Here is a 144179-nt window from a genome sequence, read left to right as displayed (position 1 = left end):
CAGGTACACATTTCTGCGTGGTGCATGTGTGCAGTTTGCTAACCAAGTTTACTAGTGTTACCTAATAACTTAGGACTCCACCCTCTTGTCTAAATAGGTAACTTCTTGCTCACAAAAACCCAACATGGTGGCACCAGAACGCTAATTTTGACACTTTAAATTGCAAAACCAATTGGTCAGTCACAGTGGCCTTTTGGTCCTCCAATGCTGTCGACAGGATCCCATTCTTGTTGTCATCAGGCGACGGAGTCGCTGTTAGCTGTGTGGTGCCGGCTCTCCTGTGTCCATGCCGGGACAAATCCATCCTTCTTCCTCCTCCTCCTGAGAGGTGAACTCAGCAGCCTTCAGCTTTGAGAAGCTGCAGTTTTGACTCTTGGAATTGTTCATGTTCTGCAGCCGCCGTGTACTCCGACCTCTTATGAGGCACCAAATACACAAGCCCCTGCTTTTTTTTTTTAAATGCTTTCTTGTTGACAGACGAGCTCTAAGCCGCCGTGCTGACAAAGACCTCGGCCTGTAGATGCGGATTAGCAGAAGTTAATACTCTGCTCTCGCTGTGTTTTAGCCCCGTGTTCGCTCGTATCTCTGAGCATGACACAGCACTTTAGCTGCACTCATTTCTCACGCCATGGGTGCTCTTTCAGAGCTGTGACCACCTGCGCTGCTGTCCCTGGAGCTAAATGTGCACCTCACCTTCCAGCATCTGCTGTGTTACAAAGAAAATTACCTGACATGGGTAATTTTTGTCAGCCGGGCTAAATAATGAGCCACAGATCTCCACTGAAACGTTTCACCCAACCTATTTCTCGAATCTAACTCTGAGCTTTAAAGGAACTGAAACAAAAGGGCATTTGCGGCTGGTTACTACCAAAAATGATCACAAACGCTTCACATTTAAACTCTCAGCAGGTGTCGTGATGCCAGCGTTTTAATGTGAAAGTGGTGACTGGACGAATCGTTAGGGAGGGATCGTTTCATCCAGCTTGCCTCACGGTTGCAACACACCATCACTGGCCCAAACAGACCAGCAGCTGGCAAATTAACTTGCCTCACATTGCCCATTGGTTATGCCGAAGCCAGCATTTTTGTTTATCAGATGGATAGAAACATCAGTAAAAATGCACAGACTTACAAAACCGACCCATTGCCTTAACTACACGTAAACTAATTGCACTTCTGTTTCTTTGCCCCACAAAGGCTCGTTTTTAACCAGGAAGAACGCGTGGATATCTGGTGTCTGTAGTTTTTTTTTGACCGTGTGGGTGATATCACGGTCTGTGTGTTATGATTTTAACGTTGCATAAGCTCCTTGAGTTTTGTCTTTTCCAAGCTGTGTTAAAGGCTGGATCTCCCACGTGATACTGAACCCTGATCGGTTTTCATATCGTCGGCTGCAGGGCCGGGGAGGGACAGTTTAGCAGCACCCTCTCTCATCCTGTACTTCCTGTATAAATCTCTCTCTTCTGTCTCCAGTCCCCACAGAATATCTCCCTCCTCAGTTCCTGGATGGTTGCAGAAAGTCAGCAGTAGATACACTGCAGTGTGATCTGCGTGTTCAGTCATTTAATACAAAAAGCCATTGTGTTACTGTGCTGTCACGTCTCTCTCCGCCCGGCCCGACGCTCGCCTGCCGGATCAATAAGTAAATGTGGGCACTCAGTGAACTGTGGAACAACTCAGTTAAATGGATATGCTAAAGAGCTCCCCGTGGGCCTGAGCTCTGAGAAATACTTGGTAATAGAATTGGGTCTTCTAATGTTTACACCACAGAATAATGTCACGTGTCCCGTTTGCATCCAGTCCCTCACACAGCGTTCCCATGCTTCGGATGGGTCGCTCTTCCTCATTTGGTCTCTTTTCTTCTTCAGTTATCTCACGGCCAGCTGGCTTCTTCTGGCGCCCGTGGTGCCAGAGGTTCAACCAAAGGCCCCTCGCTGGCGAGGTGCGATGAAGCCGGAGCTTTTTATACAAAGTTGGCCTGTGACACAGAAAGGCAGTGGGGGAGGAGGAGGAGGAAGAGTGGGATTTTAAATGCTGTTTACTGTTATAATTTTCAGTGGAATCAGTTATTATGGCAGCACAGTCTGGACCCTGCAGGGTGCATTATGTGTTTTCTCAGAGATAACAGTGTTGGAAGCTAATTAGATGATTTTGTTGGCATTTTAGGAATTACCAGCACTTTTATTTCTTTATTTTAGCTGAAGGACCTGCAGACATTTGTTTCTGCACTTTTTTTTTTTTTATTGCTGTGATCTCATCTTTCCACATCCAGCTCTGCAAAACCGACATTACCGATTTTTAGAAAGTGCTTATCTACATTCGGGAGGCGGCCGTACACGCTATTGTTTCAGAGATTTTCCTTTTACCGCTTAATGTCGGGCTCGCTGCGGCTCATCTGAAATGTCGCTCTGAGCGGTTTTATACATCTTCACCTCGGGTCCATCGCCATGGTCGGCTGCCTCCTTGATGAGCCCCGACTTAGACAGTGGCTGCTGTAGATTGAAGTCCTCCCTCGCCTCACAGACGTGCAGCACCGGCAGTATCTCTGCATCCTGGCTGGAGCTGCAGTGTTTTCTCAAGCAAGGACTGAAATGTGTACATTAGGGAAATGCATTCTTTCTAAGCAGTAATATGAATTTGCAAGACAAGGACGGCATATCATAAGTTACCTGTCTTCCCCCTCAGGGTCACTTACTGTCAGTGTGTATTTACCAGAGGTGGCAAAAGTACTGACATTCTGTACTTAAGTAGAAGTACAAGTACTTATGTTAAAAAATACTTTAGTAAAAGTCAAAGTACTGGTTCAACTTCTCTACTTAAGTAAAAGTAAAAAAGTACAGGCTCTGAAATGTACTCAAAGTAAGAAAGTAAAAGTAGTTCTTTGGAGGATGTTTCTACCTGCTATTTTTGTGTAAAACAAACCGAACCTCATTATATATATTGTAATAATATAAAATAATATTACATGAGAATACAAACGTTATTCCAATCTAAATTTTAATCCTAATGAATGCACTCAGCTTGAATCTGTTATGTAGGCCACAAACTGTTAAAGGGAATTTAAACACAGCTCTGTTCTCTGTGTCCTCCATAGTAGAGGGTGACTGTGCCTCCACCTAAACACCAACATGAGGATACTCAGGGTTACAGTGGGATTCAGAAGGTGGAGGAACCCTAAGATCAGCTGTAGTGGCTCTGCATGGGGAGAAGAATCACAGCTTTCTATTGTGAGCTGCAGTAAATGATGTTGGTGTGCAGGCTGTGATCAGCTGACCTGCTGCTGCTGCTGCTCTGAGGTTTACTGCTCTGTGTGGATGAACTGAACTCACAAAGATGTAACCCAGTATTTCACAGCTCTCTGAGCTGATCTCCATCCCCTACACTGACAGCATACAGGCTGTAGAAATGTTGGACTCAGTGAATGAATCTCAGCATCAGCAGCTTTGATTCAAACTCATCTCTGCTGCACTGATGTAACCTGTAACTCTGACCATGAACACAAACACTGTGCTCCAGTCCAACACAGAGCTTTACTGTAAATACAGTACAACAAGCTAACCTAAACTGCAGTATTTTCATAGAATCTTTGAATTACACAAAGTCAGTATACTTCAATTTATTTTCCAGTCCTTACCTTTAACTCTAACCTCTCTTCTTCCTCTCCTGTCCTCTTTCTCCATCTCTGAGTGAACTTCTCTCTTTGCTCTCCCTGAAATACAGCAGCTCTTCTTTTAGCTAGCAGACACACTGTGTGACAAACTGCACACACTTTGTGTGTTTGCTTTGTTGAGCATTTACAAACGTTGCATTTACCTGCCACACGTTACTCCCTTCATGCTCGATCCTCTTCAGTAGCGCTAGCTAAGCTGTTTATGTGCCGCAGCGCAACTTACGGACCTCGGTCCGGCCCGATTATAGCGCTATAAATGAGACATTAATTATATGGGGTTTGCGTATTTAATCCCTTTGTACGAGATAAGCCCCGGTGATGGAGGATACGCAGTACGTTTGTCTCTTATATGTTTATATTCCTCCGTTTAGGCTCAGATCGTTTGATGTTTGAGGCGCACTGACCGGAAATGCAAACTTCTCTCTGACGTGTTAAAAAGTAACGAGTCTGTTTGAAAATGTAAGAAGTAGAAAGTACAGATACTTGTGTAAAAATGTAGGGAGTAAAAGTAAAAGTAGTCAGAAAAATAAATACTTAAGTAAGTACAGATACCTGAAAAATCTACTTAAGTAAGTAACGAAGTATTTGTACTTCGTTACTTTCCCACCTCTGGTATTTACATAAAGAGGCAATGCAGTGATTTAGCATTATATCAGAAAATTGGATAACACATGCATAACAGACATTATGCAAACCAAAGCTGACCTTTATATGTAAAATTAGTAGAGGCTCCCCTTAGTGAATATTTAGCACCCTTTTTCTTTTCCCCTTTTGGCTCATGACCCCCGTTTTAAAACATTGCAGCATCTACCTGTCACATGTTGCACACATCAAATCTGTGAAGAGTTACATGAAACCTTGATTTTCCTCTTCTTCAGGGGAAGCCAAACCCTGCAGTTTTACCAGTAAATTCTAAAGTGTTAAATCACTATTTCCTAGTATTATTTTAAATGTCCTGTTTTGTGCAAACCCTAATATATTGCATTTATTGTGATATAAAATCAAAGACTGTACATAAAGGATGGCCATAACCTCCAGGTCGCCACTTTAAAACTTAATCGGATTAAACCAAGCTCTTAATTTATTAAGAAATGCAGCAGATGTCTCTGACTAAAGAGTCAAATATCATTTTGGCCAGCCTTCTATATTACAACACAGGTTTATCCACTGAGGGCAGAATTCACTGACATTTGGTCCTCGTTAGGTGTCGAGGTCATCCATCTGTGTTTGTGCTCCAAAATGGTGGAAGGACTACTCAAATTCTTTAATTAGTGAAAGTACCAATACAACAGTGTTAAAGTGATCCAACACAAGCAAAGGAATTACGATAATAGTTTAAATATCAAACAAAAAGACAAGTGAAGCCAAAGTGAAGTGCCTTTAAAATGCATTTTATTTACTGACCTCCAGGGGGCTACTGTTATCTGTTGTCTGTCTATAAACAGAAAAATGTAAAAAGTTGGAACCAGTCTGTTTTGGGATGTTTTTCTCTGGTAAACAATTCATAATCAATCCTATAACTAAAATCTAAAAACACATCTTATAGGTTAAAGTTCTGTATTGAAAATAGTGCTTATTTTCATTCTGGAACAAAAAGTGCTCTGTTGCAGTCAGTGTTGTAGTGTCATACATTGGAATATGGGATTGTTGTCACGCATTAACATCTAAACAGTATTTTAATGTGCCAGCTGATCGAGGTGGAGATGGTGACATAAACCAAAAAACACAAGTTTGTCATGTTTGCAGTAACGACCAGCTCAGTAATAAATAGGGCTGCAACTGAGATTATCTTCACTGTCCTTTAATCTGTTCTATTAAATTATTATAAATTATATAATTTATTAACAAGAAAATATTAAAAATGTCCATCAGAATATCCTAAAAGTATTTTATAGTGCTAAGACGAGCAGTGATTTCTCTAAATTGTGAATCTGGAAGCAGCATGTGTGTACTCATCTGAATTAACATTTAGGCAACTAATGGATAAAATGAATCACTGCATTTCAGACAGTAAGCACCACTAAGACATATCCAGAACAATTTTGTATTGTGTTGAAGAGATAGTTACTGAAGCTGAACTAAGGCTGGGCTGTACTTTTTATGTAATGCCGCAAGATGATGCAGAGGGCTGGTTGAATGTTTATTTAACCAGGCAAAAGGAAACACCTCTTGAAGAAATTGGGTTAGTTAAAAAGAAATATTAAACCATTTGAAACCATCTCAGCACAGCCACTTGTAAAACACTGCCCCCTGGTGGTAAAGCTTAGTTAAATTCTGCATAGAGAATGTCCAAAAAGCACCTTTAATGTAAGCAGGCCAAACCCATCCCGTGCTCAGCTTCGGGTGTTTGTGTTTTTATGTGTTCTCTGTGCTTCAGGCTGCATTGATCTGAGTTGTTCGGTCTCTTTCCCTGGCAGAACATGTGGTACTGGGTGTTCCTGTGGTGTCTCTTCTCCTCGCTCTTCGTCCATGGGGCGGTGGGGCTGCTCATGTTTGGTCATGCTGCAGCGCCACAAGCGAGGACGCCTCATCACCCTGGTGCTGGTCAGCGTGGGTTTCCTGGCCTCACTCCCCGGAGGTGTCATCACCAGTAAGTCCAGTTACTTCCCCTTTTGTTTTCCGTTTACGGTTTTATTTTTATAGTGACCTCAGACTGCGGCGTTCAACACCCAGAAGAAGACGGGAGGTGACAGGAAGGCAGAGGGAGCGCTGGGTGGAGCGACTGCATGTTAACTCGTGTCAGCCAGAGGAAGACAGGAGCTGACAGAGAGACACAGAGAAGGAAGATTTTTAGACTAATCTGCTTCTGAGTTTTCCTGCCTGTTTTATTTATGTAACAAAGGAAACTTGAGCATTGTCTGCATCCCGAGGCTTAAATCAAGTTAACGGCATTTTTGGTTCCATTTAAATCAAAGTGTAATTCTGACTTGAGAGGTGCTGCTGTGTGGCAGCTGTTACAAACAGTAGGATGGCATTTAAAGGTTAAATTTTGTAAAATTGCTCCTCAAATTTTAAAGAAAAATTTCACTATAAGGTGGCAGAAAGTTATCCACGCCAATTCTTCTGTGTACTCTTGAAATTATATTGTAGTCCTATATTGAAAGATGGCCTTTAATTAATCTGTTTCTGTGGTAGTTGCTGCACCATCATGTGGCTCAAAGTGGTATTACACGTATGTGCCGTTACGTGAGGGTACAGCCCAGCCCCATTTCAACTTTGCTTGAGATCTCTGCGATGCAATATCATTCTGTTAATGGGCTTAGTTATAAAGTGTTTAAACAGTTTATAAATGAGAGTTGTTTTTTTTTCTAACAAAAATTTGTTATAAAGACGCGTTCGGGCTCCTGGGTCGGTGGTTCGCTCTCTGGCTCCTCCAGCCCGCATACTGAGGTGTCCTCGGGTGAAATACTAAACCCAAATTGTATGAGCACGTATGTGGTATGCAAAAGAAATGCTTAAAGGTGTAGCATAAATATAAAAGGCTGTATAATTCTGTGAGAATGGGTGAGTGTGGTTCATAGTCTAAAGTCTGAGCAGAAAAGTGCCCTGAGGAAAACGGTGGTTGGAGAATGCAGCACAACCAAAATTATTGCAGCCGTGCGCAGCGTGCGATCTCATCGCCTTTTAAAATCGTTGCTTCGAAGACGGGGACCAGACCTTCAACCACTCGCAGTCAGTTGCGGTCTTGCGGATACAGTGGCAATAAGATCCGTCTGTTATCAGTCTCTGATTGAATTGGGTCAAGTTGGCAATTACAATGTGATCGGTTTGTGATAAATCATCAAAATCTCAAATCTTTTTTCTACATGCTGAGGTTTTGTCGATGGGCAATGGGGTTGACAACGATGGCCAAAATAAATGGGGATAATTCACTAATGAAGGTGATTTTTTTTCTTTTCATTATTTTCTCATTATTATAACATTTATAATGAACTGAATCTGCCTCACTATAGTTTTCATCTCAAATCGCCACATGTAACTGACACACAGACATGACTGTGAGAGTGCACACACAAGTTCATACCCGGACTTCTGTGCATGTGAGACAGTGACACTGATCCATCATCAAATCAGAAATATTGTGACTGTGCATTTGTAGATACACTCGTTTATCTGGTCTTGTTAACGTGTTTCCCCTCACTGAGCATTTTTCTCAGTGTCGCTGTGCGAGGGGAGGGCCCGATGAAGAGCGCAGGAGAAAAAAAGGCCAAAATATTCCCCTTTGTATGCAAACGTGAACGCAACCAGTTGGCAACCAGAGGAGTCGAGTGCCCGACTGCAAAGAGACGTATTGTAGGCGAGTCGCCCTCATCAACACAGACTCACTCAGATTGCATGCAAAGTGTTGGCAGCATTTCTGTGTTTATAAATTAGACAGCAGTTGGTTGCAAAGATTTGCCGCTCTGGGAGTGATTGCAGTGAATCTGACAGGTCGCCTCCACCAGGTGACCTTGTGACAGGAAATGGTCAAAAGTAAGCTGTCCTGTTTTTTTTTTTTTTTACTCTGTTATGACTGAGCCTTTAGGGTAAGAGGTCCTGGTGCAGCTCTGCAGACTGCATGGGTATCTCATGAAATCTTTCAGACTAATGCAAGTGTGGATTAAAATTGAGGGGCAGCTGATCCTTGAAGACCAAGAGTGATTAGCCTGAGGTCATTTAATTCATCTTTCTTGTTAACACTTAATATAACAAGAGGGCACTGCACCATTATACACATCAAGTTCAGTGGTGTAGATGGATATCTATAGTACTTACTCTAAAAAAGGCAGAAAGCAGGAATTAATTCATTTATTTTCCATTTTCACTAAATCAAAACAGCAAAACTGCTATCTGCATGTTTTAATTAAGTACTTTATATCAATATTTTGGCCTGCCTTAGGTGGAGATGCTCGAGTCAGTTTATAGAAACTGTAGGATACAGAATTATGGGTGAAAACTCAGCGTGTTTTAACTTCTCTAAATGATTTTCAAAGCAGCTCCTGCATAATCCCCCAGTAAATCATACGTTTCTGTGCATATGGAACAGTTTGAAAACACATCAGATCTTAATGGGGAAAAAAGTCATGCTGGATATCTCCACTGAAAATGGACTGGATGATGTGTTAGGAATGAAAGGATGCCACATCATTGGATGAAATGAAAATCACCCTGAAAAAACCCTGAAAATCAAAGTGAATATTTTTTGCTGAAATTTAACTGCAGCAGCTCAAAAATGGTGCTCAGTAGTTTGTATGGTCCCCAAGTGCTTGTATGATAACATCGGGGCTTCCAGTGAGACGATGGATGCTGTCCTGGGGGATCTCCTCCCAAATCTGGACCAGCGCATCCCTGAGCTCCTGGACAGTGTGAGGTGCAACCTGGCAGCATCAAATGGACTGAAACATAATATCCCAGAGGTGTTCTATTAGATTTAGGTCAGGCGAGCGTGGGCACTAGTCAGTGGTATCTGCATACTCTCGCCATGGGCGATTTGGTCCAAGGATTTCATCCCGATACCTAACGGCAGTATTGATGTCGTTGCCTAGCCTGTAGAGGTCTGTGCGTCCCTCCATGGATATGCCTCCTGAGACCATCAGTGACCCACCACCAAACCGGTCATGCTGAACGATGGTACAGGCAGCATAACGTTCTCCACATCTTCTTCAGACCCCTTCACATCTATCACATGTGCTCAGGGTGAACCTGCTCTCATCTGTGGAAAGCACAGGGTGCCAGTTCTGGTATTCTGTAGCAAATGCCAATCAGGCTTCACAGTGCCAGGCACTAAGCACAGGCGTCGGACCCTCAAGCTGCCCTCATGAAGTCTGTTTCTGATTGTTTGGTCAGAGACATTCACACCAGTGTCCTGCTGGAGGTTATTTGTAGCTCTGCAGGGCTCATCCTGTTCCTCCTTGCACAAAGAAGCAGATCCCGGTCCTGCTGATGGGTTAAGGACCTTCTACATCCCTGTCCAGCTCTCCTAGAGTAACTGTCTGTCTCCTGGAATCAACTCCATGCTCTGAGACTGTGCTGGGAGACACAGCAAACCTCCTGCCAATGGCACGTATTGATGTGCCATCCTGGAGGAGTTGGACACCCTGTGCAGCCTCTGTAGGGTCCAGGTATGACCTTATGCTACCAGCAGTGACACTGACCCTAGCCAAATGCAGAACTAGTGACAAACAGTCAGAAAAGTTGAGGAGAGAAAGATGAGTGTCCTCCACCTGTGAAAGCATTCCTGTTTGGGGGGTGTCTCATTGTTGTCCCTCTAGTGCACCTGTTGTGCACCCCCGATACTTAACTGTCTTACGTCTGTGCTCCCAAGTCACAATTTTGTTATTTTGTTTAGTTTTTAACACACTGCAGATGTAGCAGGTCTTATCCGAGCCTTGTTTATTTGTCTTTACCGTCCCCTTGCTGACTCAGTGTGGGCACTGTGTGTGTACACAGACCTGAGTCTGTCGTAGCGTAGGGCTCACTGGATGACTCACTCACCGTCACAGATTTGAGCTGGACCCCCAAAATAGAAAAGACACTTTATTATTAATGTGTAGCAATCAGAGGGAGCTAGACTATTGACTGTGCCACCACCCGTGTGGCTCAAAATCAGAGTGTGTGTGAGGAGACGGCAAAGGCAGCAGTTGCAGCTGAGCAGAAGCAAAAGAAAGGTCATGTAGCATAGAGGAAATGTCAGCCTTTAATAGTTGGTTTAAAGTCCTTTTCTATAGAAATATCCAGGATTCATATTTGAATCATTGAACTCTGGAAATATGAGCAAAGTTTTCAAAGTTAAATCTGAGCAAACCGCAAGACTTCTGGAACGACCAAAGTGGAGATGTTTGGCCATAACACACAGCACATAATATCAGCACAAACAAATTATATCAACTGTCAAGCATGCAGTGAAGGGGTGATAGTTTGGGCTTGTTTTGCAGCCACAGGACCTCAGCTGACCATGAACTCCTCTGTATAGAAAAAAAACATTCTAGATTCAAATGTGAGACCATGTGGTGGCACCTTAAAAGAGCTGTGCTATGCAAACCTCAATGACCTGAAGCAGTGGGCCAAAATTCCTCAACAATGTGAGTAACCGATAAAGTCCAGCACTTGTCTTCGTAGACTCACAAAGATAACACACTGATGTGTTGCTTAATGAACGTTTATTAACAATAGCTGCAGGTAAATTTGCATCTTATTTTCAGAGCATTGTAACACAGACTAGAACAGGGATCCTTAAATCCAGGCCTCGAGGTCCGGTGTCCTGCAGGTTTTAGATGTGTCTCTGCTTCAACACACCTGAGTCAAATATAGAAGTCATTAGCAGGACTCTGGAGAACTTGACTGCATACTGAGGAGGTAATTCAGCCATTTGAATCAGGAGTGTTGGATCGGGGACACATCTAAAACCTGCAGGACACCGGACCTCGAGGTCTGGATTTGAGGATCCCTGGACTAGAGGGATCCACACGCTCTAGCGTCATCAGGTCACATGGTCCAGTCAGATTCAGGTGCCTTCAATGACCCGTAGGACCAATCATTATCAGAGAATATTGCATACATTCATGTTCACCTGAATTAGCAAGCTGGCATAGCGTTTAGCTTTAGCATTAGCAAGCTAATTAGCCTCCACTCCAACACGCACTTGGCAGGCTGAAATCTTTTCTGGCTAAAACCCTGTAAAGTCACAGAAATTAGTTCAACGGTGGTTCTGCAACCTGTTGAAGCATAGTGTGTGCTTAGGATACCAGACTGACTTAAGACCAACACTGCTTCTGTTTTGCTACTCTTAAGATCATTGTGCACGCTACATTTGTATCTAATATTGTCTGTACGCATGCTTCCCCCTCCACCACGAAGCCTCTTGACTTATATGAATAAAGTGCGATGGTTCTTCTTAGCAATTAGAGAGCAGCAGTGCATGATGTTTATTTATTAGGCTGTACCTCAAAAGTTACCCAATTACCTCTGCTCCTTTAATACATTTAAACTCAGTACTTGGGGTGTCCAGTCAGAGGACATTTTAACACTAGCTGCACCTCTGATTCATACTGAATTTGAATGCTTTTAAATACCTTTCATACTCAAAGGTGACATTAATCTGTCAACTTTAACTCTGCACACATGCAGTTTTTACATTTGTGAACATGTGTACTGTGTCTGTCTGTATTGTTGTGTATGAGATCCCGATCTCTGAGGATTGAACAGTGATTTAATTTCAGTGGATTTGGGGGTGCTGCTTCTTTAAAGTGTAACTACGAGCACCATAAACTGCATCCTCCACACTGAATATGGTCACCTCGATGAAGGGAGGATTCACTGATAAACTTTGCTTAGATTTTCATGGCCTTTAAATCCAACCGTACCACTGTTTAAAAATAGCTCACTCACCTTTGGTGCTGGGGTTAGAGGGATCCATAAAAACGTCCTCTGCTGCTGTTTGTCTCCATCATGCATGCATGAACTGTTGCAGGGACGCCTATGTGCTCTTCTATCCTGTAATATTTTTAAGATTCTCCCCCTCTGAGATGCATTTGTCCTCTGATCCCCTGATTGTGGACAGACAGTTGGCTTTAATGGTCACAGACAGCTGTGTCTGTAGCCTTGTATTAACGCTGCCTGTGTGCTTTTTTTCTCCCTCAGGTGCGGCGGTGGCGGGTGTTTACCGTGTGGCGGGGAAAGACATGGCACCGCTGGAGGCGCTGGTGCTCGGCGTGGGCCAGACCGCCCTCTCCATTGTCATATCATTCTCACGGATCCTGGCCACGCTGTGAGGAAAACCCACGACCAGGTGAAAGGCAGAGCGGAGCGAGCACACCGAGCCGGGCAGAGACTTTAAGCCGGCTTTTGTGGAAGGAGACGAGGCAGAAATCCTCTGGACCTTTGGGGCCGGATGGAGGGCAGGGCGCCCCCCAGTGTCTCTGCACTGTGACTGCTACAATCACTCTGCGGCTCAGAGGGAACTCAGTGCAGGAAGGTCATTTCTGTGTCAGAGAGCAGCACCGGGCAGAGGCTCGGCCTCAGCTTCTGGACCTGAAAGCCATGTTTTTGAGTTTCCAGAGTTATACCACTTCTTTGTGCCAAAAGCCTTCTCTGTGAGTCCAGAAGCCTTGGTGGACACTGACCTTTGAAGGCTTTCTGTTGCACTTTTGGAGGAGGAAAAAAAAAGAATCTATTTTTTAAACAGTGACCTGTAATCTTGAGCTGATGATCTCCTTTGGCGATCGGAACAAATGTTTGTCAGCGATGGGGGTGGGTTTGGGGGGGTTTAGGGAGTGACGACCCAGCAGTGTTCATCAGCAGAAAAACACCTTCATCAGTATTAAAACAGCCGCCTCGCCTTTAGGTCTACGCACAGGCTCTCACTCCTTCTCCTGAAATGGCTCCAAAGCTGCAGCGTCCGACTCACGGGCAGGAAAAAGCTCTGAGAGGAAAACTAGCGTATGATCATATATCGATTTAATGTGTGCCAGCATCAACTCTGAGTGGAGTCCAAGGAGCAGTTTAGAAAGTGTGTTTATTGGCTTTCTTCCAGAGATGGAGATGAGATGGTGGCTGTCACTCTGATGTCTTTACTGTAAACAATAAGGTGGAGCCAGGAGGCGGTTATCTACCTGCCACCCAGTTTACCCTGGTACACACTGATCTGTATTTCTGTTAAACATTGTAACAGTTTATTTGGTGAGCTTTAAAGATGCTGGCGGAGGTGCAGGACTACGATATTAGACAAATGAAATGTGCCGGAGAGGCTAAAGTATGTGAACCTGTGCTTTCAGTAAACAGGTTTACCCTCATAAGCAGCAGTCAAAGCAGCTAAATGCTTCTATAACCATCGATCGGTCCTGTGCATCGACTCAGAGGCGTTTCAGCCCATTCCTCGTGCTCATATGGGATCAAAAAATGCCAGATTAAAAATATATATATCTCAGCTGTCTTTGAACCTTGGACCAAAGCACTGACTTGTATGTGGAGCTGCTCGGCACCTGTCTGTTTCTTCGCAGTGTGCTCAGTAATAATATAGGATTATGGCTGCTGCACTCCTCGATCTTGCAGTGACGTCAGTGCAGTCTCCCAATCAGTGCACACAGCGTAGACACGTCTCTGTAAAATGTTTCAGCCTGCAGAGCTTCAGAAACTTATTTTAAAGTCTCACGTGTTCGTGCCCCTCATCTCCAGCTTCGTATTCGCGGTACAGACATCAGAGTGGCGTCCTCTGACTTTTGGCTTGAAGGCAAATAAATGGTTCATTGAACAAAACGAGAGGAAGGCCCGTGTAATGGGGAGTGCTTTAGTTTGGCTCTGTATAGTTCAGGATTCTTCCTTATTTTGGGTAAAAGATGTGAAGGTGCATCAGCATTGGAAAGGTCACTTTGCTGCTTGAGAATCAGCACATTTCCAGAGAAATCGCTCCGTGTGTTTCTGTGACTCCTCCTGCAGCCCGGCTCTCCTCGGCCCGGCGTAGTGTTGCTAACGTCTGCACTGCTGCAGTATGAACTCCCCCGAAGAAGGTCACAGATTCTGCTGCTCTGATACGTTTTTTTTTTTTTTTTTTCCTATGCCTACCTTTTTCTTTTTTAATTTACGAACCCATGCTCCTTAAGTTTAACTTTGCACGTTGCACTGACTTGAATCTGCCTTGCTTTAGATCAGTGTGCATTGATACTGCTCCGGTGTGATACTGCTGTACACACAGACGCTGAAGATGATGTTTTGGGGGAAAAAGGAAACTGAAGATTGTGCTCAAAGTCTGCACAGGCGATACTGAAGCGCAGAAAGTTAAACTTTGGCCAAAACTTCGTCCAGGAGGAGAGTCGTTAGGTTAAAATGCCAAAGTGTCTCTCACGTTCTAGCTTTATTCATCCCATTTTCTTATTTTAATTGACATCAAATTAAAACGTTAGTGGTTTTATTTACTTGTACAAACATTTGCACATTTGAAAAGATGCTTGTACTGTTTGTGTGATTTTTTTCTTTTTTTTTTTTTCTTGAGGTTTTTGTGGCTCTGAAGGTAAACTATGTAATCCACACAGCTCACCTTCACTACCAGCTCAGCACACAGGGGGGCGATATTGCACCGAAGTGAAGTAGCAGCAGGAGTCCGAATGCCTGTGAGATGATTGTGAGGTTTGAGAAATGTTGAACATGTAACAAAAGGAAACACGAGAAGTGGCCCGAAGTCGTTCCGCCGCGTGTTTCCTCTCTGGGCTGCTCTGCATCGCCCGCCTGAATGTGTAAGCTCAGTTTTCAGGGACCAATCGTGACCCGCCTGCTGTCACAGCGATGAAATCTGTGTCTGCAGGGCAGTTTCTGCATGTTTGTGTGCGACTCACAGGAGAGCGTTGAGCGTTGTTGCTGCTGTGTTTGGTGTCGGTCTGTGCGGTCGTGGTTGTGAGTAGAGTAAGAGGATATTCATTTGGGTGGGGGGGTGGGGTGGCTACCTGTAAGTGGCAGCAGTTTCCTGTCTTTACATGATGTGTTGGAAGTGTTTTTATGTGCCCGTAAAACTGCAAGAACTGGACTCGAGCTGTCAGATCTGTACATCCAGAGCTGTACATATAGCCGCAGTGCGCTTCATGAACTAACCAACCACTGGACAGCATTCACACCCCGTGCCATTATCGGTCATGACAGATGTGTGTGTGATTTATTATTTTTTTTTTCCGCTCCAGGTTCTGTGATTCAGCCGTGTGACCGTGAGTGTGCGCTGTAATGTCTAAAGGAGACACCCAGCAACTAATAATCCCTTCTAGTCTCTAGATGCCCAGCTCAATAATCCCGTCTCTTTCATGGGCTTATGAGTGAAGCTGCACCCAAACTTCATATCACCACCACCTCCAACACCCGAAGTCTGCTGTTGTCCAAATACCCCACCCTCGAACCCGGACACATACTGTGTACCCGCTGCTGTGGCTGCCTGTGCAGCACAGCTCGGGTAACTTGTGAATGGACTTACATGGACAATCCGCCCAGAGACAATGTTGTACATAAACCCAAAGTGGCACTTCTTGTGTAGATACTGTACGATATCTTCTTTTTTAATTTTGTACCAGCCAAACCGCTGATATTTATAACTATTGCCTATTTATGTACAAATGTTCTGTACAGACTCAGCAGTCAGTTGAAATAAAAACCTTTTGCAGTATAAAATGCTCAGGAGTGCTGATTTCGCTCTTTAGCAAAACCAGCAGCAGTGGCAGCTCTGTTCTTACTTCCTCAGTCTGTTACAGGAGGGGGGGTAAAGGGACCCCCCCCAAGTGATAACACTTCTTTTTCACATGGTGTACAGTCACTGTTTTTGGCTCTTTCTAATGATGGCTGGGAAACATCCACCTTCTTTGGGTAATCTTACAGTAAACTGCATTCTTTCTAATGGCCAGCAGGGGGTGACTCTGCAGCTCCAGATCATTAGATAAATCTGGAGCTGTTCACACTAACCCTTAAACTGGGAATGAGTGATGTTATTTTTCTGTGTACTTACAGATGTATCACAGATTTACCTTTTAAAGTTGACCTGTTATACTCATTCCCAGCTCCTTATTTTTATTCTTGGGTCCCACTGGAGCGGCATTGACGCCGTTTAAAATAATCTTACTTATCTCAGACTGGGACTTGGTGCAGTCAAGAGTCCAAAACAAACTGTTTTAGCTCCTTTTGAGTAATCCTTGTCCGCTCTCACTGACATCATACAGAGCCACGAGGAGAAAAACTGAAGCCTGAGCTTTTAACATTGAATGCCTGGCTGTGTTTAATATGACAAAAACAAGCCTAAATAGACTTGTAAAGCACTTTTCTAGCTTTGCTGACCATTAAAAGCACTTAGCACACACTTTAATACTGAGCATACTGAACAGTTATCACAGATTCTTACACTGCAGCTTTGAACCTGTATGACATATTTAAACACTTATTATTCTAATAGTGTAGTTTTCTCTTAGTAAACGGTTGTTTCCAGTAGACCTCCCCATGTTTGCTGATTGCTTATATTCTGTGCTTTCTATGTTCTGTATTAACATGCAGATTTAGTAGGCTAATTATGATTGTAGTGTCACCATTAACCAGGTTCTTTGAGGAGTTAAGGATTAAATAGAGGTTTATATTATCAGCTGGAAACGAACGCTGATGCATCTTCTGGCCTGTCGTCTCCACCCGATGCTCGTCTGCCGCCGTTCTCCGGCTCTGCTGTACGTGCCCTCCTGCAGGAACCATTCTTGGAAAAGGTAAAGTCATGTTTTGTCTCCCTGCAGGCTCGAGGAAGTTGGCTGTTTTCATTTGCTGGTATGATACCCAAAAAAAGGCCTCCGGTACGTGATGCCTCCTCATTGTGGCGGCGGGGGCAGCGCCCCCTGAAACATTTTGATTGCGGCTGTGACTCCAACACACAATTGCTCATTCTCATATCTGATGTGACATTTGGTTGCTGTTCCAGCCGTGTGATGTGCTTTCCTCTTTGGCTCGGACAGGGTTGCATGTCCAAACCTCTGCGCACACACGTCGCTGCTGAGTGTGATACATTTTTAATTCTGTGAGGAGGAGGACGAGGGCTATGAATAACTCTGATGGAATTTAGTCAGCATTCTTGTGGGCTCAAAAGGACAAAGGTCACGAGCTGTTATCACCTTGTTTTTTGTTATTTTATTCTTTAATGGCTGAGAACAGAGCCCATGACTGCGGCTTTGGTTTCCACTCATCAGCAGCTATGACCAATCAGAGAGAGAGGCTGAGGCGAGCTGATAAGAAGTCAGCGGCTGCTACGGAGGCAGGAAGTGTTTCATAACGGGCCAGAGAATGTGGCTTTAGTATTTATGAGTGTTTGATGGATGCTTGGTAAACTGTAGAGCAGAAACAATGATGTTTATGCTTTTAACTGACCTTAAATCACACTGAAATTGATGCATCGATGTTTTATTATAGTGTGTCACCCAGCACAGCACATAAATACAAGTTTGATTTTTTTTTTCATGCAGCTCTTTTGATAAATCCTGCAAAAATATGCGGCAGCAAAGATCACCCACCAGCCGTATATTGGCCTTGTGCCATCAAACATGGAGTGCACGGACTTCTGTCCAGGAGCAAGGCATTAGAAGAAGGAAAAAAAAAAAGTCCTGTATGCTGTGAGCCTTGGCCTCCATGATTTGCATTTGTTTTTTGAGCACATCCAACAAAATCTTGATTGAATTTGTAAAACAAGTCAACAGTTTAATTGCAACCTGCAATATTGTTCAGGAGAGTTCGTCATGCTCCTCAAATCACTCCTGAACAAAGGTTGCAGTGTGATGCAGATAACCATGTTTTTAGGTAGGTGATGTGTGTCAAAGGCAGGACTGAGAGTTTCTCATATTTCTAATCTGTGCCTCTTTGACTTACTGTGATCCGGGAATCAATCTCAGTGCACCGCGCTGAAGGATGTCTCAGTTCCTAAAATGCAGAGGGGCAGGGGGAGGCTGCTGGAGGAGGCAGAAACAAGGATGTAATAATTTTGTCATATTGTGCCATGTTGCAGATTTAATTAAATGTAGTCCTAAAGATGAAAAAAAATACAGCTGTATTCTTTTTAGGCTATAATAAAACACTTTATGATGCAGTTGGAAAATGTCATATTTAATTGACATGCCTTTGAAATGTTGTCCCAAAGGACAAATGTGTCATTTTGCTAAATACTTGTTGCCTCTCTCCTTTATTCCTTTCCTCGTCTCCTCTGTCTCATCTGTGGTGGGGTTCTACTCTAGGACAAGAATGAAGAATCTAAGAAAGGGGGGGAGGGGGGGGGGGTTGCCTCCACCTGCTTTCCTTCTTATTATTGTACTTCCTGCTGTTGTGTCATCCCCATGTAAACAACACACACACACACACCTGGCACCACACATGATGCAAAAGAAAATTCATTGGACCAGAAAGCCTTAATCCATCTCTGAGGTCCAGTCAGGACTTTTATTACCACCCATTTTTCCACCTAAACTCATCACTCACCGTCTGATATTTCCAAAACCAGGTGCCACTGTAATGAGGTAATTAATGTTATTCGCTTCACCTGTCTGTAGTTTTATTGGTGGAAATTCTCACAATCAGCTCTTAGATCAGGAGTGTCAAACATGCGGCTTGGGGGTCCAGAACAGGCCTGAGAAGGGTCTAATCAGGGTCAGCGGTTGGCTTTGCAAAGTGAGAAAACTGCAGAGACAGAGGGCTGAATTTTGCCCTAAAGGGTGGATAAAGTAAGTTATTGGCAAGCTATTAATATTCATTTTTTTACTGTTAAGTGGCCTCCAAACAGGAATCAAGTAGACACCACAGAAAGTCGACAGGATTCAGCGACAGCGGGTGAAATTACAGCTGGCTGGAGGTGAGAGACTGAAGCAGCTACCAGTGAGAAAGCACCTCTGAGTGACATGTGACTTGCACACTTTTTAACATCCTTGCACACACTCACATTTTGATGGATGCACTGGGGGCAGTTTGGGGTTCAGCGTCCTGCCCAGCATGCAAATTGGTGGAACCGGGGATTGAGCCACCAACCTTCTGATTTGTAGACGACCTGCTCTTGCTCCTGAGCTACAGCCAATCAGGACAGGGTTCCCTAGATAACCGGAGCATCAGCCGCTAAACGATGCTCGACTGGACCCTGTGTGGATGCCCCTTTAGTGTTCTATTGTTTCTGTTTTTTCATTGACATCTCTGTTCAGTCTGTATTTGTTTTCAGTTTTTTAAACATTAGCTGTGACAGGGCGAGGTGCAGAGGCACAAAGACTGTACGTAAAGATGGCTGCATATTGTTTACACTTTGTCCAAACAAAACTTCTTCGCATCATCAAATTATTCCAAGACCAAGCCGACCGCTGAGAAATGCCCCCTTTGCGCCGACCACCGCGCCACTTGCTGCTATTGTCTTATTGTTTCCTCCACAGGAAATACTCAAGAGTTGAGCGTGAGTGCAGACAAGGGGATTGCATGCTTGCTTTGAAAAAAACACCCTTTCAACAATGGCTGGCAGCGAGCCGAATCTTTTGACCCTGCGGATCACTTCACATTATTGACCTTGCCTTTGTGCTGCCTGACTTGACTCCAGTTGCTCATAATGTACAGTATATAAAGCGCAGACAACAGACAAACAGTCCATGAGGCCAGTCTCCATCGGAGGCCCGGCCCGCTGTCAGAGCAGCGCCGGGCGTCTGGATGAAGCTGTGATCTCTGTCTGGGTTTACTTTAAGATAGATCCTTGTGGACTCTAATATCCTAAACATGGAAGAAATCCTCCAATGCTGTCCGCACAATGAAATCACATTCAGGATGTTTACAATCTAAAGAATGGTAAAAATCTGCGGTATTCCTTTACAGTTTTTCCATATTTAGATTTTGTGCTGTGATTTCAAAGAGGCCATTCATAGTATTTTAGCTTCAAAATGATCCTTTTGATGGATTTATCAAAGCGTTGGCAGCGGGTGATGGAGATAAAGCTCATTTCTAAAGTAAGAACTGGAATATAAAAAGGAACAAATACTGACACAGCTGAGGATCGCTGAAGTGGCAAATGAAATACAGATTATGTAATAGTTTAAATAGCAGTTTAAAGGGAAATAATGCCACTTATGGCGGAAATACGGACTGTAACTGAAAGAAGAGAAGAAGCTCAAAAACTGAACGGAGGTGAGGTGCTAAAAATAAATTAGCGCCAGTTTGTTTATTCACTATATGAATAAAAGTCCTAGGCCACACCCCTTAATCTCTGAATTCAGGTGTTTTCAGTCACATTGCCACAGGTGAATGAAATCAAGCACCTAGCCGTGCAGCCTGCCTTTGCAAACATTTGTGAATGAATGTAAAAGTACAGTCTGTGTAGGTCAGGGACCGTCAACTGGCGGCCCGAGGGCCACATCTGGCTCGCCAGAGCTTTCCATCCGCGCCCCCCACCCATCTGCCACAGGTACTATATGCCAATTAATCATGTCGCGTCATAACCCGTTAAATGGCGTCTCTGTCTAGTATGAATTATTAACAGCCTCCAAACGCGATTTCCCATTGCCCATAAATGCCTCCATGACCCTAGAACCAATCAGAATGCATGATCGGACCATGTGACTTCAAGCATTTTCTGGCTGCATGGAGGAGCGTGCTTTTGTTGGCGGTCATCTGATTGTAAACACAGCCGAAGGTGAGTCTAACCTTGTTTTGTGTCGATGTTCGGCGATCAAACTTGTCTAACTAAAGGAAGTAAAAGTCGTAACGAGATTTCCGTCGGTGGACCTGCGGAAGGATCGTTACCGAGCGAACTCACCGGCCTGCGCTCCTGTGAGGCAGTGTTAATAGTTTTCGTCAACAACCCTTTTTTTTTTCATGACGAAAACGAGACAATAACTAAATAAAAACTACCTAAAAGGATAAAAACGATGGTGAAATTAATTGACACTTTGGTCAACGAATGAAAACGAGACGAAAATGCTTGGCGGGGACGACATCCAATCAGAACTGAGTTAATTTTGTGACGGGGCGGGACAAGTTAGGAAAACATCCAATCAAACGAGCTAAGTTATGTAAACAGTGTCAGCAGGGACAAAGAGAAGAGCCGATGTATGGACACATTTGACCTTTGACGTTGTGACAAACAAAACGATGTGTAAACCATGTGCGGCGACTATCTCGGGTAAAAACACGACAAATCTTAAAGGACATCTGCAAACCATTCACCCAGATCTCCATGCAAAGGTAAGCATTTTAATGTCATGCAGGGTAAAGTGTTTTTCCAAGTTTAGCGTTTGCGTTTAGAGAAAATCTCCACCCCGCGGTGGATTAGCCTTTCCTAATCTTAGTCCTGAACACTGCCCTGTACCTTTCAGAGCGTCCTGCTGTAAAACGCTCCTATTATCTCAGTAAGGTGGTGTTAATGATCAGGTGTGCGGGAAGCAGGTGAAACACTGTTAATATTATTAATAATATTCCAAAACTTTTAATAAATGTTTAATTTTGTGTGTGTATAATGACTAATTCAAGGGAACTGAAGAAAAAGCATTTACATTTTACACCCTTTATATTTTAGTCGACTAAATCGACTGTAGAATTTAGTCGTCTATATTCTTACCATAATTCATCAACTAAAACTGTTCAGCCGACTAAATTATGACTAAAACTAAATTACATTTTTGTCAAAAGACTGCTGTGAGGGGCTCTCGCACGATCTGCTCGCGGGTGGACCGGATTGGTAGGCGGCTCGGCGTGTACCCACATGCGGTCACAGCCCCCGTATATGTCCGTCCCTCCGTTGTCAAGAACCCCGCGGCCTGGTATCTCCTATTCCTTTACTGTTAAAATGTGCTGCCATTTTGTGCCACACGTTGCACTGTGTGTGAGTATGTAGAAATCTTTTTATTATAGTCTGATATTTGCGCCTTCTGCCTTCATTCACACTGGGCAGAGGACGGACTGTAGATTTTACTGGTTTTCCTCAAAACAAAATATTATTTATTAAAAAGTAGGTTAACTACTATATTCACATTTTTGAAAAAAGGCACCTCACCATTGCCTGTGAAATGAAATTACTAAAATTTACCATAAGATCTAGATAAAAAAAAAAAAAAGTGTCCAGGTGGATTTAGAAGCTTTTGCATCTGAACTCTTCAGGTTTGTATATTCATTTAAAAAATCAACAACAAAAACTGCTTCTGAAAAGTAGATTGTGCAGAGATAAACTCGCTGCTCACATGTAACATTTTATTGTTTTATATCTATAATGAGAACAACTGCACAACCGTCAACATAAAGAACATGTGAGTGCGAGACTTGCACATCACATCATTAAAAATAGTATAAGTTCGAAGGGAAATTGATATATCAAATAACATATTACTTACGAGAGCATCGAGAGCATCTTGGACAAATGCAGTTGATGGACCCTGCTCTGCAGGTTCCTGTTGGTGCAGGACAATGCCCGGCCTCCTGTGGTGAGAATATGAAGGCAGTTTCTGGAGGATGAATTTATGCCACTGACTGGCCCCATATGCTCACCTGACCTAGTAAAACGCCTCTGGGGCATTATGTTTGACGTCCCTGAGTTGCACCTCAGAATGTCCAGGAGCTCAGTGATGCGCTGGTCCAGATCTGGGAGGAGATCCTCCAGGACACCATCCAAACTACTGAGTACCATTTTGAGTTGCTGCAATGAGATTTTGGCAAAACTGGACTGTCAGGTTCAGCAATAATCAGGAATGAATGTGGTGGAAATTATGAATTAAAAATGGTTAAAATATGAAAGAAGATTAACTGGAATATAAATGAAAAAAAGAAGAAGCTGAAGTCTCTGGAGCTTGAAAAAGGCGACTGGACTTCTTTTTGTTTCTTGAAGACGTTTCACCTCTCATCCGAAAGGCTTCTTCAGTTCTCAACCAAATGGTGGAGAGACCCAGGTATTTAAACCAAACTTCAAACCAAGTCACACCCTAAGACAAAAACTGGTTCATCCCAAGGAGATACCCGCCAAACACAAGATCAGCGATGTAGTGTATGCTGTTCAGTGCAGTGAAGAGTGCTCGGACCTCTACATTGGTGAAACCAAACAGCCTCTTCACAAACGAATGGCACAACATAGAAGAGCCACTTCGACAGGACAAGATTCAGCAGTACATCTGCATCTGAAGGAAAAAGGGCACTCTTTTGAGGATGCCAATGTCCACATTTTGGACAGGGAAAACAGATGGTTTGAAAGAGGAGTGAAAGAAGCCATCTATGTCCACTGTGAACAACCATCATTGAACAGAGGAGGTGGATTACGTCACCAACTTTCCCCCGCTTACAGTGCTGTCCTGAGCTCCCTTCCCAGACGTCTCAACCCCCATTCACACCTTTGTTCCAGTGACCTCAATAGGCCACAGGAAACAATGGAGCGGAGTCCTAAGTTGGTTTCAACTGAAACCACTGATTAAATATGACCCACGCCCCCTTCACACCTGGGCACATGTGTTCAAGCACATGATCAATAGAGGGTCATAACCACCTCCAGGGGACTACGCCCACAGGGGTTTAAATACCTGGGTCTCTCCACCATTTGGTTGAGAACTGAAGAAGCCTTTCGGATGAGAGGTGAAACGTCTTCAAGAAACAAAAAGAAGTCCAGTCGCCTTTTTCAAGCTCCAGAGACTACTATGACCTGGATAACTGAGAATCTACACAGACAAGAAGCTGAAGTGTTTCTGTAGCAGCAGCAGCCTGTGGGTTTCTGATGATCAGCAACACATTAGTGTTGTTTCTTACAGACAAGTTAACCATGAAAATAATACAGGAACATTTAAAAGAAACCACCTCTTCCCGTCTTTGGGACAGTTTATTTTTTACCCTCTGACTTTATTTAATGTTAAATGATGATGATGATGTGGAAGAAAAGGCCTTTTTCTTCACCTCCATTGTTCCTCGTGTCAGCTCGTCACTCCCCTCCTTTCTCCTTTTTGAACAATGAGCAACAACACCCCCCCCCCACCCCACCCCACCCGCCGGGTTTCTCTTCAGCGATGATTAGTTTCTGATGAGGGACCATTGTCCTGAGCAACAGTGGTCGCGTGCGAGGGACAGTGTGACAAATATGCAGTAACAGCCCTCGTTCTCTGGCTCCAGCAGCAGACAGGAAGGACCGCGAGCTTTCATGACTGACCAGAATCCAGGAAACTCTGAAAATCACAAATATGGGGGGGGGGGGGGGGGGTTGGAGAAATGGGGCAGGAACTTCATGTACCCGAACTCTTCAGTACACCTCTGATCTTTTACAACTAGTATGTTCACATTTTCTGAGAACAGCTCAGTTGCATCATCATTGTGTATTTATCCAAAACCAAACAACTGCTAGCATACATCCTGCCATTCCAAGGGCTGTAATCTGAAAATAAACTGCTCTCATTCTTTATTATTATCTTAAACAAACAGTGTGTTAGATTACCTGCTAATATTTTTTTTGCAGTTATAAGTAGAAATTTGTAAGGATCAAGGGCCAAATCATTGAAACTACAGGTCCTGATTCAAGAAATTAAAGATGCTTTAGTGAAAACACATATGAATAAAAAATACTTAAGAGTCTACATAATGACAGCTTTCTAATTAACTGGAAACTACTCGTTAATTACCACTTAATTAAGCATTAGTTACTCTTTTTGGTGCCCTCAAGTGAAGTGGTTAATCTGCATGAAACAAACAAACCGAGAATTCAGAATTATTATTTTTATTACTATTATTTTGGTAAGTAAAAGTCTTAATGCTTGCAACTCTGCAGCCATCCTGAAATGGCTTTGGGTAGTTATGCAGGCAGTTATTCTGAAGCATTATCTAAATTATCTTTATATTCAGTGGTCTCAGTAACGGGAACCTCAGCAGTGTATCATTCTGATCAGGTGAACTTTGATTTGATCAACCTGTGGGATTTATTAATGATAAATCTAAAATCAATGATGAAATAAAAACTGTCATTCTCCCCAAAATACACAAGAGGGCAGCATAACATGGCTCTCAGAGCTGTGGCCTGCAGTCCAGCTCTGCCTTGTCTCACCCACCGGGACCCTCGCAGTGATTCATCGTCTGTGCCGCTGGGGCTGAACACGGAGTCACAGAGCTCATCACTCATTTAGCCGGTCAATACCCGATCCAGGCGGCGATGATCTCCTGTAAATCGACTCATTATCCTTATATTCACCTGTGGCGCCACCTGCTCCCACCCCCGAGGCTGCACGGAGAGCTAACTGGAGAATAAACAGAGGGGGTGGTCTGCTGCAGTGGCTCACTGGTTTTTATTATTATTGGAACAATTTTTAGCTTTTTTAGCCACAGTTTAATGATTTACATTCTAATGCCCATGTTAAATAGATGCTGTCACCACATAACACAGCTGACTGACTGGGGTGCTTGCATAGCTCAGCGGGTTGAGCAGGTTGAAGTGACCTGGGTTTGAATCCGCCCCAGGCGTGTCCCTGCTCGCTCTCTCTCAGCTTTCCCGTCATAGTAAAGGCTAAAAAAGCCCCCCCAAAAAACCATTTGACTGGCAGGTAATTATCTGTACCCGCTTCTCCTGCGAGGCCTCCTGAGGGGCTGCAGTCTATTCCACCTGACAGGTGAAGTCCCCGTCATCTACCGAACACAGAGAGAGAAAGCTGCTATTGTCTTAGCGTACCTACATTGTCTCAGCATCATGTTTGATGAAATCCACTCAGAGACCAGAGGAAAACATGCACACTCCATAAAGATGCAACAACCTGTATTTAATGTGAATTTGTTAAAGCGTCTCTTAGAGTTAAAGTGATCCTGTGTTGCTTTTCCTGACTTTCTGTTAATACTGTTATTATGGCCGACGCTCAAATTAAACATGGGCGCAGTTTCAATAAAGAGGTCAAAGTAAACGTGAGTGAAACGCTCAGGCTCCCCAAAGCCAGTGAGGTGGTGCAGAGGCAACAATAGGAGGGAAGCAGTTTGGTATCTCCCCTTCTCCATCAGTGGCCGGGCTGTTGAGAGGGTTTCCTCCTCCTGCTCCCAGTCTCATTGTAAGTGAAGCCCATCAGAGGCTCTATTTCCTTTAGCAGCCAAGACACTATGGAGTCAGTCAGGAACGTATCCTGGTTTGTTAAAGTAAGACAACCAACCAGAGCCTCGTTGGTTGCAGTCTACTTTCCGCAGCATCACACTGTGCCACCGAATCTTTCCCTACGTTTCACTCTGTGTGATGTCAATAAGATCCCTGCACGGATATAAAGGTTTGAACCTCTGGGAGTTCTGATGTTCCTCTGTGGGATGCCTGTAGATGGGAGACTGTGGTTGTCTGTGTCTCTAACCTGTGATAAGCTGGCAACCTGACCAAGGTGTGCCCGGCCTCTTGGCCAATGGGAGCTCTGGTTGTAAGCACAGAGGACCCACAGACCTGCTGTTCAGAGGAAGTTAGCTTAAAGAAAGGGCGGCCTCAGATAAAGTGAGGTCGAGCACGAGATAAATAAATCTGAGAATTAAAAACAAATAAAAACAAAGCCGGAAATGAGCACAGCAAACAATATGTTACAAGCATGCAATATGTGCACTTTGGGAATTGAACCAGCCACTCTGGTCTCTGCCTCTCACATCTCTGGAAAAATCTCCCATCTTTTCACCCATTTCTTTCCATCTCTCTTTGCTTTCCAGACAGACAGAAGCGATCTGGTGTTGTGATGAGGATCTCCATCTTTGAAGATGACACGTTTTAAACAGTGTGATGATAAGACGGGGCTCGTCTCACAGCTGATAGCATCACGCCGCTCACTGAGCGAGCGTGTCAGATGCTTCTCACGTTCAGCACCAAAGGATTTCCTCCTTCACCCCCCCCCCGCTGCTCCCTTATGTAATGTGTTCGCATCAGTTGTAAGTGCGGCGTGTCTGCTGCTTCCTTGAGCCAAATGAATTGTGCTCTAAACAAGCCTCATCAATAATGGATTCACACCTTGAAAGCGTTTGTCGTCCCTGCTCTTCAGGACGACTCAGCCTAACACGACGTCCCTCAAGAACAGTTATGTAAGACCAGCAGGAGGTTTAAAAAAAACTTCTGCGAGCTTTAAATGTTGGATATCAGCCTGGAGCTGCCGTACGTGCGTCTGCAGCTGTGGACGCACGGTGAGACCGGAGCCCCGCCTGTCCAACATGACTGTCTGCGGTCGTTTTGCTGTTTGCTGACGGGTGCTTTGTGCATCTAGACGCGGCAGCATGAACGTTTGTGGCTAGGCTGCAGGTCTAAAGCAAAGCGTGATGTAGCTGCGTGCTGCCAGCAGAGGGCAGTGGGGAGTATTCTTAAAATAGACAATGAATTATGAACAGTAACTGTTTATACCTGAGTATCAAATTTCATCACAATAGATGAAAAAAATTAAGTGCGATTTAAATGTTAAAATTTAGCCAGTGATAAGAATTTTTTTTTTTTTGTTGTTTTTTTTTGGGTGACCTTGACCTTTGACCTTGAAAATAAAATCTTAGGTTCTTGGGCCCCTAAAGAATATTTCCACAAAGTTGAATTAGTTTTGGTTCAAAGGTTTTTGATTTATATTGCAAACAGCGAGGCACAAACAAACAAACTGGGGTGAACTTTGTGGTCATTTTGTGTCTCGTTATCTTCATTTTTCATCTTTTTGTGTCATTTTGTGCCTCTTTGTGGTCGTTTTGTGTTTCTTTGTGGTCACTTTTTCATCCTTTTGTTGTAATTTTGTGTGCCCAGGCATGGCTGCCCCTTTCAGCTTCCCCTCTGAGTGGATAAGTCAGTAAAATGGCACAGATGAGTCAGCCTCGTCTTCAGAATGGGTTGCACAATGGTGGACCCCTATCAGGCCGTCTCCAGACCCGCCTACTTGGACCCTCAGTCTTCCTGCCCGGCCCAGGCCCTGACATTTTGATTGAGCACACAAGGTCGGCCGTGGTAACAAGCTGCAGCTGAGATGTCGCCGCTGATTTGGGCTTCGTCTGGCACCCCGTGACTTTCACTTAGCGAGGGGGAGGGACAGGGGCACTTTTATCCCCGTCATTACTCTCAGTCCGCTGGCCGGGACGCTGACCTTTCTGCCAGTGTTGTGTAGGAAGTAAGTGCAGATTAGCACGGCTGTACTGAGCAGGAATGTGACAGCGATGTGCTGGCAGGTGTGAGCTGAGCCTGCAGGTTGCTAAGCACAATGAGAGAGTTTCAGGCAGGTGTAGCATTACGTAATAAAACATAATGCTGGATTCCTGCTGACTGCAGTCTCTTAAAATAGTGACTCTGCACCAAATCTGATCAGTTCTTGTCAGAGACAAAGGGAGGGAACGCAGCGTGCCCTACTGTGTGTTTGAACCACTGTACAATACACAAAGCAGGAGTCTGCAGTCGCCTCCTTTGCAGCCTTTAAGAGCTTTGTAAGTCCATTTTTTACCTCAGTTTGAGCTTGAAAACACATTTTTAAGAGATCCCAACTGGAAGTTGAGACCTGCCACTGCTGTAAAATCTGTATATAAAGCTTTGCAGATATCAAGGGACAAGGAAGCTCTCTGGTTTCCGTTTGTTTCCACTGAACAGTCATGTTTGAGCAGGCTTTGGTTGCATGCAGTTAAATAGTCTGGCGAGCAAAAGAAATGCACTGGACAACCATCTGATAAGAACTCAGGCCATCATCAGTGTGTATAAGATAAGGTGCCTTAAACCAGAAACCCATCATTCATTACCCAGTTATCCTGGCTACGAGGAGCAGGAGGAGGCGCTCCCGTCAGCTAAGAACAGGAAAATGAGGCCACAATTCACACGGGCGCACCAAAATTGGACGACTGGAAAAATGATGCCTGGTCTGGTGAATCTCTGCAACATTCAGATGATGGAGTCAGAATTGGGTGTGTACAACATGAAAGTGTGGATCCGTCATGCCTTGGATCAAAAGTTCAGGCTGCTGCTGCTCAATTTGCAACGCTGTGGGAGAGATTTTCTCTGCACTCTTTGGGCTCATTAGTACCAACTGACTATAGTTTTAAACCCCGCAGCCCACCTGAGTACTGTTGCTGACCATCCATCATCAAATCATCTCAAACTGGCTTCTTGATCAGGAGATTCAGATAATTGATGTGCAGCTGAGAAATCTGCAGCACCTGTGTGGTGCCATCGTGCCAACAGACTAACAAGGTGTACTTAATAAAGTGACCAGTGAGTGTAGTCCTGTCATTTGGATCTCATGTAGACACAGACTGGTAATTTCTGAAGAGAAATAAATATTATCATGCGTCATAATTTACGCTGCAGTGTTGTTGATGTGAGAGGGGGATGGATGCTGATCTGGAAGCGCTCTCACTCAGATGGAGATGCAGTGATATTTTAACATCACTGTACAGTTGGGAAATTCTAAGCTAATACTATTCTTCTTTTCATCTCCTCGTTCTTCTAAGGAATAGGTGGTGGGTGGGTGGGCAGAACGTGGGGTAAAAATAAAGAGCAAAGAGAATGAGTCACCACTCCTTCAATCCCAGGCTGGATATAAATACATCCACACAGACACACGTACGTGCATACGCTTCTCCACGCGCGGCCGGCATTACATAAGCTGCAGCGTGGGAAGTGTGATGCGAGGCATGTATAATTTATCAATGTGGGACTGAACTGGGGGGGGGGGTACACCATAGTGAGCCCCGCGAACCCATCACCACAGTTTTGGGTTGAATTTGATGCTCGTTCCCGCGTGGAGTAACCTGAGCGTTGAATCGGCGAGCGTGAACTGACGGACGACCCCGAGGCTTCACACCGCAGCACGGAGCCATTATCGGACGTGACTCAAAAGTGAGGAGAAGGATCAGACTGTCACAGGAGTGGGAAATGGAGGATGTGCTGAAAAATCCTGGAAAATGAGGACTCTGTGAGGCTCATTCATTGTGATATTCCTGAGTCAGTTCAATTAATATTTATGAACCATATTAGATTTTTTTTAGTTGAAGTCACGCTCGTGTTCAATATTAACTTTATATTAGCTCCGGTTTGGGTCTCCACCAGCTCCTTATCCATTTTCCATACATGATATTCATTCAACTTAGGATCAGCCAGTGTTTTCCACTCGCCATGCTCTTAGGGGTGGCTGTAGCTCAGTAGGTAGAGCAGGTCACCTATTGATCGGAAGGTCAGCGGTTCGATTCCTGGCTACTCCAGGTTACATGCCAATGTATCCTTGGGCAAGATACTTAACCCCAAGTTGCTCTCCGACCGTCCTGTCGGAGTATGAATGTGTGTGAATGTTAGCTAATTAAAAGCACTTAGCTTAGTAAACATGGAAGTGCTTGTATGAATGGGGGTGCATGGGTGAATGTAAAACATGTTGTATAAGCGCTTTGAGTGCTCTGACTGAGTAGAAAAGCGCTATATAAGAGCTAGTCCATTTACCATTTACCATTCCCTCCTGCAGCAGTAAAATCAGAAGGATCAATGATGCCCTGATGGAGACTCAGCTGTGGTCTCAGGGTTGATTCCCATCAGCATCGGCAGGCTTAACCGCTTGAAGTGAAGGCAGCTGGACTTCATTCTGGTTCATTAAGATGTTTCACTTCTCAGAGGCCGAAGAACCCCAGCTGCTTTGGTAGTACTTCACCTCGGAGGCTGTCCTGAGACTAATCATGAGACTCGCGCAATTGGTCCAGCTGACTTCCATGACTTGGACAACTGAGAGCCTGCGCAGACGCACTGCACCGACAGCCTTTGAGGATCGATCCGTTACTTCACAGGAGGAGCAGACTACCTGTGAAAAACACCCCTGCATCTTCACAGCTGTGGGCTCACCATACCACTGAACCTGCTAATTAATTAACTTGTGTCTTTCTGATCTTCTAGTTGGAGCCAAATCAGTCAATCTCCTGTCTAAGGAGTTGCAGGAATGGCTGCAGAAGAAGCCGAGCATAAACTCTGCAGCACCCGAGCACATCATCTACACAGAAACTGTAAGCTAACCCGTCTGGGGTAGCACTTCCTGCCCACTGTCATGAATAATGCTGCGAGCTCTGATTTTGAACCCATCAAAAACAGCATATTTTAATATATTTAGTCTGATTACTTTTACATTAATACACACATTCGCCCACAGCTTCATCTGCTCCGCTGTCCATCAGCACCAGCTGCAGCCACACCACGACTCATGTAAACAACAAAATGTCTCAGAAGGCGTTAAATGATTTAATATGCTGTATATGCTAGCTTTATGTTAGGCCAGCAGGGGAAGTGCTCTCCACCCACCGAGGCAGATGTGGTAGATCGGTTGGAGATGCAGTTTGGTTGGCTGCAGCCCGAGATGGAGAACATTTAGACATCCAAAACAATCCAATCCAACTGTTCACAAAGACTTCTTCAGTTTTTGTTGACCCGGTCGATATTAGATTATATTGAAAGGTGTAATATTTTGGCACATTATATTTGAAACACTTTATAATCTAATACAGCCCAGTGCACCACCATCACCACCACCACCAACTATGACCTCAGTGATAAAGTGGAATAATCAGGTTTCTGTGTGTATAAACATTTGTAAAAGTGGGTTTTTTTGGCAGCGCTGTTGCACATGTTTCTAATAAAGCACTCTGTCAGTGTGTATATGATACTTTCACTCAGAGCGGAAAATAACAGAACATACAGCTCCTTTTATTTATGTAATGTGTATTTTATGGATCACATTGACCCTTTAACACACTGTGATTAAGTTTTCTCCGACCGTTGTCCATCAATCTTCTTAACTGCTCATCCAGGGTCATAGTGTGGCTGGAGCAAGAGGCAAAAACTAAAAATGAATTGTTCATCATGTGGAACTTCACATGAAGCACTTTTGTTCATGTTGCTGAGTCAGGACTGAATCACGTTTATTCCACGTCAGAAGCTGAAGTTCTTGTAAGATATCAGAAACATGCCGCAATACAAAAACAACGGCATCAAATGAAGAGAAAGAGCAGAATAAAAATAATCTGTGGGTTCTTCTTCTCTGGGCGCAGATTCAACAAGGTGCTGGAAACGTTCCTCAGAGATTATGGTCCATATCAACATGATAGCAGCACACAGTTACTGCAGATTTGTCGGCTGCAGTTGGTACTAATAAAACATCCACCCTGCCATTGCAGCAGCCTGAACTGTTGATCCAAGGTGGGATGGGATCCATGTTTTCATGTCGTTCACACCAAATTCCAACCATACCACCCGAATGTAGCAGCAGAAATCGAGATCCCCCAGACCGGGCATTCGTCTTTCTAACCTTTTATTGTCCAATTTTGGTGAGCCCGTGTGCGCACAGAGATGCTTCCTATCTGCTCGAAACAGTCATGCTACTCTCCTCTGACCTCTGGCATCGACAAGGCCTTTTCTCCCAGAGCACCAACAAAGTGACGACTTTCTTCCTCATTCTGATGCTCAGTTTGAACTTCAGCAGCTCATCCTGACCGTGCGCACACACATAAATGCACTGAGTTACTGCTACACGATTACCTGATTAGAGATTTGTGTTAAAGAAGGAAGAACACGTAAATTAATATTAATTCATGCACAGAAAATGAGTGTACCTGTTGTAATCTACAAGTTTCTTAGCATGAATATTCTAAGCATGGAATAAAACCCTGAGTGTGCCACTATCAGCTGTTGGTGACCTTATCTTCTCAGACACGCTGAGACAATGTCCCACATCTTGATGGGCTCCAGTTTTCCAAAGTCAACAATGTAACACGGACACTTTCCTAAACTTTGGCTTTTATTGAACGGCCGTGAAGACATCACGGGCCTCCTGCAGGTTAACGTGTCACGCTCCGAAGTCACATCGGACTGGGATGAAAACAACCACAGATTAAAAAGGAAATGCTACAATAAAAACTGGAAATGCTTTGATAACCGAGTGAAACTGGTGGAAGGTGATTCTCAGAGAAACCTGTGACTCAGGAAAATTAAATGACACCACTCGATGTCATCCCCACTGAAACCCAAATGATTACTCGATGAAAGTGTTACTGAGCTAACAATGAACAGTTTGAAAGGTTAGTGGGTTAAAAATGTCCCACACAAACGTGCTCTTTGTCCCACATCTGGTCACTCCAGCTGTGTGGTTGCTCTTAATTATAATATTGTTACTTCAGTGTTCAAAACAAAATAGTACTATATAAAATATCTTTAATACTTACAGTAGTTAGTTACTCTGTGTGTGTGTGTGTGTGTGTGTGTGTGTGTGTGGGGAGAGCTCAGGTTTAAGTGTGTTTTGTCCACAGGGGGCATGAGAGCGCTTCGAACTCAGTAACCACTGTGTGAGTCTGCACTGCAGTTTATTCCTCAGCAGGAAACCCGCAAAGATCACAAACTGTACAGCTTACACGATCCGTGCCGTCTGCGGCACCGTCCTGAAACTGTTTAATTTTTCAGTAATAAGACCGAAAAACGATATGTCGTTAAAATTTATCTTCCAGGGGGGAAAAAAGAGAAAAAAAACTTAGTTGAAAGGCAGAGCTGCTGCCAGCAGCGGTATCCGGAGAGCAGTAAAGATTGCACTTGGGAAAGCCGGTATTTGATTTTGATTGCAGCTAATATAGTTAAACTGCATAACGTCCCATGTTTCCAATCCCCAGTTCTCAAATTGGAGTGATTTATTACCAGTGAAGAAGAAGTGTCGCTACATTCAGGAGTTACTCAGTGAGGAAAGTCTGCGCGCAGCTTTAAATCAAACATTTACACCCTCCTGTTACACTTTAATGTGAACACAAACATGAATAAAGAATATAATTAGTGGATGTAGCTGGATTAGAGGTTTTTTAAGCCCCCTGTTTGACCCCGACCGTTAGGAATGACCTACATTTAAACATCCTGTTTTTTGTGGTGGGGGGAATACTTCATTTCATGTGTCAGTAACAGTAACCAAGATGGTTTCGTTTCCTCATTAACACGAGATGACAGGGTGATGAAAGGATGGTGCAAGAAACCAAAACAAAGCCAGCCAGTTAATCCAAAACTAAATGATACAAATATGTGAAATATGAAGCTGCAGCCAGTGGCTGTTTGTCTTAGCCCGACATGCAGACAGCTATGGGCGGGCAGCTCGACTAGCCTGAACAAAATCTGCCAACAAGGAGCTCTAAAACAAACACATCTGATTAATCTGTATAAAGAAGCAGTCTGTGCTGCTTTTATTGCAACCTCATACTGACAAGACTGGAAAAAGGGCTCAGATACTGGTTTCTGGTTTTTGGGACTATAGAATGAATGATATAAAGTGTTAATTAGGGTGTTTGATCTTTTTCCAGGATACTGATATATATATATTTTTAACACAAGGTGACCCATAGTACTGATGTCTTGACCAAGGTTGTTATACAGCAGCTAAACTATCAAACAAACCAGAAACAAACAACAAAATTAGGTATTAAAATCCTTTAAATTAACAGAGATAAAAATATAACCCAGTCAGAAAACCAGGAGAATTAAATGAAATGAAATTATATATATATATATATATATATATGAAAAAGTCTTTAGTTTGCATCATTTTCGCTGCTCCTCTTCCGCCATTAGTCAGAATTTAGTGAAACTTGCACACAGTGATCGCCTAATGGGTCTTCATCCCGGTCCGGGTCACCTTCGTCTTTTCAAATGGACTTTAATTCGCAGTTGTGAGATACAGACAACCAGTGACAACAAACCGAGAGCAGCATCTAAAGACCTGCAGGCCTCACTCACCTCAGTTAAGGTCAGAGTTCATGGTTCAACAATAAGAAAGAGACTGGGAGAGTTCCAAGGAGAAAACCACTGCTGTAGTCAAACGTGGTGGTGGTATTGTGATGGTCTGTGGCTGCTTCAGGATCTGGATGACTTATTGTAATTGGTGGAAAAAATGAATTCAGACCATCAGTTTGTGCTCACTTGGGTTACGCAGGAGGGCAGTGACCTGGAGTGGCCTAATCAAGCACATTAAGGCCCCAACACCAAGACAGACCACATATCACTGAGACGCTGACAACTCAGCAGTGATCAGCACCCTGGGAATGAATACTCTGGCTTTAAAAGGTACTGTTGCAGAATTTGTTACCTTAGGAGGTAGCTAGGCTAGCCATTTCCTCCTGTTTACAGTTTTATGCTAAGCAGCTACAGATTGATTGCACATTCAAATACCACTCATGGTTGCAGCTCTCCAGCCTTGTTTGATGAACAGTTTTATTTCACATAAATGAAGTTTATTTTGCACCAGTTTACTGAATTTTAAACACAACAACATTTTTAGAGACACTGGGCACTGACATGTCATAGGCAGATAAATTATAGGACTTTAAAGCCAGATGTGACTGGATGACAGTGGTTGGTGTGACTTTTTTTTCCTTCTTTACTTTGTACTCTGATCCTCGGTAGAAAAGATGGCTCAGCTTCCAAAAACAAGACCCAAGTTGTAATGGGAAGGATTTATCTTTTAACTTGACACATATGTCAGATGTTCAGTGCATCTGTGTGGCTTTGTGGTGAAATGTGAACAGCACAAATTTCTGACCTCATATTCAAGAACAAAAGCTTTTCCCTCCAACTCTCAGAGAACAATTAATGACTCCATAAATTGTGTTGTGGAGGTTTCCCGCTGACCTCAAGGTCTCTCTGCCTCCGGCACTGTGCTGCTTTGATGCTCCCCAGGGCCCACACTCACAGGGACAGTGGAGGGTCATTATAAGCTGTGTGTAACCCATAAATCAGCTGATGGATGAAGTACCAAGGGAGCTGCATCCGGCTCCTCCTCACCACCTCGGCTAATGCACCATTTTCCAAGCAGAACCACTGGGTTTGCTTCCTGCCCTCCTTTTTTTCCAGAGAAGGATCTAAAAGTAGCAACAACGCAGATGACTTGATTTTATGCTTTTTCCGGGAAATGTTTTCCAAGCATTCAGAGTTCACACAAATGGCACTGGCAAGACTTTTAATGAGGTGATGTCACATGAAAAATGGACTTTTAGAAATCAATGCAAACTCCTGACCACTTAAACATACGTTTTTTCCCAGGAACCTCTGAAATAATCTGTGCAATCATCTGAACATGTGCCAGAAGTCCTGATTTTCACTTCAGTATTAATATAAGCAATCTTTTTTTTTTAAAGTAGTCCTGTACTCGCTGTCAGAGGCATGTTTACATCAGCGAAGGTGGATGTGACAGTCAGTGGAGGGTTATTTATAAACTACAGTGACAAGTAAAAGTAAAAAACAGACTAATAAGGTGTTTGTCCACCGTGCGCCACCAGCTTCTGTGAGACGTCGCTGAGGTCACACATGATGTCACGGTGCCTTTAACGGTGTTGCCTAGCAGCAGCAGCAGGGAGAGGGCCCATAAAAACCCATTAAAATGAGACCACCGCTCATCCAGAAGACCTCGAACTCTGAAGCCCAGCGATACACGTGCCAAAGTTTATGAGAAACACAAAGAACAACAGTGACTCACAGCTAGTAATACTCAGGCTGGGCTAAATGCCCCGACAGGGATCAATAACGACGTCCTCATCCAGCGTCTTCTCACTTCCAAAATGTCACATAAGGACAGGCGTCCGTATGTGTTCAGTTTCAGTTCATTCACAGATCAATTAAAATGGTCATTTGTTAAACAGGACTCCCCAAAGGTTTCTAAAAGGCCCAGACATCAAATAACATGCTTAAAATACAAATATAATTTCCACTCTGCGTCTTAATGCTGGCCTAAAATTACTCTAAAGATCCCAAAGTACACTGACACTAGGATTATACATCTAGGCTGGAGCCTCTTTAGCTTTCAGAACTGCTGAAATTCTTCATGGCAAAGATTCAGCAAGGAGCTGGAAACACCTCAGAAAATGCCCATCATATTAACATGATATAATATTAATATAGTATTGGCATTAGAATGATGAATAAGGGGCCCACAGTGTGTCCAGGAAATATCCCTCACATCGTTTTACCACCACCTGCAGTCTGAACTGTGGTTTGATGCGTTGTGCATTCAGAGATGCTCTTCTCCATGTCCTGATGCTCGGTTTGAACTTCAGCACCTAAATGCACGTGACTAGTTGATTAGATGGTTGTGTTAATGAGATGTTGAACAGATGTACCTAATTAAGCAGCTGTTGTCTTATTGACATTTTTGCAGTCCTGTGGACCTCTGCAGGTCACACTGAAGTTTGCATCTGTTTCCCCCATGACATGTATATGAGAGGGTCTGTAAATGAGTATAAATCAGGGGTCTCAAAATCGCGGCTCGCGGGCCGCATCTGGCCCCGTCCCCTACTTCCGGTCTGCAATTTGATGTCAAAAATATAAGGCAATTTGGCCCTTTAAGTTACTTTTTTGACATTTTGCTAACTCCTCTTAATTGGAGGGGAAAGCGAAATGTAAAAAAAGTAACGAGCTGCGAGTTTGAGACCCCTAGTATGAATACACTGGATACCACTTTAGTAGGCATCCTATAGATTTCAACAGGAGTCCTTCAAAATCCGAAACAGACCTGATGGGAGCGGGGGAGCAGAACTCTTCTGGAGGGTGTATTTTAAGCTATACCATGATTTTCTTTTCCTGCCCAAACACCCAACCACATAATTTAATGCCTGAACCTAAAAGAAAACAAAACAGCAGCAGAAATGGTAGAATCAACAATGAAAATGAAGTTTTTGAAAGTAAAATGAGGTGCAAGAAGAAAAGTGGTCCACGATAGGAAACTCTGTGGGACACAGTACTCATGCTGAGAAACATTAAGCATGTGAAGGACAGGCTGGGCCTTTCTTTAGAACGCCACATTTTACATTGGAGTTTGCATGTTCTCCCCATTGTTCTCGCTGGATACTCCGACTTCCTCTTGCAGTGCAAATATATGCTTATTAAGTTCATTGGTGATTCTGAACTGACCCTAGGTGTGAGTGTGAAATGACTGCAGCTTGGTCAGGGTGTTTGTCGTAGAAAGACATTTATTAAATGTACTCATTAAATTGTAAATAGAAGAAGCATAAAAAGAAGCTACAATTTTGTCTAATTTGAAGTCGTACTCGCCTGCTGTCATTTCAGTCGCATTATTGTCTGGTAATCATTTGTGTTCCCATGGGGATGCAAACCTCAGGTCTTTGAGCCACAGAGGCTTTCACATAGCTGAGAAAAACAGGAAGAACGTCCACCAGTTTCGCTCAGGTATTAGAAATTTCCCACTCTTTATTAAAGCTGCATTTCCTTTTATTTGCGGTTGTTTCCAATATAGTCAAAACAACCTGTGCATCTTGTGACTTTGTGGTTACTTGGAAATTTCCATGTTGGAGCTTCAAAAGAAGCTGACACGTTAACCTGCAGGAGACCCGTGATGCATGCCTTTCTTCACAGACATTCACTTTAGAAAAGTGTCCGTTCATAAGCCCATCATAATGTGGGACATTGTGTCAGTGTGTGTGGACAGGATTGCTGATCCACTGGTCGCTGTAGCTGCAGTCAGGTCTCCTCCTGTAATGGGCTTCATCCAGATGCGACCGTCTTTGGGGTGTTTATCAGCTGGTTTGGACTTTTGTATCTGCTTTTTGTTCTCCCTCATTGTGGAAATCCGTGCTACGAATCATCCGGTGAGTCAAAAAGTGAAACTAAGGGGGGGGTACCCCATGCACTAAACATAAACAAGAAGGGAACTGTGTTGGCTTTAGCCTTACAGTGAGATCATGATTCAGAGGAAAACAGCCTCATCTTTCATGATTATCAGCAAAGAAACTTTTTTCCCATCGTTTGAAGTTGTTTCACAGACTTGATGCTGTGTTTAGTTTTGAATGTGTTTTGGTTTGGTCATTGGAAACAGTAACTGAGCCAAAAAAAAACCTACCAGAACCATCCAAATCCTCCTGAGGAGCCACGTGTAACCAGCTGCTCTTTTTTCAAATTCTTATGTAAATGATACAATGTTACAAATCAACTGAGCTGCACCAAAAAAATAAATAAATAAATGAATGAATGAATAAATAAAAGTATACATCTTTAGCTTGCTAATATCACCCTTTTGAAATGGGAGCTGAATATTAGACACATTTACAGTATATTTTAACAATTATATTTCTAATTAGATTAAAGAAAATTAGATATTGGATGATAAGCTGCTTAGAGTAGCATTATTATAATTAACTGCCAGGTGTAACCATTTCAGCTGGGAATCTTCAAATGTTGTTCTTAGAGAGACGCTCGGTGGGATTAATGGATTAGATGGAAATAAACGACCTGGAGAGATAAAAGGATGATAACCATTAAAAAGCCTGATTGGCCATGCTATATGCTAACATGCTATAAACAGCTAATGGGCTTAGTTTGATTTGCCCCTAAACAGCCTGTCTCTATAATGCGATACTGCTGCAGCATCTGTAAAACAATCCAATCATGAATCATGGAATATGCTGTAAAGTATTTTTTATAGTATATTTTATGTTGCAAAACTACCTTCCACTGTCCATGATCGAACCATCAACCACCCCGCGCATGTCTGAAATGACTTATAGCACAAGTTAAGGCCTGTGGTACCTCTTATCCAAGAGGTTTCCTTAGTTCTAAAACCAAAAGATGGAGAGTCCCTGGTATTTATACCCTTGTGGGGGTTGTCCCCTTGGAGGTGGTTGTTAAGCCGCTATCCAATTAGGCTAAACCTTGTTATTGGTTTGAATTCAGGTTTTAAATTTCTCTCTGATTAACACTGCTGGTGCTGCAGCTGAAAGAATAAAGTCAGATCCTCGTGCATCTGTACTGATGTGGTTGTTAACAACACAACACAGCTAAATGTTGTTAATATAGTACCGGTAGGTCTAATGCTGGCCTAAACACCTGAGGCACACACACATGTTCATACAGCACATTTAAACCTTTTCCTTCCTCACATTCAGTTCTGATTTGTCTTTCAGCCTGTACTGTGTGTACCCTCTTCATATTTTCCTAATATAATAGTTTCATCAGCCATCCATTTTCTTCTCCTTATCCAATTCAGGGTTGTGGGGGCGGTGGAGCATGAGGTGGGGTACACCCTGGATGGGTTGCCAATCTGTCCCAGGATACATACAGAGGCAAATAACCATTCACACTCACGGTCAGTTTGGAATCAGCAGTGAACCTAACCCCACGCATGTCTTTGGACTGTGGGAGGAAGCCGGAGTACCCACTGAGAACCTGCAAACTCCTGGGTTTGAGTCCTATCTATAGATTCAAACCCAGGACCTCGTTGCTGTGAGGCAACAGTACAAACCGCTGTACCACCGTGCTGCCCTAATAGTTTTATCTTCCTTGTAAAATCAGCTGCTCTGCCATCGATAGGCCCGTCCATGTTTCTGATTGGTTAGACACTAAATGGTAAATGGACTGGTTTCTAGCACTTAAAGCGCTTCACACAGCATGTGCTCTCTATCTAACATTCACACACACACAATCACACTCCGATGAACACATTGGGAGCAACTTGGGATCCAGTATCTTGCCCGAGGATACTTTGGCACGCGGACTGGAGCAGCCAGGGATCGAACCACTTGCCTCACAGTCCAGGCCCCACTCTTGAGATTAGTGGTAGCTATGGCTCTGTTTACAAACACTGCTGTCAGAACATATATTTATTTTCTGGCTTCAGCCGTCTAATGAAGTGCAGCCCTCTCTTTTAATATTTCTTTTCTACTTTGTTTGGATGGAACGGCTGATCATCTTCTCCCACTTTCCTCTCAAAATACTTCATATGTGCTGTCATGTGACACTCAAAGCATTTTCCCTCATTAGTACAGCCTGGCCTCCCTGGCTGCTGAGATTTTTCCCTCTGCGGTAACGTCACTGGAAATGTTGACACAACACAAGGCTTCTCCGCAAAACACTCTCCTACTTGAGGATCCAGGATTCCGGTCTGGCCTCTCTCACCCCACATCCTACTCGGCAGTGCTGCCGAGATGTCGTCACAGCCTCGACTCGGTGTCGCGCGCCCGTTCGCAGGTTTGTTTCTGCAGCTGAATGGAAACTCTGCCAGTGATTTACTGGCAGTGACTCAATGGAGGGCAACAAAATCCGAGAGAAGAAGAAGAAGGATGTTGGCCATGCTTTAAAGACTGGCTTAAAAAACATTTGATTTTTTTTTTTTTTTTCCTCTGGACTGTATGTGGGTCACAAGGGAACAGTGAAAAAGGAGAATTTATTTTTCTTAAAGGCTTTTTTTGCCTTTCTGTGGAGCCTGAAAAAGCTTACATCAGCTATATATTTTCCAAGGACGGCTGTGTTTAAATCTGGCTAAAGGGATTTCTTTCTCACTGTGGATTAGTGCAGAGTGCACAATCACTGTGACATCTTCCCAACATCAGCTCCACATACTATACAATGTTTAAAGTCAGCCTTAAAGGTGGCTTTAACTTGACTGAATCCCAGCTTTAACGGAGACAGTTTGCACAAACATTCAAAAAGGCAGAGACATCAGTTTTTGGACACACTGCACACTCGCTCTGAGCTGCATCTATCCAAAGGTGAAACAACGACTGGCTTGCAATCATATAATCACCGCACAGCTCAGCACATCCATGATGGATGACATGTGGATACTGAGAAATGATCTCTAAGGCCCAAACAACAATCAAACTCTTTTGGGAGAATTGAATTATGCTCTCCACCTGCCAGGAGATGTTCACAAAACCTCAAGAATCCCAGGTTTGATTTCTGTTTTTGTATCTAAAGATGGTCCTACAACAACAACATTATACTTACATTATACTTGGATAAATTACACACAGGACCATTGAGAATATTGGCCATGAGAACGGAGAACAATGAGCGCAGCCACCATGGCGTCACCCACTGGTTTGTAAAGTCCTGTTACGAAGCCTTGAGCTGAACAGCTTTGCCATTTTGGTGTTTTGAAATGAACGAGGGGTGGATATTCATTGGCCATGTTCATCTTTTATACACTATTGTCAAAAGTATTCACTCACCCATCCAAATCATTCAATTCAGGTGTTCCAATCACTTCCATGGCCACAGGTGTATCAACCAAGCACCTAGACATGCAGACTGCTCCTACAAACATTAGTGAAAGAATGGGTCGCACTCAGGAGCTCAGTGAATTCCAGTCTATGAGCTTTAAGATTGTAATGTTAGCCTTTGCAAGCAGCCGGAAGTAGCTCGGTAATGCTTCATGAAACACTCTGTGACTTATTGTGTAACTTCCCAATATTTGTGACTCTTCTGAATTTATGATGCCATTTTCAGTACCCTAATTTGCGTAATGGTTACTCATGATACTTAAAATATAGGTGAGTGAGTGGAAAATAGGAATAACAACTGGTGGTTTTAAAGGAAAGCAGAAACAAATTATGCTTCAGGTATCTGTTTGAGTAATGAATACTTTTAGGGTATTTGTTTTTTTTGTTTTTTTTTAGTGGGCACGCTAATTATATCGTAATAAAGTAATTTTGGAACATTTTAAAAGGAAGTACACATGCTGCCAGTATTTTTTGAAGTAAAAAGTAATTTTTGGCATATGTTGGGATTCCAATAAAAGAGACAACTTACCTTGTTTTTATGATGTGTTCTCCAGCTGTGCACCATAGCCTATGATTCAGCAGATGTAAAAGCCATATACTATTGTGAATAACTGGAAGGAATACAAATCAATGTAATAACAGATAAAAGTTCAGTTTATTAAAAACACTGTGTCACGTTTGTTAATTTTCGTAACCTTACATTTAAAATTTTTATTTTTCATTAGTTTTATAATTAGCTCTTTACATTACATTACATTTATTATTGTTTCTAGTTTTACTTTTATGATATTTTAATTAGATTTTTAGTTACTGAGCTTTGTCTGTATAGTTGGCAATAAGTCGAACTCGTTTCCTGTGGGTGTTGGACTTCATCAGGGCTGCCCTTTGTCACCGATTCTGTTCATAATTTTTATGGACAGAATTTCTAGGCGTAGCCAAGTGGCAGAAGGCTTCTTCCTTGGTGGCCTCAGAGTCTCATCTCTGCTCTTTGCAAATGATGCTGTCCTGTTGGCTTCATCAGGTGGTGGCCTCCAGCTCGCAGTGGATTGGTTCGCAGCCGAGTGTGAAGCGGCTGGCATGAGAATCAGCACCTCTAAGTTGAGGCCATGGTCCTCAGCTGGAAAAAAGGTGGAGTGCCCTCTCCAGCACAAGGAGTTCCTGCCCCAGGTGGAGGAGTTTAAGTAGCTCAGGTTCTTGTTCACGAGTGACGTGAACAAGAACCTTCACATTGAGAAGAGCCAGTTGAGGTGGCTCGGGCATCTGACTAGGATGCCTCTTGGGTGAGGTGTTCCGGGCATGTCCTACTGGGAGGAGGCCCCGGAGTAGACCCAGGATACGCTGGAGAGATTATATCTCTCGGCTGGCCTGGTAACGCCTCGGGGTCCCTCTGGATGAGCTGGGGAGAGGAAGGTCTGGGCTTCTCTGCTTAGGCTGCCCCCCCCCCCCCGGAAGAAAATGGATGGATGGAGTTACTGATCACCTTTCTTTTGTATAATTTTTTACTTTATTGAAATTAGTAGTATATCATATTTCATTAAGCTATTCTAGTAATTTATTTAAACTATTTTGTTATAAGTTGTGTTTAATGTTTTTGGCTCCTGTGTGACTGGAATTTCCCAACTTTTCAGATTAAGTGTATCTTATCTTTGCTGTGGCAGGGGACATCCTGGACATGTCATTTGTTTATCACACAGCTAAAACAGGGACACAGACAACCAGTCATGCTCACATCCACACTTGTGGCCAATAAACCTAACAGAAAGGCCCCAGCTGCACTGGAGGTTCAAATGGACCTGCTTCCTGCAAAGTGACAGTCCAGCACTGGGCTGACACAGCAGTGGGAAAACCTGGAGCCTCTTTTTCCAGAGTTCTCAAAGTATGGCTCCTCAGGCCAGTGGTGGCCCTTTAGTAGCATTTTGTTCATCCATTTCATTCATCCACAGTTCACAATCACAGTATGCTAAGATTTTTGTTGGGGATGAGGAAGACCACAGAAAACATTCAGGGATGTATTACAGGAGGACGTGCAGAGGATTTTTCTGACAGAGGAGGATGTTAGGGATGGGGTGAGATGGAGGAGAGATGATCTGCTGTGGCAACCCCTAAAGGAAGCAGCCAAAAGAAGAAGTCATCTATAGCAGTGATTCTCAAACTGTGAGGTCAGCCCCACTGTTGAGGCACAGACAAGGAGCAACCTCCAAATATTAAAAATGACGCCAATATAGAAGTGGCCAAAACTGCAGTTCCTCTACTGACCACTTGAGGCTAGCTGCTATGGGAAGTAAATTCCCATAGACTCTCATGTTATAATATCCAACTTTATATTAAAAAGCATGTTTGCAGCCTAGTAAAATCAGTTTACATCCCCCTTCATAACAACTCAGTTGTTAATAGAGTTGGAGGGCGTGGCCTCCCTGGTTGCCAGGTGTCCTGACACGTTTGCAGCTGGAGCCAATCGGCCTCATTCACTGAGTCATTAACCTGGACCTCTTCACTGTATGTGTGCTGGTGGAGATTTTTGGAGCATTTTAATGGAATATCTTGCCGCAGGGAACAGACCATCCCAGGAGATGCAACTTTAGTTTTGTGAGTACAATTCTGGTATTTTATTAGTCTGATATAAAAAGTAACATGGCAGCGGCCAAAGCTTCAAAATGCAGAGTTCAAAACCAGTGGGTAACATCACGGTGGCTACATCTTTTATACTATGAAGGTTTTCATCACGTAATCCCGTAACCTGTAACCATAGGACGTTAGCTTGTTCACCATTTTGGACAAGTGAACAAGTCACACAGGTCCTGGAGACTGGTCAGTGACTCCTTTTGCCTTCAAAGTAAAAGTTGCAGCTTTTGAAGAACGTTGGCTACAACGCTGAGACACAGCTTTTACTTTGGAGGCAAACCCTCATTGTTTACAGTTTGTGTCACACTTTTTCAAGTTTTACTACCATTTGGCTCGTAGTTGATGAGTGTTTGCAGACAAGCCATCCATGCAAACTACAGGCAAACATGGCAATCTGCAAACGACCAAAGCAATCACAAGGATGTTATTGGTGCAACTGGCAGCAACCTGCAGCCACAATTTCCCAACCACTTGGGAACTGCACACTTTTCCCAAGTGACCGGTGATGGCCAGATAGTCGCCAAATGGTTAATTACAATAATTAACCATGTTCACAATCTTTGAATGAGTTAACATTCTACAAGATGCTTACCTCCAATAAAATGCTCACTGCAAAATCTGCTGTAAACTTTAGGCTCCCACTGTTTACATTTCACTGCTGCAATCCAACGTCTTCTTCCATTCAAATCAACAGGAAGGTGATGAAATTACCAAGCCAAATCTCTCTGGACGGATAAGTCACAAAAACAATTTTTAAATATGTCAGATGTGATCAAAACATTGAGAACCCCTGCTCTGCTGGGACCAGGACCACTGTAACCTGGAACAGAAGCCGGTTTGCTGAACTGTCAGATGTGAATGGAGCTTTGAGACGGTGCAGAGAGCTGAGAGAGTCCTCAGCGCTGCACCTTTCAACACAAAGAGACAGCTCTTATGTGGGGAAGTCTGTTATTGTATGGCTCAGGAAGGCAGGAGTGCCTCCCTGACCTTGAATTCATCTGGTTGAGCTGATTGCTCACACAAAGTAATGAAAACTGACACACAGTAGCCATTCACCCACTGACAGCATGCACATTGTACTGAGCGAGAGCTTACATCACTTTTTTTTTTTTTCCTCACTGTGCTCTGGTGAAAAGCCATAAATAACAGGACTGTTTCTATGCAGGTAGTAAAATGTGGTGAATGTTTAATTTGTTTATCAAACAACACCGCGGTGAGCCATCATAGCGGAAAGACATTGCTCCCCCTGTGACTGTTAAATATCCCTTAGGAACAACATTTCTGGCCACCAGAGAGAGGTCATCTCGTTAATAGCGTGGAATATCGTTGAGCGTTAAATCATGCGGCCAGAGAATGTCCTGTTGCTCGAGCAGGAAGAGTGTGTGTGTGTGTGTGTGTCTGTCTAAAGTCTGGTTGGGTAGGGAAGGGGTGGAGTCCTGGTGTTGCCGTAGCAACAGCCTCAGTTATGTAACATCATATGGTGTGGTGTAAACAAAGTGTCCAGAAATGTGTACACCCCACCTTTTTATCAGTACTGTGGAGGATACATGGAAATAGACGTGCTGCTCAAACCAGTGTGCGGCAGTTAGATTTAAAACCGCTTTAATGTCTCTGCACCCTGATGGTTAAACATCCTGCATGGATACAAATTAACCTGAGAACAGGTGACATTACAGCCTCATAATTTACCCTTTACAACCATGCACGGCATCTCTAATTGGAAAATCCTGAAATATAGACGGTAATGTTTGCACTCTGCTTCTGGATTCTGTAATGGTGTTTAAATGGAAAACCGTCCGGGGTGATATGTGTGCAACGCAGAGCTTATCTCCACAGGACAGCCTGTGTGCCAAAGCCATTGCACTGTACATACTGTATATAGGGTGTTTATGGCTCGTTTGTTGCATCTCCGCAGAAATGGGAAGTGTACTGAGAAAACGAGGGGGGGGAATGAAAGGACAGCACCCTATAAATACTTCAGCAACATCAATCTTTATCCAAATGCCTCGCTGCGTGCCAAGAGAAATGGGACACTCAGGCATTCCCTCGTGAATTCTCTCCTTTGCTTTCAGTAAATATCCGTTTTTGATATGAAGAAAAACAAAGAAAAATAGCTTGAGAAACCCCATGAACATGGGTTACAGAAGGACACACACGGCAGTGCCTTCCCTTTACATAAGAGACTATTGTTCAGGAGGACAGTTTCGGGCAGCTGTGCTTTTTTTTTCCCAGCCACTCCAGGATATTAATAGCCCTCACTAACGCTGAGGCAACTAAGGCAGTTCAAGAAGTCTCATTCTTTTAATACGAAGTGTGATCATACTGCTGCCCTGTCAATGGTTGAACTCGTCTGGCAGAGTTTGGGAACATCAGCGAACTGAAGCTACTTTTGGCTGCTCCCTTATTTGCAGGGGGTCACCACAGCGGGTAGCTCAGCATGTTTGATTTGGCAGATTATTATTATGCCAGATGCCCTCCCTAATGTAACCCCAAAGGGAATACTGGCAGAAATAAATAAATAAAAATTGCATTCAATAAACACATTCGAGGAGGTGGAAATCAGACAGATAGGAGCCTGTTTGACCCTTAGACCCTTCCTGAGTCGATGTACACTATCTGTGAGGCATGCAGGGTCAAGTTTTCTCACTCTGTATCCTTCAGACCCTCAGTTTGGATAAGGAATGACCATCTACCCGGTGGTACTGAAGGCCGAGGTATTGACGTTCAGAGTTACACAATGTTTCAGAGATTTTTTTTGAGCCAAATAGAGTTGTCAAAAAAAATCGATACCCAGACACTAATCAATATTAAAAGTTACTATCAGCTTAGATACTCATTTTCAGCAGTATTGATGCCAACAGTGGCGTCTTTGCCTCTTCCAGCTGACACACAACTTTACGCAGCCCCTCCACTCACTAGCAGCAGAAGCTAACATTCGCAACACTAAGTAACACCTCATGACGATTTTCGAGAGGTCAGTAAAGCTCCTAACAGCACTTAAGTATTCAACAGCTATCATAAGGTTAGCCTGGTTGGCACACGTTACTGTTAGCGTTTAACTGTTAGCAATTTTCCAGTAGCCACTTTAACCGCCTGTTGAGTTGTCAGTAATGTAACGGATAGTGGCTATAGCTAAAAACAATGTTGATATGGGAGCTAGGCAGGAAACAGTCCTGCCATCTGTAACGTTGATGGAAAACCTTTGTCATTCATGTTATTTGTTGTATTCCACTTTATTCATATATATTTTTTGTTATTCTTGGTATTATTCTAGTCTTTATGGAAAACTAGAACAATACCAACAATTTGTGGTTTTTAAAATAGTATTTGAGAATTTTTTCTGGGCAGTGGTAGAACGGACGTGAAGTCAAAACGAAGGTCAAGTAAAATTTGGCATTTTGACACACTAGAGGAAGTACAGCATCCATTGCAGAGCCACAGATTTAATGGCTCCACCACTGAGAGATCTGCAAAAACCAAAAACAATCAAAACTGTCCAGAGGTGCACCAGAAGATAACCTTTATCATGAGTTTGGTCAAATTCCAATCAGGCAGAGCTTTTGATTTTTATAGACCCATTCTCAGAACTTGTTGACTTCAGCTTGTATCTACAGTCATGTGGAAAAGAAAGTTTTCACAGGACTCTGTGTAGTCCTGCACAGCATCCTGTCCTGTGAGGAAAAAGTGAAATACACCTTTACTGCCTCTATAGGAATTCAGAGGGTAAGAAGCAGCCAGGTGCTGCTAATCAAATGCAGCTGATTAACTGATCATCAGCAAGTGTGAGCACCTCTATAAACCAGACGTTTGGGAAGTTTGCTGGTCTGCAGCATTCAGGAGTTTTTAACACAGTTACCCTGAGGTCAGATTGTGCAGTGCTCAGAGAAAGACAATATCTCAGGCCTCCGTTAGCATGATAAATGCTAAAGTTTATGACAGACTGAGCAAGTATGGCTTGTTTGGAAGGGCTGCCTGGAGAAAGCCTCTTCTCTCTCTAAAAAAAAAAAAAAAAAAAAAACACATGGCAGCACAGCTTAAGTTTGCAAAACTGCATCTGAACAAACCACAAGACTTCTGGAACAATGTGCTTTGGCCAGATGAGACCAACAATGCACAGCACAGCATTTGGTGAAAACTAAACACAACATTTCAGCACAAACATGTCATACCAAGTGTCAGGCACGGTGGTGGAGGGGTGATGATTTAGCTTATTTTGCAGCCACAGGACCTGGGCAGTTGAGTTGACCGAGAACTCCTCTGCATACCAAAGTATTCTAAAGTTAAATGTGAGGCTTTCTGTCCGGCAGCTAAAGCTTGGCTGAAATTAGGTCGTTCAACAGGACAATGATCTCAAGCACAGCAGCAAATCTATAATGGAATGACTGGAAAAGAAAAGAATCAAGGTGGTGCAATGACCCAGTTAAAATCCAGACCTCAAGCTGATTGAAATGATATAGAACTGTAAGAGAGCTGTGCATAAATAAGTGCCTGCAAACCTCAATGAATTGAAGCAACAATGTAAAAGAGAATCCATGACGATGTGAATGAACCAACCAAGTGAGTTCACCCCTAATCAGATCTAATCTATGCTACAAGTAGATTTGCATGATGAATTTTACATTTTTGTGACTGTGCCCTGTAATTGTGAAACTGCCCCCTCAGAAAAACTGACTACACAGTTACTAAAGGGGGGGTGTCGGACCAAGAGGCAGTTTTTCACTGCCACCAGCGCAAACCTCTAATGGTGTGATCACCTGTCTTTACAAGTCAGAATTAATTCAGTATGTTTTATTTAAGAGGTTTGCATCACCAGTTCCTGTCCTCACTGGTTGCAGTATTAATCTACACACCATTCCAGGGTAATAACACATTTCTGCAGATCCCTAAAGACACAGATCCAACCACAAAAGTTTTTTGATTTGATCTCGTCTTGCACTGACTTTGGCTGACACAGAGGCAGCTGAGGGCTCAGTTAATAAACAATTGTTCTACTCTTGGCATCGCATTAGCTCAAAGCAAACAAGCTATCGTCTCAGGAAAAATGTGGTTATGTAAACACATGCACTGTGCCCTCCTTGCTTTATTCATCTTGTGCTGAAAAACCCCAAAACATTTCAGTTTCAGTGTGGGTGTACAGACAGTATCCTCACGGAGCAGAATGAGAAGCAGCTGCCATTTTAGCCGATGTTAATTGACAAACAGCCTCGTTGTATTTGAGAGCGAGGAACTGAATCACCTTTGTGACAGCCCTCATTCATTCACAGAAAAAATTAATCGCACAGAATCGCTGCGGCAATTTTCACATCTTACTGTGAAAAGACAACAAATTGTTCCTGTTCTTGCAGGAAAAAGTTCCACTATTCAAATGTGCCATTTTAAGTTGTTACAGTTGAAACAGGTGAGTCATAAAGCTGAAGTGAGCCAGGAGTCCTACTCTGCAGACTGCAGGAAGCCTGTGATATGGTGGTGGGCGGCTGTCACAAAATAACTTATTAATGGGTAGATTTGCCTCACTGCAGCAAAGTTTCTTTGGGTGTTTCTCAGAGATCTTTTTGCAGCATTTGCAGCTACTGACATGATGAACAATGAGTTCAAGGCGCACTTTCTCTCATGTTCTTCCTTTCTTTATTTATGCATTTATCTGAGAGCTATTTTGGTGCAGGGGGCTAAAAAAAAAAAAAAAAATAGCGTGACCTTTTGCATTCAGTGATGTGTCATAGCTAGACTGGACCAACTCACACTCACTGTGACCGTGGAGCCGGGAACGTAGACACGGGATAAAAATAACAACACCGGCGCACCCAGGCAACTGCTGCAGAGCGTTATGCTGTGGATCACATTAAAACACCCACAGCTTAAATAAATAATAATAATCTATATCATTATAGTTGACGTTTTAACAGTTCGTGTTGTTCCACAGACCTCTCCGTGTGCCCGAGTGGGCTGTGAGAACATGCAGCATTATTGTTTCATGGTGTTGTCTCGTGCTTTTTAAAGGAAACTGAGCAAGAAATAAAATTTCCCTCCTTGCTTGCAGGTTTCTTTGTCACCTAAACGGTGCACTGAGATGAAGCTGCAGTGGAAAATGTGAGTTCAAGCTGGGGAAACACGAGCGTAAAAGTGAGTGTGGATTAACAAAGGTCACATCAAACATAACACGTTTCACACTGTAGCGAGAGGCCTGCAGATGTGCACCTTTTGTGCAGAAGAAAGTAAACAAAGTAGACGGTTTCACATGTATTTCCAGTCAGGTTTAGTTTCATTAGGTCACATTATTGTTACAATTCGTTAAATGCATTTATTGAGGAAGCTGTGGTTTTAAAATTTGAGTTAAAAGTCAACACAAGATTCTTTAGAGGACATCTGGCAGCAGAGGCTCGGAAAAACAATTTTTTTTTTTTTTTTTAACTTTTTTAATGTATTAAATGCTTTTTATTGCCAAATGCCTGAAATGCCCGTACATGAACTAATCTTTCCCCAATTTTCTGCAAAGGATGTGCCACCTATGCTCGCTCCATAGTGCCAACATGAAGCAACGGTAGTTAACGGTAAGTGAGGTCCAATGAGCTCATCTTGAGGAAAAACAAAAATGAAAAAAAAACTATATGCCTTTCCTATGTTCCTTTCTAGTGACAAATTTAGTAAGTTGATGTTAAGCAAAGGTTCAACTCCGGAAGGAAGAGGACGGCTATAAGATCCGTGTCCATCCTGGGCGTCCAGATCGACAACAGGCTGGAAGAACTGGAAGACCAACACGAGTCTTTATACAAGAAAGAGGTGAGCAGACTGACTCTCCTGAAGAAGCTGAGAGCCTTAAACGTGTGCAGCAAAATGTTGGAGAGTTTCTGTCAGTCATTTGTAGCAAAGTTGCTTTGATTTTGAACGATTTTACTTTATATCAACAGTACTGTGCAAAAGTCTTATTTCTTTATATTATATTATATTGATTGTCCTTCAAGAGGCCTGGAGAACTATCACTGAAGACTGTTTGAAGAAATTACAAAGAAGCTGCCTGAGATAGTTCAGGTTAGGTAGAAGAATAAAGGTAGTCATCCTAAATACTGACTTTCAAGCTCATTAGGACTGTACCAACTCAGTTTTTTTTTCCCTTATATACTGTATTTCCATGTGTGTTTGCACATGTACCAATAAATAGCTGGTTTTAATAAACACCCATGTCTTAGTTTTGCTCTATGATGTAATGGTTGGCTGACTTACCGATCTACGTCCCTGCCCTCACCTGTGATCACGAGCTTTGGGTAGTCACCAAAAGAACGAGATCACAGATACAAGTGGCGGAAATGAGCTTCCTCTGAAGGGTGGCTGGCCCCCTCCCTTAGAGATAGTGTGAGGGGTGCAGTTATTCGAGAGGGACTCAGAGTACAGCCGCTGCTCCTCCACATCAAAAGGAGGCAGTTCAGGCATCTGACTAGGATGCCTCCTAGGCGCCTCCTGGGTGAGGTGTTCTGGGAATGTCCTACCAGGGGAGGCAGACCCAGGACATGCTGGAGATATTATATCTCTCAGCTGACCTGGTGTTTCCCCGGAAAAGCTGGTGGAGGTGGCTGGGGAGAGGGAGGTTAAGGGTTTCTCTACTTAGGCTACTACCCCCGCAACCAGGCCCAAGATAAGTGCAAGAAAATTACTTTATCAGCTAACTTTATGGACTACTCTGCTTCACGCATGCAGGACAATATCTGGAGCGACACGTATCAAACAGGCATACGAACAGTAACTGAAGGAAGGACACACCTGCAACCACTGATAAAAATCACATTTATCATTTTACTCACTCAAGTGCAGCGGCAGCAGCACGTTTCCTGTTTTTACAGTGTTGTCTGTTTTAATTTTGTACAGAAAAGTCATTATTTTTGTGCTGCAGAACAGCTTGCAGAAGGGGAAGCATTATATATTTTAATCACAGCATGTTTCTTTTTGGTGCTGGGGGAAATAATATTTCAATCTATTAAGTTTTATCTTTTAATCTACATAATAGGCTCAAACCTGATCTCCCACAGTTTTAATTCTACTTTGGGTTCGCGATGGAGACTCCCCCCTCCTGGGAATTAAACCCATATGATATAATAAAAGCACTTGGTTTGTACCTGGGAAACCCAAAGCCACCTGAATATGCACACCTTCACTTCTTTTTGTGACTGTATATGTTAGAGGAGGTTATTTGGGATGAGAAATTCCATAAAATAGGCCTTCTCTGTGAGCCATTTTGAACTGTGTGGTATTTCAGAGGCTGCTTGGCACCAGTGCAGACCGCGGTTTATCGCTCTCCTTTGTTTACCGCCACGGGAAGCGGTCCTGGTGCACGAAGTCCCTCTGCTCAAGTACATGCAGCTGGATTTGTGCATGGGGAAGCCCGGTCGGTAGTGGCGGAGGGGCACAACGTGACCTGACAACAAGGAACCTCCGGGAAAACCGTCAGTCCTGAGCTATGTGCAGAGGAGAGGCTGAGTGGGGATCCGGCAGGGGGGCTCACTACAAGCGACAAGAAATGCGGCGCCTCACCTGCCGACAACGAGCGAGCGTTACCGCACGAGGAGGAGGAGGTGCAGCTCAGCGAATGGGCATCGACGCAGGGGTGAGACGCGGGGACGAGGAGGCGTCGGGCATGCTGTGGTGGCGCGTCCGTCGGGAGCCCCCCGCTGGCCGGGGAGGACACCCCGTGGCTGGGAGGCGGAGACGGGACCCCCGCTGACGTCAGTAGGCCTGTCTGTTTCCTGCAATAGAAAGTGAGAGAGAAGGTGAAGGGAGAAAACACAGCGGAGCCCCTTCTTACTCTAAAAGGTGTGTTACAACCCTGACACTAGCCAAACCCGCACCTGTGAGTATGAACGCATCCCGTGCGCTTGCTTTGTTTTCCTGCGTGTGTTTGCGGCTGGTAAAGGTCGAGCTCGGCTGCTGCAGCCGGAGAGAGTCGGACATGCTTTTACAGCCGTGTGAGTCTAGCCCGGTTTTAGCCCGTCGCGAACTTTGAGGGGAGGGGGAGGGGGGGTCTCTTGCTGAGGGGAGAGGTGGGCGTTTGTTTGTGTATTTTTTGCGCATTGTTGTTTTTGGACCCCCTGCAGCCAAAAAAAAAAAAAAAAAACAGGAGCTCATAACTTGCGCTCTGGGTCGCCTCTTTCTCTGCGCAGCGCCCGTTGTTGCTGCTCTTTTGCACTTGGAGGTAAGCCGAGCAGCTACACCTGCCGCCCCTGAGTGTGTTTGTGTGTCCGGTGTTGCTGTGATAAATGCGTGTGTGAAAGGCTGAACTGGATTCTGGCTGCGTTTTGTTGGATAAGGGGAAGTGTCCCATTCGAGCGCTGGTGCGGCGACAGCGAGGGGTTTTCCCTGGCTCCTCCCTCACTTACAGGGCGTTCACGTGTTGCAACAGGCACAAAATACGCTATTCCCACGCATTGTTTTTGCTGACTTCATTGCATGCAGTTAAATGCCAATAATGTCTCTTTATTTCGCTCTGCTTGTGCTTCTCATGACTGCACCACATGAACCCGGCGCACACCTCCTCTGCAGCCCGCTCTGCATCTGAATCTTGTGTTTATCAGTCTTGTGATTAACACACTGAGAGCCACTCAGGGCTGCTTTTACATAATGCCCGTGCTCGCGTCTCAGGTGTGAAATCGTCACTCTTTAGTCACCTGCTCAGGACGCAGCGTTGTTTGTTGCACCTATATGTTTTTACCTCTCTCCCGTGTCAGTATCAGGGTGTTTCCTCGCATATCTGTGCGCGCACAAACACAGACTAGCAGTCAGGCTGGCTGGCAGACGGACTGTCAGACAGAAGAAACGTCTCTCTCCTCCTCTTCCTCCTCCTCCACCAGCTCGTCCGCGCCTTCGACCCCTGTGCTCAAACACCACCCGGCGAGAAGCCCCTTCATGCGTCTGTCGTGCGACTTGAAGCCGGGCTTGCATATGTTTTTGTGCAACCTGCTGCAGCGAGTGTGAGTACCGTGAGATGATGTCATTGCTCTAGCGCCACATGTACCAACTGTATGGAGACAAATCATCATCATCATCATCCAGTTGTAGTAAGTGTTATGTAATATTGGTGAGGAAGGGGGGAACAAAAGGCTTGATTCCTGAAGCACTGCTGCTCACTGCAACGTGCACGTCTCCTGCAGGGGTAGGGGGGTGTTTTGGGGACATGGTGGTGGAGATGATGCAAGGGCAAAAGAAAGCTAAAACAGTGTCATTAAATGAGAGGTTTTATTCATGATTTAGTGATTTCCTGTCGGTGCAGAGGGGAGCTTTTGCTCTGCGGTTGTTTGTGCTTATCAGGTAGCTCTGTGGGTTCGACATCTGTGTAACATTTAACTTGAATGCCCACCTTTTTTGTCTCAGCTGAAATTTTGCATGACAGCTTTAATAAGCTTCGTATCTTTAATTTAGTGAAAGGTCATCGATGGATATCAGCGTGGAAACAATTGAAGGGGGGTGCCCACCTGATTGAACATCAACAGGAAGATTTCTGACACTTTGTCACACGCACAGAGGGGGGGCTTACGGTTTGCATCATTTGGCACCCGCGCTGACATTTGTCAGAGTGATGAGCAATAACTCTGTATCATTTCTGTATCAGCTTTGAGATCAGAGCTGCTCTGAGATAGCAGCAGCTGCAGAGGTTCTATTGATATGGAGAGAACATCTTCACGCCTCCTCCCTCTGACAGCAGACGGCGGGCCGAGCTGCGCCGCACAGCGCTGCACGTCGTTTCGCAGCAGCGCAGAGAGGAGGTGGCCTGAAATGAAAAGTCCGACCCGGGCACCTGTTTGAGGAGCACGCTCAATCAGCCGCTCTGTCCCGGACTCCCAGACAGCTGCCAAGTGGGAGCAGGAGAGGCTGCACAGTGCCTCATTGATCTGTGGAGCTCATGTTTAGCCTCTGCAGACTTGACATATTCACAGTATATGAACATGTTTGTTTTTTTTTCTTCCCCCCCCCCCGTAGATGTACCAAGACTGCGGCTCAGGAGTCATCTCACCTCAAGGTTAACAGCCACTTTCCCCCAAAATGCACCTGTGAACTGAGGCGGAAAGATGCCGCGCACCAAGCAGAACAACCCCAAGAATTTAAAAGGTGAGTTGGCGCCTGTCCTGCTGTGAAGTTTCCTGAAATATTTTCTGGAAACTTCTCCTCCGATCAGCTGGTGGACGTGTTGGTTTGGAGGGAAATTTAAAGAGGAAGAACTCTGAGTCTCTGCGTAGTCATATTTCTTTCTTTAAGATGTGTGACAGTTGAAAATAGCATCTTTATTTCCTGGATAGGAGGAAATGCAGCTTAGCTGGTTGTGACTGTAATAACATTATTTATGGTTATTGGAAAAAAATGAAAAATCCTGAGTGTAGTGTTGGAATAGCTCTCCAGTGTTTGGGTTCAGTTGTGCTGTTTCTCCCTGCGCTCATCCAGGAGTGTCGGCTGTTTTCATTAGATGGGTTTTGTGTCCTGTATTTTGCGGCTGTTGTCGTCATCCTGGACACAAACATCACTGTGCTTTGTTGCTAGTTTCCAGGCTAATGCAGCCGCCATGTGGGAGTTTAATTTATCTAAAATTTGAGATCTTCTGCAAAGTAAATGTGCTGACAGCTCATGTGGTTTTGTGCTGGTTTTGTGGATATTAAACCGTTTAAGTCGAGGTTGTGGTGGATAAAGCAGGATGTTTCCCCACGAAACTGTGCTTGGTAAAGCGAATATTAAAATGAGTATTTTCAGACGCACAACAAAAATGTTTTGAGTTTTTTGTCACGTTTTGGTTTCGTTCAGGCCACAAAACTGCTTGATTCAGGAAATCTGAGGTACACAGGAAACCGCTGTCGTAGGGTCGGCCTGTGTGCTGGTGAGAGATGTCGCAGTGTAAATTAATTATTCATTTAAAAATATTAAACATATCAACTGTCATTGTCAGTGTGTGTGTGTGTGTGTGTGTGTGTGTGTGGTACTGCTTGGTTGTTTATGATTGGCTATGATCATCTGAGAAGAAATAATTAAATTTGGGAAAAATTTGGGACTTCCCAACAAGTCTGTCTGAGTACCGAGTTTTCAGTGTGTGTTGTGGTTGTGGGTACACCAGCAAAAACTCACTGTACGCAAGGCTGGACACACAAAACGTTTAAAAAGAGGCTGATGTGCAAAGTTAGTTCGGCCTCTTAAATGATTTTTATGTTCCAGTTTGATGGATGAAAAACAAACTACACGCACAGATTCAGTGAAATTAAACATAAGCCATAACGATGCGATTAGGCCGTGTGTGTGTGTGTGTGTGTGTGTGTGTGTGTGTGTGTGTGTGTGTGTCTGCTCTGGTCCTTGATTGGGCTGTTTTCTTCTGAGCCGCCTCCTCTCTCCTCGACCCGTGGGCAGAGGTCCTGCTTATTTCATCTCTGGTTGAGTTGGTTGCTCACCTGAGGTGTCCCGGCGCTCCCGACATGCATCCTGTCACAAAACGCTCCACAATGTTAAACTTGTGTCCCCATTTATTATTGTTTTGTTTTTTTTAATTATGATGTGACACAGTTCTGCTTTCACATCTTTGTGTTGTGTGTTCATTAATGTAAACAGAGAATTGTGGCTTTTGTTTGTCTCTCTGAATGCGGTATTAACACAGAGCGAGCCAGTGTTTGCTTTTGATCTCCCTCAGTGGCTCTCATGTGGTCCTCCAGCAGCTGTCGCCTCTTACACAGCGGTGTTACACAACGGTGTGCGTTACGAATGCTATCTGGTGCTTGTGAATGCGCAGATATTCACCGAGTGCATGAATATAACAAAGATGAAGATTAAAGGCCCGACAGAGACACGCTGAAGTCAAAGCGTCCTCCCGCAGAGCACCAATTGGCTCGAAGGATTTCTTGTTATGTTGAGAATTGACAGAATCGCGTGTCAACAGACGTTTGCAGTTCACAGATCGACAAATGTGCAGCGTTACATGCTGGGTGTGAAACTGTGCATCACTGCCATTCCCCAGCAGTCAGTCCTCAGCAGATTTGTCCACGAGCAGCCAGCCAGAGTCCCTCTGTTTAGCATATAAACACTTCCTTTGTGCATTTTTTTTTTCTTCCAACTGAGCTTATTTCAGTTGTTGGAGCTGATAATTAGTTGCAGCTGGAAAAACTGAAATTCCCCTCTGGGATCAATGAAGTATTTCTGATTCTGAATTTGGACAAACAGCACAAATAATCGAGCTTTACAGCAGTTCATTACTTTGCCCGACAGGGGACGATAAAAATGGCGTCCAAATGATGTTGGAGTCTGTTTAAATGTTGTTGGTGCTGCAGCTGCAGAGTTTCAGAGGATGATTAGCAGAAATTTGATTGGCACAGTTGATCTTGATTTCAGGGGAGCGTTTAGAAGCTTTTGAATGGAAGCCAGAATTTTATTTTATTTATTTTTTAAAGGAGGAAAAATGTTTGAAGGGTGTGTGTGTGTGTGTGTGTGTGTGTGTGTGTGTGTCTGCAGTTATTTTTTGTCTGCTTGAAGTTGTACGTTCACACTTCAGGCAAAAATCCGCCTGAATCTGATGATTTTGCACACATAAACTTGACAGGAAAGGAGAAGTCTGAAGAAACAAAACGTATCGGCAATTTAACAATTGATCCATGTAACAAACAGGGGCCTCAGCAGCATGTGGAAGAACCATTCACAGCCACAACAGCCCAGCACCTCCTCCTCATGCTGGTCACCAGCTTGGTCACTCACTGCTGCAGGATGGCATCTCATTCTTCAACCAGTAATCATCCAGACCAATAAATGACACCACGCAGCAGTCAATAAGCTGTTTGGCATTGGCAGAGAAGATTTGGCAAGTTTTTCATGGGCACAACCCACATACTCAACTCTGCTGCTCAACCCATCAATGCATTTTCCTGCAAATGTGGCTCCATTTAAGGGGAAATAAACAGGACTTCTAACAGTATAAGATTATTGCCAAGAAGCATTGATACAGCAAAGAAATAATCAACCAAACACAAATTTCTTACTTTTTATGACTCAGATCTGTTTATTTCATGAGAATGTGAAGCCCACAAACCCCACAGAAGCTGTGACCTTTCCCTCACTCACCTGAGCTGAGTGTTTTGCCATGAGTCTTGTGGGGAGATGCTGACATATATAGGTGAAAGTGATGTTTGACTTAATTAAATTTCAATTTCAGTAAAGCCATTCGTGTCACAGTGAAACCACTCCCGGGTCCAGCTCCTCATCCACACGTACCGCTATATGGTACCTGTTCCTGTTCCAGGAAGCAGGTTCAGCTAAAAACTCTGAGTTTGTTAAGCCTGAAATGAAGGAAACTCGAGTTTTTAGTTCCAGGAAGAGTGCTAACTTTATCTAGAAAACTCTGAGTGTCTCTCTGACTCCTCCCCTCCTGCTGCACCTGAACCACCTGACACTCCGATTCATTTCCTCCTTCATAAAGTCGCTGTTAGAGCGTCAGAGGAGCTAAATCCAGAGTGTGAATCTTAACATATCTTCTGCTGATAATTGCCTAAATCGGTGATTTTGGTGCTTCGCCGGATCTGCCTGACGGGATCGTCAGCTCCACAACGGCTCAGCAAACTGTATCCGAGTCCACCTGCACAGCAGGAGGATCCAAACGGATCAGGATCACGGATTCAGGCCGGATATGGCCCAGATCCACTTCAGGCTCCAGTCATTTCCCAGCTCATCCCGTCCAGATCCGTTCTTGGAAAGCTGCCCTGCATGTTTTCAGTTTAATGTGAAACTATGGCTGACCTCTGACCTTTATCGGTAACTCAGTGAAACACTCTGCTGTGGTTGTCAGAGAGCCGTCATCTGTCAGTGAAGCTGATCTCAGATCAGATTAGAAACGATTAAACTGGGAATCTTCTATTTGTGCGGGGGCATGTGATGTTTCCCTGAAGACATTTTGTGTGTCTGAACTTGATTTTTGTGTCTTTGTATTGTTTGTTAAAAGTTGGTTTGTGGTTCTTTGTGTGAAAGATGCACCGATTGTAGAAATCTGGGTCGATGCAGGTGTTTAAAATAATAATTCACCTGATGGCTGATATTGATTTTGTTTGTTGTATCTTTGTAGCTTTTGTACTCGTGCTGCAAACATTTAAGTTTTTTTTTTCTCAGCAGATATTTCAGCCTGAATCCCGACTCCATCATCTTGGACTGCAGCTGGTGACAGGAGTCCCCGCTCTGCTCTGTGGCTTTGGTTAGCTCAGCCTAGCGTAGCGTGAACCTTCTCTCCACCTGCTGCAGGTTGTGGGACGAGCTGCCCTCGAGCTAACGGCCACCAGCTGCAGTCCAAGATGGTGATTGTGGAGTACATCTGTCCATGAGACAAGACCTTTTTTTGACAAAGAAACTCACATAGAGGAGCAGCATAGTAGCAACCTAACCAACGCGTTAGGTGGTAGGAACCATGATCCTGTAAAAAAAACCTCCTAAAATGACCCCACTTTAGTGAAGCCTGTGAGATTTCTGGATGTTCTGTAATGAGACCATAACCTGAGATAGTGTCTTATTGCAGTCTGCTGTAATAAACGGCGCATTAGAAAAGGCCAAAGGTCACTACTTAAATGGAAATGGTGAACTGTTGGTAGTTCAGGGGTTTTCTGTGGCTGCTTTGCTCATTTTTGTGCAGTAGGAGGTGAATTATTTTGATATTTTGATGTGAAAAGAAGTATAGAAACAACTGCACAGTGGGAGGAAAAAATCTGGCCCTATTTTTGTTCTCTTGTGTTAAAATCAAACCTTAAACTGAGCGAAGAGTCGAATTTCTCTCCTTTTAATACAGCGCAGCATCAGTGAAGTGTTGACTTATTTCCTGATGGCATCTCTGAACATGTTGTGGGGAGTACTCAGATCACTTCCTCATCGCTCGATGACTTGTTGAGACAGTGCATCATCTCTCAGGGCTCTCTCTCTCTCTCTCTCTCTCTCTCTCCAGGCGTTTTCTTTATCAGACAGGAAGTGCTAATTGCGTGGCGTGCAGTCACATGCTCGAACTCTGCTGTGGAGAATTAATTTTTCTGGAAACTCAAAGAAGTCTCTTTAGGACTGCCCTGAAGCTGTCACATGATGACGCTCGGCGCCCAAGACGAGCTTTAAAAACTCGCCGCTAGAAGCTGGAAGAGTCTTTAACACAGAGTTTCCTTTGCACGTTAACACTGCAGTAATTCATCAAGCAAAGAGGTGGAATCTAATTATTTTTGCAGGTCCTCTCTGCCTTTGAGGCTTCCCTCCAGCCACCTGAAATCTGACTTGACACACATTATACTTTTAGGAAATGAAGAAGAAATGATTTCAGTGACTATTTTACATTATTTCTGTTTTCTTAAGTCAGTTTTTATTGTTTTAAAGTTTACAGAAATGTGAGCCCCACGGCAAAGCTTTTAGTGGAAAGAGAAAAGCAAATATGGGTTTTAAGCTTCATTAATTAACATAGTAAATATGTATATTTTTTCCTTATCTCATGTGAGAGCAGGTGCATTGAGCGCCTGTTTGTTGTCCACTAATCTGAGTTTAATCGTGGTTTGATCCCCGGCTCCTCCGCATGTCCTTGTGCAAGAACCCAAACTGCCAGGTTGCTTTCATAGCAGATTTCCTGCCAAATGTGGGTGTCAGCGTGTTTGTGTGTGTGTGTGTGAGTCAATGAATAACTGAGAAATGTAAACTACTTTAAGTGCTGCTGAGGCAGAAGTGTTCTAAAAGTGGAGCCCATTCATCATATCTGTTGCATAAGTGCATGTTTTCCTTTTAGTCCTGTCTGTTATCTTGAGGTTAAAAACTAAAAAGATTAAACTTGAGGATTTATTTGAAAAGGAAACAAGAGCGGCCCGAGACTACAAACATCCACCGAGGCTGAAAACTCTGCACGAGTCCCTTCGTCCAGATGAGTTTGTGCCAGTTTTCGTTTTAAGAGCATCAGAACTCGATGTCCTTTCTTAAAATTTCGATTTGTCTTCGCGAAGCTGTGATGGAAAATTTCCAACGCAGCCTTTTTTCTCACAGGGGAGAAGGATCCACATTGAGATCCAGGTAGACTGAAGTTAATCGCTCTCATGTTGGGCCAATCTCTGTTTAAATCCCTCCATAACTTTTTGAGTAACTCAGCCACAACACACACACACTCACACACACTCCTTGGCAGAGGTAATTACATCCATGCGTGTTTTTCTATTAATCTCACAAAATAAATACAAATACTGGTTAGAATTTATTCATGTTTGAATAGTCCCAAAACCAAATAAATTCATTTCACAGAAGCAACTCTGCACATTTAAAAAGCTCATTACTGTGTAAAAAGTTTAATAAATCAGAGTTTGGTCAACTAATTAGTCTGCTAATCTGCTCAGCCCCCAAATCTCGAACGGTGTCAATCAGCAACGTCCAAATAAATGATGTGTGAAAAGCTGCAGTTCCTTTAGTGGCCACTGGGCAATCAACACTGACTCCCAGGTTAAATTGTCCAACTCTATAGCAGAAATAACCATTTTTACAGCATAGTACAAAAATCAACCTGTTTTCAACATATAATTTCCCCCTTTGTAACATCTATAATAACAGGTTATTAATAATTCACCTGTTGGGGCCACTTTGAGTGCAGTCAGCCGCTTTCTTCCAGGCCTCATTTCTGCTAATTGCTGAACTGGAGCTCTTGAGCATGTTTGGTGCCTTCTGTGGAGTTTCCTGTGAAATTATCTGGCTGATAATACGTCTCGCTGTGTGATACATTCGTCCATGAAGTTTGTGCTTTTGGTGGGTGACCGTTTTGTTAACTGATCTTTTGCTTGGCACCGATGAGCAGGTATCTGTGTCTGCGCCGTGCCACCGTAAAGCTTAAAGATGAACCTCAGAATTAGTCGATAACTTGGAGACAGCGTGGGTGTAACGTGACATCACCTGTTGGTTTCTCCTGTTATGAAACCTCGAGATGAACGTTTCTGCCGTCGCCATCTTGATTGCAGGAAACAGGATGTGACTAGATGAGGCGGCTCTGAGCGTGAAACCGTGGAAAATACCACGGCTAATCCTCCATTTTGAAACACGATATGACCCAAAATTTACAAAATAGGTTTCAGTTTTTTTTCCCAGTATGACCCAAAATGAGTGACAGTCCATAAATTCAGCAGCTTTGTGTTCACAGAGGTCAAGAAAGAAAGCCTTTCCCATTGGCTTCTACGGGACCGCAAGTCTTTTTGGAGCCACAGCTATCGCCATCTGGTGGCCTTCAGATGGAATGCACATTTAAGCCTCTTCTGCACGGGCTTAATTTTGCTGACCAGGAAACTACATCCATCTTTATTTTAACTATGTGATAACTTAGCAGTCCAAAAAGCCCCTAACGTGCTAACTTTCAGGCATCAGAATGAGTCCAGAAACAAATGAGTGACGGCACAGTGGCTACATCCTTCTTTTATATAAAATCTGTGGCATATTTTAAACTTTAAATGACAAAAAAAAAAAAAAAATGACACTTTTTCATGATTCCTATGCACTTATTGTTACCAGTGTTTGTTGTTGCTGTTGCTAAGAGTTCAGCTCACGCGTCAGACCGGCCTTTCAGGATTAAGGATTGTCAGGAAGTTAAAGTGCATAAAAATAACAAACAAACTGATGTTAATGAGGCCGCTGAAGCTTCATTTCTATAAAATAAAAACACATTTTAAGTCCAGAAGTTTGCAGAAAGATAAAAATCTTAACAGCAGGGCGTACAGTTTATTATTAAGAAATACTTGGAAGAACAGGAGCGACGGATAAACCGGCCGCTCGGTGTTTAACTGCAGGACTGAACAGATCCAAACAAACGGTTGGAAGGAAGGAACCGGGAGTTTGTTTTGTTTCTGATGAATCTTTGGACCGCTCCGGGAGAGCGCTCGCTGACTGTATTTTTATCTCAGCCATAACAAACCGTCGCACACAGAGTAGCAGGAGTCTGTTTCAGGCTGCATTTTTCTCCTGTGAGACATAAAGGAGGAAAACCCTGGTCCCTGGTGATTAGTGAATCATTTACCCTCGTGGGAAGGCTGGAAGATTGATTAAAGAAGCTTAACTTCCAAACCAAATATTAACATTTTAATAATTTTTACAGTCAGGGTTGCATCAGACTTTGTTCAGTCTATGGATCATGTGTTTGTGTGCACAGGAATGATCTTGTGACGCAGGTTGCGGGTAACATTGCAGGAAGTTAGGAACTCCTATCCTCCTCCTCCTCCTCAGCCTTTGTTTACTTTTGTCAAACAGCTGCTCTCACAGCAGCTCTGCTGTAGCGGTTTCCTCTTCTGAGGAGCACACACACACACACACACACACACACACACACGCACACATGTATGCGCACCAGTAGAAATACAAATAACAGTTGGTGTACTTAGGTTTGTTTAAAGTAAAGTAAGCATGTGCTTCAACATTAATTCATCCGCTGTGAGTTTATCCTCAGTGATTAAAAGTGAGTTTAAATGTGCTGGATTCACGTCCACGAGCTAACATCAACCTGCACTAACTGGTCTGCCAGAGCTGAATAGGGGTGCAGTGAACTGTAGGAGGATACAGATGCCTGAGAGAGGTTTCTGATGCTTCAGGTTAAAAAAAAAACCAACAAAAAAATATAGCTGGTATCCTGCTACGTGGCCCCGCCTCAGTGTGGATGCTGGCGTCGGCCGCTTCATCCTCGGTGGTCTGTTTTTCCAGACCTGGTAAAGAAGAGCAGCCGCAAATGTCCTTTTGATCCCGTGCAATGACATCAACACGGAGGGAGGTCGAGGACCGCAACAGCATCACAGCGACGAGGAAAATCTTCCTGATATTTTTGTCCTCGCGTAAACAGACGGAGGCAGCGAGAAATCAGCGTGGCCTTAAAAGCAGACTTATGGCTCCAACCTTTAGTTACATTTTAGTTACATTTGGTTACATTAGTTTAATTACACACTGATAAGCAGGTTGTCCTCACTTTAGTAATCCTCAGATTTAGATACACATATAAAGTTATTGCATAGACACTGCGTGGTGTGCTTCAAAACAATTAACTTTTATTTTGCATTTCTTAATAAATTTGTTGCTTTTTTTTTTTTTTTTTTAAACCACCAGAAACAACTTTTTAATATAAAGTCTCAAAATGATCAATAACATATAAATTACTAATACCTTGTGAATTTGAATGTGAATTTTTCTGAGGCTTTGTAATCATATCTAGTAAGTAATAAATATCTACTATATGAAAGTAGCACAAAAAAGTGGGAAACTCTGCATGTAACAACACAGAGAATAGATATAAAATGTACAAGTTGAGATATGACAATAAAAATGTGCCTTTACAGTTATTTTAGCTTTTTGCTTTACCACGACATGCTCAAGCGTATTTCAGTAAATATGTCAGTGCAGTTTACTTAACTTTAAATATAAAGTAGGTGTGTCTCCTGTGCTGCACGTGAAAGTATTGTGTTTTTAAATGTGATAAAGCAAACAGCTCCACCTGAGCGTCAGCTGTGCTGTGCAGCTAAAATAGGATGTTTGGACAAAGTTTGGCCTTGTGTTAAACCCACTGACTGAGAAATGTTTTTTTTTTTTTAATCTTTCTGCCAGTGTTCAGTGTGTCTTTATGTTTATGGGTCCTCAAAAAGCCTTAAAATGTCTGCAACTCACAGTTACCACCAAAAACACTGCTTTCTTTAACTAAATTAGGATTTGTTGATATAAATATTTTTAGCTGTAGATGTGAATGTGAGTGGTTTTCTGTCTCTGTGTTAGCCCTGCGACAGGATGGAAACCTGTACAGGTGTACCCTGCCTTTCGCCCTGCGGCAGCTGTGATAGGCTCCCTGATGCTTTGGCTCCACAGGGTCAGTTTAGGCCTGAAGATGATTCATGAAAAAAGGCCTTGCTGTCCAGGCTGCTCGTTAGTCTACATAAGCAGGTTCAGTGACACGCACCTCAATAAAAATAATACTCAGAGTATTTAAATTGCACCGTATGTGGATGATGTTCTTAAACTCAACAAAATACTTGAACAAGAAGCGCTCTGCTCACTCTCTGAGCGGCATTCACTTTAAAGGGAATAGTATTATATTTTGTATATATTAATTTAGTTTTCTTTGTTCATTTTAAATTAAAATCTCCAAGAAGTTTGTAAAAAAACACAAAAAAAACAAACAAACAAAACATATTTGACATAAATTTGAGTGTAATTTTGATTTTAATTATTTTTTTATTTATATGGATTTAGTACGTGTAGCATTCATTTCATTGTTTCGTAAACTTTGTTTAAATGTTCAGTTAGCTTGTAAATAACTGGGCATGAATAACATGAGCTCGTTATATATTTCTACCTGCAGCTCGTTCTCTTTTTCTTCATTAAGACTTTCCTTAAACATAAAATGTATTTTAGGGTCAGCTTGAAAGACAGGCAGGTATGAAATGTAAAGGTGAGGTCAAAGGTCAAATATGACATATTTGGATTTATGTTGTTGTCAGTACTTAGCAATGGGAGTAAGAAACATAGTTTTAAATATCTCTAAGCAGCATGATTATCACGTTGACCTTCAGGTTATTCTGTTGACCTTGAAGGAGAGGTCAGAGGTCAAAGCCTTTATGCAGTTATGTTGACAACACACCACACGTGTAAGAATCACAGTTTCTAATTTAAAACGCTTTTTTTTTTTTTTGTATTTCACTGCAAGTTTCAAACATGTTTAAACCTGTAAAAATGGCGACCAGATCCCAACAAACCAAACATGTTAATGTTGAGATAAATGCTGTTTACCCAGCCCCCCCACTGAGCAAATACAGTGACCATAACTAAGGTGGGTTTCATTCTGCAATAGTTTTCTTACTTTGGTGCATTCTTCTCTTAAATCCCACTGACCTTAAAATAACTGTTTAACTGTTCTTTTAGCCACTGTTTTGCCTGAGTTCATAAACGCGTCTTCCTGGGTCGCAGGTTTCTTGTAAGACTCACGAATAAGTGACCAAAACAGGAAAAAACCTTCTGCATTTCAGCCAGTCAACAGAAGTTTCCCGGTCCTAAATGTAGCTGCATATTCTTTTATTTGTGGTAGTTTGCACCACAAAAATGTGCGTAGTGATTTGTGGTGTCTTCTAATTTCCCCTAACATGTTGACCTGCAGGAGACCCTTTCTTTACCGCCATTCAATAAAAGCCAGACTTTAGAGGTGTGTTCATATAAAGGTGTCGGCCTTTGACGACTAGAGCCAATCAAAATTGGTCTCAATATGAGGTAAAAATGGCGTGCAGCCCCAGATAAAGAGGTTCACCTGGTTACCTGTTACCTGTGCTGTTTATCATCTGTCTGTGTGGTTTCTTGGGTTTTCGCTCCCATTTCTGAGAACGCCCCTGAAAATGCCCGGACTTGTTAGCAGCTCGAGTATTTATTGAACTGACTCTGCATTCCTCTCGTCTTATTATATAACAAAAAAAAACAAAAAACAAAAAAAGCTCCTCGCACCGAAGCCCAACAGGTCTGGTTTTAGCTTTAGCGGGCATCACGCTGTGTGATTAATGGCGAACAACCGCAGTGAAAGGGGGGCACATTTAACAAGGTGGAAAATGTTTACCCTGTAAAGCTGATGCAGGGAGACAGAGTTTCCCATCCCTCAGTGCGCTGACACAGATATAAATAAAGCTTCTGTATCTTATTACTTTAACCCGTTGGCTGATTAATGTGTAATTTGTGAGGATGGGGGGGGATTTTATTACGCTTTAAGCAGGTGCAAAATTATCTTTACAAGCCAAATTCTGGGTTTGATTTGTCTTTAAGCTCGTGGTGGTTTTCACTGCTGCAGTAATTTGCAAGAAACTGACATCAGTTTCCTGTTAATGATCAACCGCTTCTCTGACCTCAGCCCCGACTGTGGTTAAACATCCACGTCCAGGATCAGCCACAGCAGCTACCCCTCTGAATCTAAGTTGCACGCTAATCTACGCGAGGCCGACGCTGAGCACGGGAACGGAGTTGTTTGTTGCTTGAGAGCTGCAGCAGAAGTCGAGCTTCTCTGGCTGCCTTTTGTTTTTATCGGGACTGACCTTCTGCTAAAGTGTTTTGCGACGCCTCTTTGTCAGCTCTCTGCTCTGGCCTTGGGCTTTGGCTTTGACCTGCTTCCTTCCCAATCTCTCAATCACAGAGTCAGACCAAGGTCAGGGTCTCCTGCAGATACACAACTGAATGTAAATTATCAAGCCTGCATAACTGCTTTTTTTGGGGCTGAATTTAAAAATAATTCTGGCATGAAATTATGGTAAAGAGAGGCACTTATCAGCTACATCTGCAGCTCTGGTCATTACAGCAACTTTTCTCTCACACCTTCAAAGGTTTGCTTAATTTTTGGCTGCTTAAGCTTCTAAAAAACACTGCACACAATCCGCTCAGCGCCTCACGGCATTAAAACACACTTAGCTGGGGGGGGAACACAGTCACTGAGTCAGCAGAGCATCGGTGACTCTTACACACCATGAACCATCAGCAGACCCGCTCTGTAACTTGCTGCTCTGGCTGAGTTGCTGTAATTCCTAATAATTCAATAATACGGTGGGATATCTGGGAGGGAAGAAACTTCACAGACTGACTTGTTTGTAATGGTGGCATCCTGAAATTCTCCCCTGCTGCTCGCTTCCTTCCTCAAATCAAAAAAAGTAGTTTGTGATGCTGTGACGTCCCTCACGCTCAAAGAAAGGAGTGAAAATTTGCTCGGGCTTTGAATCCTGGGCTCTGACGGTCACTTCAGCAGGTTGAATCGAGTGCATGTTAAATGTGAGGTACGTGGAGTTTCCTGGACACACTGTAGGTTTGTGAGTGCACACTTAGGTGCTTAAGACCACAGGAGAGGACACTGGGACAGATCAGCAAATACAGCAATGTGTGCGCAGGTGACTCAGCACGAACACAAAGTGACGGGGGGGGGGTGTTAAAGTTGGCGAGCTGGCCCGACTGGCTTTTGTTTTCTTTGTGTTAAAGAGCTTCTACTCTGACGCCGTCTTTGCAGTTACTGAGAAGAGTCTGGGGGCTCTTTTCTCCATATTTCCCCATAGGACCAGAAGTGTTTATGCCCCCCCATCACCACCCCCCCTGATCACCATTAAGAGAAGGCAGGTTTTAAGCACTTGTGCATTGGCTTCACTTCTTCAGATCTGGAGGCCTCACGTCTCTCTGGCCTGTCTTTAGATGGCCTGTCTCACAGGGGCCTCTTCCAGCCGTGTCACACCTTCAGTTTCAGAGTGTTTGTAATCAGTAGTTTCACAATAGGGGAAAAAAAAAAAAAAAGCACATTTTGGGGAAATACCAGAGATGTCACAGCTTTTAAGTTTCCATTAGTTTTCTTTCTTATTTCATTTTGAGGTTTTATTTTCACTCCGGTTTGGTTTCGGTTCATTCACAAAGCGGTTTTGCTCTTTTCAGTTTGGGTTTTATTAGTTTCAGGGTGACAGTATTTTTATTTATTTTTTGTAAAAATATAATCTGTGTGGGGAGAAGTTCAAACGAGGCCTTCCAATATAATCATCACCTCGCGACGAAGAGCACGACCTCCTGTAAGGTTTGTTTGTAACCGCTGAGCGGTGCTGAGGGAAGGGTTAACGTCCTGGCCTGAGAAAATGGATTTTTACGTGTTGTGTCATGCTTAGGCAGCCAAACCAGTGTTTCCGTACAGTCCCTTCAAATTACAGTGTGCGACTCACACAAAGGGAACTTCTCTCCCAGAGGCAGGAATAAACCGGGTTTTAGCAACAGTAACTACAACAGACAGGCCGCGACTAGTTCAGGGATGCCTGTTTAACTCGGTGGTAACCTCAGAGAAGCTTTCGCTTTAGCGGAGCCGGGGCAGGGAGGGACCCGTCGGGGAGGAATTTTTATGGCTGTATATTGTGTGAATGAAACTGAATATGGTGAGAAGAGGAAGGCAGCTGCTCCCTTTGCCATCCTGAAATGTGGGTTAATGTCTATTCCGTGTTTTAAATGAAGGAATAAAAGCTGATATTTTAGTCTCTTTTCTCAGCGCGCGGGCTTTAATGACAGGCAGGCTCAGAGTTCAGATGCTGTGCAAAATGAATTTTTGATGATGGAAAATGATGGCTATTGGAGACCAGAGACTTTTGCCCTTTTCTTCATTTTCTATGAAGCCTAATGTGAGATGGATCCCACAGATGGCACGGTGGTTTTAATCACCAGGGGCTAAGTGGAGGGCGGTTCCCCCCCTCGGGGTAATTACGCTTGTGGCAAACCTCCTCAACACCTGGTAACATCTGTTTTTGAGGAAACCAATTTGTCAGTTAAGTTGTTACGACTTGTTTATGTAATTTGTTGATTTTATAATTATTTTGACATGTTTTTCAGGGATTCGTGTCGACACAAACTGCCCGTTAACACAAAAGAAAAACAAATTTACAGATTAATTACTAAATGAAGATGTCTTTTTAATGTCTGTGTAATTATTTAAGCAGATTCAAACTGGATCGGATTAATCTGAGGTTCATTTTGAACGGGACACATAACAGAGAGACTCTTTTCATCTTGTTATGCTTTTGTTCTCCTGGCATTATGATGTTTAACTCAAACTCAAAAACCTATTATGGTTTCTCTTATTTTCTGCCATATATACTGTTGCAGTGGTGTAAGCTTATATTAAACATGGCCAGAGTTTCAGATGAGGTCAGCAAAGGGGCAAATAATGAGGCTAAAGCTCTGGTTTCAGACCGCTCAGCTTTAAGAACGGCTGTTTCTACCCTTGGCTCTGTTTGATTTCAGGGGGGATATGATTTAATAGGGTCATCACAGGCACAGAAGCCCCGCCCACTTTAAACCTGCTTGAGAAGGGCAACCAATGAGAAGAAAGTTGGCTTAAAGGGGAGGAGCTTAAACAAAGAGACTGCACTAGGTCGAGTTGTTATTGTTTTTTTCTTTTGTTGTTTTAGTTTTTCCCCACAATTTCATCTTTTATTGACGAATGATTAGACATCAGTTATTTGAGAAAACAATAATTACCAGATAAATTTTTATTGATATGTCACAGTGCTCAAAGATTTTACCTTCTCTGAATCTTTTGTTAACAGCTGATATTTTCCTCCTTGTTAGACCAGCGGGCCTAATGTTGAATCTTGATAAATCTCTTTAATTATTAAACTTCAGAGGTCGCCTAGTTTGGCCTATTTTCGTTATTGATTTGTCTCCAGATTATTTTCTGGCTTCTATAAAAAGAGCATAAAATGCAGCAGGTGATTAAAACTCAGATGTTCGGCTTACAGTCACATGACATTAAAAAGTGTGACTTTAATAAGAAAAGCTAGCTGGCGGTGTAACTCGTTATAAGCTGTAACTTGCAGGCCTGTTTCTGAAGGGTGCTGTTACAGTTTCGTGGTTGTGCCTCGGTATGCTGATTTTTACTTCTCAGTCCCACTTCAGCCTTTCTTCCTCCCACCTCAGCTAAACCCATTTGCTGTCTGCACACTCTCAGTTTGAATGTCTGTCAAACTCCTGCCTGTTTACCAAACCTTGGTGACTAATACTGTAGCTAACGCCACCCCCCTCCCTGTGCAGAGAAGGCCTTGCATGTGTGTTTCTTCATTTGTTAAGTCGTGCACCTTCTCATCTGAGCTGCGAGTGTTACTCTGCAGAGGCACACATGTGTTCTCCTGTGAGACAAAATGATCAAAGCATCACTTATTATCTGTCTGCCAAAGTCTTTTCTTTTCCTCGTCACAGCTAAGACGTCATCAGATCTGCCACCGCCTGCTCTGCTGTTTACGCAGGGACCCCCTGAGGGCAGGTGACCCGAGTGTTTGCAGCCTTGCGCGTGCACGCGTACCGGTCTTCATCTTGGGTCTGTATCAGGAACTTCTGTCCAATCAGTCAAATTATTTTGCTTAAACTTTTCAAAGTGAAGCATTAGTGAAGGGCTCAGGCAAGCCAAGTTAAATTGGAGCTAACGAACGCTGACCTTCTCAGACTCGCTTGGTGCGAGAGTGCGCACACACGCACTCTTTCCCCTCCGCAGGTGAGCTCTCGCGGCCTGCCGAGCCACTTCCTGGAAACTTGGTTGAGCAGCATTGATGTTGGCAACCCAGAAAGGTGAGCGTTGGCGTCGGAGCGGGAATGATGAGGGGAAAAAAAACAGGGTGGGGGCCGGGAGGATTTGCCTCTGCTCGCGTCAGCACAGGGGCCCAGAATAGTGGAAGAAACTGGTGCCGGGGCTGCGTGTCACATTATTTGGAGATGTGCTCATGACACAGAGAGGAGGCGGAGAGCTCCTATAGACTCTGAGGATGTATGTCATCTGCAGAGAAATGCCCCAACAAAACCTGCCTCTGTTAGACGGGGGCTGCTGCCTCCCAGGGGGTCCGTTTTTATGATTGTGGGGAAAATGTGACGCGAGTCAGGCTGCTGGATTTAAAGTAAAAAGGAAAAAAAAAAATAAAAGCTTTGGGAAAACTGCTCAAATTAAAAAAAGAAGTCTGCCATCCGGAAACCCTTAAAAGGGTGGCTGTGTGGGGGCGCTCTTCTGTGTGTGTGTGTGTGTGTGTGTGTGTGTGTGTGTGTGTGTGTGTGTGTGTGTGTGTGTGTGCAGCTGTGTGTGTGTGTGTGTGTGTGTGTGTGTGTGTGTATGCAGAGCTGGCATTGCTTAATGGTTTGCACAAGCAAAGCCCAATGTAGGGGTTGCCAGGGAAACAGAGCAGCATGAGTCTCGCTCTGCAGGTGCTGTTCTTGTGTCCGACTGCTGGAACCTCCTACGGACGAGGAGGGAGGGAAGGGGGTCAGGAAAACTGCTAAAAAACCCATCAAATAGTAAAAAAACAGGGTAAGTTAACAATATCAGGTCTGCAAAGCGTGACGAGAGCAGGATAACAGGAGAGTCGGGAGTGAAAATAACACCTCCTTAGAGCTGTTTTCACACGTGAACTTCAGATATTTCTGGGAGAAATATTTTCCAGAGTTGTCCGTATCCACATTTAGCTCAGCAGGAAATAGGCATTTTGTGACATGTTTGCACCGGGGTGCAGCATTTATGTTTGATTAAATGGTACATGGAGGGGGAAAAAAAATCTAAATGTAAGAAAATGGTCAGGACTAAAAAAAAAAAAGTAAAAATGCAACATAATATCATGTTTGTTTAAGAGCCATTTGAGAGCTTTTCATAATCACAGTTGGTTTTAATGTGGCGCTTTGCAGCACCACACACACACACACACACACACACACACACACAATGGCCGACTGGCTTACATTAGGAGTTGAGGGCACTGTCGGCGAGCCCGTGCCATAGATACAGATTTATGAAGTCTTGTTATGAAGGTTTGAACTGAGGATTTTCAGCATTGTTGTTAGCCAGTGATTATGCCCTGACTCTAATATAGACCATACTTTACATACTTCACTCATAAATAATATCACTGAAAAATAAAAAAACAGCGGCTGAGCCTATAAAGTGATCAGGAAAGTGTTTGCTGGGGTCACAGATTAGGCGAGCTGGGGGACATTTTCCATTCTTGCTATGCAGCCAGATGACGAGAGGTGTTCACCCCCTTACTGGCCATTAAAAAGGTTGCAGGTTTAAGTCTCTTTGGTGTAGTAGTTATATAGCACATAAACCTTCATCTGCTAGATGGAAATCCTGCAGAATTGCGTGGGTTCACGGCAGCATTACTCGCCTCACTTTCGAGCTTGCTGGTTTTACAGAGAGGCGTGCTGCCGTCTGCTGAAGCTGCAGCCCTGGCTACTGGCGAGCGGCTCCATAACATCTTGGAAAATATAAATAATGAGTTCAACAGACTAGTATTTCTGGCTCTAGCTAGCATTTAAGTGTTTTATTTGGTTATTCCCGCACATCCCTAACTAACAAAATAAAATAAAATGGCTAGCTTATCTTCAGCTGGCTCCAGGATCACTTGGTAGCTCAAAAATTTGGGCATTTTAAATAGAAACTATTTAAAATCCATGGCACCATATTCGCTAGTCAAACACAATAAGGATCAATGTCTCAATGTTAGGGCAGCTCAGCAGAAACGGAGGTGGAGGAAGGCTCCACCAGGAAGGAGGTATCTTTAGCAAGTTAGTGTGTCCTCACACCTCGGTGTTTGAAACTTAAAGGGCGTTGTGTCGAGGATTGTGGCCATGTTGCAGAAACCACAGCCCCCCCTCCCCCATGCTGTCAGGGGAGGTTGTAGGGGAAAAGAAGAGACGGCTCCAACGTCCCTGTAGACTCAACCCTGAGCTTCCTGCCTGAGAGTGAAGCAGTGAGGTTGTGCAGAGAAACAGGTGGACTTGGATGCACAATAATGGCTGAAGGTGTGGGGAGAGATGCTGTTTCCCCTCCTGCCCTGAGAGTGACGGGCACGCAGGTCTGTTCAGGCACACGGCTGGCTTCAAAACAAGCTCCTCACCTTGTCATCATTCTTCCAGTCAGGCTGCACTCAGATCATGCATTGATTCATGAGGCTGCTTGGAGAGCTGCTGCGTCTCATTTGCCTTTTATATGTTTATGAACACTGCTACTCTGCCATTAGTATTAATGGAAGCAGTTTGCTGCAGCACTATAATACCTCACTACATAAGTAATTCAATTCCAGCATCTTTACGTACAGCTCAGACATTCATTTTCTTCAACGATTACACACATGCTGAATTTAAGATCATCGTCGGTACAGTTAAGTTTCCGCACAGCATTCGTTAGACTTTGTCCTTGACTGGAAATGACAGGCCCTGTGCTGCTGTGCAAACCAGATGTTGTGGTGGAGGAGGCGACAGGTGGGCAGATGGGTGAGAAGGCAGAGGTTGAGTGTGCGGTTTCCTTAAGGTCAGGCCGTGGGCTGTATTTATCAACACTGACACTTGCTGTTTCTCTGCTGCGTGGGTCGTCTGCCATCATAATCGCTGCAGCACATCAGCCAATCGGAGCGCAGCTGTGGGCTTCTGCTTCTCAGGAGTCACATGCATCAGGCAGGGGAATGACTAACAGACGGGCCTCGTGGGAGCAGAAGCTGTTGCTTTGCTTACAGGCGACAAACTCCGAAGTGACCCCCTTACACAGCACATTAAACCCTGTCAGCTGACAGGTCCGCTCGCTTTCTGAAAAACCTCCAGTAGAGATTATCCACCCCCTCGCCTCTCTGGGCCTCCTTTCTGTCATCCCACCCCTAACATTTTTTTTTGTTCTGTGGAGAGCGAAGACGCTCATAAGAAGGCAAGAAGGCTGTGCATTTAGCATCACAACAAGCAATTTGAAATGATTAGAGAAAATTGCAACGAGCTTTTTGTGGCGTGCATCGAAGGATTTTCTGCTGTTTGTTTGTTGATACAGCACTGCGGACACGATGGGACTGAAACTGTGTCTGCTTTTACTTAAGACCGATCGAGTAAATTGTTACAAAATAAAGGAAAACAAATTGTCCAAAACTCCAAACATAATCATTTTACAAAGTTACAAACCTTAAAATGGGAAAATCATCATATTTGGGAAGCACTTTGTTTTGTATGACTTTCTGAATAATTTAACCAGTAACATAATTACCAAAATAGATTATGACTCATTTCCTGTTGGTTAACTGATTATCTGTTTGAGAAATTCCCCAATAATGTGAGAAATCTCAAATATCGCATTTGTATTTAAGAGCCGTTTAACATCTGTTCATCATAATTTTTGATCAGTAAATCTTTAAAGTCGCTGAAATGTTTGGCTTTTTGCCCCCGATTTTAAAGTAGTTTGCTGCACGTGGCTAAAGTTACCAGTGCTAGCAGCCAGCTTTCCTCACAGGTTAACATCCAGCTGTGCGGGCCCAGAGGGAGTGTGGGGAAAAACTGACAAATGAAATCACTCTAAAGGGCCCATTATACCGGCCGCTGTTGTCCCTTGTGGACAGCGGCACCTGCCAAAAGTGACGTCACACGCGCGCACTGCGCTTTGGTGTCTTTTTGGTAGTGGTGGGCGGATCGATCCTAATATCGATACCAGTGTTGGTATTTATATTGATCAATACCAGTGTAATGAGATAGGTACTTTAGCTTCAGTTTCTCTCCTGTATGCAGTGCTGCAGTTTCATCAAAGTTGCGAGCTGACTGTTTAAGTGCCGCTCCTGTCACAGCACAGAGCAGAAAAAAAAGGAATTTGCTTTAAATATCTTAAAATGTTGTGGAGGGATAATTTTGTACATCTTGTTTAAGAAAAAAAATCCAGAAAATTAATGAATGAATGGATATTCTTTATTACACTTTTGTATTATACTTTCTGAACACTACCTGGAAAAAGTTTTAGTTTGTTGAGTCATCATTTTGTACACTTGCACTCATTTAAGAAAAAAAAAATCCAGACATCACAATGTATGGGGAAAATTGTTTTGTTACTGTTCTAATGTTTCAGAACAAAAACTTTTATTTTGATAAACTTTTTTCTATTTATCTATAAACTTTGCCCAATTCTATCCTGGGTTTTAACTAATTAATGATCTAAAGGGGAAAAAAAAATCACAAAACACATAAACTTCATGAAAATTCTTCATAATTATTAAAAAATATTGGTATTGGTATCAGTAATCTGGCGATACTGGCCCTGTAATTATTTGGTATCGGATCGATAACAAATGTTGCAGTATGGCACACCACTCCTTTTTGGCTGCTCATACACCTGAATTTTTGTAACCTCGCCCGCATGTTACTGCCTGCTTCTATATTGGTGCCAATCTGTAGTTTTTTTTTATTTGAGTGGCGACACCTATTGTTCAGGAGAATACTGCAGTGAGCACCCATGACCTCAGCGCTAGCATAAATGGTGACATCACTGTTTGCCCACGCCATGACCCATGAGGCAACTTTAATGGGCCCTTTCACACAGGTTGTGATAGGCCCTCAGCACTGTTCAGGGTAGCTGTAGAGGACAACAGAATAGGCAGAGGCTTCAACACTTCCAGCTGGATGTCTGTGTCGTCTGTACCTTTTTTTTTTTTTTTTTTTTTTTTTTACTTGCACATCAAGCGCATTAATAGATCTGTAGAGCTATGAGGAGGAACACATACCAGATTAGCTACCTACAAGTTTAAGCAACTGCTTGAACACACACTGGATGTGTTTGCTCGGATGGTTTCCAAGAAAGGATTTTCCTCCTGTGGTGCTAATAGAAAATTAAACAGTTGTTATAAAATTGCGACATCCTTTCATGCCTGCTGCTGGCTGGAAATCATGCCGGCAGTCGATGTCGGACATGATTTCATATCATTGAGTGTTGTCTTTGGTTTCCTGTGACAAACAACTTCAGTCACTCACGTTGTTTCGAGTAATTCTCAGAAAAGCTGCACTCCACAATCTGCCCGCTCTGCATGTTTTCAACACACACACACACACACACCCCTAGTGAGCGTGACCCTGTAGCTTTCAAAAACAATGACTTAATGATTGCCTGACTTTGACGTGCTTACCTGCATTATGCTCTCCCAGAACAACCTCTGCACTGGTCTATCAACACAGCCAACGTTGCTCAACACGAACGGTCGTACAAAAACTCTGAATGAAAATAATGAAACAAAAATGGCAAAATGTTGAATTTAATCAAAAGCCGTGCAGTCAAAGAAACGTATAGATTTCACAACGTTTTCAGCTTCTTGGCAGCTTTGAATGCTTTCTATTAATGATCCCTGACCCTCGTCCGGTTTATCACGTAGCCACACAACACTGCAGGTCTAAAAGTTACTCATGAATCCTTGTGACTGTTTGCTCTTAGTTTACAGGCCTCACCGGTCAGTCAGCAGGATGCTGAATAATGGAGCTGAGAGCTGGATAACTCCCGACTATGGGTGTTTTATAGGAATCGGTGGACCCTTCTCATGTCAGCAAACAAGTTTCCCCTGTAGGGCCTCTTAAAAAAACACAGGAGCCCTGCCTCACGGAGCGCTGCTTGTTCATTCATAAACTCTGCTCTTTGTTTTGATCGTTTCCGCACTGCTTGTGTAGGCCACTTGCCATCAGCAGGAAATATGTTGTTTCATCTGTGCGGTTTGTGTTTGTTCGGCATCGATGGAGCCAGGAGGCGGAGGAGGCGTGGGAGGAAGTGAGTGTTGTGTGACCTGAAGGGTCTGTCAGTATCAGGGGCGCTGAATAAGCGAGGGAGGAGGTTTGTCCTCAGTGGGACCTCAGTGGGTCGATGGTGAGAGATTGAAACCCTCCAAACGGGCACGGGAGGTCAGCAAGGTCAGGCCAGTATTTTTAAAGACGTATGTGCAGATGTATGGCCAGTACCGTGTACGCATGCATGCTTTCGAAGAGGGGGCGGAGCTTAACGTGTAGGATCGGTGCAGGAGACGTGACGACAAATCAGGCGTGAGAACTTACCTGCAGGTATTGAAGAGTTTTGAAAAGCACCAACTTAGAATTAGTTATAAATCTGTGTTTTGCTTTGTTTTTCAGCCATTTTTGTTTATTGTTCTTTTTGTTAGATTCATTAAAACAGTTGACTTTGAAGAACTTCTAGTAAACAGCGGTTTATTTACACATGCAGCAGTTACAGAGCAGCTCTAAAATATATTTGGAGTCTGTATTTCACAACCTTTTTTCTCTGTTTTTAGTCTCTGCCGACTCCTCGGGTTTATGTTGTTTTTATTATTATTTTTTTTTATATTTGGCTCAATAGTCAATGTTTTAGTTGTTTAATGCTCGATTATGGTCACTACACAGATGCTATCACTTTGTCTTGGTTACTACTTTTAAACTCTGCACACTACTGTATATACTTACTCGTGTAATGCATGAATTTCAACAGGCTAATGTCTCAAATCGAAAATGGCAAGTCAGGAAATTACAGGAAATCACAGTATCAGTGTTTGACTATGACTGTCACGCTAGAAGTGACGATAGCAGTTAACCAACAGACGTTCGATCCTGTTTCAGCAACCAGGGATCAGCCCACCGAGGCCTCCGCCTGTGACTGATCCACACGGTCCAGGACCCCTGAGGCCCCTCCAGCCTGTTATAGCAAACAAAAACTACACTAAAAACTAAAACTAGATGTTCACAGAAATAAAAATAACAATTAGACTTCTGAAAAACATTCAAACTAACTGAAATGTTTTTGTGAACTTTGGATGACTGAGAGTCTGCTTTTTTTAAAAAGTTCTGTGGTTATTATTGTAACACCTGATTTTTTTCTAAATATGGTATATGCCCCTCATACAATCATAATCAAAAACATTAAGACTAACACTGAAACTAATAAAAACTAAACATTTTCAGGCAAACTCACTCAGGAAACTTAACTGAACTTAACAAAACTATAATAACTCTGGGTGGGTGGTGGGTCCACCTGAGGGCTGTGCCCGGTCGGGCCCTCTGAGCCAAAGCCTGGACCTCCTGATGAACCCCTCCCCTGGGCCTGGCTCCTTTTTATCTGTTACCGGCGAGAAAACAGTTATAAAGTATATTTGCTGCCATCAGCTGGCGTCAGCATCACCATCGGTGGTTTGATACACAACATACAACATGTCTTGCTGCTGTTTGGTGGAGTTTCACATCAATTTAGAGCCAAATGTCGACTCCGTGAGAGCCGTACAGTGAACTACGAGGGTAACGTCATTTGCACTGAGCTGTGTGCTATGAAGCTGTGAGCATGTTCTCTTATTTCACTAAGGACCACTTCCTCAATTTCATTTCTTGAAGGAGAAGATGGTAAAAGCATAGATCTAGGCCTCAGACTGAGGATTGGTGGCAGATTGATGACTGAGCGCAATCTTGAAGATTGCTGTGGATATATATCAGGTAGTTTTGTGATGACAGCGGCCCACAACCTTAACTGGGTTGTCAGGGATCCCTTTGCGTGAAGTGGATGTAGCCGCTCTCATATTGGAAGAAATGGCCGGAGAAGAGATGAGGTGAAATTCGGGGCAATGAGAACTCTTGGTGAAAGTGTGGCAGGACTCGGTGATGAACTGGGGGTCTGAAGGGGGAACATGGTGGGATTTTCAAAGCTAATGGGCTGACGACTTGTTAGGGCTTAGGCGTGAGTATATCTTAATACAGAAAATGGACGTGGGGGGGGGCAGTGAGTGAGAACAAACAGCCTGTATATAGTCAGAACTGGAAGGGGAGTGTGTGATGTATGACCTATCACCTAAGACAAATGATCTCCAATTAATGTGTTAATCTAAAAGTGTCAGAGTTTTAAATTGATTGCTGCTTTATACATTCTCGTATTTTCTGCCTCTCGTGTGTCTTTCATTTGGTTTCAGGGATTATTGGTGCACACAGTGAGGAACTGAAAAAAATGTGATGCAATAACAGATCAGTCTTGTCTCTGCTTGTTTTCCATGCCATTGTTATATATCAGTCAGTATGACACTGGAACAGGTATTGAACTGAGGTGTGTGTGAGTTTGAAGAAGGTCTTTATTGTAGTGAACCCCACAGAAACCTGGGTCAAGCTGTCGAGCCAGCTATCAGGGTCAGTTGACCGTAGCACTAACTTTTTTTTAAAAATTGAAAACCGCTCAGCCGTGGAGCACCAGCGGTGGTGTTTCTGCAGCCTTGGACAAAGATAAATGCCACCCACAAGGGACTAAGGGGGGGGGGGGGTGAAAAGGGGGCAAAGCAGTGGCTGAGAATGGGAAAAGGAACGACGTGGATGGCAGCGTGCCAGAGTTCAGCGTGTGAAAGTGTGAGGAAGAAAGACGTCTGGTGAGGAGAGCAATTGGGACAAATGTAAGGAGGGTTAATGAGGCTGTGAAAATATGTGTAGGAGGAGGAAGAGGAGGAGGAGGAAGGGGTTCTGCCTGCTGGCAAAGCTTCTTCCTCTTGCGTAACTCGGGCCGTCTCTTCCTTTAGCTGCTGTTGCCATGGGGAGAGATGCTGGCGGCGGAGGGGAGGTTTCTTGAGCTCCTGATGCCTCTCAGGTTCGAGAGTCTCCGGGGAATTCTAAACCGCAATGATCTCCGACTTCCCTCCTCGTCGTTATGGCACTCGCTCAGGAAAAGCTGGAGGAAAAGCCTGATTGGTCATATTTTTAGAGCTTGCTTTCTGCATGATTTAAGCAAATCTGCATCCAGCCCCCCCCCCCCCCAACCCTTTTTAAATAAGAGAAAATTAAAAGGAAGCTTCTGCCATGTGAAACTCTTTGAGAGGGAGCGAGAAGCTGTGTGTGGTGCTGGAGGGCATCAATGTGTGACTCAGGCTTTAGTGCAGGTGTGCCTCATGAAATAAAATCCAGGTATTGTTTATTACTGTACCGAGACTTTATTTTCCATGTGCACCGCATGACTAACTGTGAGTCTCAGGCAGCGCGTACAGGTGTTCAGAGGAGAGAAGCGTCTTCTCGGAGGTGAGTAATGACAGATTTGGCGTTGCTGAAATGATTAGTTGAAAAATATGAACCCTCAGGTTTATAGCTGCCTGTAATAATCTGCCCAGCGTGTCCTGTGTCCGCCCCTGGGTCTCCTTTTGGTTGGACATACCCAAAACATCCAGGAGGCATCTTAGCGAGATACCCAAACCATCTCAACGGACTCCTTTCAATGTGGAGGAGCAGCGGTCCTGCTGTTAGCTGCCACAGGTGGTTTGGGGGAACCGTGACCTCTGCCACACGATCCACAAGCACCAGATGCTAATCTAATCTCATCTAATGGGAGAAGATTGAAATGTAGAGACGTGACAAATGGGGCTAGCATCTAGCTAGTCTCAGTTAAAGCAAAACAAAAAAAGAAAATACATACAAGCACTTATAAAAATGACTAATCGCCACATTATATCTTGACTTCTGTGCCTGTGTGGGGCATCTCCGGGTACTCTGGCAGTCCAAAGATGTGCGTGTTAGGTTAACCGGTGGGTCTAAACTGGCTGCAGAATCCCACAGAGAGTTCTCCTCGAGCCTTTTCTGAGCAGTTTGTGCATTTATCTGCTTCTGGGGACCGTTGCTGTGTCCACAGAAGGTGTGCTTGATCTGAAACAATGTTTAGGTGGGTTGCATGTGTCAAAGTAACACCCACAAAAATACCAGGACCCAAGATTTGCTAGCAGAGGACTGCATTGCAATGAGAAGATTGATGTTATTCACACGTCTGCAATTCTAATGAAAATTTGATCCTGATTTGTCGCTCCTAAAAAAGACATCCCTGTGTGTTTTCGTGGTGGCAGAGCTGTGTTAGGTTCATGCTGACCCTGTCCATCACACATCCTGCAGATCATCTGTGTTTCAGTGGCTTCTCTCATTAGCGTCTTCATTAGTCCCCACAGTCGCCTACACGGATCGGATCAATCCACAGAACAGAGAGATGGCATTTATAGGCTCTCCGGGGGCGTGGGAGGTTGAACGCCACACGTAGGTTAGCGGATAATCTGATGTTGACTGTGTGTGTATATGAGTGTTACGAGGGAATTAGGGACCTGTGCTGAGTGCAGAGCGCCCATCCTGCTATTTTTTTTGTTTTGTTTTTTGTTTGTTTTTCTTTTTTTTTTACAGGAAGAGAGCGCTCTGGTACACAGCTCAGGGAAGTCAGTGCTCAGGCAGTGAGGGCTTTCCCTGATTTAGAGTAGGGATTAGGAGAAAAAGAAAAAAAGAAAGGAAGGAGCACGAAGAGGGAGGAGAGGAGAGGAGGGGGGGAGAAGGAACACGAAGCCAGGCAGGGAGGAGAAAGAAGTGTGGTTGCTACACTGAGAGTGCAGAAACCAGGCAGAAGTGAAAGCGCAGAGACACAGCTGTGTGTTGGTGTGTGAGGACAGACGGCAGCCAGACGCTCGGCTTTCCGCTCTGCAGTGCCGATTCAGCCTTCTCCTTTTCTTTTCTCTCCTTCTCTCCGGGAGACAGAGAGAGCCACAGAGGAATGTCAGCAGTTATCGGTTGGGAAAGTGTCTGCCGTCTGGGTCGGAAATGTCAGGTGTTTCCCCGTAAGCGTGTCTGACTCCGGGAGGGAAAACCAACTGGGGGCAGCCAGCTGCTCTCTGAGAAAGTCTCGACTTTCTTTGGTACTCTTCTCCCCTCCTATCAGGTATTGTGCAGCCGCTGCGAGCTCTCGTCTTTGTGCGGATCAGTTTGTGTTTTATTCCTCGCTGCAGGCTTTTGTTTCAGTGTGGGCTGCTTCATTGTCTGCTTGTTTCTGTCTGCGTCTTCCTCCTCATTTTCTCATCTCACCGCAGGTTGTTGTTGATGTTTGTAATTATTCCTCCATCTCTCTGACTGTTTTTGAGCATTGTTTCGTGGGTGTTTGGGTCCTGCTGTGTTGGGAAAATTAATTTAACATTTATTAGGATGTTTGCAAAAATGCTGCCACTAGCTTACAATCTGCTTGTTATTTTCTTGACGTGATGCCAGAAAATAGCAGAATATGCTCAGCATAACCCCCAGAGCTCAAGATTAGGTGCTGCCTCCAACAGTTCAGAGATTCAACAAGTGCTGCGTGTAAATGAGACATAAAAAGTTCAAACCTTCAACTGCTCAAAAGTATAAATGCAGCAAATCATTTCAGCTCAATTTTTTGGAAAAGAGTTTCAAAACTTTATCAGTTTTCCATCACTGAGTAACAACAATGTCAGTCACGGGGTTAACGGCAAAAATCCCCACAAGCAACCCAGCTCAGTCACCCCGGCGCTCATCTGGGGCGCAGCGAGTTCGGCCTCGGCGGCCGGACAGCAGCAGCTGACGCACTACATGAGCTGCAGGATGCCGTAAGCTCTTGAGCTGCAGTCGGGGATGATCTGGAGGCGTTACGCAACAGCTCGTCCAGAGATAGAGCGAAGCTGAACTGAGACTTCTTCTTCCACACAGTATGAGATCATCACTGATCTCCTCTCCCTCCCCTGCTGAGCAGCTTCATGTAAGAATAGAAATATCTGTTGCCAGAGCGTTTATGAGCGCTGGTACCTGCAGATCTGTTTCTTTCTTCTTTTTTTGCAGTAATTTTATTACATGCATCATCTCGTTAGCTCCCCTTGAAGCGCACGACTTGGCATGGGTCGCGGTTAATCCTCCGGTGTCAGAGGGTTTCCTGTTTACTGCACTCACCCAGTCACTCACTATATTTGTCTGCCTCTCTTTATGCTCTTGGCAGAGTTGCAAAATTGTAAATTATCTAAATAACTGATGATTTGCATGAAGCTGTGACTTAAAGGGCCACTGAGAAATAACAGGTGACAACATCAGCTCCACATGGATGTAAAATAACCGTAAATCATCTCTGATAGCAGCCTGTAAAATCAAGTTTTCAGGTCGATTTGGTTTTCAGTGGGCATGTCACCTTTCCTCACATGCACATTTTTCAGAATGACAAATGTCAAATAGCAGTCAAATAACCGGCCATTTATTTACAAAGTGACAACCCAAAAAATACAGATAAAGAAATGAAAAATGAACAAACAGGAAGTGGATACACTTTCAGGGACTCCAAGCCCAGAACAAAAAACCAAACCACTACTCTTTCTAGGAAAAAAAACCCTCACAGTACAGGAGCTACAGGATCAAACATAAACCACAAAACCTGTGCTCCCCGACTTATGGCCGAGAACCCCTGCTGAGCTTCCCCTGCCTCAAGGGCAGATTTAAGCATTTAGACATTTGCCACAAGTTAGATTCAAGAACACGCAGTCTGAGTTTAGCCACATGAGCCTAAACCTAATCACCACCAAGGAGGAGGACTTGTGTGCAGCTTTTCCAGTGGGCCGATGCTGTACAGCTGTAGCATCTGGGCAGATGTGGAGCACAGAGAGGGAGGCAGTTCTCTTTAAGCAAGAGGCCAAAAGGTCAGCGGGTGAAGTCTGCTGGGTAAAATTCACCGGATTTAGGCTACTAGCTGGCGGAGACAACTTACTGGAAATCTCTGTGGATGTATGTGAATGATCACTATTGATGACAGACATTTAATAGGCTTTTTGGAAATAGGTGGTTGACACAAAACCAAATCTGCCACCGCAAGGACAGTAATGATTGTTCCACCTTCTCAAACCTAATAACCACTGAGGAGGATCAAACCGGGCAGCTTGCTGCTTTATTTATTTTTCTCATACAGTCCTGAACTTTTCTAGACGTTAGCTGAAGAAGGTGTGTGTGGGTGTGTGTGGCCTGCCAGCTCCCTAATACAAAGCCAGTGTGATTCTCAGTCATGTGAGAGTAGCACAGCTAACGGGCCTTCTGCAAACTCCAATCAAGCAGCACCGTCGGCTAAACTAAACCGAGCTGGTTAAAGCAGCGAGGACTCATCTGAATCAAACTTTGTCCCGACATCATTCTGCTGACACTTTAATTCTGAAAACGGCTTTAGAGAGAAACCTGCTGGCTGCCATTGAATTTTATGACTCAATCTCAATAAAGACACTTTTTGGAAGCTTCTTTATGAATTAAGCATCTTTTGTGTTGAACTCAAATGTAGGTGAGGCTGGCATGATCAGATGATTAATCAATTAGATGATGAGGAAAGTGGATATCTGGGATTGGTGGTTTTTGTCAGTTTGGTCTCCGATGCTGGTCGCCACGTTCCTGCTTTGTTTTGAAACTGATGGCAAGAAACGGTAGGGGAGGGGGGCAAGAAGCAGAGAGTAAAAGAAGAAGATGATGGCAGTGAGCAGGGGGAAAAAAAAACAGGAAGGAGGATGGGAGGACAAGGTGGGAACATTGAGGACTGAGAATGAGACGAGGAGGAGGAGGAAGATAAAATAAAAACAGCAAGGGAACGCCATGTCTCTCGCACTCGGATTATGTAACATTACCTCCTGCCTACTGCTGATGGCAGAGGAAACGCTCAGAAAGCAGTGAATGGGGCGGAGGTGGAGGTGGGCAGCAATATCAACATCAGAGAGGAAGAAGCGGCAGTCGTGTCCATCGGATCCACACAGTCACAACATGACGGTTCACCTAAAATAATGTTGGAGATTATTCAGTCAGCTGATCAGCAGACATGAATGTGATGGTTTCCTTTTTTGTCAAATGGATGTTCAGCCATTGAGGACCTGCTGTTTTTCTTTGTCTGCGTGAAGCTGTAATTTTGGAGGTTGCTGGACAAAATTAACTTGCATTCTTCCCACTTTTCTAGTATGTTTTTTTTTTTTTTAATTATTTCAAGCTGCTCACAGTTTGTGACAAAACTGTTACCAATTAGTCAATCTGCTTTTATTTTTCAAGGAAAAGACGCTGCTCTTTGGTTTGTTTTGAGCCCCTGGCGTGCAGACATGGTCAAGATGAACTGCTGAAGTTCAAACTGAGCATGAGGATGCAGAAGAGCATGGAGCCCTGAAGCAGATGGGCTACAGCAGCTGCTCAGTCTCCAGATAAGAACAGGAAATTGAGGCCACAGTTCACACTGGCTCACCAAAATTGGACAATAGGAGATTGGAAAACTGTTGCCTGGTCTCATGAGTCTCGATTTCTGCTGCAACATTCAGATGGTAGGGTCTGAATTTGGTGTAAACATGAAGGCATGGATCCTACCTGGGTATTGTTGCTGACCATGTCCATCCCTTTATGACCACAGTGTCTGATGGCTGCTTCCAGCAGAACTCCAATCATCTCAAACATGTCAATGAGTTCACTGCACTCAAATGGCCTCCACAGTCAATAGATCTCAATCCAGCAGAGCACCTTTGAGACGTGGTGGAATGGGAGATCCTCATCATGTGTGATGCTATCACGTCAACATGGCCTAAAATCTCTGAGCGGTGTTTCCATCACCTTAGTGAATCAGTGCCATGAAGGATTAAGGCAGTGCGTCCTGGTACTGGCAAAGAGAACCCGATAAAGTGTCTGCTGAGTGTTTGTCAGTTTGTCCTTTTAGATTTTAAAAGGAAAGCTTGATTTGTGACGCTTCACTGGTAACACACACAGGGCTGTTTGTTGTGGCCTCTGTTGAGACGTGTCCCACTGTGTTTACATTCAGCACCAATCCCGTATATGCAAGAGCGTGTATGTGCTAAATGAGCTATAAAAGCAGATGGTTGTCTGGCGGCATCTGCAGACAGAGAAACCAGCGAGAGTCTCAGAGCAGCTGCAGGAAAGCCCTGTGGGATCCGCAGAGCCGGCCGCCAGTCTCTCCGGGCGAGCCGAAAGGCGCAAACACGCTTCGCGCTACGTGAAAAGACCGCAGCTGTGTTGGGTTTGATCACCGAATGTCTCTTTAAAAAGATTTGGCACGTGAAGGCTTCATTGTCTTATCTGGTGACTTCTCATTTAATAGTTTTGCGCTGCTTTCCCCAGAAGCCTGCAGTCAGTGAAAGATCACAGAAAAACGTGCTGCGACATGTCGGTTTCTTGTGTGTTCATCAGTGGCTTTAAATCAAACGGCTCACTTCCTGTACAGTAGAACATTTCTGATGTTTAAAGCAGCAGTTTTACCTTTAAGAACTATTTTCTAATGTCTTCTGCGGCTCTGGTGGTAACCCTGATGATGCCGTATCTCGGCTTGAGATCTGAGATTTTTTTCATATGAAATTGCACCATAAACTGAGGATGCACGTTACAGGAAATGCAGGCTCCAGTGTTTTAGGGGCTCATCCCCCCTCAGCCTCTTCAAGGTCCTTAACTGTTTCATTAAACATGTCAGATTCTGCCTACTAAACCTCCACCAGCCGTCTGGATAAAGCACATTTATATCTGTGTACTCCACAGGGCATTTCTGCTCTTCTTTAAAAACATAGACTGTTAGCAGATTAGAAAAAGGTCCTAAAAGAATGGATTTATGGTAAACAAGCAGATCATTATATAAAGCAACAACAACAACAGAATCCACCAAATGTTTTCTGTGCACAGGAGCAAATATTAAATATTATTTGGGCTACATCTAATATTTAACCTGACAGTTGTTACCAGTTTATAAAATGTCATTTAAAAAAAAAAAAAAAAATCTCCCCACTGAAAGTTCCCACAGCCCAACATGATGTCTTTAAATATCCAAAACACTGTAAATGTCTGGCATTTCCACTCAGCCTAAACAATCGCAGATCGACAAATTGATTAAAGCTTTCAGCCACGCACTGGGTTCAGACTGCAACAACAGCGGCCTTCATCCTACAGTCAAGAGGAGATTTGTTTAAATTAAATCATAATGGATTTTCATGCCATTAACATGCCCCATGTTTCCACATCACAACAGCTCTCATTAACATCTCAGCTCCTCCCCTGAGGTCAGCGGTGGGAGGCAGCGGGTGGAGGAGGGTGTGATGGTTGTGAGACGGGGCTTGTTTTTCATTGGGGGGGGTGAGCCTGAGCAGGTTCTCGCTGCCGTTCTGTAACATGATCAATGACCTTGCATATTTCCAGATCCCGGTTTCCTGCACACACTCCCTGGCTTTTGTTGCTCTCTCTGCCTCTCACTGTCCTCAGCCTCATAAGCTCCTGATCTAATTAAGACTTGTCTCTTTTCCTAGAAGGCTTGGCGGCTGTAATAGTCTCTCCTCCTGCAGCGAGGATGGCACTGTGATTAGATTCAGAGATATGAGAACAACAGCTGCCAGCTGGAGGAAACTTATTGGCCCGAATCGCGTTCGATTCCTCTGATTGGGAACGCGATTGCGTCAAAGCCTTTGAGATATAAATGCGTCTCTGATGGTGAGCTTTTTCCTAAATTTCCTCAAAGATCACCCTCACTGCAGGCGCGTAAGATGTTCTCACCCAAGTGAGAGTTTCAATCAGTCAAATCCTGTTTTAAGTGTTCTGAACAAATGTATGCAAAGTTTCAAAATAGTCAAAGTCCTCTTGAAGTAGAAGTTTGGCTGTGGCTGTCTATCAACATATGAGCCAAGAGGATCTTTTTTGTGCATTTCCACCCCCATGTTGTTACCCCCATGTTGAGCTCTGCTAGAGCAGCTTTGCATGATTTACAGTTTAAAATAATCCTTGTTTATCTTGGTACAGCCTACCTAAAACAGAAGCTTTAAACAGAAGGTGAGCAGCATTTCTGTGCTTTAGGTATACCCACCTTCTTGGACAAAGAACCAAGAGTTTTTAAAAAAATCTGAGGGTTTAGAGCTGACCTCATTATTTGATATTCATATAACTCTGGTTATATGATGTGTGTGTGTGTGTGTGTGTGTGTGTGTGTGTGTGTGTGTGTGTGTGTGTGTGTGTGTGTGTGTGTGTGGTCTGCGAGCCACTAGTAGTTTATTTTTAAGCTTGACATGTTTTCCTTGAGAGTAAAATACATTATTTTCCTCCATAATGTGGTGAAACAGAAACAGATTTTGACTCTTTGGAATAAAGTTGACGCCCTTTTTGCCAGAAATCCACTCGTTTCCGGAGAGAATGTGTGAATGTGGTTTTTGTACTCTGCTGACTGGATTCCCGGTCGCGACTGTACACGCTTAAAATCCCGAGCCAAGAGAAGAGTTTCGATGTGAACTCCCTGAACGGAGGAAAAGCCAGAGAGAGAAGAAAAGCCTCCGATTGCCCTCCTCACGCGGTTTTGGATTGGTTTCACTTTGGTATTCGGAGTATGAAGGGGTCAGCGTGGGCGACTGCTTGTATGCAGCGAGGATAGGAAACTTCTTGGCAATTGAACTCGTGACTGTGTGGCGCTGAACGACTGCGGTAACCCTGATTGTGTGAATGTTTGTAGACATCTTAAACCTAATGGACACCCAGCACACACCGGGGGGGGGGGGGGGGGGGGGTTACTAGCTGGATTACTTCATTCAGGCTGGACTGCATTATCACCAGCTCAGCTGTCATTAACTCAGATGTTCCCACAGAGATGAGGCGCAGTGTCCTCCACCGCTCCCCACACACGCACACACACACACACACGCACACACACACACAGGCAGAGTGATCCCCGTTTAGGTCACTTTTAAGGTCAGGGGAGATTGTGCGCTAAGCTGTCAAAAGTGAGTCACTGCTTATTTTTGCTTTTAACATGCCAACACCAACTTCATGCTGCAGCTTTGGCTGGCCTAATTACAGTGCTGATGTTGATCCTGGACGTTTTGCTTGTGAAGTATTTATCTTCTTTGCCCCGGCAATGACACTGCAGAAAGTGCTTGGTCATGCTGTGTATTGTCTCTGGCCTGGGTAAATATTTATCTGATTTTCTGAACCTCTTTTGCAGCCACACTGTAAAACCCTGAGAATTCCCCATGATGACTAATCCAAAAATAAAGCAGAGGGAGCTTCCTCTTCCCCCCCCAACCAGCCTGCAGTACAGTGCAGGCTGGTGTCACTTTGGGAGATGCTTTTGTCATTTAACAGCCCCACTCGTCCTGGGGGGGGGGGGCGCTTGTTGCTCTGAGCGGGGGTGAACCCCCTCCTTTAAACATCAACCCTGGTCACTTTAAAAGCCCTCTCACAGCGACCTGCAGGTTGTTTCTCTCTGAGACCTTGCAGCTTTATCTCAGTCAGCACTGCGCCTCCTTTAGGGAGCTTCAACTGAGCGGCACAATTTGTTGTTGACTTTAAAACATCCTCACAAGATCCTGCAGTTTTCACGGCCACTTCCAGACTCTTGGTTTTCTTTTTCGCCCACACGCAGCCTTGAATGTCTCTTTTTTTTATTTTGGAGTTAAAAAGAAAAACAGAATTGCTGCTGGGTGTCTCTATTTTCCATTTAGAGAGCAGCAGTGGTTTGCTGTTTTTTAAGGCAAAGCACAGGAGGCTATATTTATGGACGGGCCACTTCAGACAAATGAAAGCAAATCACATTTAACTTTGTTATCCGAGGAAGCAAACTGACCATCAATCACTTTAAAATGACACTGGAATAAAAAAGTCAGAACCCATTACTTAACTTCAGTAATGCTCGATGTGCTCAGACGTGAACATTAATTTTAGAGGCCAATTGATTTTCTTCATCTCTAGATTAATTAAGATGCGTTTTCATATAAATAAAACTGCTCTATTTGTCACCACATCTGAGAAGCTGAAACCAGAAGCCGCTGATGTTGATTCATTTCCTTTTTAATTCACGTGTTTGGCTCATCCTGGAAACTTCTAGCAACATAATGTATCCAAAACAAACAACATACTGGTGGATATTAGAACTTTTTTTTTTTTTTTTTTTTTTGGCAGCTGAACTTTTTTAATGTCAGAAACCCACACTAATATATGCATCTTTCTTTTTATGTCTGAAGAGGATCTTTTATTAGGATCTGTGTTAAATGTCATCATATGCATACACACTAAACTCTTCCTGAACAAAACGTGCATAAAAGCTGAAGCAGTCTCTGCACAGAATAATTAAAAACAAAGATACAAAGAGGCTCAGTTTAAGACTTTTTAGAGAGTCTTGTAATACCACTTTAACTCAAACACATCCTCAGCATACTGATATCAATGAGCAGCAAAGTTAAATTACAGTATTTGGGAGAGTTTATGAATGATGTGCTTTAACATAGTATCCAGCTGCTAAGATGCAACCTCATCATCAAAGAGGAACTGAAAACGAAGGTTTAAGATCAGACGTGAGGATTGAAGTAAAAGAAAAAAAAAAGGAAAAAGTCCTCCGGTAAACACCTCGGAGTCTTCCTCAGCCGGTGAGTGAGCTGTTAGGCAACCAGCAGTTGGCAGGACGCTTTAAATTCCTCCGACACAAACAGAGGGAGGGAGGGAGGGAGGCCGAGAGAAGAAGGATCCCCTGGAGGGTGCCAAAGCCGGTTTTAGTGACGTCACCGGGCCTGCTCTGTTTGGCCGGGCCCTCCCTTCCTCCTCCCCCCTCCTCCCCTACCCGGGCCTTACAGGAATTCCCCTCCTCGTCACATTATTCTGAGGAAACCGCAGGCAACGCCCCGCGCTGCTGCTCAGCCACAGCTGATAGGGCGGAAGCGCAGACTTGTGACTGGTTGTGTTGACACAGAGTAAGTATGCACTTGTTGTGCTCCGCAGTGCCTCCTTTTGTTTCCCCGAACACAAGGACACTCACATCAGCAGCGTCCGGCTAAGAAGTGAGCATTTTCCCCCGTGGAGCGGCGTGAAAAAAACCCCACCGTCACGTTCACAGGGATTCTCTGCAGCGTTTCCCGTTTGCCCCCCCCTGAGGTCGCAGATGTGAAGTGTTTCCATTTGAGGGCTTTGAGCGACACCTTTCCTCAGGTCTCTGACCGGCGTAGACAGGAAGCAGCCAGTGAGCTGTCACTCAGTGACCAACAGGTGGGCACCGGGACGGTCGAGCCGGAGGATCCGGAGCGTTGATTTTATCTTTCGGATGTTGCCGAGCACAACCGAAAGCTGCGCTGCCGTCGCTTTTGATTTGACAAACTGCAGGACTCCAGGCTGCTGCACAGCAGCACGCTGATGTGTAAGTCTGTGATGAAGTTACTGAAAAACTTAATGTCATTTCTAATCTGGGCTTAACTTTTTTTTTTTTTTTTTTTGCATTTAAGCAGAATGAAACCAAGTATTCAGGACAGCAATGATTATTATTTATTTATTTATTTTTGCCCATCATTGTTTGCCCCACTGTAAGAAAATAGTAAAAACTGCCTCCTCAGAACTGGAGAGAACCTCTATAAAGTGGTCAAATAAATGTATTTTTAGATTCTTATCATCATGAAGTAAGTGTTGACTGCACGCTGTGATTGCTGTAAAATGCTTGCACCGTTGTGACTTATAAACCTCACACAAACACAAAGCTTCCTGTTGCCACTTGGAGGAATAGTTGGTGAATATGCTTATTCACCTTGTTTTTGACAGGTGTGCGTGTGCAGTGAGCATATACCTCAAACCAGCAGGCACTCAGCTTAGCATAAAGAGTGAAAACAGAAGGAAACTGGAAGTGAATCCATCTACAAGCATCCCTGAAGCTCTTTAGGAACACGTTTGACACGTTATCCACCGTGAAAACACGCCATTATTTCCACACTTTGGTTCTTTGTAGAAATTGAACAAAAAAAGGAAAAGAATAAACTGCTGGTTCTTCTGCAGCACCAGCAACTTCCAGGAGTCTCTGCTGGCTGCAAATAAAATATAACTTCAGCTGGGAATAGAGTAGGTTTCCAGGCCCGGTGGTTCGATCCTGGTGTACTGAACCCAAGTTTTCCCCAATGCATTCAGCAGTGTGTGTGTGTGTGTGTGTGAGAGAGAGAGAGAGAGAGAGAGAGAGAGAGAGGTTGTAGTAAAAAGTGCTTTCAGTGCTCAATTAAAGTTGAAATGCGCTATACAAGTACCAGCATTATTACCTCTGTGTGTACCAGCATGATTATGAGAGGCCGATCCCGGTCCAGTTTGCAACTGGCTAACAGGAAAACACTGGTGTGGATGTGTCGTTATTAATAACTATAATTAGGATTAGCCCGAGGCTGTCTCCAGTCCTCATACTGAGCTGAGATAATTACCTGCTCACTTCAGCTCAAGATTTACTGTCCAGATGTGAGAGAGGTATTCATTTTCCTCGTCTCACTGTCACAACAGTGTCAGACTATTCTGTCATTTTTGCTGCTGTTGATGAAATGCTCTCCTGTTCTGAACATTTAAATAAACATATAATGCTAAAAAAAAAAAAAAAGCTTCAGTTATACTAAGAAAAGATGAAAATGGAGGAAAATTTGCAGCATTGATGACAAAATAGCTGAGAAACAGCTGCTAAACTAAGATTCAACTTGAATTCATTGTAATACAGAATTCAGGGAGGATCATATTTGAGAAGCTTAAATTTGAGGTAGTTCAGTCTGACCTAAGCATGAACTAAGAATTAAGTGTTTTGAATTGCATTAATCTGAATATTAATTACCTTAAAGGTCTTTCTAAAATTTCCTATATGGCTTCCACCTCCGCTCCTCCTCCTCCTCCTCGTTGCCTGTGTGATGCACAGAGCTCACCGTACGCGTGCAAAATTTCTTTTCACACAGAAGTGACTGAAATGTGCTTCCTGTCCCACGCGGCCCATCGAGGTGTCTCTTGACGCCACATCGGCCATCAGTCGCCAAGCTCAGTAAAGCGGAACCGCCGCAGCGCCGTTTCTTCTGTGTCACAGCCACTCGAGACACTGACTGGATGCAGTTTGACATGCAGCTTGTTTTTACTTCCAGTTTTTTTTTTTCTTCTTCTTTTTTTAGCCTCCTCAAATAAAGAAGTGGGTGTTTGTGTACAGTTGAGAGCTCACTGCTGAATTTCAGCGACTTTCAGGGCTTATCTGAAACCGCTGGGCTCAAAATGCGACATCAAATCTAAACTGAAAAGTTGCTCAGTTCTTTTTTATTTTTAGTTTTTTAAACAGAACAGGACGAATGTCACTCTGAGCAGATCAAGTAACACTTAAGCTTCGAGTATTTCAATGTTCTCCTGTGTTTTATTTCTATATTTAAGAGGAACATCTTGTACTATCACATTTTTGGGCTTTGCCCACAAAATTAAAAAAAACAAAAAAAAACATGCAAAATACAGACTTTAAAAAAACATGATGCGCTGCACAAAATTAAAATGTTGCAGTTCATAAAATTAGAACATAAGTCAGCTTATTTATGCAGCACTTGTTGATTCAGTCATTTAAACTGTTTTAATAAAAAAAATAATAAAAGGAGTTAAAATTTTGAAAAAACAAAGAATTTAAAAAAAAGGATAAAACAATTAGGGGAAAAAAGGCAATTAAAACATTTTTTTTAGTGATTATACTGGAGTGCACAAAGGATATAAGTGAGAAGAGGTTTGTTTTTAGTTGGGTGTTAAATGCTCTTATTGTGGTAGATCGCCGTAGCTGCAGGGGGAAGCTGTTCCACCGTTTCGGAGCTGCAGCTGCGAGAACTCGGCTGGCTGTGAGAGCCAGTCGGGAACTGGGAATACTAAAAACTGCTGGTCGATGGACGGATGGATAAATAACCTGGGGTGAGACCATATGTGCATTTATGTGTGAGGAACAATATTTCAGCACTAAACCTAACAGTGATTCAGTGATCCACACTTTCAGCTTCTCAAATGTTACAATTTCCCTCTGTGTATTAAAATCACTGAAAATTGTTACATTTGTTGCACTAATGGAGATTCTCACTAGTTTCTGATGAATTAAATGACTGATTAAAAATAAAAACAACTTGAGATGATCATTGCAATCTCATGTAAAATAGTTGCTTCATTGAGAAACAAAGTGTGGGTACACAGAGTATGTTGAGTACATTTTGTTGTAGTTCTTATATGATTTTACAGACTCAGCGTTTGAATAATAAAGTGGAGTTTGACGGCGTAAGACTCAAGTTTTGGTACCGGAAGATCTCTGGCTTCCATGTTTGAGTCAGCTTTGGCTGCATGCAGGTGAACAGTTTGGCTTAAATAACAGCTTCAAACTGTGTTGAATTATCCTTTTTAATTTGATCTGGATCCACGGTCGGACCGTAAACGATGACAGGAAGTCTGGGCCTGTGTGTCAGGGATCCATTATCACATATCTGCTGGCTTCAGCCTCAAAACGTTAGCCAAAGACCACTTTAGTGGTTGGTTTTAGTTTTAAATCTCTGTAAATGAATTATGGGCTTGAGGGAAATTTGACTTGATTTAGTTCTGACGCTTTTATGGGTTAAATCAGTGTTTTGAGGCATTTTTGACTTCCCAGTTAAGCTCAGGAATTCTGGGATGGCTTTTCCAGTTTTGACCAATAGGGAGACAAATCTGCAGAGATGAGGGGAGAACACAAGCCTGGATGTCTCAGTTTTCTTTCTGTTCTCTTCACTGTTTTTAAGGACAGCATATATGGTGTAACTGTATGTGGTGTTTGACAGCAAATGCTGATTTGTGTTCTCCAAATTTTAGCAGGCAGAAAATGTTTGTAGACATGAACTTACATCCTGTGCTGCACAATAAGTCTTCAGATTTAATCAATGAAATTAAACACACACAATCAGTATATTAATGACTAGATTTAGATTGTATTATATAAGAGAGCATGTGAGTGTTTTAATGTAGACAGCTGGAAATAAATCAGTTTTTATTTTGTCCAACATGTTTCGTTGGAAGGCTGGATTGAACCCACAGGCTTCTCTGCTTAGGCTGCTGCCCCCGCGATCCGGCCCCGGATAAGTGGAAGAAAATTGATGGATTTCTTGTCCATTGCAAAGCAGTGGAAATTTGTCTTAAAAGTGGGTCTTAATAGTGTACCGCTCTGTACTTTTAACCCTTTATAATTACCCCAAATTCTTTTAAAAGTGAAGCTTTAGAGGAAATGAATCCTGATAAATAAAAATATTTTTCTCTCAAAAATCTCAAGAAGGTTGGAAAAAAATAATCGTGACAGTTTCTCAGTTTTCACAGGCAGCTTGTAAATGATTTTACTAAATTACAACAGAGGCTTCAAACCTTCTGGGATTTGCGTCGTGAGGGAAGAAACGTCTCCGCTCCGCGTTCGGAAGTCTGGCCCTCTCTCTCTCGTCTATTTCGGTGCCGGCAGATTTTTGGGGGAAGGTTAAATGTGTGCGTGGTCTGAAAAAAGATAGAAGAGGTAATATTCACGTTCATCTCCGCCCGCACCATTAAAACCCCTACACATGAACACAAACACACACACTCTTCTACCCACCCGGTAGATTTCTCGTTATATCAATTTTCACAAGGGTGCCCACGCGGTCCCAATAATCAGTGGCCTCCAGTCTGCTGCTTCTTCCACCTACAGTTTCCTGCGGGGGCAGCAGTACTGTACAGATACCGCACCAAACCTCTGTCTTTGTCTGAGGGTGGTATCTATTTTTCATTTGTTGACTGGGTGTTTGCAGCGTCGTCATAGATCACTGGGAGGATGGAGCAATAGCTTTAGCTCCTATTATTATTATTATTATTATTATTATTATTGGAGGTAACTCGGACAAGTGCACCTCCATCACTGCATTGTTCAGCGTGTGTGTGCCCTGTATATAAGATCCTCTGCATGGTGATATATTATGAAAAGCTGCCCGCCTGCAGCTTTGTTTGTTTTTGTTTTGTTTTTTAACCCTTTACCTACCCCGGTGCTGTCACTTCCATTCAACATGCTGCTCACGCTGCACATAAGCAACACAGTAAACAGCTCGACTCCTGCCTCCCTTCATCCACATCCTTTCCACCTTGTCGCCCCCGCTCCGTGGGATGTTTAGCAGACAGCAGCTGATCGCCAGGCTAGAGGGAGGGAGGGAGAGGGCAGGATGAGGTTCGGTGCTTTGTTTTATGCCGAGTGTTTCAGCAACCCCAAAAGCCACGTTTCCCAAAAACAGTCGGCGTGCTGCGGAAAATGTCAACTCAAGCAGAAAAGCGTGATTTTAAACATTATATTTGATTTTAAAATGGCACAAAGACAAAATATCAACTGATGAAAGTGAGGAATTCAGTTGTTGTTGGAAAAGCATTTATTAATTTTGAATGTTTATGCCTGACCTGCAGGCCTCTGCGTTACTAACCTGATTCTCCAGTTTGTCGCTGCATCCACACGTGCAAATTAAAAGTTTACCACAGAAAGAAAAAAAAAAAAGAATAACAAGGAAAAAAATATCAGAAACATTGTTGCCCTCCCTGGACTCAGGCTCACTTGCACATCTGTGAAGGCACCATTAATGCTGAAGGACCTGGAGCAGCACGTGCTGCCATTCAGATCAGGTCGTCACCTAGAAAAGGCGGTGACATTTTACATGTATCACAGCATCCAGTAGTAAATAGTAAAAGTCTGTGTCCTTTAACTGTCCAGTAGATCGTTTTTAAATATATATATATATATTCTCATGCATTCTCGTGAGTTTCAGCACATTCATCAAAATGAGACTGAAACGTATTTTCTCAGCATCTCCTCGGCCTTCTTTTGCAAAGAAATCAGAAAGAAATGATAAATGCTTAAATACAGGCAGACAAACTGAGCACTGATTAAAACTATCACTGGATTTTTTTTTTTTTAATCACCAACTTAAAAACCAATTAATTTAACAATAATAATAATTATAAAGGAAATATTTCAGGACCTCTTGACCTACATGAAGGACTGCAAACTCTGAATCTGAACAGAAATTAGATTTCAGAAATCAACCTGAAAAACACTTTAAAGAAACTTTATCCTGCATTAGTGTCTGCATCCTCTCCGTCTTCATCGGCGTTTCGCTTTCCCGTCATCCTCTCTGTCTCTGCGTTGTTGTGATGATTAGATTTGATAAAGTGAGAGCGAGCTAATGCGAGGAAGGAGTGGCAGTCTCTTCGCTCTGAGCCGACTGATGATGATGATTGACTGCAGGGTAATGGGACACCGTGCGGCGGGGATTCCTCTGCTCTTACTCATCGTCTGTTCGGCCACTCAGGGAGCACACCCTGCACTTCCTCTGAGTCTCTCAGTCTCAGTTCCGCTTTCAGATTGGTTCACCTCGCTCGAGGCCGCCGGCAGCCTCTTTGCACGGGCGTGTCATGAAGATAAACGATGTGTCACACGCTGACAGCACCCCTTATGGTCACTTATTGCATCGGTCAGCTGCTGAGGACAGCAAAATCTCTGTGTCACCTCCACAGGCCACAGGAAGCTGGGATAAGATCCACACATTTCCTTTTAAAAGCTGGCGGCGATTTCTGCACGGCTCATGCATCTGCCAGCTGTTATGAGTATTACACAAGGGGATGTCCATGTTTAATAATAGTGCGATTGTCAAATGAAGCCGATCTGGATTCTGTAGAAGAGAAAATGTTGCTTCTGCATCTGTCACATAAAACTATAATTACATGAAAGAAGAAACTGGGTGTTTATCAGAGTTAAAACGGCTCTGTGTTTGGATACAGTTGGCTTTATTTCCTACAGCTGGTGCAACTGGCAAGATGTCAGCCTTTCAGTCTATTAATCCTCCTCTAATCAGAGGGAGCAAAATTAAAAGACTGTAAGGAGAAGCTATTTACAGCAGGGCTGCAACTAGAGGCTAAGTTCACGAATGCTTTCTAATAATTAATATATTTTTATTCTTAAAATGCAAATAAAAGAATAGAAAAAGTATTTATGTTGCCAGTTTCCCTGTAAAACAGTTCAAAACCCCCAAACTGTTGGAACGTTTCAGACTTTGTCGTGGAAATAACTAGACTGAATTATATAATCAATTAAAGGATGGCGTGGCTTTGATTTCTACCATATGTGCCTGTTTAGTCCCAACAATTCTTTTTGTAAATATTTTCTGCCAATATTGGCAATTTATTTGGTTACTTGGCCCCGAAGCACCATATGTGAGCCATATGTGAGGCTGTCAGAGTTCCTCCTTTGTCCAGCAAACAAACTGGTACCGTTACATAAGACAAACGAACGCAGGAACGGTATCTGAACAGCAAACAGTTACCCGGACAGGTGCTTCAGTGCTGTTTTCAAGCAGGATTGCAATAAATGATGAATTAATTCACCTCTTTTGATTATTTAGTTCATGTTTTCTGACTGTAAAATTTAAGAAAGCGAGCTGGCTTCCTCAAATTGCTCTTCAAACGAAGAAAACCAACCCAGCTGGAACCATGTAGTATGGCATGGACCTTAAAAATTTATTTAATTATGAATAAATGATCAGTTACTTGCTAATTAGCATTCTGACGATCAACCAGTTATCACCGTCTATTGCCCATTTTTGTAGAGCTGGAAAATGTCCTTGTCAGTGAGTGTATGCATCAGCCAGTGTGAGGGTGTCTTTGATGTGTGTGTGTATGTGTGTTTGCACAGAGCCGGGTGGGTACAGCAGGCTGGTGGAGGTGCTCGAGTTACATAATCTCAAACTCCCTCCCGCACAGGGACAGCGAGGGGGGGGGGCAGCTGCTGAATCCCATCATGTCATCTCCTCTCTCCTTCTCCTCGCCTCCTCTCCTCTCCGGTTTAATCCGGCAATCAGCGCCCGCCCTCCTCCTGCTTCCTGCTATCATCCACACATCACCTTCAGGCGCTTCAGTCCGCCTGTCTGGACCGAACTATCGTGGACACGATGCCGACCTTTCCCCACAATCTGATCACATGAAATGCGATCACATAAAAACAACTCAAACTGTGGTCCAGTAACATTTTTCAGGCTTCCTGCTGGTCTGCTGGTGTAGTGTCGTGCATACTGATGACACCTCAGACCCTCCCAGATGCTGTTTTTGTGAACAACAGTTATTCCCCCCTCCTCCCGTACACATATCTTTGATGCTAACAGGGGAAGCTGAAGCCAAACTGTTCGGGCCATCTGAAACGCTGAATTCTGTGCATATGGCTGCCACGAAATGCTGCCACTGTGCTGCTGACGGCCGCCATTTGGCTCAGCGAGGGCCAACAGGGAAGGCTGTTGAGTAAAATATGACTGTTTTACAAGCTGGCAGTGATGGGAGGAGGGTGTAGGAGCCTGGTGGTTATTTGTTGGCCAACAGGCAGAGGGACTCTCAGCAGGAATCCGGTGCCAGGGAGATGCAGTTGTGATGCTGCTCATTGCTGGTTGATGTAGGCTGAAATGTAATATTAATATTCATTAGGAGGGCAGGGGTCATTTTTTTTTCTTTTTTTGGATCATTAGCATGTTTAAATCTGCAGCTCTGTGTCTTAATGGTGTTTGGATAATGTTGTCGTCCCCCCACCCCCCCGACCACATCAGGTGGGCGCTGGGATCGAAAAGTGTGCACGTTTCCTTTGCAGTTACGTCATCTCTGCCCTCGGGGCAAAGGTAATCACATTTCCCACTCATCGTAGACAGCACGGAGAGGAGTGGGCTGGAAGATGCCGAGCGGGGGGGGGGATTAAAGATTCGTGGTTGTCATGACAGCAGAGGAGACTGACTCCCTCGCCCACAAACCCCAGCCTAATTGACATGCACCCGCCCACTCAGGCCGCTCCCAGCCCGATCATATCCTGAGATATCACGCCGTGCAGATCAAAGATCATCGGTCGGCACCCTCGAGACCGCGGGCGAACCTCGAGCTGCATTTCGCTGCTGTCCCGTTGTTTTATTTCTCTGCTCGAGAACCCACGTCTGAGGGAGGAGAACAGCACAACCTCGATTTAAAATCATGAGGTGCAGATCTCGTTTGTGATTTCTGAGTAAGGTGAAATATCACAACCACATGTTTTAAGTTCCATATCGATCCACGGTCCACTAAATTATTAAAGCCTCTTGCTTACAGTACAGCCTACTTAAGCTCTCCAGACTCCCAGGGCAGGCAGCTCAAAGTGCTCTGCAAGGCGATGATCATTTTTCCTTTTGTGTTGTTTAATGGTCGGAAGGAGCCAAAAGAATTCCAGTATGTACAGCAGCGTGTTTTTAAGGAGTTTTAAGCAGTTTTTTTTTTTTTTTTTGGTCTATGCTTTGTTTAAAACCACACTTGTAAGCAGTTGAGCTATAAGTGGCTCTGTCTGACTTTAGTGTCCTCAAACTGTTTTCTTGCGGTCATGTTCCATAATGCAATGCTCTGCTTTTCATCACCAGTGTGGATTCCTTCATGTTGTTTTCCTGCGGTTACGGAACGATTACTCTGATTTTAGAGCGTCCCGAAGCTCCGCGGTGAAATATGCAGACGTCACCCACGCACCACCTCAGCGACCCCAGCAGCCATAATGAGCGAAAGACGAACAATGCCATAGTCATTCCCTGCTGGCTTAATAATTCGGGCACTCTGGGCTGGAATATTTTTCTTGTCCTTATTAAGGGTAATGCTACCCCGCCCTTTTCCACTCACCCGGGCTGGAGTTTCCTGATCTTTTCCACGCTCCAGAGCTCGACCTCATGGGTGTCATTCAGCACCAGGGCTCTTGTTTGCGGCCTGTTATGTAAGAAGAAGAATCTGATCTGTAATAGTTTACGCTCCGCTCTCCTAACATACACAACCGCTAATAAGATTTTTGGTGGGCAGTAATCACTCACGCCCTGGTTTGCCAGCGCGCTCTTATACAAGACATATGTATGTCACGCTGTGAGAGCTATGAAGCATCTGCTCTCAGAAGTCTACCTCTGACTCTCCTGACCACTAAAATAAGCGTTTATGAACTCCAGTTGGTTTGCAGCAGCGCAGCTGTTTACTCGAGGAAGCTGTGAGGTTGAGCCGCGGTAGCCGCGACCCTGAAGCTTCGGGATCCTCTCTGTTTTTGGAGGAATACCGCGCCGCCTTCGTTGCCAGGAAAACACGGCGATTCCTTTGCTTTTGGATGCCAGGGGCGTTCACGTGGTCATTTATTTGTAAACAAGCGAGACGCACGAACACGCACCTCTCTTTGCTCTCTACCTTTTTGTCAAAGACATGCGCATAAACAAATACTCAACCCTCTCCTCATGTGCCTCCGTTGCTGTGTTTCTGCTGGCAGGGTGCCTTTGTTTTGCTCTACAGCAGCGCAGGGGTGGGGACGCATTATGTAATTCGCGGCATGTGCCTGGGATATAGAGAGAAATGGAGAGAGAGGGGAGAGGGATGGAGAAGGGTGTGACTATAGTAACACAAACACACAGAGATGATGACATAATTCCTGACCTCCTCTGTGGCCCGCTTGTGTCCTCCCCTCCTCAGAGTATTCCCGGCACTGCACTGTAAATTTGGGAACCGCAGAGGAACATCCTCCCTCACCCTCCATTAACATTTGTGCAAAATTGCTCCAACTGGTCCTCAAGGACTCAGCTTGCACTCTAATGTCAGAATCAGGGCACCGAAGCCTCTGTGGGTTTGTTTTTCCATCCAGTTTCCGTGGATGGTCTGGATGGAAGACAGGAACATGCTACAGCAGTGCCAGGCTTATCTGGCACGGTGTGTCGCATGCATTACCTTCACGTGTAGAAGGCTGTGAAAAATAAATAAATAAATAAAAATTACTGCAGTACCCAGTAAACAAAGCTGTCAAAACATCTCAGAATATATTTTGCATAATAGAAAACGAGGAGAAAATTTCAGAAGGGAAAAAAAAAGAGCTGCTAATGGCCTATCAGATTTCCTGAAAGTAACGAGTTTGCACTTTCATTTTTCACACATACTTTTTTCTTATTGTTGGTTTTAATGAATAAAACATTTCTGGCTTAAACGACGAGGGAAAAAAAGTCACACTTTTGAACATAAATTAAAAATAACGAGTGCTGGACGCGGACTTTCACATTCTGTACGCTTCCTCCCTCCCTCCCACAGCCGGCGGCGGCGACCCAGCAGGAGCAGGAAACCAGAGGATTTAACTCATCTCTTTGCTTCTATTCCACCGAGTGTGTTACCCACTCACACCACAACGAGCCAGTCTATATAATTAATATTGATTACGCTACTGCGTCACCTCCCACACATCCTTACGGGTCATACAAAAACAGATTCTTGACCTGCTGGACGTGGGTGATCTGCTGTGACATATAGAAGACCTGAGTGGACTAATTGCCCCCCCCCCCCCCCCCCCCCCCAGGAGGGGCATAAACTGCAGTTGAATATGCAAACTGATCTGTGGGTCAGAGCTCACACTGTGATAATCACATAGACTTGTTTGCAAACTTGCCCTGTGTATCGTACACCCTCGTGCTGCTCTTTCCTTTTTTTCTAGAAGTGGGTGTGCCTGCATGATTGTGTTTTTGTGTGCGCCCCCCCCTTCATATGATTACAGTAGTTTCCATAATGGAATAGTGCACTCTCTCTGCTATGGAAGAATGTCTGTTTTTCATTTGAAAGACCTTCATCCTGCTGCAGCCGTGTGGGAAGCATCCCCAGAATCATTAGTTCACTCTGCACTGCCTTCACCGTGGAGCGCGCTGCTCTGTGCTGAAAATGGTTTCTGCTCTTGTGTTGCAGATAAAATCGAGGAGGCACAGAAAGAGCTTAAAGACCCCAAAGGCTCACAAAAAGGTAAGAGATCTTTTATCAAAACCTTGCAATTTCCAGAGAAGTGTGAGGAGGGGGGGCTTTCTCTTTCATTTTTAATGTAGAATATCTTCTCTTTCACCACCTCGGGGTTTAACGGGAATTAAATAAGTAATTTAACCTAAAATAAAGCTCAAGCAAAAAAAGCACAAAATAAATGCAAATTGCTGATATGGAAAGGAAAGATTATACGGTCACTGCAGCGAGGCACGGCGAGCATATTTCAACCAGAGGAAACCCAAAGTGCTGCAGGGTGCACGGGCGAAAGCACAGAATGAGAAAATAATAAAAGCACGCAGAGTAAAAACAACAGTGGTTTACTGTTATTAATATTATTAAATCCTATATTTATACAGACAGCCTTTTCCCACGAGAAACCCGTGGAGGAGAAAAAAGTTCAAATTTAGAGCTAAAACAGGGAAAAGGATGACTTCAGATTATGAAGAGAGATTTTTGTGGTAACAAATTTTTGAACCCAGTTTTTGTTCCAAGTTTTAGTGGAAGAGGAGCAGCTGATGTTAGGAAGTCCTGCAGACTGACAGTAGGTGCAGCCTTAAAAACGTCTCACACAGTGCTGCTCCCGTTAATGAGGACCCTCCCACATTTTTATTGGACGTACAGTCTGAGAAATGTGCAATGATGTCACGACAAGTAGATTTCTTTGTATGCAACATTTTTAATTATACTTCAGTTTTGAGATGTTCCACACGGGTCTTAAAAAATGCAAATCAAAAGAATTTTGCAACAATCTAACTTTGTTTACTTGTTACTTTTTTTTTTAACTGAACATTGTTGATGTCCTTAAAGCATGCTGGCAGATATGGGTGGCAGTTGCCTGTTTATGTTTAGTGCTTGTACTTCCTTTAGCTTCTGTGAAACTACCTGTGATATAAAAGTTTTGTTTGGCTGCTTAAATATAATTTTATATAGGTGGTTACACTGTAATAATCTTAACCTCTGCTTCACTAAAATTTTAAGTCTCAATTTATTAGCAGTTAGATATTTACTACAGGTGTAACAACCTGAAACAAGACAGCAAACACTGATACAAATATCATAATAATATCTACAGTACTGTCCCATCTTTCCCTGATACCCCTGCAGAGCTGTTGCACATGTGGATGACGCTGACGCCAGCATTTATATCTGCGTGTGTGTGTGTGCGTGTGCGTGTGTGTGTGTGTGTGCATGCGTGTGTGTGTGCGGTGTGCCTGCATTGCTCTGTAATTTTACCACCAAAACATTAGTTGGCGATGGAGTTAATCTGTTCTCTTCCAGTCAATCCGAAAAATGGCAGCTGCAGATGTGACGTGTAGTTACATTTCTAACGATGCTGCAGATCAGGTTAAGGCATAAGTTATGGTGTGGGGTTTCAGAAGAGTTTGCAGTTATGACATACCAATAGTGCAGATTTACTGCATAATAAGCTTGGGGTTGGGTTTTGTTTTAGCCACATGCTAAATATGTTGGGTTTTATTGTTTGTTTTTTTTTAGCCAGAAGATGTTACATTTCTAATGAAGTCTTAAATATTTTAGCATTACAGTTTTTGTGTTAAAGGTTTTCCGTTCAGGTGTTTCAAATAGGTAAAAATTCTATAAAAAGCAGTGGACATTAACCAAACCCCTAACCCGTGATGGGCTGCCAGTCATTTGGTGGATATTATCAATATAACAGTTGATTTTTTTTTTTTTGTTATTGCTGTTATTCATTCCCTGTAAAGACAAAACGAGGTATGAACCCAGCAGCGTGTTTGGAAAATTGTTACACAAGGAGCGGAAGCGTGAGAACGAGCAGGTCATCTACTAATCAGAAGGTCAGGGTTCGATCCTCAGCTCCTCTAGTCCAAAGAAGAGACGACGCAGCGTGTTGCTGTGTGAAGGGCTGAAAATGGCACCTAAAAGCACTTTGACTGCTCAGTAAATGTAGAAAAGCACCATATAAGGACCAGTCCTTTAACATTTAAAGTTCCCTTTGTTTTGAGGTGTGCGCATAAACCCTTAGTAATCTATATCCTGACTGAACACATAAAGAACAGTTTCTTTGTTGAGTGCACTGTTGTGTAACTACATTCAAATAGAAAAGCCAGAGAATTAGCCTGCTGTGCATTGTCCTTTTAATGACACTCTGCTATCATGGAACCTTTGATTGAATCATCCACTGCAAATGGGATCGGGTGGTGATTCTAAACAGAGTATAAATATCTCAGTCCTCCTCTTAAAGTACAGCAGGTAGTTATATCACTGCCAGCAAGTCAAAGGGTAATCCCTTTGGCAACCATCCTTGTAAAGAAGTATGTCAGTTGCACTCAATTTAGATAAATAAAGCACTGCCTTTATTTTATATTAAATATGTTAATGCAGTTATGGGAAATTAATTGTTTAGAGATGAGGAAAAGGTGCTTTTGCCTCGATCCGTTTACGATGGAAAGCTCGTGATGAAGTCGTGTCCCTTTCTGCGCTGGTTTGAGTGGTTTGTGTTTCAGCAGCGGTTCACACAAACGTTCTTTATAATCAGAAAAGTTTATTTTAAAAATCGTCGGTTCGTTTGGAGACCTTTTGTTACATTAATTGCCAGCAGTTTTAATGCATGTTTGTGTGGAGAATGTATTAACTTATGTAAAGACGAGGCACTCCTCAATCTAATTATGCCAGAGGCCCTGAAGGAACCCTGAAGTCTTATTGGGAAATACCTACAGAGGCCAGGAAACTGTGACAGGCTGTGACACTGCTACTCTTACACAACATGCCCATGTCATTATTACAGGACACTGCGGCGGCATGGGTGCGGCCTCTCAAAAACAGTCCTGCTGTTATGAGAATGCAAATCTGTAGGCATGCAGATGCAGTTTGCTAGTTATTTGTTCCATTTTCTGATCAGCCGAGCCCTCATAGGTCAACGTTTCTTATCTACCAGGGCAAGAAATGATTGTTTAGTACTATTGAGGCCCACGCTTCATTATGTAAGCAGTCACACAGCTAACAAGCGAAAGGGTGACGAATCAACACTGTAATGCAATTGTCTTGCTATGTAACAACGTGGTATGAACAAGAAACCCACAAACCTTTGTGATTCAGTTAAAAGGCTTTGGAGAATAGTGTAAACATAAATTAGTCATTGAAGTTAACGCAGCACAGAATTAACAGTAAATGTAGTCAAAGTTGTTTAAAATAATGGGAAATAAAATGTTTGCAATTTATTTTTCTTCTTTGGCCACCAGGGCGGCGCAGTACCCTTGTTTTCTGTGATTGCATTAAAAAAAAGGCCTTAAAGCAAATGTGGCTTCTAAATTCTAAGAATTGTGATTAGAGTTGATTGTTGATTAGTTGAAACTGTATATAAAACACAATCAAGAGCTGTTAGTTCAGAAAACTGCACTTTTTTTTTCCTGTGGTTTTCTTATTTTGTTGATTTATTAATGCACATGTACATGAAATTCCAATTAACTGTTTAAATGTAAAAATAAAAGACCCGCGGCTCACGTGCTGCTGGGATCGAAGTGTGTTTCCAACATCACATTCTTCACGGTACAGTAAGTATGTGAGCTGCTGATCTTTTTCTTTTGTTGTCTGCGTGTACTTTTCTAGTTAAATCTAACAACAAGATCTATTTATTATTAAAAAGACATGACCTCCAAATGAAATATAAATGCTGCATGTCTAAAAGAGCTTAAATTTAAACTCATTTTATAAGCTGTCAGCAGTGTAAGCTGATTTTTTTTTTTTTTTTTACAGGGGGGGGGGTCTTCTTGTGCTCACTCCTTATGGTGGCATTGGGAGAGAAGATGAGGAAGATGGTGTTACTGTACCACGTTAATTATTGCCGTCTCTGTCTCCACAGGGCTCTCTGACAGCAGTCGAAGAAATACGGACAACATAAAAGGCCTTAAGAGGAAGAAGGTTGTTGCGGAGAATCAGCTGAAGAAAATTCCAAAATCTCCGGTGAAGAAACCCCTGCAGTCGAAAACACCTGAAGCTGCTCTCCACGGATTATCGTCCAAGGAAACTACGCCTTCTTGCTCCTCCTCCTCCAACAGTCCTTCCCACAATCTTTCAACATCACCCAGTGGAAAAAGTGACCAACGATATGCTCAACCAGTTGCAGCATCCCCTGACAAGGGGCCATTTTCTGCTGAGGCTGAAAGGCTGAAGCAGGAAACGTTATCCTCTAGGCCTCCATCACTTGAGCCCACAGTTGGTGAGGAGGACACTCTGATTACTGCTAAAGGGACTCTAAAGCCTAAAGAAAGCAAAAGCCAAGACTGCAACTTTGAGGGAGATCCTTACACCAACAGTGCTCCACTTGATGTCCTACTTAAGGCCATGGAGCCTGACTTCAGTACACTGGCTGAGAGGAAGCTCTCCATGCAGGTCGCAGCCATTGGTAAACATGTTGCCAACCTTCCTGCTCAACCCAGTGGTGAAGTCACAGCAATGCCCGCTGTCAATGTGGGTCTCCAGACCCAGCCTTCCCATATGCAGACCTATTACATTGACAAACAGGGCAACGTCATTGGCATTGCAGCACCACTACAGGGAAATGTGCATACAGCCCCACAGGTTACCTCCCCGCTTGCTACACCGCATTTTATGCCTGTTCCTTCCAATCCAGAAAAGCCTAGCTTGCACATAAACTTTAATGCAGGACCATCTACTATAACTCATGCACCTGTTCCCTCTGGCTCCAGTGCTTTGCCACAAAGCCAACCACCAGTTGTGCACACATGCCAGTCGCTTTCAGCCAGTGTTCCCAGCACCATTCAGGTCCCAGTTACACCAGGCAGCAACCAAGTTCAGATGACCACTGTAATGACTTTTGGTGCTGAACAGGTTTCCAAGGACCAAAAGCCTAAAAAACCAGGAAAGTACGTTTGTGAGTACTGCAACCGGGCATGTGCTAAACCGAGTGTGCTGCTCAAACACATCAGGTCTCACACAGGAGAAAGGCCATATCCCTGTGTTACTTGTGGCTTCTCATTCAAAACCAAGAGCAACTTGTACAAGCACAAGAAATCACACGCTCATGCCATAAAACTGGGTCTCATCGCACGCTCTGAATCTGGAGGCGGCTCGCTATCGCAAGAATCTGACAAAGCCACTGGAACGCATTCAGAGGCGGAGGAGAGCGGAGACAGTGACGAGGAAGGTAGCACTGCCGACTTAGACCCCGACTCGTCGCAAAGCAGCGCGGCAGCTTTGTCTGAAAACAGTTCACAGAGTGCAGGTGCGACACAAGCAAACCATGGGGAAGTAGACTCGTCAGGTGTTTCTGACTCAGTCAAATCATCCCCAGCACAGAGAGCTCATGAGCCTAAAGTGACAGCTGCACTTCCAAAGGTTGTCGTGTACCCAGTTAACGTCTCCCCTCTGAGGGCGGATAGTCCGAGAGTTGCAGGTGCAGCACCTGAGCAAGCGGCTGCGCAACGGCAACGGGACTTCCAGACTGCCAGTCTGAGATCGAACGTCACAGTCCTGTCATCTCTGAAAGAGGTGGATGGTGTAAATCCCTTACTAGACACTGTCAGTGAAGATGAGGACCAGCGCTGCAAGTCTCCACTGTTCGGCGGACATGCTCAGCTTCAGCGGCAACAAGCAACAGACTTTTCTCAGCAGCAGCAGCCCAAGTGTCTACTTAGTCCCCGTAGTTTGGGAAGCACTGATTCAGGTTACTTCTCACGTTCAGAAAGTGCTGATCAGGCCATGAGTCCACCCAGTCCTTTTGTAAAGGTAACTCCACCAGTAGATGTTGACATTGCCAAGAACACTCTTCCTAATGTCCCTCCTGTGGTCGCCACAGTCATGCATGTAGCACCTGAGCAGAGGCCGAGGGTCGCAGATGGGCAGATGCGTCCACGATTAGAAGCCAGTGCACGCTCTTTAGAAGAACGAATTACAAAGCTGATATCTGATAACGAGCTAGTAGTTGACAACAAGCAGCTGGACAGCGTAAAGCCAAGGAGGACCTCTCTCTCAAGGAGAGGTAGCATAGACTCCCCTAAGTCATACATATTTAAAGACTCTTTTCAGTTTGATCTTAAACCAATGGGAAGAAGGTCAAGTTCCAGCTCAGACATCCCCAAGTCCCCATTCACTCCCACAGATAAATCAAAGCCAGTATTTCTTCTCTCCGTACCCTCTCAATACCCACCGATGGATTGTTTGCCAATAACAAGGAGCAACTCTATGCCTACTACACCAGGACACTCTGCTCTTCCCCTTAATGTTGCTCCTGTCCCTCATCCTTTGAGAAGTAGTCAGTCGTGTGATGACAAAATTAGTACGCTGAATGATGATGTGTTTTCTTCAGCTCCGTCAACCCCTAATCCTGCAATGCATTCTCGCACCTTAGTCAGACAAATAGCAGTAGAGGACTTTTCCCACAGTGAGGGACATGGCCTCCCCTCTGTTCGCTCCATGGATGAGGGCTACCATGGACAAAGCAATTCTGCAGAGCACATGCAAAGAAGCAGATCTTTTGAACACAGTCAGGAGAGAAACAGAAAGCCTCAGCAGACTAAAGGCACGATGTACGAGTGTGAAACGTGTCGTAACCGGTACAGAAAGTTGGAGAACTTTGAAACTCACAAGAAATTCTATTGCTCTGAACTTCATGGCCCAAAAAACAAACCAATGGCTGCCAAAGAAAGTGACCAAGATGTTTTTCATGTAAACATACAGCAGCCCATAGCAGCAGCAACTACAAGTGGACCAGGAGTACTTGAACAACAGACATCATTTAGGAAGAGGAGGAAAATGAAGAGTGTTGGTGATGAGGATGATCAGTCCCCAACTGATACTATTCCACCTTGCTCGGTTAGTTTTGAGATGCCAGCAGTTCTAGCAAACAGGACTTTTCATCAGCATGCTCTAATAGTGGATATACAACCCAAAAACAACCAGCCAAAGCTACCTCAGATACAGCTTGTAGCAAGAGGCATTAATTCTTCAGATTCCAGACTGTCTCCAATACGAGAGACCCAGGTCAGCACCCCTACTAAAGGAAACATGCAAAGGCAAGGCAGCGGTACTTCAGTCATCAGACACACCAACTCTCTCAGCAGACCCAATTCCTTTGAGACCGAGTCTATTGACAGGATCTCTCCTGTTGACAGCATGGAGAAGGATCCCCTGAACAAACCCAAATCAGATGTAACATCTGGCGTCTCAACTGACAGTTACCACGAAGCACTATCAAAACCTAAGAGCATGGACTATGGAAAACAACGGAAAGAGCAGTGCACCGATGGGACAGCGGCACCACTCGGTGAACACTCCACTCCTGTCCATCAGTCTCGCCTTGTTCGTCAAAATAACATTCAGGTTCCTGAGATTCTGGTCACGGTGGAACCAGACAGAGAACATGAAACACAGACTGCTGAGCCAGCAGATAAACCTGCCGATCAGTTTAGCTGGCCTCAGAGAAGTGAGAGTTTGTCAAAGCTACCAGCAGAGAAACTTCCTCCTAAGAAGAAAAGAATTCGTCTGGCTCAAATGGATCATTCATCGGGTGAATCCAGTTTTGAGTCCAGCCTCTCACGAAGCCTCAGCAGGGACAGCAGTCTCTCTCGTGGCTCCAGCATCTCAGCCTCTTTTGACAGGGATGAGCCATCTAGATCAGAGAGTCCTTCTCGAGGAGACTGTGTTGGTAAAGTTCCAGAGACTCAGTGTTTGCCAACAGCCTTCAACACCCTTGGTGTTCCTGGAATGATGAGGCGCGCCGCATCCGAACAGATCACTTGTACTCAACCCTCTGTGGAGATTTCATGTGACTACCGCAGCAAGTCCTTTGACTGTGGAAATGTATCTCCAAGTAGATCTCTGTCACCTGCTGCACAGCCAAAAAGTGGACAACTCTCCCAAGTTGCCCAGGTGCCACTTATTGAAAGGAGACGGGGGCCACTGGTTCGGCAGATGTCTTTAAAGATCGGCCCTGAAAGTCAGCAGCCTGTTCGTAAAGCTGTCACACCTTTAGATAAACCTCTGATTGGAAATGTTAGCTCTTTTACTCAGAGCAGATCCCAGCAGATTCACATTACTAGTAGGCGTACTGTGCCTCAGCCCTTTGTCCTGCACACAGAAGAACCACCACTGCAAAAGAATGAGCAAATGGTGCAGAGCATTAATTTGGGTAGCCCAACTCAGCAGCCTCAAGTCCACGGCCTTCCACACCCTTGGCACCAAACATCAAGAGTTCAAATTTGCCAAAAGATACAGCAGCCACTTAACCAGATCTCAGTTTGTCGAGAGAACATCCAAAACAAACGAGCTGACTCCGAAGAAAAGAAATGTTTTGTGCCCAAATACCAACTACAGTGTCCTGCTCAGAGAACAGGCCAAACATTTTCATTTTCTAGTACACAGGGAACGCCGATAGCCTTGCCAGTTTTAACAATACCTATTGCCAATCCGATTTTGAGCATTTCAAAATCATCTGATGTAATCCAAAATGTGTATGTGGCTCAACCCAGTCAACAGGCTGCAGACATTAAAACACAGACCATTGTTTTGACGGGTGAACAGCAAAGGGAGTCGTTTGATCAAACCCAAGGAAGTTCTATACCGCTGCCACAGATCCTGATCACTCACGAGCAGATGCACCCTGCTCCCTCTGTGCACAATAAAAATAGCCTGTCGTCCACTCCCAGTGTAGAAAGTGATGCTCGTGCTGCAACAACTGCAAAGAAGGACAGGAGTCAAGCTCAGACTGGAGGGCCTCATAACCATACTGTAGAACAAACTCCTCCTCTTGGGTCTTTACATTGCACGCCGAAACTGGCATCGGTAACACTATGCCCGCAGCAGGAACCCACTGCATCAAGCAAACGAATGTTGTCACCTGCCAACAGCTTGGACATCTACATGGAAAAACACCAAAAACGGGCTAAGGATGAGCATGGTGTGGCCTGCCTAACTGATGGCCGATCGGTCAATTATCTCAATTCCAAGATGTCAGAGGTGACCCGACAACGGAAGCTGATGCTTGTCAGGCAGGTGTGCACAACCGAACCGGTGGACAGTCCCATTGAGACTGAGGCCCCACCTCTGCCCCAGGTTAAATCATGTGGGGAGAAGGACTTGGAGGCTACTGATGACGTTAAACCTATGTCACCTGATGGTGCCGGGATGGAAAAAGACACAATAACTGTAATTCATGAAGAGGCAAGCTCTGTCCTGAATATGTCACCTGGTAGCCAGAGCACCTCCGTACCTGCCAACAACAATCTGAAGCCTCAAGAAAAAGCTGAGGAACAGAGGTGGACTCCTGCCAAATCTCCAATTAGGCCCTCCAGCTTCCATGGTGGTCAGGTGAAACTGACCACATCTGTGTCTGTGGTTAACACAAAAGACAGCCACCGCCTCTCTTTCCCTAGCCTGAAGACCACCACTACTTTCACATGGTGTTTCTTGATGAAGAGGAAACCCCTACATGTTCAACAGACTGACCTGAAGACTTCAGCATACGCTACCTGGACAGTCAATCCCAACAACCCTAACCCACTGGGGTTGCCCACCAAGGTGGTCATGTCTTTGTTTGACTCCAAGCAAAGCTCCAAGAAAATACACTACACATCAGCCATAAAAACGAGTGGGAAATCAGACATCTTGTCTTATTCAGGCAAGCTGAAGGATGTCATGCCCAGGGTAAGACCTAACTTTCTGCAAAGTCTGAAACATCCTAATGTTTTGTTGGAGACCTGTTTTCTTGAAACTCATCCAAAAATATATTCTTTTTCCTGCAGATGCCAGTAACCCAAAAGTCTGCATCAGTCGAAACCAAGAGTAAAGTGCAACCAGAGACTCAGGCCAGCAACGACTCAGACAAGGAGTTGGCCACTTCGACGGAACCGAGACGAATCAAAATATTTGATGGCGGGTACGAAACGGAACGATTTGCTTATATTACAAATACTAGAACCATTATTTGGATGGTTTTATATGTTTGCTTTCTGTTACATTCGTGCCTCACGATTACATTTCAAACCCACAGATACAAATCTAATGAGGAGTATGTTTATGTGCGCGGCCGCGGACGAGGCAAATACATCTGTGAGGAATGTGGAATTCGCTGCAAGAAACCGAGCATGCTGCGCAAACACATCCGCACTCACTCTGATGTTCGGCCGTACCACTGTGTCCACTGCAACTTCTCCTTTAAGACGAAAGGTCAGTGTCAAAAGCCATGCCCTCATGAATCCTACCGCACAATTCGTGAAGTCCTTTTCTCACTTTGAATGCAGTACATCGAATAAGCAGATGAATTTATGGTTTTTCTGTTGCTGTTTACCTCACATAAACAACAATGAATATACTTCTATGAATTTTTATAAAATTTTGATACCTGATCGTGGAATTTAGTACTCTCTATCTGCAGCATATCTGAACTGGAAGAGTCCACCTCTTCCTTTTACAAGCTGTGAAATTAAAAATGTTCCACCATCTCTTAAACCAAGACAGTATGATTCATCATTCTTTATCGAACTTGCCTACCCACGCGACACTGCAGAACAGTACTTGGTGTCAGCAACCCACGTTCATTTAAAAATGTCTTTATCAGTTACTCACCCTTTACGTAGTGCTTTCCCAAAGACCGCATACTCTTACATAAACTCCTTCTGTGCTATTGTTCAAGCTCTACCCACCCGTAAGACCTCATTGCCTCTTTTTTTTCTTTTGTCGTTGTCATCGTTGCAGGCAATCTGACCAAGCACATGAAATCCAAGGCCCACAGTAAGAAGTGCATGGAGATGGGGGTGCCTGAGGGTCTAATTGATGATCAGGATGCCGAGGACTCTGGTACGGTGCTTCACTGCTCGGGCTTTGCCCTGAGGGAAATAAAGAAGGATCATTATTTGCACAAAAGCCGTAACTTAAATGAGATGAACAGTTTGTCTGCAAAATATGAGTTTTGTGTTACAGTATATCGTTACATATATAATAGTGACTTAATTCAGATTTATTTATGCAGTCAGCTTTGGTTTCAAACAACAGGGTTGCCATTCTTTTAATAGTTTAATGAGATGAAATATAAAACACGGAGTGTCCCTGCTTTTGCTCTGTTGCTATGTCGATCAATGGCTTTGCCACAGTCTAATTAGAAATTCTAAATGCAGCTTCTTCCTCTTAACTCAAAGCGCATGTGGGCGACATGCACAGCGTTTAGAAAGAGGAAATTGCTGCATCTACTTTTAGAAAAAAAAAAGGAGAGAGAGGGAGAGAGAAGCTGCCTGAAAACATTCTGTAGTCCAAGTCTCTAACAGCTTATTTGTTTTTCCTCCTCTGCCTGTGATGGAGCTCAGGGGCGTATGGTGGTGTAGGGTGTGAAACACTGCAGCTGCAGCAGCACAAAATATATCCCTGAATAGCATGCCTAGTGTTGGATTTTCTCACTTTAAGAAATACGTGTAGATGATAATGGAAGATATTTAATGAATGAGAGAGCCTTTTTTCCACAGCTGTGATTTGCTGCAGAATTCAGACTAAATTTTCTTCCAATGTATTTTCTCTGCAGGAGATCGCAGTCAGGTGAGCAGTGCTGACCGTCAAGATTCAGATGGAGATGACTCAGATGGCCCCGATGATGAGGAGAATGATGACAATGAGGAGGAAGAGGAAGACAGCCAGGCAGAGTCGGGACTCTCTACCAACCCTTCTGTGTCTGCCAGTCCACAGCATATCTCTTCTAAAGAGGCCGACATCCCTCCTAGCGCACTCCTAGCCCAGATGTCGATCAGCTCTATCTCTCTCCCTCTGTCCCAGCCTACAGCTCCCGAATCCCACGCAAAATACTCCGAATCCATCCCCATGATGAGCCCCTTGTCCCTGAGCACGCACTCAGGCTCCTGCTGCAGTCCAATGCCTTTCCCTAACTCGCCTCCACCTGTTGCCACCACATCAGAGTCGTACACCTCAGACACGGAGTCGGTGCACATGATGAGCCCGGTGTCACCATGCAGGCAGATGTCCATCGACTACCCTGACTTTGATGTGCCCCCTAGTCCCCCAGTGCAAGGCAAGGGCTCCAAGCTAGGCCAGGTGAGACCCACCTTTTCTCATTGTGTCCCCCTGCACCCCCTCCCTGTCTGCTTACTGTCTTTCATTTCCATACCAAACCAAAGGTGAATCCTATAGGACTGATCCAAATATATTGTGTAGGATTTTGCAACATTAAGAAGTAAGATTATTTCTTTCCTTTCACAGGACACCTCTACATCTCCTGCTGCGACAGCCAGTGAATCGAGTATACCAGTGGACCGGGGCACACAGACTTCCTCCTTTGTGTCTCAGGTTCCTTCACACTTCCCCCCACAGGGTGTATCTCAAACACCAGGAGCAGAGACCCAGACCCACCTATTCAGTCACCTGCCCCTGCACTCCCAGCAGCCGTCTCGCTCCTCTTACAGTATGGTCCCAGTTGGGGGGATCCAGCTGGTTCCTGCTGGCCTGGCAGCTTATTCTACCTTTGTACCAATCCAGGCTGGCCCCGTCCAGCTCACTATCCCAGCTTTGAGCGTCATTCACCGAAACACGAGCCCCTTGGCAGCTCCCAACACTCCACCCCAGCCGGAGAGCTTGCCAACTCAGCCACTTGTGGTCCAGGAACCAATCAGCAGTGTTGTTCCCTGCTTCCCTCTAGGGCAGGTTGCTGGCTTGCAGGCTCAGACAATCCAGCCAGTGGGTCTGGAAACGCTTAACCTCATGGGCCTGACCAACGCAGGCCTGGCGTCCACACAGCTGCTGCCCCAGCAAGGCCTCACCCTCAATGCTGCCCTCGGAGTGCAAGTTTTAGCCGCCAACCCAACGTCCCAAAGCAGCACTGGCCCGCAGACACACGTCCCAGGCCTGCAAATAGTAAATATCGCTCTGCCTGCCATCATTCCTTCGCTCAGCCCTCTGTCCACCCTCAGTCCCCTCCCTGGATCTTCTGAGAGGCAGGGAAGCCCCGACGCTCCGGGAACACAGCCATCTCAAAATGAACACAGGCTCGGTTCACCCACGGCGCCTTTGACGGTCAGCAGCTCTCCAGAACTGACCTCAGGCTGCAGGCCTAGCCCCAGAGGTAACAGTGGAGCAGAGCTCGCACAGACTGCGGCAAGGGAAGAACGAGAAAAATCTCCACAGCAGAATCCGTCACCAGCTCCCGACAGTCGAGCGAACAGTCCCAAAGAGCCTACAGTCGACAGAGCCGGTAATCCCGCACCTCTACGACCACCGCCAGCGACCAGCTCGCAGAAAGTGATTGATGACTATAACGAGGCCTCCAGTGACGATGAAGACCGACTGGTTATTGCCACCTGAAACTCTTGTCACTTTCTAATACTGAAAACACTTTTCAGGGGTTTGTTTCTCAGCAAATCACCTTTCAAAGCACAGATGCTGACATTCATATTGTACGTGCAATCATATGATGACGATGATGATGACCAATCATGTTATTTTTACTTTTATTGTCAGCTCCAGACAGTTTCTTTTTTGTACATGTTGTATAGACAATTGTGCCTTTATGGAGTTTCTTGTTTAGGAATCTGTACATAATTCCTTAAGAATTCAGTCGTTGCTCGTGTTTATTTCAAAAAATAAATAAAATAAAAAGAACCATAACGATGGGTTATAACGATTTTATTTTGGAGGATTCTTCATTCGTAAATTTATGGAAATATAAATGTTGTACTTGTATATGTACATTTCTATGGATTATCGGGCAATGTTTCTGTGTACAGATGTTGTGTTCAACTATTTATTATAATCCATCAGTCCATAGGTATGTGCATTATGGTAGCTCTACATTGCTGTATCAATATTCTTAACTGTATCAGTAAAAAAAAAAAAATTGTTTATAAACCTTTAAACTGTCTTGTACTTTCCTGATTAAACAAAGAGGGAGGAGTTTCTGCCCTCTGAACACCTGCAAACCTCACTGACTTCCAACATCGGTTTACAGGCTGTGACTCCTGTCATCAAACACAGACTTCGGTTTGCTCCTCCCCCTAATAATATGAGCTACTTTTAGCTCCGCCCTTAATCACGAGGGGTCGACAGGGCAGGAAGCGCCGCATGTTTGTCATCTTATGGGTTAACGTGTGATCACTAACATGAAACATTGGTCACAACCAGAGCAAGATTGTCAGTAGACATTTTTATGGTAGGCTTGTGAGCGGATTACAGGTGACAGGCGCTCGTTACTAATCGCAGTATTTCATTCTAACACTACACAAATCGACTGCATTTACTGTAACTGCAGTGCTGAACTGACACACTGGACTTCAGAAATTAATCAAGCATAACATTCAATCATTAAAACAATCTTTTCTGTTCAGGAAAGTAAATAACTGTAATTTTACTGATGGACTGACCATTACAGAAACATAAAAAATGATTCTGGTAATTACCAATGCTGTTAATGTAAGCTTTATGCCACAGCTGCCATAAATTAGGTGGTGGTCTAATAAATTTGTGAAGCCCTGCAGGTTTAAGGCTCACATTTTAAAACCTGCAACGATCAGCCAACATGGTTTTAACTTTTCAAATATTTTATGTTACTTTATGTTAAAACTCAGAAATCTTTACAGGCCAAACAGAAAAGGAAAAGATTTGAAGAATTAATTGATGAGCAAATAATTTGTTACAGCTGTTACAAAAAAGTTACCAAAATGAACACATTTAATATGCATATTATGAGGAATTGCATCAAGCTGCCATGTAATGATTAACTCTGACTTTAGTATGCACTCTTCCTATATTAATAGTTTGAGCCAAAAATATTGCTGATTATGTTTGTTCTCAGTGTTTGGACTTTAGTGCCTCTCTCAAAGATTATGTTGCACGGGTTTGCTTCAGCACTCATGCTCTGATTCTAACCTTTTTGTGGACCTGAGGAGAATGAGAAACAGCTCACTGCTCTGTGCAAAATGATGAAAAAATACTGCAACACTCTCCAACTGTAGTTCAGTCCTTGTTTTTAAATGTGCTGCTTTGTAGAACCGGTGATGTTCGACACTTTAATGATAAACAGATCAATGAGCGACATTCAATTTAAAGATGAAACTACACTTATTTTACACGTACAAGAAAGTGAAGGTGAGAAGAGCTCTCAGAAGGCCAAACGTAGCAATCTGGCCTGAATGAGGGAAATTTCCCTCTCATCTTAAGAGGCTTTCAGCGATAACCTCCTTGTTCTGCCCCATTCAGAGAGGTGACTCATCCATCTACAGTAAAGACCTACAGTAAATCTTACTACCCCCTCCTCCCTCAGGACTGGCTGAAACCTGTGGATGAAGCTATAGCAAAGCAAACAGAGACCCCTAGAGGTCAAGATGTGCTAAGCTGATGAAGTGAAGAGCCCAAACAGAGAACAGTCAGAACCAAACAGGCCAGTTTCTAAAGGCTTACACAGCATTTCAGCACATCATGCATGATTTAAACATGAGCACCAAATTTTTAACCCAAACCTTACAAATCTGCTTCTGATGCAGCTCTTCTGCTTTGTTTCTTTTCCCAGGCAGTGGAAACTCTCAATGCCAGCTCCTGATTAGGAGCCTCAGAGCCCGATACTTTACCTAAGACTTTTCCACTTTGAGTGTGCGCGCGCGCGCACACACACACACACACACACACACACACACACACACACACACACACACACACACACACACACACACACGACCAATTTTCCACTGCTGCCTACAGCAGTGTCTGAAAGGGAAGTACCCCTTGGTTTCCACAGTTTATTACAGCTGCTGGTGTTGGAGGGAAACCATTAAATTAAGGAGCCTGCTCTTACTTTCAGTAATCATTATCACTCCATTCATCCAGCAGGAGCTTATAGTCATTGCAAGGGAATAATGTAGTACAACATACAATCACAAAGTACCTCACATGCTGCAAATATTAATTTCATATATGGAATTCAACCAGAATCCCTCTCCATGGCCCCCCTCTTATCAGCTGATATGTTTAATCTACAGCAAAAGTCTTAATCAAAGGGACATCAGATAAAGATGTTTGCATTGGTTATGTAATGTTAGATGTATTGTTTGTACTGTATTAGGAACATAAAAGTACTTGCATTAAAATAATTTCTTCTTCCAACTCATGAACAGAACAAAATCCTCTCCAAACAGGCAGTGAGGCAGCGTCTTTGTCTGCAGCTACACAAATCACAAGCTGCAATTTGAGCGCGAGCTCGCCGCTCTAGACGAGGCCTGAGTGTCTCATTGGAAGCTGTGGTTAAGTGGATTCACAGCGGACAATACTTTGCACCGTTTCATAGACTCAGATATCGACGTGTGTATTGAAGTAAGAAATGAAAAGCAAATTGCATCGTGCTGCTGAGGTCTAATCGGGCGCACACTCCATTTATACTTGCACTGGGTTCATTTTCTCCTCATGAAACAATATGTGAGAAAGTTTTTCCACTAGCAAGCCTCATACTCACAAGATCAGTCTCATGTTTAAAGCGTGCCACAGTGGGTAAGATAATAAAACCATTTTTAATAGGTATATTTACTTTGTTTTTAACACCATTAAAAATAAAGTATAATTTATTGGTGCATTGATTTGAGGTTTCAGTCCAGTGTGTAGATTATAATTTAATGATTTATTTGGCATTTCTACATTTATTAGGTGGGTATACCAAGGCAGGAATAGTGCAGTATAGTATAATAAGAGACAGGAAGGGTATGAGATGCAGTGCGGGTTGGTCAGCTGGGAATTGAAACAGCAATCCCTGCTTGAAGGCATCTGCGCCCACACGGGACGCACCGCTAGCTGCTCTCTGATGCTTTTGTGTGTCTGTATCATTTTATGCTGCTGACTTGGCCAGATCTTCATTGCAATCTTGCCTAAATAAAATTTAATTTTTTTTTTTTTTTTGAAGGCATAATTGGGCTCAACTGTGGTCACGCTGCAGTCTGTCATTAGGATTTAACATTATACTTGTTCATCTACAGGTCTAATTTTTACTGGATAGCATTTTTTGCCAGCTGTTTTGCATAAAGCTACCATATAGCTTCCCTTCATCACCTTAATTAGGGACGAACCTCTTTAGCAGGGTTGAAGTCATTTACAGGTAGCTTTCATCATAGTTTCTGATCACTTTTCATTTTCCTGGCTGATCTGCACTGGACTGCACTAGATGTCTGCTTCACACAAGAAAATCAATCAACCTCTTCCCCTCACAAATGTTGTTCTTTTCCTTCTTGCCATCAATTAGCTGATACCTACAAATAAGATAAGGATTAAACAATCTTAAATTATACCCTCATTGAATTCAGGGAATAAGGCAAATTTTAATTTCATTCATCACTTTTTGTGCAGATGGAATAGTATTGTATTCCAAGGCACAGCATTTGAGAACCACTGCCCTGTGTAATGGAACTTTGTGCTTTTCTTTTTCTTTTCTGGTATTTTGATAAACAAAAATATGTTTTATTATTGAGTAAATTAAACCTCTGTTGATATGTTTTTATTACAATCCTCAGGAAAGAGTAAAACATCTTTGTGGGGGTGTCAAAATATTTTTGTATGCAGGAAAAAGTAGTTTTCAGAAAGCGCGCACACACACACACACACACACAGAAGTTAAATAGTCTTCATTCCCCTGTAGCAGTGCTATAATGAACAGTGGCGAAAGAGAACTGCTGTCACTAGACTGCCACCTGCTGTCTAATCAGTGCACTGAATGAATAAGGCGCAGGTCCCATTTAATCGCTCGGTGTCTCCCCCATCCCCTAACTCGGAGCCAAGGCATCTCATACTCCTCAACTTGGTCTGCGCGGCCCCTCATCAGGGTCCAGCAGCTAATAAACATCATTGTCTGGGTACGAGCCAAAGGACAGAACTGCACGGCGCTGCAGGGGGAGGAGGGGAGGTGGGAAGCTCTTGTATAAAGTCAAAGGGTTGCACATGTGGGGCCACACTGACAACAGACTGCAGACTGCGCTCCTGCGTCAATCTCTGAGGACGCTCGCTCAGACGCTCTGAGGGATACGCGCTTGTTTTCTAATCTCTGAGGGATTATTAATTTTCTTGAGCACTATTTTGTTTTAGAAGAGCCCGCAGACTATGGATATTTACCTTTGGATTTCCCTGTTTTCGGTGACATGTTCCTGGATTTCCTGCACAGGTAACTTTTGCGAGATTTTTCCAACCGCTTCTAAACTAATTTTAGCGCAAACAATAAATTACATAAATACTGAGTGAACTACTTACTGTGATGAGGGGGAAAAAAACTAATCCTCTGCCTGCAATTATGCAGATTAGCTTTGACTTCTCTTTAGTTTAATAGCTTGTAGATTGTGTTTTGATAAAGACGCTTTAATTACAGTCCTATCGGCCCCAGCTGGAGACGTATCCACTGCCTCCACCGTCACCCAGGGGCGCCATGTGCGGACCAAACGCTGCTCCTGCGCGACGTTCCTGGACAAGGAGTGCGTCTATTTCTGCCACCTGGACATCATATGGGTCAACACACCTGAGTAAGTATCTCCAGATGTTATTAGTATTCTCCAGCAGCCAGTGTAAAGATATTAAAACAGATAAAACAGCCCACATTACTTATTGACGAACTTTTGGAGGTGTTTAGGTGTAAATTACGCATTTTTACCTTCATTATCAGTCTCCGGTTAATATTACTTTTGCACGTGAGAGCGAAACAAAGGAATGTAAACGCATTTAAGAGCCTACTGGGTGTATTAAAGCATAACATTTAAGATTTTGATCCATTATTCCAACTTTATGATTAAAACTGTGTCTCTGCTGCATCCAGGCGCGTGGTCTCCTACGGACTGGGCGACGCTCCCAGGACGCGGCGCGCACTCACGGACTCCACGGCACCCACGAGCGGACCTCGCTGCCAGTGCGTCCGGGAAAACGACAAATCCTGCCTGAACTTCTGCCGGCCAGAAAACCGCCCCAGGTGTGCTTCACACAGCCAAATCCTATTTACTGACAGTGACACCGAAAGACGCTCCCAGTTTGTCATTATGCATTCTCTCCATCACGTGTGGCGACAGGTTTTGTGTAGAATATACATAACTGAAACGTGATCCTGCGCTCATCTCTCGTTTCTGTTCCCGCTCTCAGGTATGAGACACCGGCCGATACGGTGATCCGCTCCCCCGGGGGCGGCGCGGAGGTGCAGCGCAAACAGAAGCTGGCAGCAGATGGAGGCAAGATTAAGAGGTAAACCAACACGCTCTTACTAAAGAACGATAAACACCTCACTATTTGCAAAATAAAGTGGCAATTATCACCAGGGGCGTTAATAGGATAATAAAACAAACAAACAAACAAACAAACAAAAAAAAAAAAATAGGGTGGGACAGGAAGGGTATGAAAAATAAAGTGTGCATACCTGTGTGGCCCTGTGCCCTAATACAGGTGGCACAGTGAAACAGGTATTTGGGCTCTTTCCTTAAGAAGTCACAATTCTGCTTAATATTATAAAAGTTTTTGAATCAAAATGTAGCCAAAGTACAGAATCATATACATACATGATATTGCTGGATAATGAATATTGATCCCTTAATGTGAATATCACTTTAATGTTGCAGCTGGAGAGGATTTATTTTCTTTAAATGCTGCCGGGTAGTTTAATCTGTAATAGCAACATAGCTTATTAGTAGTTTAGCATTTGAAGACCAGCAAAAGTAATTAAAGCTGTAAAATAAATTGCAATGTAAATGTATTTAGTTACATTTCCCCTCTGGTCCTGTTCATGCTCTCATCTAATGATGTTGAGCTCTATAAAATTATTCTAGTCCACTATCAGTGGTGATGGTGGTGGGACACCTGAGGGGGGGCGGGGGGCCGCTGCACCACCCCGTGCCCACCCTCTGCACTCGCCCCTGTTTACAACCTCCCAGGAACACCGAGCTCCTTTGTAGGCTGAAATATTTCGTACGTGCATGAAACCCCGTGAGCCTGCGGGACAAAAACAGCCAGCACGTGTTTGAGAGGCAGAAATTTTGAGATTAACCCTCAAGCGAGGAATTCCTTGTAAATTATGATGCGTTATGAATTCCGTAAAACTTCTAAGATCGTGTGGAATTCACCTTAAGTGAGCTCCGCCACTTTCCCTCGCTTAACTGTGGGAGCTGTGTGGGTAATGGAGCCGCGTTCATGTACTGTCATGTTTCAACGATTGCGGCGCCACATGTCTGCACTTTCTCACTTATTAATAACTGGGAACATAAACCTCCAAACATGCATCTGCTAAAAACCACTGAGAAGGAAGCAGGTTGTTTTGAATGTGTGTGTGTGTGTGTGTGTGACTGCTCTGATCTACACATCCACCTTTTGCATAATCTGTGAGGTCGCCGGTTCGCGTGTCTAATGGCTTTATGTCTTTATCTACAGGGTGAAGCACAGCAGCGATAAACAGGTGCCGCCTCCAGTGCTCAGGGCTGCGCTGAAAACCAGCCTGCTTCTGGAGAAGTGGAGGGTGAGGCAGCACCACAGGGCGAGAGCTTGGGAGGGCGAGAGCGCGGCCTCCTAAAGAAGGCCGCTTTCCTCCGCACTCTCTCACACAGAGGGAGGAAGGGGCTTTAAACCTTCACCAAAGCCAGCGGGGACTTCTGTGCAGCAGCACCCCTCAGGAAGGAAGTGGGGAGCCCGCATAAGGCCGGCTAACCGACTCCACGCCGGTTTCGTGGCTGCAGCAGAGCAGAGAGTGCTGACAGCTCAGCTGGGCTGCACTTCTTCAGACAGACGAACGAGGTTTGGGACATTAACAGGAGATCAGGTGAACGGAGATAAGCTGAGAAGAGAACCTGGCCCCAATCTGCAAAAATCAAGGACGCTCATTGATCCTTTCAGATGCCATGGTCAGAGTTGTGCCTTTGGACTTAACACACACACACACGCACGCACACACACACACACACACACACACACACACACACACACACACACACACACACACACACACACACACACACACACACACACACACACAAGCCAAATAACATTTCATAAACGTGACATTACAGGGAGGCATTTACTCAAACCCTTCTGACAGGCTTTAAAATCACTGCTGTATATGGAAGAGGCCGTTCTACTGCTCATATTCTGAAAATGCCATCATTTTTTTTTTCCAGCACACCACTGCGAAAACAGATCATCTGTCAGTAAAGGGGATTATGTGCCTTGTATCATGGCTTTACTCGAGACGTGTTTTCACTGACTGAAACTGTATTTACATAACAGGGTGTCTCCTGTGTGTCAGCTGCTGGGAGCTTTTTTTGTATTCCAGATGTTTTCACAGATTTCTTAACATTCACTCATCATAATTTATGTTTTCAGTAATTTTGTTGCTTACATGTGCTGCTCTTTATTTATTTATCATTTTTATACATTGTAATATGAGGGCCATATTGGTCTATCCTGTATTTTTTTTTTTTCGGTTTGTCATTTCTGTGAAATGATTTGTTACTAAGGTGCCGAATTCTGGCCAAGCTTTAATAAATTTTCTACATTTATTTAAAGGCAGTGGATCAGCTCCTTCGTTCTTTATGTCACATCAAAGGTTCGACTTCAGCCGAGGAAAGAATGAAATCTGAGGTGAAGCAAAAGCCGTCTGCATTCAGGGCTTGAAATTGGTGAATAAAAAAGGGAAAGCAAAGCAAAGTGTGAGAAATAAGAGATGGAGACAAGTGCTGATGTGGAATCCAACAAGGCAACGAGCAATCAAAGCCAGCTAAACGTGTCCTTTCATCTCGGTGACAAACCCGCGTACACACTGCAATTTCCAAATCAGCCGAAAGTTGACGTCGGGTTTCTTCCAGCAGCTCCGATTTCAAAGACGCGTCCAACACGCTGTTTATGTTCAACCCTGTAATGATCCCTCTCTGTTTTTTAAAAAGCACTTTCAGGCATCCACCTGATCTTTTCCAAGTTTTACTGACAAGTGACTCAGCAAAGTTCAGTGTGAGTCACTCTGTAACAACCTGCCACGGCCTCCCCGCTCACCTTTAATGATCGTTACATGTACAGGTCATTATGTGCACGCGCCGTCCCCTCATCGACCTTTACCACTCCTCCTCCTCCTCCTCCTCCGGGGGTATCTGTTCTTCTCCTCACAGGAGCTTCCGTGCATATCTTTAATTTAATCTTGGCTCATGAGTCAACTTCATTTTATTTCAGTAAATCACTCATCCAGCTATTATCACCGCTGCAAAAAGAAAACCCCAGAGCCACGGAAATGCTAACTTTGAAGAAACTAGTGTGTGAAATTCTGATGCTTTAGTGTCAGGGAAACAAATGCAGAGCAGTTTTAAAGTTTTTCAGCTCTTCGTCACAGTATTTTTAAACATTTGGCCTCAGCATAACTGATAACGATCTGCCACTGACATCAGGAAATATTGGCTGTATCTGCTGATACGGCTATCCAGCAACATATTGGTGCATCAAATCAATCCAGTCTAAAATGATTAGAAGCCAAATGTGGAGATTTTTCTTAACCTATAAGATTGGAATAAAATGATCATTGGAACCACACTTTTTTCTCCTTTTAAGCTCTTCTTGATATGGTTATTATAGTTCCTGCATCCATAAGTCTCCTGGGCTCTGCTTGGGTCATAGTCACATAAATCTTGCCTTCAGAAGGCTCCATGTGAACGTCCATGCGCCTAAAGAAGCTCCGGCAACATGTGCTGTGTGAAGGACAACTTTATTGCTTGACCAACACGTTTCGGCCTTCATCAGCTGGGATTCTCCCACAGACTGGTGGGTTGGAGGACAAGCCTGCTGTTACTGATTGAGCATGGCTCAACTTTGCATTTCAATTAAGGTCTTACAGAAAGCTGAGTGAAATTGTATGATTTCTTGGCAAGTGTTGAAAGTATTTTAGTGTAGGATCCATCCATCCATCCTAACTGCTTATCCAATTTAGTATTGCAGGGATGCTGGAGCCTCTCCCATCTGTCATAGGGTGAAAGGCCGGGTTCACCCTGGACAGGTCTCCAGTCTATTGCAGAGTTAACACAGTAATTATCCAAACGTGCATGTCTTTGGACGGTGGCAGGAAGCCGGAGAACTCAGAAAGAACCCACTCAAGCATGGGGAGAAAATGCAGACTTCACACTGAAAGGCCCCAGCCAGCCAGTGGATTCAAACCCAGGGCCTTCCTGCTGTGAGGGGACAGTGCTAACCACTGCACCACTGTGCCACCCTAACATTGGGTCATTCATTAAAAAAAATAAACACAAATGTATCAATGCCTCCCACATTACCCCCTCAGAATAGTTGATTTTCCAGGCACAATAACTTTAGCATATTTAATAAAGCTATGCAAAATTTTACCTTCATGCCATGAACAGTTTCTGGGTTACAGGCCCTTGGAGTACACTGAGGTGGGTCGTATATTGTTTCCAGTATTTTTGAGCCTTTGTAACCTCAAAAGTGCACAAGACCTCCACAGGATGTTTTCAAAATTTCAAATTTGCATTCATCACCCCATCAGACCCGCTGCCACTGATTTCCAGTCCAGTTCTTTTATAATTTGGCGGCCGTCAGCCTTTTCTCCCTGTTTCCTTAAGAATGGCTTCCTTTCAGCCGCCCTTCCACTGAGACCATTTCAGTGAACAGTATAAGGATCAGCTGAAGAGCCAAATACATCTCTCAGGTCCCGTGTCAGCTCTTTGCTGGATGACCTTCTGATACTGTTCATCTGTCACAGATAGTTTTTAGACATTTCTTCTTTTGTACTCTACTCGTCCAGGTTCCTCAGTTTTTTTAAGGACACACTGCGCACCATGCCAAAATATGCCATATTTTTGGCTCATGACTCTTTGGGAATCCCACTGTGTTAGCTTTTGTATTTTCTGTAGCTTAAACTAAATAAATGGTAACAAATGATGTGTTTTTGTTTCAGGCTTTTAGTAACAAAGTTACAAAGATACAATTTAAAAAGGGTTCTTTGCTAAGTTGTCTGTTATGTGTAGACACAACACTGGTTCATCCCTTGAGTTAGGTGTGTTTCTAATGCTTGAATGATAAGTGGTTTAATTTAAAAAATAAATAAATAAATCCTCTGAAAATGACTGAAAGACCTTCAAAAAGCCTGGAGAACTGTTGCTCAAGAGCACTTTAAAATTACACAAAGTCTGGCTCCTTCGAAGCAAAGTATAAGGGAATGAGGGGTGGCTCATGAACTATATAAAGTTATTAAGGCACTTTAAGGGCATGTAACTCAGAAAATATTCACAGCATGAAGGAAAAATCTAGCTTGGTTAAATATCCTAAGGTTATGGCACAAAAACCCCTCCCTGATTCTGAGGGGGGTCAGGTGGGAATTTTCTTCATATTTTTTGATTACATCTGGATTGACCCTGTAACTTCATATCAGCTGCACTCCTCCTCCTCCCATTATGAGCAAACAGTTTCCAAAAACAGTAACAAGCTGATACTTTGCTTCATGTCTGGTGTGAACACAGCATAAGATTCACAGAGTCAGACTGGACGTAGCTCAAAAACAGGTAAAAGCTACAATTACATCCAGCACTAGTGATCTCCGAGCACTTCTTCTTGCAAAGCAGAGATTAAAACAGCGTGAATCTGCTGGATTAATCTGTCAGACATGTCCCTCCGCTTTAATGAATGTGATACAAGTTGTTCTCGGTTCGGTTCAAACGCCGGCATGCCCAAATTGTTCCGCCATCACTCATCAGAGAGCTGCTTGAACTGGCAGCAAAAAAAAAACAAAAAAACAATCCAATGCAAATTGGGTGAAAAGTCTTATCTATTCAGCCCATTTAGCAAACAAATCCGCAGCGGTTTCTGTGCCTCGGGCGTGCAATAAGAAGCACTGCTGTGTCCTCCCTCGCTCAGAGTCCAATCATAACAACACTGAAGCCACATTTTCCACACAGACCTACTGTTTGTTTGCAAAACAATCTGGGGGCACGTCTGCTGCAGGAGACAGTCAGGACCGAAAATTCAGACAATAATGAGAAAGTTTAGATGGCACGGAAAAAAAGCTGGATTTAATCCCAGGTGCAGCGGTCAGCGCAGCCAAACAGAGATCCTGTTAATGGAAGCTGAACTTTAGATATCTTAAAGTACTACTGCGTTTCTTTGGAGCAGTATTATTTGAATTATCAGGATTTTAATATTCTATCAGGATACAGAGGAGCTCATTTTACTTTCATACCATCATGTGGCTTAATTAATATGCTTGTAACTTTACCAGCTCATTACAGGTTTTTAACCTTCATCTGAAATGTAACTTATGTTATCCTGCCCCAAAAAAACAAAAGACACTGATACACCCTCACTCATTCCAGAGGAATTAAGAAGCAGTCAGGTGGTGTTAATCAAATGCACTTGATTAATTGGTCAAATGTGAGCACCTCTATAAATAAAGGAGGTTTGGCAGTTTGATGGTCTGGAGCATTCAGTGTGTGTGTTCACGCAATGCCAAAGAGGGACGACATCAACAATGATCCTGGAGAAGCAACGGTCACTGCCTGCCTGTCTGGGAAGGGTCATAAATCCAGTTTAGATCCCATCATTCTAGAAAGATTATTCACACATGGAAAACATTCGAGACAGCTGTCAAGTGGACGTCCCAGCAAATTCACCCCAAGGTCAGACTGTGCAAACTGCAAAAACCCAAAAGGGCTACAGGCCTCAGTTAGCATGTTACATGAAAGAATATATAAAACAAAAAAATATAAATAAATAAATGAACATGGCAGCAATTCAATTCAATTTTATTTATATAGCGCCAAATCACAACAAACAGTCGCCTCAAGGTGCTCTATGTTGTAAGGTAAAGACTCTACAATAATTACAGAGAAAACCCAACAGTCACAACACTCAGTGGAGGAACCCCCCAGCAGCCTTGGCCTATAGCAGCATAACTGAGGGAGGGTTCAGGGTCCCCTGATCCAGCCCTAACTATAAGCTTGATCATAAAGGAAAGTTTTAAGCCTAATCTTAAAAATAGAGAGGGTGTCTGTGTCCTGAATCCAAGCTGGGAGCTGGTTCCATAGAAGAGGGGCCTGAAAGCTGAAGGCTCTGCCTCCCATTCTGCTTTTAAATATCCAGTTTAGGTTTGGCCAAGGTAGCAAAACAAACTCCCAACATATTAAAAAAAAAGCAACAAACAATAAAACTCAGCATATAAAGCACGATTTCCAATATACTCTGAAGAAAAAGCAACCACACGCCTCTTTTACCACAGTCTTTAAATTCAACAATAAGTGTGTTTAAGCTCAGATTAAGCTAAGATCTTATGCGGTGAGGTGAGCAATATCTGAAAACTTCTTCCACAGGTGAAGATGAACAATAAGAGCAATCCATTAAGGCATTCTTCAACATGCTCGGTCAGGTTAATGAATGTAATCCATGACATAAAGGTGAAGCACAACATCAGGATTGGGTGGTGGTGGAAAGATTTGGATTCTGTAGTTGCATAAAAGTGGCAACATCATAGTGCAGAAGTACTAAGGAAAATAACTGCATTTAAAATGGATTTAAGTGTTTAAATGTTACCACAGCAGTCATTATGTGTTCATCATTAAAATATGATGTCTAATAGTCATGTTAATGTTGGGGCAAACGTAAATGGAGTAAAGCAGGTGAATTAAATGCACATTTTATAAGCTCTCCGTGAGTTGATGGTAAAATGTTGAATCTATGAAGCTAGAGCGGAATAAAAGTAGATGGAAAATCAAGTGCTAAAGTACAAGTAACTTACTTAAGCTCTTACTTAAGCTCTTGAGCAAGTGTGCTTTATTTCACACCACTGGCAACATTAATATTACAAGACTCCTGCTGAAACAGTTATATCACTTTGGCCCGTTTTGCAACAGTGACTTTACAGTTTGTTGTCAGATTACTTTTATCAACACGATTGTTGCTTGTTTACTTTTATGACTCCGTTCTTATCTCCTCAGCCTTTAAATGCCCTCGATTTTACATCATGACTCAGCTGTGGCTTCGTTGAGCTTTCAGGCCTGCAGGACGGTTGCTAAAAGGAGATGCCTCACTACCTGCACACTGAAGAGGTTAACAGCATGCCAGCAGGCCCGGGTCCCAACACAATGGCACTCACTCTCTGCTATGCAGCTCTGTGCAGAGAGCTCCCCTGAGACATTAGCTTTTGGCATAACTCATTAGTCTATTGAATAGAGCGAGCGCTCACATAATAGCCCATTACACATGAAGGAATCTCCTCGACTCAACAGGAATTCTCTAGCGCGGGAGCCAAACAATAGGAGCCTGTTCGAGGAACGTCTGGGCAGGGCAAGGTGGCCTCTAATTCTGACGTCTGACCAACGCCTGGCTCTCCTTCCACACACCCTGTTTTTCCAACCAGCACTCCCAGGTGTGCCAAAGCACCTCACGAAACTCAGCTGCAGCCCCACCAGAGGGGATTAATTACCCTGGCTGCCTGAGTCAAACGGTCATCAGGAGTGGGCTGCTGGATGATGGAGCACATGAAACCAGTGTAGGAGGTGGAGGGTTTGGGGTTGGGCTGGCAGTGGAAGATATTGCGCCTGTGAGAGGCAGACTGGAAACTGGCACGCTCGAGTGAGTCTTGATTTGTCATCGCTTTTTGGCAAGGAAGGCTGAGACACTTGGGCTGATTATTGGTATCTATCTCTCAGCACTCCTGTAATCCTGCTCTCAGTCCTACCTGACCCTCCCTCCCTCCCTGCCTGCCAGGCAGGAGCACGACAAACACAGAGGAGCATTAGCGGAATATCCCTGAGATGCTTCCCTGCTGACAGACATGTTTGTGGGGATGAGTTGAGTCTGCAGTTATGCCTCTGCTCTTCCGTGGCTTTATTTAACTTTGCTGCATCTGTCTCACATTGTTACATATACACATTTGAAGAGGAATGCTCAGAACGCAAAGAATTATACACAAACTTTCAGACACCAGCTGCGGTTTGAACTCCGGTGCATAAAATTAAATCAATCAAAGTCGGACGGTGATGAAAAACACATTCTCCATCAGAGTCTAAACATATACAGATGACATAACACACGTACACTGATCAGCCACAACATCGAAACCAGTCACAGGTGCTGGGTTAAAGCAGGAGGGGCGGGGCGTGGATGAGGAGCGCACCAAACAGGTGATTATTTTTGTCAACAAAACGATGAAACAAACCAAAATCACTGCAGATCACAGGTAACCCTTTACAGTCTGTGTGAGGTAGCCTCATCAAATATATTACAGTTTAGAAATCAGTAACTTTCACTGTATGCTAAAAGATGCACTAGTTTTCCAAAATAATTCACTCATTCATTCTCCGTATGTAGAGAGCTGATGTTTAGCCACTGAGCTAAACATGTTTGCATGTTTAGCTCAGTGGCTAAATAATAAAAAAAATAAACTTTTGGAGATTACCCAGCTGATTTTTCCAGTGCTGTTTCTTACAGTAAGTCACACAGTTACAATGTAGCAGATCAGTGTTGGCTGGATAAATAAATACAGATGTGTGTTTCTGTCAGGCAGCACGGTGCACTCACAGTTAGAACAACATCTGGAAGGCCTGGGTTCGATTCCACCTTGGCCCAGGCCTCTCCCTCTCTCTGTGTGGAGTTTGCATGTTCTCCCCGTGCTTGTGTGGGTTTCCTCCGGGTACTCCGGTTTCCTCCCACATTCCAAAGAAATGCACTTACTGGGTTAGGTTAATTGGCTACACTAAATTGCCCATAGGTGTGAATGACAGCGTGAATGTGTGTGTGTGAAAGGTTGTTTGTCTCTGTGTACCCCGCCTCTCGCCCTATGACAGCTGGGATAGGCTCCAGCCCCCCCGCAACCCTGAACAGGATGAGCGGAAGCGAATGGATGGATGGATGGTGTGTTTCTGTCATAAATAAATCTACTGAGCTCATTTTCTATTATAAATACTTTAGTTTATATTGTGGTGCTCTGCTCTCTTTCCCCTTGAGTGTTATTTTCCCTTCTGTAGAGTCCATAATGATCTGCAGTGCTTGGGTAGCGACTCTCAGTTTTACACCACTTTTCATGAGGCATTGTGGGATTCTGAAGTGGCAAACAGACTACACAATTCCAGTCAGGCCCTACACCCGCTCCCAACATACTTTCACTTTGTTTGTGTACTCTTGTGGAAGGAGTGTGGCACATGCATGTTGAGTCTGCACCTATGGGAGATTTCTAAGCACCCTCTGTGAAGGTGCAGCACCTGTTTTGTGTCTGATACAAAGGAAACTTCACACATTTACAAAGTTTAGTTCTGTGTGAATATTTCAGGACTTTCTCAGAAATAAACAGAATTAAATGTAGATGTTTGCACAAGGTTTTAAAAAGTGCTGCATGACTGGTTTATTGTTGTTGTCATAAATGCCATCATTTAAAAAAAATATAACAAAGAAAAGAATAAAGAATAAAGTGGGAGTGCTTTGGAAATGATGAATCAAATTCAGGTTAATTCAGTTTGGTTAATTGGTGACTTTAATTTGCCCATAGGTGTGAATATGTGAACGAGTGTGAGTGGTTGTCTGTCTCTCTGTGTTAGCCCTGCGACAGGCTGGTGACCCGTACAGGGTGTACCCTGCCTCTCGCCCTATGACAGCTGGGATAGGCTCCATTCTAAGGAAGTAGTCGAGGTGACTTCAATTATGCTGCAGTAGGGTTAGGCTGCTGGGGCTTCCCGTGATGCACCGAGTGCATCTTCAATATAAATATAAACTACCTTGCTGGGGCTCTCTTTCTCCATCTCTCTCTCTATAATTATTTTATGTATAAAATAATTTAACTGAATTTAATTAATTAGAAAAAACATTAAAAGCCACAACAGTGACTCAGTACACTCCTCATGCAGAGGGAGGGTGTAGCTGTTGGACTGAAACTGGGCCAAAGGTGATAAACCCTGTTAGTGTACTTACTAAAATCATTATATCATCATTTTCTATTGGCACAATCAAACCACTCAAACAGATTGATGTTTTCTTTACCAGGACAGAAGCTGGGAGCCTGCCAAAAATGAAAACACCAACAGAGCAAATATGACTTTTCACCTTTACAGTGTTTGCAAATCACTACTTTTTTCATTTGAATGTGTTTTTACATTTTTGCTTCAGTTCAGTTCAGCTGGTTTACAGAGCGCGTTTGCCTGTTTCAGTTTAGATTTTATTTTATTTCCATTTAAAAATAAGTTTTAGCATTAAAGTTTATTTTGCATGGATATACACTGCTCACAAAAACACTTTGAAAACACATCAGATCTCAATGGAGGGAAATGCTGGATATCTGTACTGATATGGACTGGGGAATGAAATGATGCCACATCGTTTGCTGGAAATGAAAATTATCAACCTACAGAGGCTGAATTCAAAGACACCCTGAAAATCAAAGTAAAAATCACGATGCTGCAGGCTCGTCAATTTGGCCAAAATTTCATTGCAGCAACTCAAAACGGTGCTCAGTAGTTTGGATGGTCCCCGTGTGCCGTATGCACACTAATGAGACGACAGATGTTGTTCTGGGGGATTTCTTTCCAGATTTGGACCGGGGCATCACTGAGCTCCTGGACAGTCTGAGGTGCAACCCAGTGGCGCTGGATGCACCGAAACATAATGTCCCAGAGGCGTTCTGTTGGATTTAGGTCAGGACAACGTAGGAACCAGTCAGTGGTATCAGTTCCTTCAACCTCCAAGAACTGCCTGCATACTCTCACCACATGGGGCCAAATTTAAGAACTTCAGATTAGATATTACAATCAAAACACTGTTTGAAGACCCACAGTCATGTAAACATCCCAGATTTGATAAAAAATATGACAGCTGGCATAGGCTCCACCCCCCTGTGATCCTGAACAGGATAAGTGGAAGAGAATGGATGGGTGGATGGATTGATGGGATATGGATATATCAATACCTTCTCATGCTTGTTGCATTGGCAGATAACTCCCCAAAGACATTAGCTTTTGGAATTAACGCTCTAGGCTATTGAACAGAGGGAGTGCTAACGTAAAAGCCCACAAAGACTCAGACATTTCCTAGCTTTATAAAATATAATCTCAGTTTCTTTTCAGTAGTTTTACTGTAGTTATCCAGTCCTGACAATTTGAGCCCCACTAGATGACCCAGTGGACCCAAATGACCCGATGCCGAACGCTAGACGATATCCTCAGAAGACCGGTTTCCATGCAGAGGTGGTTTCAAAGCTGTATCCGATTGTGCACTTTGCATGACCAAAGTAAAAAAAATATATTAATTTATGTGACAGTTGAATTAACTGTTTGCATTTTTCTGTTTGCGTGGCTAACAGCTGTTAGTCTGAGAGCATTCCAGCTACAGTAATTCACCCACCCAACATTCATCATCCTGTCTGACACGACTACGCCTGAGGGCGAGCTACTGCCGAAGAATGGCTTAACGTCAATTAAAGCTTAAATACAGGAACATTTTCAGTTATTTTTAGTTCAGTAGCAGCATCGCTTTAGAAATGGCAGCGTCAGTCACTCAGACAGCCGCTCTGACCCACCACAAGGAGGCTGACATTCATAATTCAGACATGTCAGCAACAACAGGACAAAATGGCATGAATGTGTTTTTAATTACTGCCCCAACAGGAGAATTTCTAATGGCTGTTGTTCTCCTCTGATGTCCAAGTTTGCACCAGTTCAGTTCTTAGCATCTTCTCAACAAAATGATGCTAATTTTGGTGCATATTTTTATAGAAAAAGCTCCACCAGCCACAGGACCTAAGCTGGTGATCCTGGGCTTGGTGGTGCATCTTGTACAAATATTCATAATCCCCCAAATATGAACTGTACCTAGGTAGCGACATATTTAGATCAAACCACAGACATTATAAGAGAGAAACAAAGCACTCAAAGAATCCTGAATTGAAATTTATAGGAGATTTTTGCAACAGCAATGATACAAATGTAACCCTTAAAATTCCTAATTTGGAGAAAAATCAGCAAACTCTTATCATACTTCAGTGGTGAGTCTATACAAGCAGTATTATGTCCCCGTGATGTCTGAAAGTAAAGTTAATCTAGATAAACCGTCCAGATAATTACTGAAGGTGTTTTAAAGATGGCTGCCAGGACTTGAGACCTGCTTCTAGAAGGACTTTGATTCAATATCCAGTTTAAAGGATTCAGGGTTATCTTTTATTAATAAACACGCGCAGCTGACTGGCTTGAGAATTTTGACCCATATTTCTCTCACTGCTCCAAATGTCAACATTTGCTGAGACATCGGCCATTGGATAAACACAATGAAAAGATTTAGGTTTGATTTCAGTTTCGATGAATAACCTAAAAGAAAAAGCACGTTCACTTACAGTAGCAGTCCTGGTGACACGTTATTAATAGCATCTGCTGTTTGTTTTGCTCTCTTTTGTCAGTGTGTTTGCTTACATTGCTAGGCAGGTGGAGATGAAACTCTCTTTCTGCCGTTTTTCTTTTTTTCTGTGCCCGTCTCTCTCAACACACGAAGGAAATCCCTCGTGAAGGACGCGTAAGGTAAACGTTGATGGATGGGAATGGTGTGTACAAAGCAGCGGGGACTTGGCTTTTGTGTGCAAACCACTTTGAGAGAGACGTCTCAGCAACAATTAATTATCTCTGTTTTCATTTAATAGATTTAGCTATCTAAGACTTCCACATATTTCAGAATAAAAGTCTTTAAAACAGGTTAAACAATTTTCATTTGGATTTACTGCATGAACACTTTTAGAACACAATATGACAACGATCAAACATTACCATAAATTCTGCAAAGTATCGTACAGTAAATATCTTGGACCGGTGTTTGAAATTAGCCTTGGCTATATACACTTAAAGACCACACCAGGCACGGCCTCTGCACCTTTTTCGGTACTTGTTTTCAACATGTCAGTGACTTGGTAACAACTGATCAACAAATGATCAAGAGGTGTTTAAGCAGCTTAAAAAAAAAAAAAAACATTGTTTTTCATTCTCTGTTGCAGAGCATGCAGCAGGTGAAAGGGAAACTAAAAGGCAAACTTTATTAGTACATTAGAAGTTATACATCCAAGGTTTATTAGTTGGACTATTTTTATTATCTGGACAGTAATGCAATTTATATCAGCATTCCTAAGGGTGGGGTGGGGTGGTGGGTGGGGAGTGAAGACATGCAGGTGCAGTAATTCAGTCTGTTTGTAGGCTTCCTCCCACAGTCCAAAGGCATGCATGCTAGGATAACTGGCTGTAGGCGTGAACGTGATGATCGAGTGATCACGTTTGTGATCAAAAAATAAATAAATAAATAAAATAAAACATAGAGGATACTGCAGTGCTGGATGTTCATAATAAGCATGGCCGAAGTTTAAAAAAGAAAAATAAGGTCAGTGTATGAAAAGTAATCCCTCTGAGCTCAGACTGCACTTAACGCTCTGTTTCAGGTAGTTTTTTCTGACTCTTCGGCCTGTATGCCATCAGTGAGAGGATATCCCACAGCTCTGGCTGTAAACCCTGAAGCTCCACCCACCTGCTGATCAAACCATCTGTTTGTGAGGAGCAGCCAATCAGAGAGCTACCTTAAAAAAAGGGTGGTCTTAAAGGTAGCTAAAACTGCTTGTTTCAGATTGTGGCGTAGCTAAGGGCCTGCACCATGGGTATGTATGAGGGAAATAAGGATTATTTCAAACTGTGCATCATGCAAAGCTACTCTAGCAGAATCCAGGAATATATATGGAGCTGGAAATAAGCATAGTGGGTCCCATTTAAATGTACTGGAAAGCTGAAGCTCGAAGACAGTGAACCGAGGGTGGCACCTTGAAACCACAACTTGTTGTTTTAACAGTCTGAATGTAACAAATCAGACACACTGTGTTAATTAGTGAGCTTCAGAGATGCTGGAAAGTGTTGTTACCACTGGACAGAACCAGTTTATGTTCTCTTACCCAGGAAAAACTCACCCTCTACCGGCTTCGACAAGCACTTCTAGTAGCAGCGCTAAATAAACAATGCTGGACACATCCTAATTTTAGCTTCATGTGTAAAGCACAGACACAACACTGATAATTATCTATTCATCTCAGTTTAGGTAAAAGAGTAAATGACCCAAAAGGTTTTGTTTTCGCCACCACTTTTAAACTTTAAACAGAGCCAGGCCACTTTTTTTCCTCTTGTTTACACTCTCCATGCAAAACTTGGACCAACGCATCCTGCCTGACCATAAACACACCAAACCCACTCAACTTGAGGTGAGTGACCCGAGCGAAGGCCCAGAGCCTCGCTGCCAATCGGCTGCCAGCGACAGCCAACCTGCGCTGGGACGACAGCACCAAGAGTCTGGGCTGTTGTTTTGACAGGATGGCTGCCAAGTTATAAACATCTGGGTTCAACTCATTGTGTCAGGTCTTTTTATATACGCCATCATCATCCTCTTCAGCTCAGCCTTTCGTTGTATAAGCCGAGATGATTGTCCATGTTGGAATTTTTGCATTCCCGTCTACTGTCAACAAAAGGTTTGTGGTGGGATCTGACAGAAAACAAACAGTAACACATGCTTTAACTCTGCACTTGTAATATTAATGTCTCTGCATGCAGATTTACAGCTTCATATCTGTACACTGCCTCCTAAAAAAAAGCAAGCAATCACAATGTAATCATGTGGCAGGGAGTGACAGGTAATCTCGAGCCAATCAGATTAGATAACAAGCTCGCCGCTTTGCTTTTGTTATCACATGTTTGCTGTATTGTTTGAAGATGAATTAATAAAACAAATTAGCCAGATTTGCTGCACCACTTCATCAGAAATCCAGATCTCTGATGCGGAGTATCGATACAGTTCAGCTGAAGTACAGAGATTTAATCCCATCCTGAGGCGGCAAATAAGGGAGTAACAACAATACGGGAGGAGCAGCAGAATGCGCTCTCTAAATACGGGACCTCGCAGGAATGAGGAGACTACTGGCATGTGCGCACTGGTACATCGTGGATGCAACCGCGGACGTAAACATCCAAGTTCTTTGAAGCGAAGAGGCCAACAGGTCGGTGCAAAGTGCAGAAACAAGAATCGGTCAGGGCAGCCAGAGGTGATGAGGGAACAGCTGTCTTTGAGCATTTTTAAATCGGATTGCATTCAAGTGCAATCTGCGGGATGTACATCAATCCTACCAGGAGAAGTGATGCTTCAAGAATTCACCCATCAGTGGATCACAAACCTTCAATGCAAGTATTGTCCTAAGAAGACGCCTCCTCCCGTGTTCTTGCTGCAGGCTGCATGTTTTCATCAACAAATCAAAGCGCTTTCATCTCCTGATAAAATCAAATGAAAACTAAAAGCTAATTTAGGATTTTTGGTGTTACAAAGTGAAGACTGTTACTATTTACAGTTCTCTAAACATCAACACTTACAAGAAAAAAATAATGAAAATGAACTGAAACCAAAAAGAAAAGTTTTATTAACAATCATAACGAGACCTTAGTTTTACATTTATTTATAGCAAACAGCACATTCATAAATCTGACCTCTGACCCCCGCTCTTTAAAACTTATCTTCCCCAGTTCTTGTTTTATAAAATCATTAAAGATGTGTGCTCTACAATCATTCCACCTGGAAAAGAACAATATGAAGAAATTATAAAAAGCCCAAAATTGCCGTGACATTCATGCCTGTGATGAGTGGATGGAAACCTCTGACTACGACTGTATCCGGCTAACTTAAGCTTGCTAACTTATTCCTAATAGCTCTCTAAAGGTAGATAAGATTGTGCTCATAGACCACATTTACTGAGTCTTTATTTATCTGGTATACACATGTATGTAACTCACGCCTGCAATCTTACATAAATTACTGATCTCAAATGCTGCACATCTCATAATTATGGATGATATCCACAGTTTAGTTAATATTAATGGAAATTATCTGTTAGGCCCAGGTGTTCAGGACATTCCTGATAACCTGAAAGATTACAGTGACCTTTAACCTTCATTTGGTTTCGTTATGAAAGTGTGTCCTGTCTTTTTTCCCCCTCTTTAGTACATTCCAGGCATATTTGCTGTAAAACTTGGTCCCATCTCCCAAATGTTTGTCAGTCTGTGCCGAGGCCCCACATGTCCCCACTCAACACTGAATACCACTCACAGCACTGCAGCTGCACTACAGTCTGAGGGTCCTGTGACATGACAGGGTGAGAACTGAAGTGAGGCAGTCGTAGACAGTAGAGGAAAATACACGAAAGAATAATGAATAAAAACCCATTTCAAGGTGCAAAAACTTCAAATTTAGGGATCTGAAATAAGAGTGCTGCTGAAAGCTGTGCGTAATTCAGAGCTTACCGAATGCTGACAGAGTTCTTTAAGGCGCGTTTTAGATTTGCAGATGTAGATTTTAATGGGTAAAAACCCCTGGACAAACAAAGTGCTCATTTTGTGCTGTGGTGCAAAAGCCTGTACCTCTTCTCAGTCTGAAGTGCTGAGCTGGTATTCTGTTACTCAACCGTGAGTGGGCTAAATTTATGAAAACAGGCATTAAAGTCTGTCTGCAGCGGTGCACATTTCCAAAGTGTTGCCATAATCCAGCAGATTGCATTAAAAAAAAAAAAAAAAAAGCTTTTTTAGGTGATTTTTAGGGCATTAATATGTCTGAGTTTGTGCCTGTTGGGGTGAAAACTGCCCAACAAAGAACGCTCACACCTACTGATTCACAGAGACACTCACACTGAAAGTGAAAAACACAAAAAATGAAAGTGTTTACACACTCTGCTATCACTCCATCGCCCCGACTCTCTGCTAAAATCTGTGAGGAGCTCTGATAATGTAGCTGAATAATACACCCTCTTCCTCACTGCTCTTGGCGTTATCTTTCTGAAAACTAAACACAATTGTGTACACCTGCAGCATGTCGAGAGAGCCGTTCCCAAACAAAACGAAAACTCTGTCAACAGCCTCAGAACGCATCTTCAGAAGTGTCTAACCCAAACAACACGGAAGATTACAGCAGGGCAAAGAACTCCTGCCTTCATGGGAAGCTCTGTCCTAACACAGATGCAGTATATGAAAAATGGCACAGCACAAGAGTTCTTTTTACTAATTTAATAATCCTATTTGCAGGTGTGGCTCAGGTGGTAGAGTGGGTTCGATCCGTGGCTCCTCCAACCTGCGTGTCCTTGGCCAAAATGCTGTATCTCGATGCTTCCATCGGAGTGTGAGTGTGTGAGACTGCTCGGTTAAAAGGGTGAATGAGGTTTGTAGCAAGAAAGTGCTTTGAGTGCTCAAATTGTGGAGAAAAGTATACAAGTACCGGCCCATTTACTCAGGCTCAAGTCAAAACAGACTTAAAGTCATTACATATGCTGCTCAAAGAAATTAAAGGAACATGCAGAGAACACATCAGAGCTCAATGGGGGAAATGCTGGATATCTGTACTGATATGGACTGTGTAATGTGTTAGGAATGAAAGGATGCCACATAGTTTGATGGAAATGAAAATTGTCATCCTACACAGGCTGAATTCTAAGACACCCTGAAAATCAAAGTGAAAATCATGATGCAGCAGGCCAGTCAACTAGTCAGTAGTTTGTGTGGCCCCCCCGATGCTTGTATGCCTCACAACAGCGGGGCTCCTAATGAGATGGAGGATGGTGTCCTGGAGGATCTCCTCTCAGATCTGGATCAGGGCATCACTGAGTTCTTGGACAGTCTGAGGTGCAACCCAGGAACGTCAGATGGACTGAAACATCGATCCCACAGGTGTTCTCTCAGATTTAGGTCAGCTGAGCGTGGAGGCCAGTCAATGGTATCAGTTCCTTCCTCCTCCGGGAACTGCCTGCATATTCTCACCACATGAGACCAGGAGTGCACCAGGAGGAGCCCAGGACTCACTGCATCAGTGTGGGGTCTGGCATTGGGTCAGTTTACCACGATACCTGATGGCAGTAGGAGTGCTATTGCCCAACCTGTAGAGGTCTGTGCCTCCCAAGACCATCACTAACCGACCACCAAACTGGTCATACTGAATGATGTTGCAAGCAGCACACTGTTCTCCACAGCTTCCCAAGACCAGTTCACATCTATCACATGTGCTCAGGGTGAACCTGCTCTCATCTGTGAAAAGCACAGGGCGCCAGTGGTGGACCTGCCAATTCTGGTGTTGGCAAATGCTGAACGGGCCCTCAGGCCACCCTCATGAAGTCGGTTTCTGAATATATGGTCAGAGACATTCACACCAGTGGCTGCTGGAGGTTATTTTGTAGCTCTGCAGGGCTCATCCTGTTCCTCCTAGCACAAAGGAGCAGATCCCGGTCCTGCTGAGGGGTTAAGGACCTTCTACGGCCCTGTCCAGCTCTCCTAGAGTAACTGCCTGTCTCCTGGAATGTCCTCCATGCTCTGAGACTGTGCTGGGAGACACAGCAGACCTCCTGCCAATGGCACATATTAATGTGCCATCCTGGAAGAGTTGGACTACCTTTGCAGCCTCTGTAAGCTCCAGGTACGACCGCATGCTGTCAGCAGTGACACTGACCCTAGCCAAATGCGAAAGTAGTGAAAAAAGTCAGAAAAGATGAGGAGTGAAAAATGTGAGTGTCCTCCACCTGTAAAACCATTCCTGTTTGGGGGGGTGTCTTATTGTTGCCCCTCTAGTGCACCTGTTGGTAATTAACACCCCCCTCCCGATACTTAACTGACCACATCAATATCCCAGAAGTTTAGCTCTGATTAAAAAGTGTTCTTTGATTTTTTTGAACAGTGTAGAATCCTAAATATTACTGGATCCCAATAATTGATTAATTAATGTGTTTATCATTTTGCAGCTGGAGATGATTTTAATATTTTTCATATTGCTGGGTCATTTTTTCTAACTAAAACTTAACTAAAACTTTAAAATAACTAATTAATGGAATACAAAGTACAATATTTGCATCCAAAACACAGCGAAGAAGCAGACAGCATAACAGAAGTACATAAAAGAAAGGGCCAATAGAACTGAACTGAAGTAAAGAACTGGAGTAAATGTGCTGAGGCTGGACGTGCCCCTGCCTGCTGCTGCCTTTGTCTCTGGATCACAGAGGGTCTCTCACCTGCTCTGCTTTCTAAGGTGTGGAGGTGGTCTTGGTTGCTCTTGAAACTATGTCTTCTATCTACATGTTTCACATATAAGAGCCAGTACAGGCAGAAACATGGGTGTGCCACGGGCTCCCCAGTTTCATCTATTGTTGATATTTATATTTGCATATGAAAGAAGTGGAGGAGAGGGCTGTGATATCCTATCCTGGAACACCACTGGTTCAGGTATGTGGATGACAGACGAGAGAAAAGAATCAGATCTCAGGACATGCCACGATTCACAGATCCCGTTAGCTCGGTGGACAAACACATCAAGTTCACCGGGGAGGATATGAAAAATGTCACGGTCATGACAATTTGCATATTAACAATCATGAAACTGAACTTGTGGCTCATAGTTAGCCAGTGGTGCTGGTTTTTGTCGCTCTGCTACTGTACTGTTTATAAGGCTTGGCAGATGAGACTGAAGAAATCACTTAGATGAGTGATGAAGGTGAAGATGGAGGCTTGGATGGGACTCTGAGTGACCAGGGTCAGGTGGAAAGAGGAAGGAGGTGGGTCACATAAATGAGAGTTTGAAAGGCAGAAAGACAGCTGATTGGCTTGGAGAAGGTGGGCAAGAAAGCGATTGGATGAGAGAAATGATGTCAGAATTGTGTGGAATGCAGGCAGACGTGTGAATACAGGTCTTCCTTATTTAAATATTAATCTTAAATCATCTTAAATAATTGATTACATTTATTATTCAAAGTCGACCAGCCCTACTCACCAAGCAAACATCTGCATCTACAGAACTATTATTAATTTCTTGGCCTGATAAAAGCCGTCTGAGACCGCCATACTGGCCTTTGTGAAACAGATTTGTTTTTCTAAAGAATTACTTACAACCTCAATACAAGGTGAACACTGGGCTCAGGGTGACTTTAAATCCTCTCCTTTAATCACATTTCTTTTTAGCTTGACCTCATGTTTCCTAATTACTGCGACCGCTGGAGGGTCAGGGCTCTCAAATCTCACCCTCTTAACCCACCAACCTTTGATGTTCTAAGTCCGGATTCACCTTCGGGACCCCCCCCGTGCCCTGCCTGATCGCCACAGGGGTCCTGGATGCACTGCACCCTTTATGATGGCTGTCTGGGATGCCATTCAGGCCGTGATGACCTTTCCTGCATTGACATTGCCTGGGGGGCACGGAGGGAGGTGCGGGGAAACAACAGGGTGAGCAGCACGTACTGGAATAATCTTCACACAATGATCATCGCGTCTGAATGGACGGGAAGGCAACCTCGCCTCTGTAACGATTGGACGGATGAGATATAATATTTTGTAAAAGTTTCATGCACTTTCAAACACAACACATTAAATGTTTTTAGTGTGACCATCTTAGCCTCTAAAATAAAAATACGTCACCTTGGTACACAGTTTAGTCTGGATCACTATAGTGAAGGAATATTGATATTTCCACCTGCAGTAATTAATAGTTATTACTCTTTTATGGGGGTGCCACATTGATACATGGAAAAGAGTGAAGCAGCAGCAAGAGCCCAGAGCAAAGCAGGCATCAGTGACAACACGGGTGACGCCGAGTAAGTCCCAGGACGGCAGGAGGAGGGTTGCAAAGCAGTTTGCAGATGCACAGCAAGTCTGGGTAAAGAAGCATAAATATGCTTGTTTTTTCCAGTCACTCCAGTTACCTTGTTAGTGACTCCACAGTGTCGCGGTTTACATATTCGCCTAACAAACGAGAGATCTGCAGTTCAGTCCTGGGAGGAGACACACATCCACAGGGGGAGCTGCATCAGGAGGGGATTCTGGTCTAAAAATCATCAAATACGTGGAGCTCTCTGCTGTGGTCACCGCCTGTTAATAAGGGAGCAGGTGAAAATAGCTTCTTCTTTTCTTATAGGTCATTTTTTGTATTTTGGAGGGGTCCGATTATTTCTTAAAATAGCTAATTTTCA

The 144179-nt window shown here is 43.7% G+C and overlaps 3 protein-coding genes and 1 long non-coding RNA gene across 6 annotated transcripts in view; all 4 read left to right on the top strand.

Moving 5' to 3' along the window:
* The window catches only part of tmem170b (transmembrane protein 170B), a 16021-nt gene extending 3488 nt beyond the window's left edge, over positions 1-12533 (top strand). The window contains 3 exon segments of the mRNA XM_030741662.1: positions 6089-6162; positions 6164-6260; positions 12290-12533. Coding sequence (XP_030597522.1) covers positions 6089-6162; positions 6164-6260; positions 12290-12420 — 302 coding nt within the window. The 3' untranslated portion in view covers positions 12421-12533.
* Positions 12534-20543: 8010 nt separating this feature from the next.
* Positions 20544-27987, top strand: LOC115787787 (uncharacterized). Its single transcript, XR_004020543.1, has 3 exons — positions 20544-20561; positions 20685-20789; positions 27831-27987. It is a non-coding gene; the product is annotated as an uncharacterized LOC115787787 (long non-coding RNA).
* A 25499-nt stretch (positions 27988-53486) lies between these two features.
* On the top strand, positions 53487-117159 carry hivep1 (HIVEP zinc finger 1). Of its 3 annotated transcripts, none has more exons than XM_030740555.1 (9): positions 53487-53522; positions 55646-55774; positions 103184-103237; positions 107091-112891; positions 112990-113123; positions 113238-113413; positions 113942-114043; positions 114759-115282; positions 115448-117159. In XM_030740555.1, the coding sequence occupies exons 2-9, from the start codon at positions 55735-55737 to the stop codon at positions 116543-116545; spliced, it is 7929 nt and encodes a 2642-aa protein (XP_030596415.1). In that variant the 5' UTR covers positions 53487-53522; positions 55646-55734; the 3' UTR covers positions 116546-117159. The 3 variants fall into 3 exon arrangements, with proteins under 3 accessions (XP_030596415.1, XP_030596414.1, XP_030596416.1); XM_030740554.1 differs by lacking the exon at positions 53487-53522 and adding an exon at positions 54573-54726; XM_030740556.1 differs by lacking the exons at positions 53487-53522; positions 55646-55774 and adding an exon at positions 91566-91823.
* A 4017-nt stretch (positions 117160-121176) lies between these two features.
* On the top strand, positions 121177-124646 carry edn1 (endothelin 1). The gene is made up of 5 exons (XM_030740557.1): positions 121177-121370; positions 121572-121722; positions 122013-122162; positions 122330-122428; positions 123605-124646. The coding sequence occupies exons 1-5, from the start codon at positions 121310-121312 to the stop codon at positions 123741-123743; spliced, it is 600 nt and encodes a 199-aa protein (XP_030596417.1). The 5' UTR covers positions 121177-121309; the 3' UTR covers positions 123744-124646.
* Positions 124647-144179: the final 19533 nt, after the last annotated feature.

This window comes from Archocentrus centrarchus, chromosome 11 (genome assembly GCF_007364275.1).
Source record: "Archocentrus centrarchus isolate MPI-CPG fArcCen1 chromosome 11, fArcCen1, whole genome shotgun sequence".
NCBI lineage: Eukaryota > Metazoa > Chordata > Actinopteri > Cichliformes > Cichlidae > Archocentrus > Archocentrus centrarchus.
The sequence above is the reverse complement of the archived record's forward strand: the minus strand, read 5'-3'. Positions and strand labels throughout refer to the sequence as shown.

What these genes read in the sequence shown, in the direction of transcription:
- hivep1 (XM_030740555.1), top strand. Translation starts at nt 55,735, where the DNA reads ATGCCGCGCACCAAGCAGAACAACCCCAAGAATTTAAAAG. An exon ending in CTTCTCCTTTAAGACGAAAG is followed by an intron (nt 113,414 to 113,941) that starts GTCAGTGTCAAA and finishes TCATCGTTGCAG; the next exon opens with GCAATCTGACCAAGCACATG. An exon ending in TCAGGATGCCGAGGACTCTG is followed by an intron (nt 114,044 to 114,758) that starts GTACGGTGCTTC and finishes TTTTCTCTGCAG; the next exon opens with GAGATCGCAGTCAGGTGAGC.
- edn1 (XM_030740557.1), top strand. Translation starts at nt 121,310, where the DNA reads ATGGATATTTACCTTTGGATTTCCCTGTTTTCGGTGACATGTTCCTGG. An exon ending in TTCCTGGATTTCCTGCACAG is followed by an intron (nt 121,371 to 121,571) that starts GTAACTTTTGCG and finishes CTTTAATTACAG; the next exon opens with TCCTATCGGCCCCAGCTGGA. An exon ending in GATGGAGGCAAGATTAAGAG is followed by an intron (nt 122,429 to 123,604) that starts GTAAACCAACAC and finishes CTTTATCTACAG; the next exon opens with GGTGAAGCACAGCAGCGATA.